This window comes from Neoarius graeffei, chromosome 25, assembly GCF_027579695.1.
Source record: "Neoarius graeffei isolate fNeoGra1 chromosome 25, fNeoGra1.pri, whole genome shotgun sequence".
NCBI classification, from domain to species: domain Eukaryota; kingdom Metazoa; phylum Chordata; class Actinopteri; order Siluriformes; family Ariidae; genus Neoarius; species Neoarius graeffei.
The window spans coordinates 34,699,719-34,839,750 of NC_083593.1; the positions used below are offsets into that span (position 1 = coordinate 34,699,719).

Sequence of the window (140,032 nt, forward strand, 5' to 3'; positions counted from 1 at the left end):
AACTGCTTGCTTCAGGTCCTTCCACAACATTTCGATTGGATTAAGGGCAGGACTTTGACTTGGCCATTCCAAAACATTAACTTTATTCTTCTTCAGCTATTCTTTGGTAGAACAACTTGTGTGCTTAGGGTCAATGTCTTGCTGCATGATCCACCTTCTCTTGAGATTCAGTTCATGGACAGATGTCCTGACATTTTCCTTTAGAATTCGCTGGTATAATTGAGAATTCATTGCTCCATCAATGATGGCAAGCTGTCCTGGCCCAGATGCAGCAAAACAGGCCCAAATCATGATACTACCACCACCATGTTTCACAGATGGGATAAGGTTCTTATGCTGGAATGCAGTGTTTTCCTTTCTCCAAACATAACACGTCTCATTTCAACCAAAAAGTTCTATTTTGGTCGCATCCATCCACAAAACATTTTTCCAATAGCCTTCTGGCTTGTCCATGTGATTTTTAGCAAACTGCAGATGAGCAGAAATGTTCTTTTTGGAGAGCAGTGGCTTTCTCCTTGCAACCGTGCCATGCACACCATTGTTGTTCAATGTTCTCCTGATGGTGGACTCATGAACATTAACATTAGCCAATGTGAGAGAGGCCTTCAGTTGCTTAGAAGTTACCCTTGGATCCTTTGTGACCTCGCCGACTATTACACACCTTGCTCTTGGAGTGATCTTTGTTGGTCGACCACTCCTGGGGAGGGTAACAATGGTCTTGAATTTCCTCTATCTGTACACAGTCTGTCTGACTGTGGATTGGTGGAGTCCAAACTCTTTAGAGATGGTTTTGTAACCTTTTCCAGCCTGATGAGCATCAACAATGCTTTTTCTGAGGTCCTCAGAAATCTCCTTTGTTCGTGCCATGATACATTTCCACAAACATGTGTTGTGAAGATCAGACTTTGATAGATCCCTGTTCTTTAAATAAAACAGGGTGCCCACTCACACCTGATTGTCATCCCACTGATTGAAAACACTTGACTCTAATTTCACCTTCAAATTAACTGCTAATCCTAGAGGTTCACATACTTTTGCCACTCACAGATATGTAATATTGGATCATTTTCCTCAATAAATAAATGACCAAGTATAATATTTTTGTCTCTTTTTTTAAACGGGGTTCTCTTTATCTTATCTACTTTTAGGACTTGTGTGAAAATCTGATGATGTTTTCGGTCATATTTATGCAGAAATATAGAAAATTCTAAAGGGTTCACAAACTTTCAAGCACCACTGTACATAGTATTATGTACACAATACTAAATATCATGGATTTATATCATATATGTCATTTTTTTTCATTGGAAAAAGAAAGTACACCTTCAACTTTCCAATGCACAACAGTTCATCAAGAAGTGTAGCTACCACAAACAAAAGTGGAACTTTTTGCAGTTTGGTGTTCTGGAGTATTCAGGTGTGTGTCTGCATCATACTATGAAGAAAGCCATGACCTCAGAGAAGCAACTGTCACTGTTCATAAATCTGGAAAGGGTTATAAGGCCATCTCCAAAAAATAATAATTCACCATTCTACAGTGAAAAGGATTGTTTACAAATGGATAACCTTCTGGACAATTCCCAATATTCCCAGGAATGGGTATCCCAGAAAATTCAGTCCAAGGTTAGACTGATTAATATTCAGAGATAAAGACAAATCCAAGAGTTACACCATGTGATCTACAGGCCTCTGTAATCACATTAAATGTTTACAATCATGACAGCACAATCAGAAAAAGACTGAACATGGCTTTAATGGAAGGCTTGAATGGATGACTAGGAAAAAGCCCCTTCTCTCCAAAAAGAATATGGAGCATGATTTAAGTTTGGGGGCGGCACGGTGGTGTAGTGGTTAGCGCTGTCGCCTCACAGCAAGAAGGTCCAGGTTCGAGCCCCGTGGCCGGTGAGGGCCTTTCTGTGCGGAGTTTGCATGTTCTCCCCGTGTCCGAGTGGGTTTCCTCCGGGTGCTCCGGTTTCCCCCACAGTCCAAAGACATGCAGGTTAGGTTAACTGGTGACTCTAAATTGACCATAGGTGTGAATGTGAGTGTGAATGGTTGTCTGTGTCTATGTGTCAGCCCTGTGATGACCTGGTGACTTGTCCAGGGTGTACCCCGCCTTTCGCCCGTAGTCAGCTGGGATAGGCTCCAGCTTGCCTGCGACCCTGTAGAACAGGATAAAGCGGCTAGAGATAATGAGATGAGATGAGATTTAAGTTTGCAAAATTGCATCTAAACAAAGCACAACAATTCTGGAACAATATTCATTGGTCTGATGAGATTGGAGGTAGAGATGGTTGGTCATCATGCACATTGTGATGTTTGGCAAAAAAAAAAACAGCATATCACCACAAACACCTCATACAAATTGTCAAGCATGCTGGTGGTGGGGTGATGATTTGGGCTTGTTTTGCAGCCACAGGACCTGGGATGCTTGCAGTCAGACAAACATGAAATTCGCTTTGTACTAGAAGATTCTTGAGACAAATGTGAGGCCGTCTTTCCAGCAGCTTAAGCTGGGCCGAAGTTGGCTCATGCAACAGGACAATTTTCATCTCATCTCATCTCATTATCTCTAGCCGCTTTATCCTTCTACAGGGTCGCAGGCAAGCTGGAGCCTATCCCAGCTGACTACGGGCGAAAGGCAGGGTACACCCTGGACAAGTCGCCAGGTCATCGCAGGGCTGACACATAGACACAGACAACCATTCACACTCACATTCACACCTACGGTCAATTTAGAGTCACCAGTTAACCTAACCTGCATGTCTTTGGACTGTGGGGGAAACCGGAGCACCCGGAGGAAACCCACGCAGACACGGGGAGAACATGCAAACTCCACACAGAAAGGCCCTCGCCGGCCCCGGGGCTCGAACCCAGGACCTTCTTGCTGTGAGGCGACAGCGCTAACCACTACACCACCGTGCCGCCCAGGACAATTTTTATTTATTTATTTATTTATTTTTATTTCTCCTTTATTTAACCAGGGTAGTCACATTGAGGCTGTTGCCTCTTTTTCAAGTGAGCCCTGTCCAAGAAAGCAGCAATAAGCTAAAACAGACAACATAAAGCAGACATGCAGATAAACACAGCAGCAAAGCATAACAAAGATTAAGAGCAAAGACATAAAAGATTAAAACATGAAAACATGCAGGACATAATCAAAACATGCAAGACATAAGCAAGATATGCATAGCTTAAAAGAATGGCAGGACGTGAGCACATCATACTAAACAACACACACAACTTGATAAGACAAGCAGGACAAAAACATACCATGCAGGGCAACAAGATACACACAGCTTAAAACACACAATAGGTTAAAAGACAGGCAGGACACATCAATAACATGTTGGACAAGAGACACTTAGCTTAATATACACGCAGGTTGAGACAAGCAGAATATAAACATAGCATGCTAGACAGCAAGAGAGCAGAGATTACCGTAAAAAATAGGTACACAATGAAATAACAACACAAACAAGCACATAACAGGTAACATAGACCAAAGCTGGCATACTTACAACATGAACATAAAAAATAATGCACTGAATGTGTTCAATAGAATAGCCTTAACCTTAAAAACACTTCCATTGATATTTTAGTATGTCAGCAATGCATAACTTAAAATCAGTCAATGGAATGAACAAATCTAGCTTTAACTGTTTCTGGAGTTCATTCCAGGTTGAGGGGGCATTGTATTGAAAGGCTAATTTTCCAAAATTGGTTCTAGGAGTTGGTATGTTAAAGAGAATAATATTGTTTGATCTGAGGTTATATCTATTATTTGAAGACCAAGAAAACAGTGATAGATAGGATGGTAACAAACCAATAACTGCCTTATAAATGAAAGTCAGCCAATGAAGCTGCCTGTGTACTGACAGCGGGTGACAACCAGACAGGCTGTACAGGTCACAATGATGTGTTGAATATTTAGCCCCAGTAATAAAACGTAGCGCAGAGTGATAAGTTGAATCTAGCAACCGTAGCACAGACTTTGATGCATGCATATAAAGAATGTCACCATAGTCTAATACAGAAACAAATGTAGATTTTACTAGTTCCTTTCTGGCTTTAAGATTAAAACATGCCTTATTTCTATAATAAAACCCTAATTTTACTTTTAGTTTCTGCACTAAGCTGGTAACATGAGAATTAAAAGACAGCTCTTCGTCCAATAAAAATCCTAAGTATTTGTAGCTCGACACCCTCTCTATAACCTGTCCCTGAAGAGTAATTATTTGAGGCAAAGTTTGAGTTTGAGAATTAATAAATAACATATATTTGGTTTTGTTTGAGTTTAGTACTAGAAGTAACTTAAGTAAGTTTTCTTGTATTTTTGTGAAAGCTTCTTGGAGTTTTGCTAATGCCTCAGAAGGAGATGGAGCTGAGCAGTATAGAATGGTGTCATCTGCATATAGGTGTACATTGGCATTGTTTACATATGCACAGATGTCATTTATGTAGATGGTGAATAATAATGGACCTAAGATGGAACCTTGTGGAATGCCAATTTTGATCTGAGCTCTTCCTGATGTTATACCATCACAGGAAACACATTGATATCTATTTGTAAAATAATATTTAAACCAAAGTAAAGCTTTTTCGGACATCCCAATGTTATACAGAGAATGTAATAAAATACTATGATTTACTGTATCAAAAGCTTTAGAAAGATCAATAAACAATGCGGCAAAAGAGTTTTTACTATCAATAACACTAATGATGTCATTGACTACTTTTACGGCTGCTGTGATGGTGCTATGTCTCTTCCTAAAGCCTGATTGAACTGGGCTAAGAATACTGTTATCAGTTAAAAACTCTTTTAGTTGATCACTAATTAGAGACTCAAAGATTTTGGCTAACACTGAAAGCTTTGAGATTGGACGGTAGTTATCTAGCAAAGTTGGATCGCCACTCTTTAATAAAGGTACTACATGTGCTAATTTCCAGGAATCTGGAATACAGTTTTGTTCCAGGGATAAATTAAAAATGTATGTTAAAGGGTCAGTGATAATTTCAGCAGAAAGTTTTAAAAGTGATGGGTCAAGACCATCAGGACCAGCTGACTTTCTACTATTTATATTTTTTAGAGCTGATAACACTGACTCCCTGTGAATTGGTTCAAGAGCAAAAGTAGGCCTATTTACCTGTCTCACACTAGGAGACTGAAAATCAGACTGTGTTTGCCTCGGTAGTGAATTAAAAAGAAGCCCTGCCGAAGCGAAGTGTTGGTTAAAAGAATCCACTATCTCTTTTTTGTCAGTAATTTGTGCGGAATCTAAGCATATTTGTTTGGGTAATGCAGATGTTGTAGAATTGGACTTTAATGACTTAATTGTTTTCCAAAATTTAGCCGGGTTCTGTATATTCCTAGTCATTTCGTCTAGATAAAACTGAGATTTAGCTTTACGTATCTGTGCCGTGCATTTATTTCTTAGACACCTGAAAATAGTCCAATCCGTATCTAAACCAGATTTTCTTGCCTTTGCCCAGGCGAGATCTCTGTCCCTAACCAGACAGGACAGTTCTTCAGAAAACCATGGATTGTCTCTCCCTTTAACCCTAAATCGTCTCAAGGGGGCGTGTTTATTTACAACTCTCAAAAAGAGATCCTTAAAGAAAGTCCATGCCAACTCGACCTCTGGAATTAAGGGCACCCTATGCCAGTCACAATGATATAAGTCGTGCAAAAATGCCTGTTGATCAAAATGTTTAAAATATCGCTTCTCTATAATTCGTGAAGCTGATTTTAAAAGTTTACAGTTTCGAATCATTGCTACTGCACAATGGTCGCTCACATCATTTGGGAATATACCAACATAAAGACATTTATCAGGTTTGTTTATTAAGATTATATCAATTAGAGTAGATTTATAGGATTTTTTATATTTGGGCATGTTGGGGCATTTATTACTTGGGTTAAATTGACAGAGTGACAGTATGCCTTGAAGTCTCTAGAGTCATCTTTCATCCAATCCCAATTTAAATCACCTAGGAGAATAACTTTTTTCTGGCCGATGATTTCAGAGAGCACAGATGATAAGGAAGATAATGTGTCACTTTTAGCTGATGGAGGTCGATAACAGCAGACAATGACTACCAAGCACACCAGCAAATCAACAGCTGAATGGCTAAACAGGAAAAAATCAAACTGCTATTATGGCCAAGTCAAATTCTATACCTCAACCCGTTTGAGATGCTATGGAAGGATCTTAAGTGAGCTGTCCATAAACAAATGCCCTCAAACGTCAATGAACTGAAGGAATGTTGTAAAGTACACTACCGTTCAAAAGTTTGGGGTCACTTTGAAATTTCCTTATTTTTGAAAGAAAAGCACTGTTCTTTTCAATGAAGATCACTTTAAACTAATCAGAAATACACTCTATACATTGCTAATGTGGTAAATGACTATTCTAGCTAAATTCTACTAAATGTCTGGTTTTTGGTGCAATATCTCCATAGGTGTATAGAGGCTCATTTCCAGCAACTATCACTCCAGTGTTCTAATGGTACAATGTGTTTGCTCATTGCCTCAGAAGGCTAATGGATGATTAGAAAACCCTTGTACAATCATGTTAGCACAGCTGAAAACAGTTTAGCTCTTTAGAGAAGCTATAAAACTGACCTTCCTTTGAGCAGATTGAGTTTCTGGAGCATCACATTTGTGGGGTCAATTAAATGCTCAAAATGGCCAGAAAAATGTCTTGACTATATTTTCTATTCATTTTACAACTTATGGTGGTAAATAAAAGTGTGACTTTTCATGGAAAACACAAAATTGTCTGGGTGACCCCAAACTTTTGAACGGTAGTGTAGAGTGGGTCAGTATTTCTCCAAAAAGATGTGAGAGACTCATGATAAACTCCTAATGAAAATGTTTATTTCAGGTTAATGTTGCTAAAGGTGGTTCCATGTGTTAATGAATTACAGACTGTACTTACTTTTTCACACTTGATTTCTGAATGTTGTTTTACTTTTTGGGGAAAATGGCTATGTATTGAAATCAATTGTGTTTTTGCTGTTGTTGTCATATAGAAGTTGGTAAGGACCACACAATTGTTGTTTAGGCCTAGAATTGAAGGAGAGAGAGAGAGAGAGAGAGAGAGAGAGAGAGAGAGAGAGAGAGAGAGAGTGTGTGTGTGTGTGTGTGTGTGTGTGTGTGTGTGTGTGTGTGTGTGTGTGTGTGTGTGTGTGTGAAGAGTACTAGAAGTATAAATTTAGCTTCCATATATGCACATCATCAAATTTCTCCAGACAGCTCATATTTTGGTATATACTTAGGGAATAGAAATGGTGGAGGGGGGATTCTCATGTGTTTATGTAATTATTGGCTTGTATTTTTGGCAGATCAATATGAGATGCATCTCTATTTCACTGTATTTTGTCTGCTTCTGGCCCCACACACCACCTAGTGCACACTGTCTTTATTAAGATTCCTAAAAATGAGTGAGTGGACATCATTGTTTTGTACTGTCAGTAAACCATCAAGAAAAGACTCCTCACTTCACTGACAGTACATGTGGTAGCAGAACAAAATCTCATCTCATCTCATTATCTCTAGCCACTTTATCCTGTTCTACAGGGTCGCAGGCAAGCTGGAGCCTATCCCAGCTGACTACGGGAGAAAGGCGGGGTACACCCTGGACAAGTCGCCAGGTCATCGCAGAACAAAATCTTCACATTTAGTTTTCTAGAGCACGAGAAAAAACATGGCAACGATCAGTGAGAAAGTCATTGCCCATTAATGGCTCAGCTATTTTGTTGAGTTGTATTATGTCCCACTCTTCATACAGTCATTTACAAAGTGAATAAATATAACTGAGGCATTCTGTAGAAGCAGTATTAGCTACTTTTGTATCTGATTATTTTGTTTCACAGAATATTAAATATATTCCACATGTAAAGCTCCATACCTCTCAGAAAATATCAATTATCTGTATTTATTGTAGCTATCATTTTTGATCAAATTATTTTTGTCTTGATGTCTTTAAAATAATTAGGGGGAAAAAACCCTTTTACCGATTTTCCAGACTCTTTCCAGTAGTGTTAGAAATTACAATTTGACTTTACAACCAATTGTATTAAAGGAAGTAAAGGCAAAATAAGTGATGAGGAAAGTCACATTTCATTTGATGTTCTTCCTCAACATCAATATTTCAGATAACCAAAAAAAAAAAAAAAACATGAGAAATAGAAAGTAGTTTGCTGGCTGTTTATCAAACTAAAAAGGCTGAAACCTCGTCTATGCTTGGCTATAACGCTTAGAATTATGAAATAGGGTGCATAAATACAGAGATCAGAGCATTTCAACATTGCACTTTTATCACATTTTAAATAGCATTACATCTCCAAAATTTTTGTGCTTCAAATTCAAGACATTGCTTTTAAAGGACGCATTAACGTTTCTGATCCCTGTCTGATGATAAAAATAAAAAAAAACTACAGTCCATAAGGTATCAATAGAATCCCAAAGATTCAAAAGGAACAGGTGAAAAGGGAACAGGAGGATGAATGTGGATAGAATATATATATATATATATATATATATATATATATATATATATATATATATATATATATATAGTGCTTAATTTGTGAAGTGGGAGGTCCCGGAACGCCAAATATTTTCAAATACATTTTCGTGAGAGCCATATATAAAAAGTGACGCTGAATACAACTAAAATGCATTTTTACGTATGACCAACAATTTGAGTGTAATATATTCTTTTTCATAATGAAGAGGCTCTTGACATATGTCTTGACATATGTCAAGAGCCTCTTCATTATGAAAAAGAATATATTACACTCAAATTGTTGGCATATGCCGTCTTCCTCCTGTCCCCCGATGAATATTTTGACGCAAACGTAGCTTGGCGTGAAGTGCCGCTTTATTTCATTGTTTCATCGATGCAATCTTGTCATTGTATTGTGTCTATTGGACACAAAGCAGGACCCTCTCACCCCACAAAGGCGAATTCCTCTGTCCATTCCTGTTGAAATGTACGGTAGCCTACCAGTCACCTTTTTTCCCCTTTTCGCCATGTTCTTTGTCAAAAGGCTTTGCTTTGCGGACAGCTAACTGACTTTTTCATTAAATGGAGGTGTACTTCTTGATCTCAATGTGAGCTGATTAATCTGCGAGCCAGATGCAGTCACCAAAAGAGCCACATCTGGCTCCCGAGCCATTGCAGACCCCTGCGTTAAGGCAACAACTGGATCAACAATTAACAAATCAAACACAGGTTACAATATATTGATGGCTATAATAAAACACAGCAGAGTAAAGACTTAATCTTGCTTGCGTATCTGACTGAGATTATAAAGAAAGTAAATAAATAAAACGGTCCTGGCACTTGCAGCCACAACGCAGCCCCATAGACCGTAGAACGCATTTGAACAATAGACCTACCACGTGTCGACCGACCCGGCAGTGGCCCCGCTTGGCAAAAAATAAAATAAAATAAAATAATATCAGACATTATGATCTTAGAAAACGCTTTAGTGACGAACAGTTACAGACAGTAATATGTCGTGATATTATGTTATAAAATATTATTTTTTATTAGGCTATATATTAAATTATATATTAAATTTATCTTCTAAAATAACAGACTGTACTCATATCACAACCGGTTTATTTCACCATTGGAGATCAGACCACACAAGACATGAGTTAAATGACTCATTTTAAGGATTTAAGTAGGGTATTTAAAAGCATAGCCTCGGATTTCAAGCATATTTCAAGTTTAAAAGCAGTGCCAGCAAACATAAGTGCAATCAATTCAAGTAATAGTTAAGAAATAAAGGGTTTACAAAACAAGCTGGAGAATTCATTTTAAGGATTCAAGTTTTACTATATTCCAAGGATTCAAGTAGCAGCCATAAGTGCAATCGATTCAAGTAATGGGTAAGTAATAACGGGTTTTTAAAAAGTGACGTGAACCATTTTTTCTTTTTCAAGTAACACTGTTAATTCTTTTCTTAAGTAATAACGAGTTGACATGTAACGGGTTTTTTTTTTTTTTTTTTTCAGGGCAGCGATCCGCCTACACCCTTCACATAGTCAAGGATTTGTTATGTAACTGGGATTGTTCGCAGGTGCTCGGCAGGTTCAGGATGCACCGGCGCTTTGCCAGCCCATTGTAGCTCTCTCGGGTTGCTCCATCACGGGTGGGATCCTGCGCTGCCTGTGTAAAATGTCTGTAGCGGGCAGGGTAACGTTTAGGATCCGGCTGTCCTGGGACTTTGAAAAATTTTAGTAAGCTTTCTTGTTTTTTTTTTTTTTTTGCCATTTTTTCCACAGCGCAAGCTAACGGCTACAAAAAACCCCGGTGTTCTATTGAGCGGAAGTATACACCCCATGTCCCCCCCTTCCCCTTTCGCATAGATTTTGTGGATGTCATAGGAGAGAAATCAACAACAGATATCAAAATCAAAACCGAACACTAAACAAATTTTTATTTACTTATTTATTTAATTTATTGTTTGATTTTTTTCCCTTTGTGATGGTCACGGAGGTGATCTGATCCATTTAAATAGCTGCCGGAACACCGAATGAAATGAAAATAGCTGCCGGATCCGACGACGGAAGTTCCGGATCTTGTTCCGTCATGTACCGGCTCAAAGTAACCCCTGTATATATATATATATATATATATATATATATATATATATATATATATATATATAAATCTTCTTCTCACCCCCGGGGTGGGGGGGTGGGGGGGGTGGTATCCATGTCATCCTCAAGCTCGGGTCCTCTACCAGAGGCCTGGGAGTTTGAGGGTTCTGCGCAGTATCTTCGATGTTCCTAGGACTGCGCTCTTCTGGACTGAGGCTTCAGATGTTGTTCCTGGGATTTGCTGGAGCCACTCTCCCAGTTTGGGGGTTACTGCCCCAAGTGCCCCCACTACCACGGGGACCACGCAACCCTTGACCTTCCACATCCGTTCCAGCTGCTCTTTCAACCCTTGATACTTCTCAAGTTTCTCATGTTCCTTCTTCCTGATGTTGGCGTCAGCTGGGATCGCCACATCTATCACCACCACCCTCTTCTGCTCTTTGTCCATCACCACTATGTCCGGTTGGTTAGCCAGGATCTGTTTGTCAGTCTGGAAGCTGAAGTCCCACAGAACCTTGGCCCTGTTGTTCTCAGCCACCTTCTGTGGTATGGCCCATTGGGACTTGGGTACTTCTATTCCATACTGGTTGCAGATGTTCCTGTATACTATCCCAGCCACTTGGTTGTGCCTCTCCATGTACGCTGATCCAGCTAGCATCTTACACCCTGCTACTATGTGCTGGACTGTTTCAGGGGCTTCTTTGCACAGTCTGCATCTTGGGTCTGATCTACTCTGGTAGATCCTGGCCTCTATGGCTCTTGTGCTTATGGCCTGTTCTTGTGCTGCCATGATTAGTGCCTCTGTGCTGTCTGTCAGTCCTGCATTATCCAGCCACTGGTAGGATTTCTTGATATCAGCCACTTCCTCTATCTGACGGTGGTACATACCATGTAGGGGTTTGTCTCTCCAGGTTGTCTGTTCCTCCTCCTCCTCTGCACTCTCATCAGGGTTCTGCTGCCTGAGACATTCACTTAGCAGTTCATCCTTTGGGGCCATCTTTCTGATGTATTCTCGGATTTTCGATGTTTCATCCTGGACCGTGGTCTTGATGCTCACTAGCCCTCGGCCTCCCTCTTTCCGCTTAGTGTATAGTCTCAGGGCACTGGACTTGGGGTGGAACCCTCCATGCATGGTGAGGAGCTTTCTAGTCTTGATATCTGTGGCTTCTATCTCCTCCTTTGGCCAGTTTATGATGCCAGCGGGGTATCTGATGACTGGTAGTGCGTACATGTTGATGGCTCGGACCTTGTTCTTACCATTCAGCTGACTTTTCAGGACCTGCCTTACTCTCTGGAGGTATTTGGCTGTGGTTGACTTCCTTGTGGCTTCTTCATGGTTTCCATTAGCCTGTGGGATGCCAAGGTACTTGTAGCTGTCTTGGATATCACCTATGTTGCCCTCTGGTAGGTCAATCCCCTCAGTCTGGATCATCTTGCCTCTCTTTGAGACCATCCGGCCACACTTGTCCAATCCGAATGACATCCCTATGTCATCGCTGTAGATCCGGGTGGTGTGGATCAGCGAGTCTATTTCTCGCTCGTTCCTGGCATACAGCTTGATGTCATCCATGTAGAGCAGGTGGCTGATTGTTGCCCCACTACGGAATCGGTACCCGTAGCCGCTCTTCGTGATGATCTGACTGAGGGGGTTCAGGCCTATGCAGAACAGCAGTGGTGATAGCGCATCTCCTTGGTATATGCCGCACTTGATGTTGACTTGGGCAATGGGTTTTGAGTTGGCCTCTAGGGTTGTCTTCCACATTTCCATTGAGTTCTGGATGAAGGTCCTTAGGTTCCTGTTGATCTTATACAGTTCCAGACATTCCAGTATCCATGTGTGTGGCATTGAGTCGTAGGCTTTCTTGTAGTCAATCCAGGCAGTGCACAGGTTGGTCTGTCTCTTCTTACAGTCTCGAGCGACTGTTCTATCAACCAGTAGCTGGTGCTTGGCTCCTCTGGTGTTACTGCCAATCCCTTTCTGTGCCTTGCTCATGTATTGAGCCACATGCTTACTCATTTTTGCCGCAATGATGCCTGACAGGGCCTTCCATGTTGTGCAGAGACAGGTAATTGGCCGGTAGTTGGATGGGATGGGTCCCTTCTGGGGGTCCTTCATGATTAGGACTGTCCTGCCTTGGGTTAGCCATTCTGGGTGGGTTCCATCCCTCAGCAGCTGGTTCATCTGTGCTGCTAGGCATTCATGGAGTGCAGTTAGCTTCTTCAGCCAGTACGTATGGATCATATCGGGGTTGGACAGCCTGGTGCTGTCCAGCTCTTCATCTTTGACACTCTTTCTTGGAAGTCTGCCATTGAGATGGTTACTGGTTCTTGTTCTGGGAGGTTGCTGTGGTCAGCTCTTAGCTCTTGTGTTGAGGCTGTTAGGTGTTGGGGCTTGGTACCCAATCTCTGGTTGTGGGGATGATGACATCTCCCCGCTGACCTGTCTTCCTGGCTCCCCCTTGCCATAGCATCGTTGTTGTATTTCATTAATCTCTAGTTGTGATAGTAGATTTCGATTACGGATGTTGGAACACTGGGCAATCTTTGTTAGCCTTGATTGTGGGTTTCGAAGTATCGCTGCATGTATCCCCTCTCTCTGGGACTGCTTGTATAGTAGCATTCCAGCAACTCCGTATTTTCTGTCCTCGTCCATCGATGTCTTGTTCCAGTAGCCCATGCAGACCTTGTTGACCCGGGCGACGTCTGAGCCGGTATGATTCTATCAGTTATGTCTTCACTCATTCCTGAGGTAGGCCGATATATCATGAGGGGTCTTGCCTAAGGACCCTTACTGGATGATGTTTTGCCCCGACCGGGATTCGAACCCCGATCTCCTGCATCGTAGTCAGTGAGCATTACCACTGTACTATCCAGCTGATATATATATATATATATATATATATATATATTATTAAAAATAGTAGGGGATATTGGATTTACAAGTAGAATGAAATGCAGATCATGAGGTCAGGAAGGAAACAAATGACAGAAAAACATTAAGGAAACATTTGTCAATTTATTCGAAACCCTGTGTACAGTCAATAAAGGACAGATTCTCCAGAATAAGGGTCAACACAAACACAGGGTCACACAGCAAATTTACCACCATTTTGAAACCAAGTCAGTAGCGGGTAAAACCCCCTCGGTTAGCTAGACAAGCTCGAATTCGGCGTGGCATACTCCTAACGAGACGTCCCAGGTCATTTTGGGGAATGTTATTCCATTCCTGTTGCAATGCTGCAGCAAGTTCTTGGACATTGGCAGGAGGTTGTTGACGTTGGCGTAGCCGCTGTCGAAGCATGTCCCAGACATGCTCGATGGGGGAAAGGTCCGGACTGAGTGCTGGTAATCTGGTGATATTCTGCTGCTGGAGGTAATCTGTAACGATCCTGGCCCTTTGACATCTGGCATTGTCATCTTGGAAAATGAAACGGCGGCCATAACGACGTGCAAACGGCACAACATGGGGTGCCAAGATGTTGTCCTGGTAGTACTGCCCTGTGACACGTCCAGCAACAACATGCAAGTCTGTTCTGCCGGCAGCAGTGATGCCTCCCCACACCATTACAGAGCCACCCCCATACGGATCATGTCTAATGACGTTAACGTCATGGAAACGTTCATTACGTCGGCGCCAAACCCTCCTGTGTCTGTCCAGGAAGTCCACAGTGAACCTCGACTCATCTGAGAACATTACGTGGTTCCATCGGCGATTATCCCAGCGTTGATGATGACGATACCATTGGAGTCTGGCCCTAATGTGACGATCCCTCAAACAGGGAATGACACGAGGACATCGGGCGTGTAAGTGAAATCTGTGCAGTCAATTCCTGATGGTCTGGCCACTCACTACCAAGCCAGTATCCCTTCGAAGTTGAGACCTTATCTGATTTGCTGTTACCATATGATTTCTCAAGGCAATAGTGCGGATGAATCTGTCCTGAGCCTGAGTTGTTGCCCTTGGTCGACCGGATCGTGGTCTATCCTGAACAGACCCTGTAGCACGATGTCTGGACCATAATCTGCTGATGACAGACTGGGAAACATTCAATGCTTTTGCCACAATGACCTGTCTTGTGCCAACCAATAGCATGCCAAGGGCACGTAACCTCTCATCCTGTGTTAGACGGCGCATGGTCTCTGTTTAATTAACGACTTCAACCACTGATAATCTGATGCTTTCTCTTCAAAATCTTCCTTTGGAGTGGCTCTAACCTTCCAATTCAGAGTCATGCAAATTTGTGGCACGACCCCCTTGATCATCAGTAACATCCTGTGCTGATCATGAGAGTGTTATTGATGTGTTTGGGTGATGAATTTCTTTGGAAATGCTTCCTCAGTAAGGAACTATACAACATGCTTTCGTATCCCTTTGTATATGTGAAAATTTGGATCTCAAAATAAAATATCCCCTACTTTTTTTGAATAGTATATATACACTTTGTTACGTGATTGTGAGCGATCACGTGCTCTGATTGTGACTCTACTACGAGGCTATCAGCTCATATAATGTAAGCTGTGAGCAGCATGTTGCTGAGCCAGCCGAGGACGAAATAAAATTTCTCTTCGAAAACAAAAACCCCAGAAAATACAAAAAAATATGGAACGAAAGTATCTGATGGTAAGAATGTCTCTCATCTCATTATCTCTAGCCGCTTTATCCTGTTCTACAGGGTCGCAGGCGAGCTGGAGCCTATCCCAGCTGACTACGGGCGAAAGGCGGGGTACACCCTGGACAAGTCGCCAGGTCATCACAGGGCTGACACATAGACACAGACAACCATTCACACTCACACCTACGGTCAATTTAGAGTCACCAGTTAACCTAACCTGCATGTCTTTGGACTGTGTGGAAAACCAGAGCACCCAGAGGAAACCCACGCGGACACAGGGAGAACATGCAAACTCCACACAGAAAGGCCCTCACTGGCCACGGGGCTCGAACCCGGACCTTCTTGCTGTGAGGCAGTGCTAACCACTACACCACCGTGCCGCCCTGGTAAGAATGTATCTTTTTTATTTTTCAAGAATTATTATTATAGCTTTTTTCACAAATTGCGACTGTCATTTCACTGGTTTGTTTACATTCTAAGTGGAAAAGATTTTGTCGGATGTTTTGTATGAAGTTTTTATTTTTCCAATTTGCTAAAAATAAAAATGCTTTGCTTCTCAAAATCCAGTGACTGTGGCTATAATAAAACAATTATTCCACTCAATCTCGTAATACGTGGCTTATAACCAACTTGGTGCTACGCACATCACCAGTTCATGTATGACTTGATTTTGTGGAAAAACTTTAGGGAGAGAGAGAGAGAGGATATTACACGGTGGCACTAAGATTTGAAGTTTATCTTCGAGTGGTGAACATATATCACGAGTGAGCAAAATAAACGAAATATGTTTTCAGAAATATGTTTTAGCATAATCTTGCTAAATAAACAGAATGTAGAAATCTTTCTTGTCTAGTAACGTTAGCTACCCAATATGATTTCGAGTTTGCTAGCATGTCAGGTGGAGTTTCACTGACTAGCTAGCGTAGCGTTAAACCACCATGATTTTTAAACCACCATGATTTCCTCTGTGGAAAATATGTTACTCAATGTCATGAATGTAGTCTGTATGAAAAAAGACATGTGATGTATTTCCCAGCAAATATTATATATCAGCTAAAAGTGCTGTGAGGTATCCAATAAAACAGTCACTCCAGTCACAGACTATGTAAAAGAGTAAAACCACATCTCTGTACTTACCAGAGGTGGACAAAGTACCCAACTTCATTATTTAAGTCAAAGTACAGATCCCACCGGTCAAATGTTACTCCGATACAAGTAAAAGTTGTATAATCAAATTTTTACTTAAGTTAAAGTACTGAAGTACTTGCTTTTAAAAAATACTTAAGTATTAAAAGTACATTTTCTGTCAACACATCATTGTACTATTGCCACAACGCTTACAAAACCTAATGCCGTTACCAGAGACAGAAATGTGAATTCACAAAATGAACACCTGCTGTGCCATCATGGTGGTTTAACGTTACGCGAGCTAGTCAGTGAAACTCCACCTGACATGCTAGAAAACTCTTTTGAAACTTGAAATCATATTGGGTAGCTAACGTTACTAGAAAAGAAACATTTCTACATTGTTTATTTGACAAGATTTTGCTAAAACATATTTTTGAAAGGACTTCAGATAAGTTAACATTATTCATGTTAGCATAACTCTGTTTTTACATGCTAACTAACAGTGACCAAGTTAACTAGCTATGTGTAAATGCCATGGACAAGGCTATGACAACTTGGTGGGCAAATCATTGATGGGAAAGTCATTTGACTAACCAGACTGCATAGCTATTGCAACATTATCGCTAGCTCTAAAAGCACAGACAACTTTGTTGCAAGCTTTCTCTTGAAACAAGTATTTATATACCTCAAGATGCTTCTGCAGGTTGGATGTCGAGTTTTTGTAGGCCGTAATGTGGTTCGTTTTCGGCAAATAAAGCAAACATTTAAAACAAAACGAATCTTTCATCCTTTCATAAAACTGAAACATGGGTTCCAGCTATAGCCATGGGTGCGTGCATTCCCCAGAAAAAACGTCTCCTTCCATTCTGCCATCAACTGATCATGTTCAAATAATGCTGCTGAGAAATCATTGATCTTGATTTTATACAGTCTATGGACATGACGTGACCCTAGTGATTACTGATAGGCTGTCTCAGTGTCACCCGCGAAAAAAAAATAATCATGTTTTAGAAAAGGAGAGAAAATAAAACAACCACGTTCAAAGCTACTTCATAGTATAATGACTAACAAGGACCTTGACAGAAATGTAGTGGAGTGAAAAGTATGATATTTGCCTTTCAAATGCAGTGAAGTTAAAGTCATAAGTTTCCAAAAAAAAATGCTCAAGTAAAGTACAGATACTCAAAAAGTGTACTTAAGTACAGTACTCAAGGAAATGTACTTCGTTACTGTCCACCTCTGGTACTTACAGTACCTAATATGTGAATGTATAGTAACCTACAGTGTATGCATAAGGTTTATCACATCAGAGAGGCTTTCACCTCAGTATCTACAACCAAAAAAAAAAAAATGTATGAGCAACCATGTGCATGGCTTCTCTGTATTGCATTATTATATATATTTCTAATGTAATTAAATATATCATAATGGATTTTATGGCATGTTTCATTGTAAATAAATAAGATCCCTGGTAGGTAGATCTTCCATAGCACCTCTCAAGTTACCTGATATAATCTCTCCAACCAGACAGAAATATGTAGGTTTGGGTCAAATACTGCCTCCATGAGGTGATGTGCATCAGAAGAGTTCAGCACACTAGCCAGGTTTGTAGCTTTGCATTTCCTATGTTTACCTCTAGGGAGGGACAAAAGGCAGAATTTGTAAGCCTATCCCTAGATAGTACTGTAGAGGCACTTATTGGATTCAATATGCACTTATTGATTGATTTTTTTGAATTTCTGAATGAGGCTGTTAATAGAAGTGGCACAGAAATGTAGGTATTACTATTCATAATTAATTCAGCCAACTCATCTGGACCAGCTTGTTTAATGTATCCTTATAAACTCATACAAATATAAAATTCCCATTACCATTCTCATTGCTCTTTTCGTTTACAACACATTGGTAAGGCAGCAGAACATGAAATGTGCAAATGTTTTTTGTTTTTTTTCGCCACACATCAGTTAGAAATCTAGGGAAGATAGAAAAATATGCAGTTGAACACACTAATTTCACATCTTTTTAAACCTCTTTCACTTTTTGTTGTCAGCTTGCGTTCACGCTGATAAGGCAGCATTTTTAGTTCATTGAACCTCTTAGCAAGACGTGTGTGCATGAGTGTATGTGAATAAGTCTTTCATAATAAAAATGACATGCATTCTCTTTGTCCCCATATATCCTTGCTTCAGGTTCTGGGTTAAGCCTGGGTCTAGATGAAGGCCTCCATTTTGTCACTGCCATTGATTTTGATGTAGATTTTGGCATCGTTTTCTTTCTCTTTCCTCTTTTGGTGGAGGTTTTTGCGGAAATACAGCAAGTAGAGGGGCAAAAGGAAACCAAGCATGCTGAGGGCGAGGAGACCCACATCCACCTGGAAGAGAGACACAGAAACAGAGGAGAGAAAGAAGAAGGGGTTTTATTACAGCTTGAGCTTCAGTGTGAATATGAAGTGATAAATTTTAGAGATCTGAGGTCTCAACACTCCACAGGCTACAGAGTCTTAATATTACTCTGTTTAACAGTGCGATTCACTCTGATGTGTTTGGTCATACCCAGAGTGGATTCCCTCCCAGTGGCCCCATCATGGCCATAAAAAGAGGTTGCTGGAGCAGGGCAAAAAGGGCACTAATCAGAGACTGCATCCCCGTCAGGGTTCCGAACTGAGAAGAGGGGTAGCTGTAAAGAAACACACAAATATGTACATCCATAAGAATGGTTAATTCCTACTTTACAAGGAGTGCTACACTGACAGGTGACTCTTAAAGTTTGACTTAAAAGTAGCAAACTTACACAGCGGCATAAAGTCCTCCAACAGCTGAGTGGATAAAACCTCTGACAATGGTATGCAGAACAAAAGAGAACATCTGGTGGGACAGAATGCTGGTTATGATCACCTAATATTTCAATATATAATTTAATTCTGTGTATCCTAAGTGAGTTAGGGTGCTAATGATCACATCTTTACATTTTATTGCTTAATTCTATGCAAGGCATGATATTAAGTCAAGCTTTTCAATATACAAAAAGGTGATATGTTATATTTAAAAGCTGAGCAAAGTCCTTCATTCAGTTATGATGTATTGTTGAAACAAACATACAACAATATATTACAAATTACCGCAAGAACACTGTGTGTGTGTGTGTGTGTGTGTGTGTGTGTGTGTGTGTGTGTGTGTGTGCGTGCGTGCATGTGCGCGCATGCGCGCAATTGTGAGCCCTGATCACTTGGATGAATTTGACACACTTATGGCCATAAGATAGAAAACAGCCTTCATCTATAAATTGTTTGTTACCTTATCATCAGAGCCGCAATCATGGCAAAAATTTAGCTAAATATTAAAGAAAGCTGATTTAGCCAAGGTGGCACGGTAGTGCACTGGTTCTGGGTTTGAACCTCATGGCCAGCTGTGGCCCTTCTGTGTGCCTGTTTCCTCCCACAGTCCAAAGACATGCAGATTAGGTCAACTGGCTACTATAAATTGCCCGTAGGTGTGAGTGTGAATGGTTGTTTGTCTCTGTGTTAGCCCTGTGATAGACTGGCGACTTGCTCAGGGTGTACCCCGCCTCTCACCTGAAGTCAGCTGGGATTGGCTCCAGTGTCCCCCGTAACCTTGACGGATAAGTGGTATAGATACGGATGGGTGGATGTTTCGGCCACACACACACTTACCCTAACCCCACTTCTCCCCCCTTTCCCCCTCTGCCCTTCCTCTCTTCCCCATATCTTATTCTTTTATATTTGTATATGTAAATACTTATTTTAATTTATCTAGAAGTTGATGATGCTGCTGGGATCTTAATTTCCCTGAGGGAACCCTCCCAAAAAGTTTTATCTAATCTAATCTAACTAGAGCATGGAAACACACAGCCCAGACCTAATGGGGTGTTCATTTCAAGCCCTCTACCTATTTAGTTTATAGAGGAGTTAATCATTAATCTTGTGTTTGTGGCAGCGGGGGCGTGGCCAAGCAGCAGTCTGTGAATGGAGGGCGGGATCAGGGAAGGTAAGTGGCTAAGTCATTCCACCTGCTGTCAATTAATGTGTGTGTGTGTGTGTGTGTGTGTGTGTTACAGGGACGGAGCATAAAAGGAGAGAGAGAGCAGAGAAAGGGGGCTCTCTCCCCAACCACAGTGCACGTGTGAGTGAGTGAGTGAGCGAGTGAGCGATGAAAGAAAGCAAGCAAGCTGAAAAACCCAAATAAAAAGTATTTATACATAAACATCAACTCTTGCCTGCCGTGCTTCTGTGCTCCACCCACATCAGGAAGTGTTACAGTGGTGCCAAAACCCGGGAGCACAGAAGAGAACCACCCCATGGAGTCTCCGCCATTCGAAGAGTTCATCCTTGCCCTCGCTACCGCCCAGCAGAACCAGCATCAAGCGCTGATTGCCCTCCAAAAGGAGCAGGAGCAATGCTTCGAAGCCTTGATGCTGGCCCAGCAGGAAGATCGCCAGGCGTTCCGGCACCTGTTCGCGTCAGCAGGGGCGTCGACCACCGCTGCCGCCACCCTCATGAAGATGGGACCACAGGATGATCCAGAAGCGTTCCTCGCTCTTTTCGAACAAGCAGCCGAGGCATGGGGGGGGCTGCTGGAGCAGCGCGTGGCATGCCTTCTCCCACTCCTGACTGGCGAGGTGCAGCTTGCAGTGCAGAAGCTCCCTGCTGACAGCCGGCTGGTCTACGCGGACCTAACGAAAGCCATCCTGCAGCGGCTCGGCCGCTCCCTGGAGCAACATCGCCAGTGCTTCCAGATGCTGGTATTGGAGAAGGTCGGCCAGCCGTTTGCATTCAGCCAGCAGCTCTGGGACGCCTGCCGGCAGTGGCTGAGGGCGGAAAACCATGACACCGACGAGATCATCGATCTGGTGGCACTGGAGCAGTTTGTCTTTCAACTTCCGGAAGGAATGGGGGAATGGGTCCAGTGTCATCACCTGGCATCGCTGGAGTGAGCTATCGAACTGGCAGAGGACCATCTGGAGGCGGCTCCAACGGCAGGCAGACGAGGCGTCTCCCCTCGCTTCTCTTCTCTCTCTCTCTTTTCTCACCCTGTCTCTCGCCCCCCTCCTCACCCTGTTCCCCTGCCATGGAGACAGTGGCTGGCTCCTTCCCAGCCGGCCTGTCACACCCATGGTGTCCTCCCGTCTCCCTCTCCTGTGTCTGTGTTGTCTCCCCCTCAGGTGAGTGACACCCATAACACCAGTGCAGAGGGAAAGCCTGGGCCGGTGTGCTGGCGCGGCGGGAAATCGGAGCATCTCCAAGGTCAGAGCTCCGCAAGGGAGGTGAGTGCTGTAATCCGGATCCCCGATGCACCAGAAACCGCCCCAATTGGGCCGGAACGTATCACATACTGGTGAGTATTCAAGGGGATACATATCACGCTTTGGTGGATTCCGGTTGTAATCAAACCTCAATTCACCAATGCCTGGTGCAAGGTGAGGCATTGGGGTGAGCACAAGGGGTGAAAGTGTTGTGTGTGCACGGAGATGTTCACCATTACTCTCTAGTGTCTGTCCAAATTCTAGTCCGGGGCCAAATGCATAGAATAAAGGCAGCAGTTAGTCCCCGTCTCACCCACTCGTTGATTTTGGGTACTGATTGGCCGGGATTTAAAAACCTAATGGAATATTTAACATGCAGTGGGTCCTGCACTAGTAGGTCATGGGAAGATCCCGGTGTGGCATTGACTGGAGAAGCTGCTGCAGAGCCATCTACGTCAACACCGCGTCAGAGTGAGGAGCAGCCTGCTCCTCCTCCCTCTCTCGGGGATTCCCTTGAGGATTTCCCGTTAGAGCAGTCACGAGACGAGACTCTGCAGCATGCGTTTGACCAAGTGAGAGTAATTGATTGTCAAACGCTTCAGCCAAGTGCAGCACCGATCTTCCCTTATTTTGCTATTATTAAAGATAGATTGTACCGAGTGACGCAGGACACTCAAACCAAGGAACAAATAACCCAGTTGTTAATCTCAAAGACCTGTAGGGAACTCGTATTTCATGCGGCTCACTTTAATCCCATGGCTGGACACTTGGGGCAAGATAAAACACTAGCCCGAATAATGGCCCGGTTCTATTGGCCAGGGATTCACAGGGATGTCCGTCGGTGGTGTGCGGCATGCCGTGAATGCCAATTAGTAAATCCCGCAGCTACTCCAAAAGCGCCTTTGCGCCCTCTTCCTCTAATCAAGACCCCATTTGAGCAAATTGGGATGGATCTCGTCAGGCCATTAGATCGGTCAGCATGGGGATATCGCTTTATTTTAGTTCTAGTGGACTATGCAACGCGATATCCGGAAGCAGTGCCTCTTCACAATATCTCAGCATGCAGTATTACGGAAGCGCTCTTCCGCTTTATCTCCCAGGTCGGGATTCCGAAAGAAATCCTGACAGACCAAGGCACTTCGTTTATTTCATGCACACTGCGCAAGCTGAATGGGTTACTAGGGATTAAGGCTATCCACACCAGTGTCTATCACCCACAAATGGATGGCTTAGTAGAGCAATTTAACCAGACAATCAAAAACATAATCCGTAAATTTGTAAGTGAAGATGCGCATAATTGGGATAAGTGGCTCGAGCCCCTGTTGTTCGCAGTACGAGAGATCCTGCAAGCCTCCACAGGGATTTCTCCCTTCGAATTATTATATGGGCATAAGCCGCGTGGCATTCTGGACGTGCTATGGGAAAATTGGGAGGAGGGACCTTCACCGAGTAAAAATGAAATCCAGTACGTTCTTGACCTGCGTGCAAAACTCCACACCCTCACGCACTTAACCCAGGAGAATTTACGGCAGGCACAAGAACGTCAAAGCCGGCTATATGACAGGGGCGCGCACCTTAGAGAGTTCATGCCAGGAGACTAAGTGCTCGTATTATTGCCCACGTCGAGTTCTAAATTAGTCGCCAAGTGGCAAGGGCCCATTGAGGTCACACGGCGAGTCGGGGACGTCGACTATGAGGTGAAGCGAATGGATAGGGGTGGGGCACTGCAAATCTACCACCTCAACCTTTTAAAATGATGGAATGAGGGGATCCCCGTGGCATTGGCGTCAGTAGTCCCAGAGAAGGCAGAGCTGGGGCCGGAGGTAAAAAAGATAACATCTTTGACTACTCCGGTCCCTTGTGGAGACCACCTCTCACCGGGCCAACTCACGGAGATAGCCAAGCTGCAGAAGGAATTTTCCGACATGTTCTCACCCCTTCCTGGTCGTACCCACCTCATAGAGCACCACATCGAAACGACCCCGGGGTGGTAGTGCGTAGCCGCCCTTACCGATTGCCCAAACACAAGAAAAAGGTGGTTCAGGACAAACGCAAGGCCATGCTCGAAATGGGCATAGTCGAGGAGTCCCACAGTGACTGGAGTAGCCCAGTGATCCTGGTTCCCAAGACCGACGGGTCGGTACGGTTCTGTGTGGACTATAGAAAGGTCAATGCAGTGTCTAAATTTGATGCATACCCAATGCCTCGCATTGATGAGTTGCTTGATCGGTTAGGTGCTGCTCGCTTTTTTTATTCGACACTGGATCTAACAAAGGGATATTGGCAGATCCCCTTGACTCCTCTATCCCAAGAGAAAATGGCCTTTTCCACACCGTTTGGATTACACCAATTTGTCACGCTCCCTTTTGGGTTGTTTGGGGTGCCCGCTATGTTCCAGCGGCCGCCCTCACGCTGACTACGTGGCCACCTATCTAGACAACAGCGTAATCTACAGTAATGATTGGCTGTGGCACTTGGAACACCTGAGGGCTGTTCTAAAGTCGCTGAGGCAAGCAGTGCCAACAGGCCTTCTCTGAGGTAAAAGCTGCACTGTGTGGGGGGCCACTTTTACACTCCTCCGACTTCTCTCTACCCTTCATTTTTACCGACTGATGCATCGGACAGAGGGCTGGGGGCCGTTTTGTCCCAGGAGGTGGAGGGCGAGGAGCGCCCCGTGCTGTACATCAGCCGAAAACTCCCGATGCGTGAAAGCAGGAACAGCACAATCGAGAAGGAGTGTCTCGCCATCAAGTGGGCTGTCCTTGCCCTCCGATACTACCTGCCGGGGCACCCTTTCACTCTCTGTTCGGACCACACGCCCCTCCAGTGGCTCCACCGCATGAAGCATGCCAATGCGTGGATCACCCATTGGTATCTCGCCCTCCAGCCATTTAAGTTCGAGGTGATCCACAGGCCAGGGGCACAGATGGTGGTGGCGGACTTCCTGTCCCGTCGGGGGGGGGAGTCAGCTTCAGGCCAGACAGCTCCCCGGCCTGAGTCGGGTGGTGGGGGTATTTGGCAGCGGGGCGTGGCCAAGCAGCAGTCTGTGAATGGAGGGCGGGGTCGGGGAAGGTAAGTGGCTAAGTCATTCCACCTGCTGTCAATTAATGTGTGTGTGTGTGTGTGTGTGTGTGTCTGTTTGTTACAGGGACAGAGCATAAAAGGAGAGAGAGAGCAGAGAAAGGCTGTGGCACTTGGAACACCTGAGGGCTGTTCTAAAGTCGCTGAGGCGAGCAGTGCCAACAGGCCTTCTCTGAGGTAAAAGCTGCACTGTGTGGGGGGCCACTTTTACACTCCTCCGACTTCTGTCTACCCTTCTCTCCCCAACCACAATGCATGTGTGAGTGAGTGAGTGAGTGAGTGAGTGAGTGAGTGAGTGAGTGAGTGAGTGAGCGATGAAAGAAAGCAAGCAAGCAGAAAAGCCCGAATAAAAAGTATTTATATAAACATCAACTCTCACCTGCCATGCTTCTGTGCTCCACCCACATCAGAAAGTGTTACAGTGTTATTTGTAAAGTGCTTGGACACTTCTAAAGTGCTTGGTGCTCTGGGTGGAGACAGTGTACAAAATTTACAGACTCAAGGCTAAGGCTAATGAGTCTAATTCAAGAGCGACAATAATAATTGAGCAGGTTTCTGCTGCTTATTTAGTGTTTGTTACATCTATTTCCACTCTATATCATGATCCAAATCCAGCCCAGACTGCCCAACAGTCACCTGAACAATAACACACCTGTTTCCTGTTGAGTCTCAATCAACTCTGTGAATTTAAGCAACTCAGGCAGTTCTGGTTTTGGGGTTTGCCTTTTTTTTCAAATAGTATTATTTGCATTATTTCCTGATTGTTTTCTTGCTTTAGCACTGTCACCTCATAGCAAGAAGGTCCTGGGTTCGAGCCCAGTGGCTGACGAGGGCCTTTCTGTGTGGAGTTTGCATGTTCTCCCAGTGTCTGTGTGGGTTTCCACCAGGTGCTTCGGTTTCCCCCACAGTCCAAAGGCATGCAGGTTAGGTTAATTGGTGGCTCTAAATTCACTGTAGGTGTGAGTGTGAATGGTTGTTTGTCTCTATGTGTCAGCCCTGCGATAACCTGGCGACTTGTCCAGAGTGTACCCAGCCTCTCACCTATACTCAGCTGGGATAGGCTCCAGCTTGCCTGCGACCCTGTAGAATAGGATAAGCAGCTACAGACAATGGATAGATGGATGGATGAATGTTTTCTTGCTATTGAGCCTTTTGCTCTGTTTGGAAATTGTTTGACCTCTTTGTTTTTAACCACAATTCTGTGTGCCTGTTTTATAATCTTTAATAAAGATTAAGCTTGTGCTTATATCCATCTACCTCTGATTCATGCCCATGTTCATATATGGGCAAATAATCTAAGAACAGTTTTTCATTTCTGTGAGCAGAAAGGTTTGCATTCACTTACCTGCAGTTGGAGGATAGGGATAAGACAGGTGATGCCAAAACCAACAAGGATGAGGTTAGTTAAGGCGAAGGCCCGAATGGCATTGGTTATCTTCTGGATTTTTCTGTCCCTTCGCTTGGGCTGTGGCTGACCTCTGAGAAATAAAGCAAAGAGAAAAGATTTATAAAGAGAACCCTGTTCGTAACCCGTCATTCAGAAAACTACATTTTAACGACTAAACACAAAAATCAAAACCTCAAGCCAAATTTTTCATCAAGATGGCTGTGTTTTTTTTTTGTGGCTTAATATTTATTTGGCCTTATCTTTTGTTGACTTTCTTTACACGGGCAAACAATTCTGAACTGTGAGGAGATTATTGAGGCTATTGCATATCAGCTAAAAACGTATCAACCAGGGGCATGGTCAATCAATCAAAGTCCCTCCCATGCCAGGACCTGGTCTTCCCAGGCAGTCTTCCATCCCAATACTAACCAGTCTCTTGAGGCAGATTGGGCAGCACTAATCTCCGTTTCCATAGCCTTTTGCCTCTCACCTATTATATAGCTAGGGTTATAGTGGTGGGCCAGTCCTCTGGCAACCACAAGAGTTTGACTCCCTACTCGCATCTGTATTGCAGCATGCCTTGCCAGATGGCAGTAGACACCATTTTTATAATGGTTTTTGGTATGGCATGACCGCAAGTAGAATTCGCGAGCTCCCAGTCGAGAGGCAGACATGCTAACCACTAGGCCAGGTCGCATCGCAGTAGGGGCATGGTAACAACGCACAAATCAATCACTGGTGTATATACATATCTATATGCACTTGCTGACATTCTAATTTATTCTATCCACATTCACTGGATATGAGCAATCACTCACGCTGATTGGCTACTCTACTACTAGGGTATCAGCTCATATACTGTGAGTAGAGAAAAACAAAATGGCGGAGCATGTTGCTGAACTAACTGAGGACGAAATAAAAACTCTACTCAAAAACAAAACCTCACAAAAATACAAAAAAAGCAACAAAATATGGAATAAAAGTATTTGATGGTAAGAACGTATCTTTTTTTATTTTTCAAGAATTATTATAATAACATTTTTCACAAATTGCTACTGTCATTTCACCAGTTTGTTTACATTCTAAGCAGAAATTAATTTGTCAGACAGTTTGTATAAAGTTCAGTTATCGAAGTTGCAAAAAATAAAAATGCTCTGTTTCTCAAAATCCAGTGAATGTGGATATAATAAAACAGTTATTCCACTCAATCTCGTACATGGCTTTTAGAGTCATGCCACTCAGCGCTACGCACCTCGTTAGCTATCAGCACATGTATGACTCGATTTCATGGAACAACTGTTAAATATGTTATGTGTTCATACTATGGAACAGTATTATAGTGTGTTGATGTATGATGCTGACTCACTTGCTGGCATCTTTCATGTCTGACTCATCATCACAATCCTTAAGCTTCCAGTCCATGATCTGACCAATGACTGGAGTGGTCAAGAGGCACAGCAGCTGCATCACGCCAAAAATAGAGGAGTACAGACTCACTGTGAGTAATAGAGAGAGAAAGAGGAATATTTATTTGTGTACATTATAATACTCAAAGGTCAGTCAGTCACTACTGTGGTTAATGAATGAGTTGGTGTTAATGTTAAAGAGTTTAGTTTTCAAGGTCATAAAAAGCAGGACAGCTGGGAATGAGGGAGTGTTTTGGTCCAGTAGCAACCTGTCTGGGTGAAGGTTAATTGCTGGGTCAGCAAAGCAACACAATCTAGGTTAGCTTACAAATAGGGGTGGGTGATATGGTATAAATATCATATTACCATACAGTACAGTATGTATAATATTTAGACTTGCTGAAATGTTTTAGCAAACAGATTAAAAACAGACATTTTGGAAATGCCAAAAAGAAGCTTGTTATGACTGTGATTTTGGGGTCAGTCAGTGTTGTTGAAGTGCTGATGATACTCCTGATACTATCATAAAATTGTATCATGATGTAATTTATTGCAAGATTGTTACCATACCACCAATCCCTATGTACAACCATCAATTTCTTACCCAACTCCATTCTCTCAACTGAAGAAAAAGTCCAAGAAGCATGAGGAATTTAAGAGGAAGAGAGCAAAAAGAATAATCAATGCCAGTGAAAAAAAAAAATACAAAATACCAGTGCAGTACTAATTGCCATGAAAACAATGAACGTTATTGACCCACTGTAACAATCTGCAATAACTGATACTGGGGGGGGGGATTCTCCATTTATTCTTCATGCACCTGTATCAAGGTCCCCATGGCTCATGGACTCCAAGATGCTGTTCATGGCTCCCATGTAGAAGATCAGACGCAGCTGAGTGATGCACATTGTAACCAGGCTGAGCAGGAACAGAGGGCTCAAGATGCTCTGCATGAAGGACTGAGCTGCAACCAAGAATAATGACACACCTTAATCATCACAATTACATACACTATCAGTTCTCTCATTCCATATTCTTCTAGACAATACAGTAGTTACAGTTCATTTCTTCTACCTTGATTACACGATGTAATAGATTCTGTAAGCTATTATGCATATAGTTCAAGAAACAAAATGCAAACTCATTCTCTTACATTCCTCTTTCGGGTCACACTGCACCTCCAGGTCCATGGTGGAAAGGCAGAGTTTGTGACCTTCGGTGTTGGCCAGCTCCTTCTGCGTGGGGGAGTTATTTGTGCTTAATCGTTTGCCCACCATTGTCACCTGCTTATAAAACTCCTTTCCTGTGATCTTGTGGTCGAAACCCAACCAGCTAAACTTGATCTTCACACTAGAGAAAAGACCAGGAAATGACAGGGAAGAAATAGTGCTGTGCAATGTATAATTGTGTTTCATCATTATCACAATATTGTTTTTGCAATGCTGAAATCACAAAATGTGGAAACAAGAACACTAACAATCCACTTGGCATTCTTATGAGCCAAAAAAGTGTTTACATTTTTTTGTACAATTTTCACAGTTCAACAATTTGTTTTAATATGCTGCAAGACACTATTCAAACACATACCAATGATACTGAACTATATTATTTTTATCTACATTTTGTTACCATATTAGGAAACATTATGCTAACATGTTAAACACATGTCCCATGTCTTACGTGTAGTCCATGTCTTCAGGGCCAGGGAAGGCTTCAAGAGGCCAGTTGAGGAAACAGTTGAGGAAGACGAGGCCAGCACACACTGCCCACACTATCAGTATAGTGATAAAGTTCACTCCCAGGTCATAGATCACCTTGGAGACAAATTGAAAACACGTTGAAACCGTCCATCCATTATCCATAACCGCTTATCCTGTGCAGGGTCAGGGGCAAGCTGGAGTCTATCCCAGCTGACTATGGGCGAAAGGCAGGGTATACCCTGGACAGCTCACCAGATCATCACAGGGTTGACACATAGACACAGACAACCATTCACACTCACAATCACACCGATGGTCAATTTAAAGCCACCAATTAGCCTAACCTGCATGTCTTTGGACTGTGGGGGAAACTAGATAATTTGGAGGAAACCCACGCAGACACGGGGAGAACATGCAAACTCCACACAGAAAGGCCCCCGCCAGCCACTGGGCTCAAACCCAGAAACTTCTTGCCGTAAGGCAACAGTGCTAAGCACTACACCACTGTGCTGCCCCTTGTCCTTTAGTAGCTTTAATTTCTCAGTTTAATGGACATTCAATGAATAGAAACATTTCCCCATACAGAAATCCAAATAATGACCAATTATTATTATTATTGGGGGCACGGTGGTGTAATGGTTAGCACTGTCGCCTCACAGCAAGAAGGTCCGGGTCCGAGCCTCTTGGCCGGTGAGGGCCTTTCTGTGCAGAGTTTGCATGTTCTCCCTGTGTCCGCGTGGGTTTCCTCCAGGTGCTCTCATTTCCCCCACAGTCCAAAGACATGCAGGTTAGGTTAACTGGTGACTCTAAATTGATCGTAGGTGTGAATGTGAGTGTGAATTGTTGTCTGTGTCTATGTGTCAGCCCTGTGATGGCCTGGCGACTTGTCCAGGGTGTACCCCGCCTTTCGCCCGTAGTCAGCTGGGATAGGCTCCAGCTTGCCTGTGACCCTGTGGAACAGGATAAAGTGGCTAGAGATGAGATGAGATTATTATTATTATTATTATTATTAAGGAATGTAGTTTGAGTGTAATTTGTTCGCACACCTTAACTCCAGGAAAAGTGACTGCTGAGGATGCATAGGAGCCAATCATGAGTGAAATAAAGGTGGAACGCAGGTCTCCAAACATGCTGGGAAGCTGAAAAGATGAGCAAAAAAAAAAAACCATTAATGATCTAGTTTATCTTTTTAGTCCAAATTATAAATGGTCCTGCTCTCTCTAATCACATGAATACTAGTATTCTGTGTGAAACACTGTGTGAGAGCATGGCAAACTGATGCATGAAAGTGTTGCATGCATGGCAAAGTGTGTCATTTCATAGTTCACCACTATCCTTCCAGGTTTTAATGATGTGTTGGACAGTTCTGAACCCAATTCCAGTCATTTCAGCAATCTCCTTAGTTGTTTACTTTGCTTGATGCAGGGGAATAATTTAACCCTTCTGAAACCATCTTTTCCATGGCCACAGGATACGTCTTCCAGCATGGTTGTTAAAGAAATGAGAAGTTATTCACTGTATCAGTTTGGGTTAAAATAATTGTTGCCAGCTGAAACATTAATCACTGCAGTAATTATCCACTTAAAGGTTCTTAAGTATTTACTGATTTAAATCCAAATGATGCCTTTTATTTTTTGGCCAGGCAATGTCTTCTTCTTCCAGTTGGCGTCATTTTTTTTTTTGACAGCGAGACAATCGACGCCTAACCACTCTGTGTTTCGTGCAGGTTTCTAATTCACGGACATTGTTGATGTTAATGTCATGGAGAAGAGTGTCTATGAAAGTTCATGGTGGCTGTCCTCTCTCAACATAGCCATGAGTTGGTAGCCAGGACTCTGTGAGGTGTGCAGGAGATGATGTGTCCCGGAATGTATGACCAGCAAGTTTTAGACGTCATTCCCTGATAACTTCTGAAATTCTGCTCAAGCTGCCATAAAGTGTTGTTATTAAACTTTGTCTGTCCAGTTGATGTTGTACACCATTCTTAGCATGCGCGTATATATGCCATCGAGTGATTTTTGTGGCTACTGCCTCACATAGAGGCTGTAGCCACTATGTCATCATGTTGTAAGAATGTAAGAATGAGTCTAACAATCACACACTGCACATTCACGTGTTCTGATTAAAATGGTCAGTGAGTGTATACAATTCGGTTCACCATTCAAAATAAATGGACTAGACTAAAGAAATCATTTTCAGACATGTTTATGCTTATTACCGAGGGAAAATGTGTTCCTATTTTAAAATATACTCCAGGTTGTCCCCCTTTCCTCGCCTTTTTCAGCCAGTAGTCCCATGTGTGATGTAGATGTGACGCACTTCTGAGTCGTTAGAGGAAGTTGTTGAAAAGAGTATTGAGACCATTGAGCTCAAGTGCCAGGTCTTTTCCGGGAAATAAGAGTTTGGGTCATGGCGACAGCATGTGTATGTCAGCCTCGGTTCGGATGTTTCAGTTTTGAAAACTGTAAGAGTTAAGAGTAGAATAATATAAAGTATAGACATTTTGGTATATTTTACTTCTGTGATTTTTAAATTGTTAATTTTTGGGTTATGCTTCATTTTTGTGGCTACTGTCTCATAGAGTAAATATATATGCTATATTTACTGTATGGACATGGTATCAGAAAACAATTTTATTTCTAAGCAGTAGCCACATGTACCCATAGGGTACCTACTTTTCCTCTTGTGTTAGTGACCACGTGGCACAACCATAGAGTAGGATAGTTTCTGTTGTAGCACAAAATTGTTGTAGCTTGTTGGGTTCGACAGGTTATTCTTCCACACTTTCTTCATTTTGTGTAAAGATTTCTAAACTAGCGCTTTCCTAGTAGAAATATCCTTTTCTTTGTCACACCAATTTCCAAGATATTTAAAAGCTTGTTCTAGATATTTAAAAGCTTGACTCAGTTAACACTTGTCTGATTTCTTCGCCATCAAGAGTGTGAAGGGGATCGACATCTACACTGAAAAACATGGCTTTCGTTTTGCTCACGTTCAGCTTTAAACCAACTTTTTTACATTTGTTCTTGACACTGTGCAGTAGGCTGCATGCTTGTGTGCTTCAGCCCTCAAAAAAAAAAATCTCCCTGCCTTACTGGCCCAATGTGCAAGCATCACCCAAAACATACTTGCCTGAAAAACAATTCCGCTTGCCCAGAGCTTTATTTTATTTTGGAGAGGACAGAATGCAGTTGATTTTTTTTTAAATAGGTGAAGCAGCATAATTATCATAAATTCACAAAGCCATAACACCAATATATGCAGACACATTCAGAAAGAAAAAAGTTCTAGTAGCAGAGGAATGAATAATTTAGGGTATATTAAGCTGTGGAGAGTTTTGAATGAGTATAATAATGCTGGAGCTTTGTTTCAGTTATCAAAGGAACACAGTCCTGTGCAAAATGTCACTGTGGAACCAGAGTGTAGAAATGAACCTACAGTCTGAGAGAGTTCTACAAAAAAAGATTAACTTTTCAACAGCTGCACACATGTGAAATGGAAATCAATCGATTAAGGCAAGAAAAACTATTTTGGATAAAATTGTGATTGTCCGTTACACACTTATCAACCTGTGTGACTCAGTTGTGCCTTTGAATCAAGAATTAATGAAAAGGGAACTGAACATTAACCATTTATTGAAATTATTATTACAAGGGTGATTATAGTTACTATATGACTATAGCTACAACTGGAATGTCCTGATTCTGTTAGTGTTTGTAATTATTGTACCATCCACTATTAGATAAAATTAAAATAAAATCTTACAACATTGTTTAAAAGTCTAGAGCAAGATATTTTGATATATTACAAATAACACTTCAAATATTGTTTTAACAATAATAAGTATCACTGTATAAATGGAGTGCAGATAGCTGTGTAAATACATGTCCGTGGGGTTGATGAGACATGGAAGGGGGCAGGAATACAATCTAGACCACAGTTTAGGTCAGAGCCCTTTGAGAGTAAATGCTTTGGCTTTCACAACATTCTGTTCCCAAAAGCTGATGTCAGGAAAAAGTCTTTACACAAAGAAGGTTTTCTTGCTTCTGTAGTTTTTTTAACTGTTCTTCCGTGTCGGGACTTTTCGGGAAAAAGAATGTACATTCCAACATATAGAGATCTTGCACGTGACGTCACATCCGCTCCAGATTGTAAGCAGTCGCCATTTTGTCGGTCAAACGCCATATTTCCGCCGTCTTTCCAACACTGACTTTGGGGGTTTTTTTGCCCAAATCTTCAAATATTACCGTGCCACAATGCCGGAGAGTTGTATGGCATATAAATGCCACAACAGGAGAGGTCAGAAATCGGGAAGAAAGGTTCATAGGCTGCCACAGGACCCTGACAGGCATGCAAAGTGGATTGCTGCTATCGGCTGGGCCGAGGCAAACAACAAGAACAAGGCATGGGAACCAACTGGAAAGAATGATCACTGGCGCCTGTGCAGTGACCATTTCATCTCAGGCTCGCCATGTATTTATTTCAGTATATCCATGTGGTTATTCGCAACATAAGTTTATGACTTGCTCTAATAAAAAATTCCGGGAAGTGGGAACCTGAGAAAAGGCTTGGGGCGGAGGGGTGGATTGGGTCTTTAGTGGTGTGACAATCAATGTAGTCTCTAGATATAAAATTATTTTACACTTTTAGGGGTCACATGTAGTGATAGATAACTTCATAAGTATCAAATCATAAATTCCTCGTGCTCAATTGCCACTAGTCAGTATATTTCTGTCTTTCAGGGAAGAGCAATAACCCGACCTCTCCAGATTATGTACCGTCCATTTTTGCTCACACTTCCTCTCCACTGAAGAGAAAACAAAAGAGAAATGGAAACGTACACAAGACGTGAGCGATCAAAGAAGCAACGTCGTGATCAGTGCGCACTGAACAGCGAGGGAAAGTTTATGAGGTAATTATACATGTCTGGGTATTCCATAGTGTTGCCACCTGTCCCGTTTTTTCCTGATTGTCCCGGATTTTCATGGTCTGTCCCGGAAAAAAAAAAATAAAAATCCGGGACACTGAATGTCCCGGTTTTTTGTACATAATGGGCAAAATGTGTATTTCAACTTGCGAGCCAGCTGAGAACCAGTTTGCTTTTCCGAGCTCGCCGTGCTAGGCGGAGCCACGTCATTACGTCGCTGTATACGTCAGTTACGGCGCTACGTTTGCGTAAACCTTGGCGCGAATATCAAAGCAAAAACACGGAAGAAGCAGCAGCAGCAACAATAATAATGATGATGGCTGACTTCCCGTTTGTACAGCTGCTGCTTCTCGTCGCTTAAAAATGGCGATCTTTCGCGGTCTTGTTATTGTTGTTGGTCTTAACAACTCCGCCCCCCGCTGACGTAAGCGGTTCTTTCCTCTGGCCCAGCAGAGAGTTGGTGCTAGCCTGGAACCGGTTTTTCTGGCCCCAGAGCCAGTTCTTTGTCAGTGGAAACAGAAAACCCGGTTCCAAACTAAGCACTGGCCCCGAACCAGCCCTGGAACTGCTTTGGGGGAAAAGGAGCAATGGAGGATGCTTGGACTGATAAAAGAAACAGACTCTCTGTTGCAATGGTGAAGGCTGAGCTTCAAGTCAGGCTAAACTTTCAGTTGTCCTGTACTGAGTTCAAGACATTCATTGAAAATCAGCCAGGACTCATAGCAGCAGCAAAGAAAAACACCAAATATAAATGGAAGATTAGGTAAGGTTTTGGTGAATTAAATGAAATCCAAATAGTCTTATCTGCCTACTCCTGTATGTACTGTATGTGCCCAGTTATATGTCCTCCTATGTATTTGTTTAGCCAAGAGCAGCAGAGGCACAGGCAAGCACAAGCAAAGCACACACCACACTCTAAGCAATCAGGTAAGCTGTTTGACACTACACCTTACATTCAGGTATTCTCAGATACAATAAAAAATTAGATTATTTTTATTCCACATAAGCAAACAAACAGAACTTAATTATGTATTCCCCTTTTACCTGTGCCCACTACTGCCCCCAGGTGTCCACAACCAAAAACTGTTGGAAATAAACCAAAATAATGAAGACCTGCTATATTATGTAAAGCAATTAACTAAACAAATAACTAGCAAAAGTGTCATTTTTACTAATTAGAGCAATACAATTTCAGCGTAGAAGGGCAATTTTTGTCTTGATTTAGATGTGTGAAGGGCGCCGTTGCTTACAAGCAAAAAGGTCGATTGGATGGTCGAAATGTCCAGGATTTTTGTCAGACACAGGTGGCAACCCTAGTATTCCACCTCTGGCAGTTCCATATCCACTGACACGGTCATGAAAACTACGTCCGGTAAGCCATAAGGGTCACTAATCCATAGGTCGTTTATTTTAGACATATATCTATCTGTTCATTAGAAAAATGAGCCGTGTAGTCCGTCAGTTGAAATTTATCCATTTTGTACATGAGTGCAGCAGTATTCAGCAGTATTCAGTGGTGTTTTTTACCGACAAAATGGCGGCTGTGTACTTTCCGGTCATGTGACTGCAAGATCTCTATAGCTAATGCTAAGCCACAAATCTGCACCGTCACTCCAGTCATTTCGAGGAATTTTGTATGGATCATAACCACTAATAAACTCTAATTTCTGTGTCATTCGCTTCTTTCTGACTAAGATTGCCCAAGTAATCTGGTAGTAGAGCTTTTTTAGCTGTAATTTTCTTTGGACAACAGCAACAGACGCTGGACATCTCCGCCTGGCTTCAGTATGTGAACTGCCAATCAACAGGTCCCATATTTTTATGTCATGATTTACAACCAATGAGAGACACCCTTTGTCAGCTGTCCACCAATCACAGGCTCCTGTGCCACAATGGCGGTATGTTGATAAATATTTAGAAAATAATGATCATTACGAAACATATGAAACCATCAAAAACAATAAAAAACACACACACATATATATATATATATATATATATATATATATATATGTGTGTGTGTGTGTTTTTTATTGAAAAGCTCAGCTCAGAGGGTTCCATGTAATGATGTAATGATATCAAGTGGCTAAGGACAACGAGGGTCAAGGACATTGTGTGCCAGCAGCACGGTTGAAACAGGCAGGTGTCAAACTTGGAACTTTTATATCATGATTGGAGTTAATAATAAACATCACTGAATAATGTTCATTACCTCTAACCATTTTATATATATATATATATATAATGGTTAGAGGTAATGAACATTATTCAGTGATGTTTATTATTAACTCCAATCATGATATAAAAGTTCCAAGTTTGACACCTGCCTGTTTCAACCGTGCTGCTGGCACACAATGTCCTTGACCCTCGTTGTCCTTAGCCACTTGATATCATTACATCATTACATGGAACCCTCTGAGCTGAGCTTTTCCAGTACACTCGAACACATGCATACTTCGATGACTTATAACCAAAAACAAAGAAATTTGTATGATTTCTGTGGCAGTGGGGGCGTGGCCAAGCAGCAGTATGTGAATGGAGGACGGGGTCAGGGAAGGTACAGTAAGTGGCTAAGTCATTCCACCTGCTGTCAATTATTGTGTGTGTGTGTGTGTGTGTGTGTGTGTGTGTGTGTGTGTGTGTGTTACAGGGATGGAGCATAACAGGAGAGAGAGCAGAGAAAAGGGGTCTCTCCCCGATCACAACGCATGTGTGAGTGAGTGAGTGAGTGAGTGAAAGGAAGGAGAAAGAAAGAAAGCTGAAAAGCTCAATAAAGTGTGTAAACATCAACTCTCGCCTGCCGTGCTTTTGTGCTCCATCTACATCAGGAACTGTTACAGTGGTGCTGAAACCCAGGAGCACAGTAGGGAACCACCCCATAGAGTCCTCCCCATTCAAAGAGCTCATCCTTGCCCTTGCCATAGCCCAGCAGAACCAGCATCAAGCGCTGATCACCCTCCAAAAGGAACAGGAGCAATGCTTCGAAGCCTTAATGCTGTCCCAGCAGGAAGATCACCAGGCGTTCTGGCACCTGCTCGCGTCAGCAGGGGCGTCGGCCACTGCTGCCGCCACCCTCACAAAGATGGGACCACAGGACGATCCGGAAGCATTCCTCCCTCTCTTCGAGCAAGCAGCCGAGGCGTGGGGGTAGCCGCTGGAGCAGCGCGCAGCGCGCCTCCTCCTACTCCTGACTGGCGAGGCGCAGCTAGCAGTGCAGCAGCTCCCTGCTGACAGCCAACTGGTCTATGCTGACCTGAGGAAGGCCATCCTGCAGCAGCTCAGCCGCTCCCCGGAGCAACATCGCTAGCGCTTCCAGATGCTAGCATTGGAGGAGGTCGGCCGGCCGACCAGCCGTTTGCATTCGGCCAGCAACTCCAGGACACCTGCTGGTGGTGGCTGAGGGAGGAAGACCGCGACGCAGATGAAATCATCGATCTGGTGGCACTGGAACAGTTTCTCTCTAGACTTCCGGAAGGAACGGCGGAATGGGTCCAGTGTCACTGCCCGGCGTTGTTGGAACGAGCCATCGAGCTGGCTGAGGACCATCTGGAGGTGGCTCCAACGGCAGGCAGACAAGGCGTCTCCCCTCGCTTCTCTTCTCTCTCTCTCTTCTCCCCATCTCATGTCCCCATCTTCACCCTGTTTCCCTGCCACGGAGGCGGCGGCTGGCTCCTCCCCAGCTGGCCTGTCGCACCCGTGGTGTCCTCCCATCTCCCTCTTCTGTGTCTGTGTTGTCTCCCCCTCAGGTGAGTGACACCCATAACACCAGTGCAGAGGGAAAGCCTGGGCCGGTGTGCTAGCATGGCGGGGAATCGGAGCATCTCCAGAGTCAGAGCTCCACAAGGGAGGTGGGTGCTGTAATCCGGATCCCCAATGTGCCAGACACCGCCCCCGATCGGGCCGGAACGTATCGCATACCGGTGAGTATTCAAGGGGATACATCACGCTTTGGTGGATTCCGGTTGTAATCAGACCTCAATTCACCAATGCCTGGTGCAAGGTGAGGCATTGGGGGGAGCACAAGCGGTGAAAGTGCTGTGTGTGCACGGGGATGTTCACCATTACCCTCTAGTGTCTGTCCAAATTCTATTCCGGGGCCAAATGCATAGAATAAAGGCGGCGGTTAGTCCCCGTCTCACCCACTCGTTGATTTTGGGTACTGACTGTCCAGGGTTTAAAAAACTGATGGAATATTTAACACGTAGTGGGTCCTGCACTAGTAGGTCATGGGAAGATCCCGGTGTGGCATTGACTGGAGAAGCTGTCACAGAGCCGTCTACGTCAACACCGCGTCAGAGTGAGGAGCAGCCCGCTCCTCCTCCCTCTCTCAGGGATTCCCTTGGGGATTTCCCATTAGAGCAGTCGCAAGACGAGACTATGCAGCATGTGTTTGACCAAGTGAAAATAATCGATGGTCAAACTCTTCAGTCAAGCATGACACCGACCTTCCCTTATTTTACTATTATTCAAAGATAGATTGTACTGACTGACACAGGACACTCAAACTAATGAACGAATAATCCAGTTGTTAATCCCAAAGAGCCATAGGGAACTCATATTCCATACAGCTCACTTTAATCCCATGGCTGGACACTTAGGGCAAGATAAAACACTAGCCCGAATAATGGCCTGGTTCTATTGGCCAGGGATTTGCGGGGATGTCCGTCGGTGGTGTGTGGTGCACTGTGAATGCCAATTAGTAAATCCCGTGGCCACTCCAAAAGCACCGTTGCACCCTCTCCCTCTAATCGAGACCCCGTTTGAGCGAATTGGGATGGATCTCGTCAGGCCATTCGATCGGTCAGCACGGGGATATTGCTTTATTTTAGTTCTGGTGGACTATGCAACACGATATCTGGAAGCAGTGCCTCTCTGCAATATCTCAGCAGGCAGTATTGTGGAAGTGCTCTTCTGCTTTATCTCCCGGGTCGGGATTCTGAAAGAAATCCTGACCGACCAAGGCACTACATTTATGTCATGCACACTGCACGAACTTTATGGGTTACTGGGGATTAAGTATATCCGCACCCACACCAACTTAGTAGAGCGATTTAACCAAACACTCAAGAACATAATCCAGAAATTCGTAAGTGAAGATGCGCGTAATTGGGATAAGTGGCTCGAGCCCCTGTTATTCGCAGTACGAGAGGTCCCGCAAGCCTCCATGGAGTTTTCTCCCTTTGAATTATTATATGGGCATAAGCCACATGGCATTCTGGACATGCTACGGGAAAATTGGGAGGAGGGACCTTCACCTAGTAAAAACGAAATCCAGTATATTCTTGACCTGCGCGCAAAACTCCACACCCTCACGCACCTAACCCAGGAGAATTTGCGGCAGGTACAAGAACGTCAAAGCCGACTGTATGACAGGGGCATGCGCCTTAGAGAGTTCACACCAGGAGACAAAGTGCTCGTATTATTGCCCACATCGAGCTCCAAATTAGTCACCAAGTGGCAAGGACCCTTTGAGGTCACACGGCGAGTCAGGGACGTTGACTGAGGTGAGGCGAATGGATAGGGGCAGGGTGCTGCAAATCTACCACCTCAACCTTTTAAAATGCTGGAACGAGGGGGTCCCCGTGGCGTTGGCTTCAGTATTCCCGGAGAAGGTGGAGCTGGGGCCGGAGGTGAAAAAGATAACATCTTGGACCACTCCGGTCCCTTGTGGAGACCACCTCTCACCAGCCCAACTAACGGAAATAGCCAAGTTGCAAAAGGAATTTTCTGACGTGTTCTCGCCCCTTCCTGGTCGTACCCACCTCATAGAACACCACATCGAAACGACCCTGGGGGTAGTAGTGCGTAGCCACACTTACCGCTTGCCCGAACACAAGAAAAAGGTGGTTCAGGACGAACTCAAGGCCATGCTCGAAATGGGCATAAATCAAGGAGTCCCACAGTGACTGGAGCAGCCCAGTGGTCCTGGTTCCCAAGACCGACGGGTTGGTCCGGTTCAGTGTGGACTACAGAAAGGTCAACGCAGTGTCTAAATTTGACGTGTACCCAATGCCTCGCATCGATGTGTTGCTTGATCGGTTAAGCACTGCTCGCTTTTATTCGACACTGGATCTAACAAAGGGATATTGACAGATCCCCTTGACTCCTCTATCCTGAGAGAAAATGGCCTTTTCCACACCATTTGGTTTACACCAATTTGTCATGCTCCCTTTTGGGTTGTTTGGGGCGCCCGCTACGTACCAGCAGCTTATGGACAGGGTCCTCCGCCCTCACACTGCCTACGTGGCCGCCTATCTAGACGACATAATAATCTACAGTCATGATTGGCCGCGGCACTTGGAACACCTAAGGGCCATTCTGAAGTCGGTGAGGCGAGTGGGCCTCACAGCTAACCCGAAAAAATGTGCGATTGAGAGGGTGGAAGTATGGTATCTGGGGTTCCACTTGGGCCATGGCAGGTACGTCCCCAAATTAACAAGACCGCAGCGATTGCGGCCTGTCCTAGGCCCAAGACCAAAAAGGTGGTGAGACGGTTCTTGGGGCTGGCTGGCTATTATCGTAGGTTTCTACCTAATTATTCGGATGTCACCAGCCCGCTAACCGATCTCACCAAAAAGGGGGCTCCAGGTCCGGTCCAGTAGACGGAGCAGTGCCAACAGGCCTTGTCTGAGGTAAAAGCTGCACTGTGTGGGGGGCCACTTTTACACTCCCCTGACTTCTCTCTCCCCTTTATTTTGCAGACTGATGCATCGGACAGCAGGCTGGGGGCTGTTTTGTCCCAGGAGGTGGAGGGCGAGGAGCGCCCCGTGCTGTACATCAGCCGGAAACTGTCGATGCGCAAAAGCAAGTACAGCACAATTGAAAAGGAGTGTCTTGCCATCAAGTGGGTGGTCCTCGCCCTCCGATACTACCTGCTGGGGCTCCCTTTCACTCTCTGTTCAGACCACGCGCCCCTCCAGTGGCTCACCACATGAAGGATGCCAATGCACGGATCGGGATCACCCATTGGTATCTCACCCTCCAGCCATTTAAGTTCGAGGTGATCCACAGGCCGGGGGTACAGATGGTGGTGGAGGACTTCCTGTCCTGTCGGGGGGGGAGTCAGCTTCAGGCCGGACGGCTCCCCGGCCTGAGTCGGGCGGTGGGGGGGTATGTGGCACCAGGGGCGTGGCCAAGCAGCAGTCTGTGAATGGAGGGCGGGGTTGGGGAAGGTAAGTGGCTAAGTCATTCCACCTGCTGTCAATTATTGTGTGTGTGTGTGTGTGTGTGTGTGTGTGTGTGTGTGTGTTTTACAGGGATGGAGCATAAAAGGAGAGAGAGCAGAGAAAAGGGGTCTCTTCCAGACCACAACACATGAGTGAGTGAGTGAGTGAGTGAGTGAGTGAGTGAGTGAGTGAGTGAGTGAGAGTGAGTGAGTGAAAGAAAGCTGAAAAGCTCAATAAAGTGTGTGTAAACATCAACTCTCGCCTGCTGTGCTTTTGTGCTCCACCCATATCAGGAACTGTTACAATTTCCTCAAAATATTTTTTGTACTTTTATATATTGTTGTGTTGATGAATAAAACTTTTTAATGCATTTCCTGTGAAACAAGACAAGCTACTTTAGACTGGTTCCCTGCTCGCTTAGTGCCTGTGTTGCTTAGGTTGCCAGCACTAACTATTGTCATCCGATCGGACAATTACCATTAACGTTTCACTCGTCCTTGCATAGACTTCGGTTGACTCGGACGATCAGACGTGAGGTTTTTTGAGCATTGGTGCTTGTACTTTCTTTTCAGTACTGTTATCCTCTGCAACCATTAAAATGACCCTTTCAAATTGAATCATTACTCTGAGAAGGTTGCTTGGCAATGGAAAAATGTTATAATGTTCAAGATGCCATTGAGGTTGCACAACTCCACAAACATTCCTGGAGCTGGTGATGACCTCGGGGCTGTCGTTGCCAAGTCAGTGCTCTATTACTCAGGCAGGAATTAACACATGGTAGCTCACACCTCAGCAAAACCCAGTCAACAGGAACGAGAAAGAGAAGTAAGAAATGGAGATGGGTCTAATAATTAACCTACTGTACACTAAAAGCGAGCGAGTGAGTGAGGGAGAGAGAAAGAACGAGGGAAAGAGAGAGGGGGCTGTTTGTTGCTAGAAAACTGAAAAACAAAGTCTCATTCTTTCTTTCCTCCTTTCATCACCCCAGAGCCTCTGGTAACATCCTATTTTATGCTGAGAAACAAAGTGCTAATGGCTGATGGTCTTTATGAAAGCTTGAGCACTCAGCCAAGTTGCCAGAGAAGGGAAACAGGGCAGAAAAACAATAAAGAGCTGTAAAAGGAGTGTGCAAGAGAGGAGAAATATAATGAAAAAGAAGGTAACAAACAGCACAACAGCAAAAAGACCATGAGAGCCAGACACACTTACTGTGAGGGAAGTGAAGGTCATGCACATTCCTCCAAAGCCATTAAAAATCAGCGCGATAAAGATGAGTACAGAAAGTTCTGGAACAAAAACACACTGTCAGTTTACTGCACCCAGAACAATATACCCAATTAATGTTCTGATAATGTAGGACAGAATTAGCATGAGTCTTACTACTGGGGTTGCTGGCTCCATAGGCGATAAACAGGCAAGACAAGCCAAAGCAGGTACTGAAATAAAAAGGACAATAATCAGGTAAAAAAAAAAAAAATCATTTACAGCCTTATAACCAAAATTAATGGCCATGGAACTAACCTGCCAGTCAAGCGGAGTTTGCGTGGCCCGTATCTGTCCATGACGATGCCGAGAGGGAGTGCGATGGCACTGAGGAGGAATGAGCCGACGGTGAAGGCAAGGTTTAACATCTCATCCTGCTCTTTACAGACCAGCCAGCCATTCAAATGCACAGGCTCATCCAGTGGCTTCAGAGGAATTATCTCTACCCCATCGCCATCTGGGAAATCCTCATACAGGAGGTCTTCCTCAGTCTCTTTTAGTGGAGTCACCGCTTTCTTAGAAATGTTGGAAATGGAACTGTTAGCTTGAAAAGAGAATGGGAACAAGCAGAAGTTGGTCAGTTTAACAAATTCATTTCATCACTAAAAGCGCTAGCAATCAATATAAATCCCTTCAAATCCTGTTTTAAGACACTCAAAATAAGGACTGTAGCAGAAATAAAGGAGATAGTGTGTGTGCGTGTGTAGGAGCCTAAATGCAGTTTGTGTGATCTCATCTCATTATCTCTAGCCGCTTTATCCTGTTCTACAGGGTCGCAGGCAAGCCGGAGCCTATCCCAGCTGACTACGGACGAAAGGCGGGGTACACCCTGGACAAGTCGCCAGGTCATCACAGGGCTCAGTTTGTGTGATGTTTAAATAATTAGCATTGAATAATTTAAGTTCATGAGTGAAACAGGAATTTATGTTTATTTAGAAGATGCAGGAATATGTACACTGTTTGGATGTAGGTGGATGTATTTACAGTTCATATTTACAATAATTAATCATTTGATATTTTGTCCTTAAATGTGTGGATAATTTAGTTTAAAATTGTAGAATATCCCACTTGTATAAGGTTTACAATATATTTGGATTAGATAACTCTGGTTATTGCTTCCTAGATATAGCGGAACTTTATTTTGTAGTCATGTGAAACTGTGGGATTGTTTTGTTGTGGAGAGGGCCCTAGTCACTCAGGCAAGGAGAGAGTGGAGCTACACAGTTTTTTGACCTCTCTCTCTGTCTCTCTCTCTCTGAATATTTTTCTGTATATTACATAACTTAATTTTGCAAATGAAGATTTTTGTATCGCTTTTTTTGAGTGAAAGTAAACTGACTAACTTTTACATGTCAGGGTGCAGGCACTTATGGATGTATGTGGAGGGGAGAGCGGGGAAAGCAAACTGGAAACAAAGCCAAAACACAAGACTAGACTCAAGGTCGTGGGACAGGCGAGGGTCAATCGGTAGATGGGGCAATGCAGACAGGGCTAGAGAATAACGAGAAAGATACGAGAGCGAGGGTCGAGAACACAAAGCAGGCAGTGGAATAAAGACTCAGTATGACAGGAATAAACACTGAAAAATACTTTGCATCGAGTGAGAGGAGAAGTGTTTATATAGCAGGGTCTGAAGAGCCAGGAAACGAGTGACAGGTGGATTTAATAAATAGGTGATAGAGAGCACTATGGTTGATGGGTGTTGTAGTTCTGAGCAGCCATGTTTGTAGTAGGGTTCGGACTGGCACTCTCAACAGCATTACTGACATTACGCATGGTCCTGTGGTATTTAATTTGCTTTGTTTTTGGATGTGGATAAAGATGCAGGAAGTTGGCAGAGCGTCAAGCTAAAACTCTATTGTAGAAACCTACAGTGTGACAGGGAGAGGACTAAGAATTGTGATAATAATATAGTGCATAGTGTCGTTGATATCAGTGTGAGTTATCAGCTGAACCAGAGATGATCAACAATTTAGTGTTTCCTAGAACATTCCTAAAAGAGCTTTTTTTTTTAATTAAAGGTAGACTGCCTTTCAGATTTTTCAAGTGTAGGTCATAAAAAGAATTTTCCCTGACACCCAATTATTTTTGTTTAGTGGACTGAAAGCTACTGAATTTGAATCACAGACTTCCAATTTTATTTTTTTTTAATAGAACAATTAATGAATTTAGGGCCACATGGCCCTAAATTCTCTGCTATGTTTTCCTGCTTCACCATGATCCAATTCAAGATAATACAGCATGTATCACATGGTGGGCTTTCCCCGTTCGCACAAGGCATTGTGGGATACAAATTTGAAACGGGAGAGCAAAATGGAGGACATGAATGAAATGTGAAAGACCGACTACAGTAACAGAAAGCGAGAAGAAAAGATGTTATGTTGCGAAGGAAAGGAAACGCAGGACCAAACTAATAAATATCGGCGGTCAATGAGCACCTCGGCGTGATCAGCTGTTCGTTTAGCGACAGAATGATGTAACTGTCAGTGCACGGTCAAGGTAAACCTGTAAATGGCAATAATGCAACACTGGATGCCAGCTGCCGTAAAACCCAAAAGAAGAAGGTAAACCTGCTCATGCGCACACGGACTTCCTCTGTCTGCTTGACTGCGCGACGCGAGCGATTTCATGCACATTATTTGCTCGGAATCTCCTCAAATTAAATTACTTCCCAGCCACAGAATGGACTGGGTTTTTTTTTGTTTGTTTGTTTGTTTTTGTTTTTTAGCTATTGCAGAAATAAATATATCACAATGACCAAATTTCAGAGGGAACTAAATTTCACCGATTTTATGAAATCGAAAGGCCGTCTAGCTTTAAATATGAAATGTTTCAAGGGGTGTGTTTAACAGCTACACTTGCTTAGCATATTGAGGAAGACTAAACAAGAAAAAAAAACCTCTTTGCTAAAATCAAAGGAAAACTTAACCATTGTGAACATCACAAGTCTGAGTCAAACAAATAACACTTGCTCATCTCTAAAATGAAGACTGTCAATTTTCAGTGGTCAATTATCAGTTAACCATTATCAGTTCTTGCTTTCACGCTGTAGCATGAAAAGTCTGTGCTGTCCAAATTTGCATTTCATGTTTTTGACATTCAGGAAATGTATTTCCACTCCAGGTTTAAACATGCGGTTCAGTAACTCCAAACACAGCACAAAGCCATCTTCACTTTCTGCTGCTGAATGCAAATATAAGAAGACTAAGAGAGAGAATGAGAGATAAATAGACCCAGAACAGATGGGATTAATCGAACACGTGTCATATGAGTCAAATGAAGGTCTGAGGTGAGATAAGATTTAGTTGTTTATAGCTGGTCTAGCTGTTCTATCACACTGTTTCACATGCTGTCCCAGAAACTGCACAGCTGTTCTTGGAAAAATCAAGCCCTCACAAAATATGCATGCATACCTAATATATGCACAATAGAGTTAGGAATGAGCAACATAATTAATTCTGAACTGGAAAGATCGAATTTCAATTTATCCACACAACAAGAGAGTAAAACAATGGGTGAGAAATGTGTTCATTTTGTATTATATTACACACTTATGATTTCTTAGTTAGGAACCATAAAATCCTATTTGGTATATATTTAACAGTTATTCCATGAAATCGAGTTGTATATGAGCTGATAGCCAATGAGGCACGTAGCGTCAAGTTGGCTATAAGCCATGTACGAGGAGATTGAGTGGAATAACGGTTTTATTCAATCCACATTCAGTGGATTTTGAGAAACACAGCGTTATTATTTGCAAATTCCATGAATAAAAATTTTATAGAAAATGTCTGACAAAATCATTTCCACTTAGAATGTAAACAAACTGGCACAATGACAGTAGCAATTTGTGAAAAATGCTATAATAATAATTATCGAAAAATAAAAAAAAGATACAGTGGGGAAAATAAGTATTTGATACACTGCCGATTTTGCAAGTTTTCCCACTTACAAAGAATGGAGAGGTCTATAATTTTTATCGTAGGTACACTTCAACTGTGAGAGACAGAATTTTTTAAAAATCCAGAAAATCACATTGTATGATTTTTAAATAATTAATTTGTATTTTATTGCATGAAATAAGTATTTGATCACCTACCAACCAGCAAGAATTCTGGCTCTCACAGACCTGCTAGTTTTTCTTTAAGAAGCCTTCCTATTTTCCACTCATTATCTGTATTAACTGCACCTGTTTGAACCCGTTACCTGTATAAAAAACACCTGTCCACACACTCAATCAATCAGACTCCAACCTCTCCACCATAGGCAAGCCCAAAGAGCTGTCTAAGGACACCAGGGACAAAATTGTAGACCTGCACAAGGCTGGGATGGGCTACAGGACAATAGGCGAGCAGCTTGGTGAGAAGGCAACAACTGTTGGCGCAATTATTAGAAAATGGAAGAAACTCAAGATGACTGTCAATCTCCCTCGGTCTGAGGCTCCATGCAAGATCTCACCTTGTGGGGTATCAATGATCATGAGAAAGGTGAGGGATCAGCCCAGAACTACACGGGAGGACCTGGTCAATGACCTGAAGAGAGCTGGGACCGCAGTCTCAAAGATTACCATTAGTAACACTACGCCGTCGTGGATTAAAATCCTGCAGCGCACGCAAGGTCCCCCTGCTGAAGCCAGCACATGTCCAGGCCCGTCGGAAGTTTGCCAATGACCATCTGGATGATCCAGAGGAGGCATGGGAGAAGGTCATGTGGTCAGATGAGACCAAAATAGAGCTTTTTGGTATAAACTCCACTTGCTGTGTTTGGAGGAAGAAGGATGAGTACAACCCCAAGAACACCATCCCAACTGTGAAGCATGGGGGTGGAAACATCATACTTTGGGGGTGCTTTTCTTCAAAGGAGACAGGACGACTGCACTGTATTGAGGGGAGGATGGATGGGGCCATGTATCATGAGATTTTGGGCAACAACCTCCTTCCCTCAATAAGAGCATTGAAGATGGGTCGTGGCTGGGTCTTCCAGCATGACAATGACCCGAAACACACAGCCAGGGCAACTAAGGAGTGGCTCCATAAGAAGCATTTCAAGGTCCTGGAGTGGCCTAGCCAGTCTCCAGACCTGAACCCAATAGAAAATCTTTGGAGGGAGCTGAAACTCCCGTGTTGCCCAGCGACAGCCCCGGAACCTGAAAGATCTGGAGAAGATCTGTATAGAGGAGTGGGCCAAAATCCCTGCTGCAGTGTGTGCAAACCTGGTCAAGAACTACAGGAAATGTCTGACCTCTGTAATTGTAAACAAAGGTTTCTGTACCAAATATTAAGTTTTGTTTTTCTATTGTATCAAATACTTATTTCATGCAATAAAATGCAAATTAATTATTTAAAAATCATACAATGTGATTTTCTGGATTTTTTTTTAGATTCTGTCTCTCACAGTTGAAGTGTACCTACGATAAAAATTACAGACCTCTCCATTCTTTGTAAGTGGGAAAACTTGCAAAATCAGCAGTGTATCAAATACTTATTTTCCCCACTGTATGTTCTTACCATCAAATACTTTTATTCCGTATTTTGTTGCTTTTTTTTTTACTTTTGTTTTTGAGTAGAGTTTTTATTTCATCCCCGGTTGGTTCAGCAACATGGTCTGCTATTTTGTTTTTCTCTACTCATGGTATATGAGCTGATAGCCTGGTGGTAGAGTAGTCAGTCAAAGCGCGTGATTGCTCATACCTGCCAGTCTGATGGCAAAATGGTTATTTTATTGTATCCTCCAAGCCATCATTATAATTAAAACTAATTAAACTACATTACATAACCACTACTAAAATGTACAAGAAGAGCAAAGCTTTACTTTTTTGCTTTACCATATGACCTTGTGCCAGCAGTAAAGTGCTGATTAGCATGGAGAGCTCAGTAAAAGCCTGAGATAAGACTGAGATAGGCAGGAGGAAGGCACCAATTTGCTTTTCTTTTATTGCACACTGCTGGAAGAGTTTATTGTTGCACTCTGGGTCTGTTATATAATCAATCCGCCTGGAACTGGAACCACCCCTATTTACTTCATTCAACAGAAGGCCTTAGAGTGAGCTGGCATGGGAAAAAAGGGTTAGCTCTTAGGGCTAGCACTAAAGCCAACAGAATGCCACTTCACCCAGCTTTCTTCTTGCAACAGAAAACTGCAAGCTGTTCATATATTAACCCCTGCACCTTAGTGCAACCGTTGGTAGCTTCAAATGAAGGCAAGGTTTGTAAACATAACCTACAAAAGTGATTGTGACAGACATCTGAGAAGACTAAAAAGAGCTTGGGATATAAAAATGAATCATGGTGGTCAAGGCCTCTAAAACATTGACAATAGGCCTCATTCAAACTTGATCCAAATGAATTGAGTTGTAAATGATTTGCAAAAGCATCTGCATAAGAAATGCGGTATTCAGGAAAGTCCAGTTAGTTCAGAAAAGTGTTTCTTTCTAGTGAGAGTTCCACAGTTTTTATTAATTTACATCTAAGGAGATTCAGTAATGAAAGCCTTGATTGATCATCTCATCTCATCTCATTATCTCTAGCCGCTTTATCCTGTTCTACAGGGTCGCAGGCAAGCTGGAGCCTATCCCAGCTGACTACGGGCGAAAGGCAGGGTACACCCTGGACAAGTCGCCAGGTCATCACAGGGCTGACACATAGACACAGACAACCATTCACACTCACATTCACACCTACGGTCAATTTAGAGTCACCAGTTAACCTAACCTGCATGTCTTTGGACTGTGGGGGAAACCGGAGCACCCGGAGGAAACCCACGCGGACACGGGGAGAACATGCAAACTCCGCACAGAAAGGCCCTCGCCGGCCGCGGGGCTCGAACCCGGACCTTCTTGCTGTGAGGCGACAGCGCTAACCACTACACCACCGTGCCGCCCCTTGATTGATCAACTTCAAATTATATCATTGTAATGAATTGCTGCACTTTTATTAATGGATTATTCTGTAAAGTTGAATAATTTATTTTAATAAAAATGTTAATAACAGTTTTGGAATTTCATACTGCTGACTTGAAAGAAAAAAACATAAATAATAATAAGGAGAGGATTTGGCATATCTATGTAGTCACTCTGATCAGCCATCAAAGTCTCTAGGGAAGAATTACAGTAGTGGTTTCCCGTTGCCTTCAACTGGATTATCAAGGTTTTCTCCTCTCAACCATTCACACCTATGGGCAATTTAGAGTAGCCAGTTAACCTAACCACATGTTTTTGGATGGTGAGGAAAACTGAAGCAAACCCAAGCAGATATGGGGAGAACATGCAAACTCCATACCAAAAGACCCCCATCAGCTATGAGGTTCGAACCCAGAACCTTTTTGCTGTGAGGCAACAGTGCTAACCACTACACAGCTGTGCCACCCAATTAAGACAAAAGAAATACCGCTGTATAAAAGGAAGAACAATAGCTAATGCACTGCAGTGGCTAACCTGCATTACTAGAGGGTTTTAACACATGCTGTGCTTTAGGACAAACCTTTTCACAGTTTAGGCATAATTTTGTTGTTTTCAACTCTGTTTCTAATTCTGTTTTAAATTTGACAAAAACTTTTAGCTCAGTTTGGCCAACAAAAGCATTTACAAAGTGTGTAACAAAGTGTGTATTACTAAAGGATATACAAAGTGATGCTAGATATGCAAAAGATGCACTTGTTTTCCCCAAACCCTGCACACACTGCTGGATCACACTTCGGAGAGGTCAGTCATGCTTTTAACCATGACATCTTACCATGTGGAATGCTCAGATGCACTTAAGTTAAATGTGCACTGCCCAGGTGCCTGAGCAGCATGTTTGGGAAAACATCGCTCTCTGTCATAACATCTTTTCAATTTGCAATATTGCGTTAGCACCCAGTCAGGTACCATAAATTGTTTAGAACTGGGCATAGTGCAGTTACAGCTGCATTCCTCATGTGCCAAGATACTTTACATTCTCCTGACAATGAGCATCACTTTGAAAGTTCACCACAGGATCATATTTTCCAAGCAGGCAAGGTTTGCATTTTAAGATTTTATCTAATGTCTGTTAGTAATTTACTAAACCTAAAATGATTCAATCTTAGACCAACTTCCATAAAATAAGAGATGTAACACAAAGTGTTTTCCTACTGGAACCTAGCTTTGTACATGCAGCAAATCCATCCATCCGATCCTTTCCGTTTCTTTCATCTAGAGATTTATTAAAATTCATCGTCCTTGGGTCTTGAGGGATTCTTAGAACAAGGTCAGTAATATTTGCATCTACCTGAAAATAAAGGCTAAGTCACATGAGCTAGAGCTGTAAATTAATGCAATTTAATGTACTTTTATATCTTAACATGTTTAGATAAGTACTGTAAGTAATCTGTGCATGAAGAGCTGTATATGCATGAGCAGCAGACAGTAGTTAGTGCCTATTTAACAGTTATTCCACGAAACCGAGTCGTACATGAGCTGATAGCCGACGAGGCACGTAGCGCCGAGTTGGCTATAAGCCATGTACGACGAGATTGAGTGGAATAACTGTTTTATTCTATCCACATTCACTGGATTTTGAGAAACAGAGCATTTTTATTTTTATTTTTTGCAACTTTGATAAATAACTTTTTACAAAACATCCACAAAATAATTTCCATTTAGAATGTAAACAAACCAGTGAAATGACAGTAGCGATTTATGAAAAATGCTACAATAATAATCCTTGAAAAATAAAAAAAAAACACTCTCACCATCAAATACTTTCATTCCATATTTTGTTGCTTTTTTGTATTTTGGGGGATTTTGTTTTCGAGTTGAGTTTTTATTTCGTCCTTGGTTGGTTCAGCAACATGCTCCACCATTTTGTTTTTTTCTACTCATGGTATATGAGCTGATAACCTAGTAGTAGAGTAGCCAATCAGAGCGTGCGATTGCTCATATCCAGTGAATGTGGATAGAATAAAAAAAGGCTGGTCAGGGAGGTTTAGTTAAATTAATCGCAAAACACACTAAAAATAGTTGACTAAGAAAAGCACAAGGTGGATGGCGTTTGTGATCATGGAGAATATATACTGTAAGTGCTTTTTGTGGCTACTGCCTCACATAAAGGCTGTAGCCACTATGTCATTATGTTGTAAGAATGTAAGAATGAGTGTAACAATCGCGCACTGCACATGCGCATACACGTGTTCCAATTAAAATGGCCAGTGAGTGTATACAATTTGGGTCACCATTTGAAATAAATGGACTAGACTAAAGAAATCGCTTTCAGACATGTTTATGCTTATTACTGAGGGAAATTGCATTCCTATTTTAAAATATACTTCAGGTTGTCCCCCTTTCCTCACCTTCTTCGGCCAATGGTTCCATGTGTGATGTAGATGTGACGCACTTCCGAGTTGTTACAGGAAGTTGTTGAAAAGAGTATTGAGACCACTGAGCTCTAGTGCCGGGCCATTTTCGGGAAATAAGAGTTTGGGTCATGGTGACAGCATGTGTATGTCAGCCTTGGTTCGGAGGTTTCAGTTTCAAAAACCGTAAGAGGTAAAAGTAGAATAATATAAAGTATAGATACTTGGTATATTTTACTTCTGTGATTTTTAAATGGTTCATTTTTGTGGCTACTACCTCATAGAGTAAATATATATGCTATATTTACTGTATGGACACGGTATCAGAAAAAAATTATTTCTAAGCAGTAGCCACATGTACCCATAGGGTACCTATTTTCAAGTATAGTAGCTCTTATGCACTTCACTGAAAAAAATGGCTTGTTAAATTAACACAAAAAATCTTGTACATCGGTTGCACTTATTAAAATCATATCCACTAAGACCAATTAAGTCATGTTCAGTCAAACAAACATGACTTAATTGGTCTTAGTGGATATGATTTTAATAAGTGCAACCGATGTACAAGATTTTTTTGTGTTAATTTAACAGGCCATTTTTTTCAGTGAATTGTCTGCACTCTTCTGAAGGGCTCACAATTTGATAAGTGGTAAATCAGTTATTTGAAAGAACTGAAAGATAGTGAGTCAGTAAAGAAGACTTAGCTAGCTAAAGTGAGCACTGATAGTGTTCTTTCTTATTTACTGGCAATACAGTGTGGTTGCCAGATCTGATAAAATCGGGAACAGATGGTAAATGAGGTCACCTTACACTCAGATACAGTACCAGTACCAAAAGTTTGGACACAGCTTCTAGTTCAATGGATTTTCTTTAGTTTTATTAATTAAAAGACACTTCATATTTTAAAGTAATGATGGATGTCATTTCTCATTACTTAGCTGTGCAAAGTTTCCCAAAAGCATCGTAGCACAAAGATCATCGTTAAATGGTAGAGCGAGCAGCACAATGAACACTCTCTCTCTCCTAGTTAAGATACTCTTAGCATTAAGAGGCTTTTGAGAAACCCACCCCTGAGCGGTTCTTGACATAATATGGATTACTACAGTTGTGGAATAGGGCTATTTACTGCATTTTTATTATTTACTATTTACTGTTTGATCTTGAATGTATGAAGAAGGCAAGAAATTGCATTAATTCACTTTTGACAAGACACACCTGTTAATTGAAAAGCATTCCAGGTGACAACCTCATAAAGCTGGTTAAACGGTGGCTACTTTGAAGAATCTAAAATATGAAACATTTTTTCAATACTTTTTTGTTTCCCACATAATTCCATATGTGTTATTTCATCATTTTGATGTCTTCAGTATTGTTCTACAATGTAGAAAATATTCAAAATACAGAAAAACCTATGAATGAGTAGGTTTGTCCAAACTTTTGACTGGGACTGTACACAGCAAAATCCCCAGTGTTGAATTAACACCCAGAGTGTTGATTGTGTTTATATAGGTCCAATTGGACACAAATTAACTCTGAAAGTGTTAATTCAACACTGAGGAATTTGCTGTGAAGGTTCATGATGAGGGCAATGGCTGATATGATTAACATTTTCACTGAGGAAGTTGTATATTCTGGGCAGTACTGGAACTTCGGCACCTGAGGAGAGCTTTTATCATACTGCAATGCCAAGGAACTCTATCTACATCTATCTACATCTGGCTCCTGCCATGTCTGATCACAAGCATCATTTACAAAAGACACCTACAAAAAAAGAAAGTATTGCCTTTGAATGATATTGACTTTATATATTGGCTTTAAGACCTCTAATTAATTAAAACAGTTTGAATTGATTGACTCATCTGATGAAAGCTTGATAAAACTTGATGCTGATTCTTTATCTTCAAGTGATCATCAATAATAAAGATTGATTAAAGCTTTAAATATGCCTATGAGTGACATTCTAAAAAGACATTCTGTCCACATACAGTCTTCTAAATCAGTAGGTCCTAGTCAGTAAAAATGTACTTTAAAGTGTTCCAAATGTTTTGAAGCATCCACTAACGGGCAGGTATCTGTGACTATAGCCAGAACACTCCCAACTAATATGTCTCCTATGGCTTCCATTCATACGTAACTTCTTTTGTGCTCTTTTGTGTCCGTTAGCATGACTTCGTGATTTATCAGGTTTCAGTTTCTCATTGATTCAAATTCAAATGAACCAAGGAAAACCCCAGGAACAAGGTGTGTTCAGGTGCAATGTTTAGACCCTTGCTGAGCCATCAGGTCAATGCATAAGTCAAGTAATCAATCAAGACACAATCAATAAGTCTGATACTGTGTAACGCAAAAACAAAAAAAGCATTGTTTCAAAAAGCAGAGCAATATATACAGAGCTAAACTGTTATTAACGTATTATTTAAGACTGCATACATTTGACAGCCTTAGGCCTCTCAATTTATGGCTGAACTGGTTCAGTCACTGAATCCCAGTAGAATAACTTCTTGTCTCCAAAGCTCTATAGAGTACTCTAAATGCAGAGACACCGATTAATAATCTCCAGTGGATTGGCTCATGGGGGATGAACCCATTCTTCATCTGTGGTGAAGGAGAGCACAAAGGGCTTTTACGGCTTGTTTACAGCTGATGAGCTGATAAAAGCCTTTTAGCGCTGTTGTAGCACAATGCATTCCACGCTTTTTAAATGCAAGACAGTAGGTGTTGATTTACAGTAAGTCAAAAAGGACTTTTAACCTAGACATGGAACCTGATAAATTTGGCATGACCAACTTTATCACTACCAAAGGAACACTACATGCATCTCTGTTACTGCATACATGTTCTTAAGATTGAATGATCTTGAGTTTCTTACCATGTTCTGTGCAGAGATGGGAGTAGAAGCCTTCGGATTTGAGCATGATGAGAAGGGAGCCCCAGCCTAGTAGTACAGCAGAGAACAGCAGGTTCTCAATGATGGCCGTCACCGCCATCCACCAGCGGCGAGAATATGCCATGGACAGTGTAGGAGCCATCGTGAACAAGAGAGAGGTGTAGGTCAGAGAGGACAGATGTACACACAACAGCTCAGATCTGTAACTGAAAGAGAGAAGTGACAGTCGGTTATAAAACAGATGACACCGAATTAGATATGATTTGGGAAATTGAAACTTTAAAGTATTACAACAAAATAAAGTAATCACCTATTTCTTTCCTTGCTAAAATAACCTTGTGGTCAGTTTTGGTCATTAGAGGCATTATGGCCTTAAGAATTTGTCTAAGTGATTGCAAATTTAACGTCCTTATTTTTTCAGCATTTCTTTATGGTAGACCAGGTTTCTGGGTCTTTGTAAATCAGAACAAAATTAGCAACTCATAAAACTTTGCACAGTAATCTCAGTCATCTCGTACTGCTTCGAACATGTTAGTACAACTGCTGGAAATGTCATAAATGTGGATATTGAATCACTGCAGTTACAAATATAACCACTAATTTTAGCTGCACATAATATAGCCTATTTTATAGACGTTTTACACTGCATACAATAATTAGACCAGATCCAAAAAGTTTAATCAGTTAGTAGCATTTCCAAGCTTAATAAAAATTATACTTTATAAATGCAGCCTAGTATATAACGTACGGACTCAAAGCCTACCTGTGAGAAACAGGTCGAAGCTCTCCCTCTTTCTCTCTCCTGCTCTCTTCTGCTCCCTCGGCATTAGAGAAATTCTATCTGGGCAATCGCTCCAATTTATAGGAGCCCACGTCTGGAAACACCCGGAGATTCTGATTGGCTACCTGTGGAGGCTGCCAGCCAATCAGTGGTGAGTTTGCAAATGCACTGATTGACTTAACAGGTAATGCGCCATACATACACTCATGCAGCCTACAGTAACTTAGTTGAAGAAATGAAGTACTGAAAAAAATACTACTACTACTACTACTAATAATAATAATAATAATAATAATAATAATCCTGGACATTGAGGGGTGGATTATTTGCGGAATGAATGAATGAATGAAATTTTAAGAAATAATTAAAAAATAAGTTGTTTGTTTGTTTAAACAAATGTGGTAAACAGATCGTCAACCAGTCTATAATTTATTTATCTCTTTAGGCTGTGTCACAAGTGACAAGATCAACATGTTGAGAGGCAAAAGCCTTTCATTTTACTAATCTGCTATCAAGTTAATATTAATTATGGGCTGCTTATAAACATTGACTTATGATTTGTATTAAAACGGTTGTGAATGTGGAAACAGGCTATATGTAATGCCACTACTGCGATACTGCAGGTAAGAGAAAATCAAGACAAGCAAAATAATTTGTTTTTCTGTCAAAAAAAAAAAAAACAGCTCACATAACAAGAGCAAAATGCTGCGTGCGTACAAAATAGTCCAGAGCTTTACGCAACAGCATGTTCTCCACACGTGGGGGCTGAGTCTGAGTTTTTCACTGAGGTTTTTTTTTTTTTTTAATTATTATTCCCCCCCCCCCCCCCCCCCCCCCCCCCCCTTAGGTAGGCTGGCGGAAATGTCCCCGGGATCAAAGTGTAAGTTCAGCCCTTTAAAAATGTTGCCATGTTGTCAGTTCTTGACTTCTAACGGCTTTGCGCGCGCTCAGCTCTTGAGGTGCTGATGATGATGATGATGTCAGTCTCGAACTAGTCGTTCTCGTGTTGCACAACTACTTGATGACCTGTTACACAGTCAGCGTTCAGTTATTGAACAGCCTGATCAGCACAATCATTCATCCTTATCGCATTCTTTTCCGTATCATTTTTTTTAATCATTCCGGAAGTCGTCTCTCAGATCTCTCGCCCTTTCATCAGTCTTTACTCAAAATAACAAAGCACTGACTGCACGAAAAGGTGGCGAGCATCTTTAAAGATGCACCGTAATGTGCGGGTTTGTAATGAAAATGATCAATCAATCTGAGAAAACCAGATCACGTGGTTGCTCAGTGACCAGGGAGCTGTTAGTCTGGAATGAGCAAAGCTCAGTCGTGGAGCTCGTGCGCTCTGGCTGGTGGTTTACCGGCAAAATTGAGCATTAAGGTCTTTCTTATAAACACGGTCTAATCCTTGAAAGAACAGCTTATTCTGGAAAGCTTACATGATGAATTGCACAGACACGTTGATGACTATTTCAGGTCTTTAAACACGAAAACAGCAACGTTTTCTAAGACGGTTTTGTAACTACCTGTTATTGTTTTCATACAGTCTCGTTTGACCTTTATCTGTTCAGGCCTACATACAGTGGATATAAAAAGTCTAGACACCCTGTTAAAATGATAGGTTTTTCTGATATAAAAAAATGAGACCGATATAAATAATTTCAAAACTTTTCCCACCTTTAATGTGAGCTATAACCTGTACAACTCAACTGAAAAACAAACAAATCTGTTAGGGGTGAAACAAAATAAAACACATGCAATAAGCTGGGGGCGGCACAGTGGTGTAGTGGTTAGCGCTGTTGCCTCACAGCAAGAAGGTCCAGGTCCGAGCCCTGTGGCCGGCGAGGGCCTTTCTGTGTGGAGTTTGCATGTTCTCCCTGTGTCCGTGTGGGTTTCCTCCGGGTGCTCCGGTTTCCCCCACAGTCCAAAGACATGCAGGTTAGGTTAACTGGCGACTCTAAATTGACCGTAGGTGTGAATGTGAGTGTGAATGGTTGTCTGTGTCTATGTGTCAGCCCTGTGATGACCTGGCGACTTGTCCAGGGTGTCCCCCGCTTTTCGCCCGTAGTCAGCTGGGATGGACTCCAGCTTGCCTGCGACCCTGTAGGACAGGATAAAGTGGCTAGAGATAATGAGATGAGACAATAAGCTGGGGTGGCACGGTGGTGTAGTGGTTAGTGCTGTCGCCTCACAGCAAGAAGGTTCGGGTCCGAGTCCTGTGGCCGGCGAGGGCCTTTCTGTGTGGAGTTTGCATGTTCTCCCCGTGCCTGCATGGGTTTCCTCCGGGTGCTCCGGTTTCCCCCACAGTCCAAAGACATGCAGGTTAGGTTAACTGGTGATTCTAAATTGACCGTAGGTGTGAATGTGAGTGTGAATGGTTGTCTGTGTCTATGTGTCAGCCCTGTGATGACCTGGCGACTTGTCCAGGGTGTACCCCGCCTTTCGCCCGTAGTCAGCTGGGATAGGCTCCAGCTTGCCTGCGACCCTGTAGAACAGGATAAAGCGGCTAGAGATAATGAGATGAGATGAGACAATAAGCTGGTTGCATAAGTGTGCACACCCTTAAACTAATACTTTGTTGAAGCACCTTTTGATTTAATTACAGCATTCAGTCTTTTTGGGTTGGAGTCTATCAGCCTGCCACATCTAGACTTGGCAATATTTGCCCACTCTTCTTTGTAAAAGTGCTCCAAATCTGTTAGATTGCGAGGGCATCTCTTGTGCCCAGCCCTCTTCAGGTCACTCCACAGATTTTCAATTGGATTTAGGTCTGGGCTCTGGCTGGGCCATTCCAAAAAAAATGTTGGGGTCATTGTCATGCTGAAAGATGAAATTTCTCTTAATCAGCTTTCTAGCAGACACCTGAAAGTTTTGGGCCAAAATTGACTGGTATTTAGAACTGTTCATAATTCCCTCCACCTTGACTAAAGCCCGTGTTCCAGCTGAAGAAAAACAACCCCAAAACATGATGTTGCCACCACCATGCTTCACCGTGGGTATGGTGTTCTTTTGGTGATGTGCAGTGTTGTTTTTGCGCCAAACATACCTTTTGGAATTGTGGCCAAAAAGTTCAACCCTGGTTTCATCAGACCATAACACATTTTCCCACATGCTTTTGAGAGAGTTATTTATTTATTTTTTCAAAATTTAGCCGGGCCTGGATGTTTTTCTTTGACCCTATCTCATAGTCCAGGCTATGGAGAATACAGGAGATTGTTGTCACATATACTACACAACCAGTACTTACCAGAAATTCCTGCAGCTCCTTCAGTGTTACTGTAGGCCTCTTGGCAGCCTCCCTGACCAGTTTTTGTCTTGTCTTTTCATCGATTTTGGAGATTCAACCAGTTCTCGGTAATGTCACTGTTGTCCCATATTTTCTCCACTTCTTGATGACTGTCTTCACTGTGCTCCATGGTATATCTAATGCCATGGAATTTTTTTGTACCCTTCTCCTGACTCATACCTTTCAACAATGAGATCCCTTTGATGCTTTGTAAGCTCTCTGTGAACCCTGGCTTTTGCTGGAGGATGCAACTGAGTAAATGTCTGAACTTTATTTGGGGTTAATCAGAGTCATTTTAATTAATGGCAGGTGTGAACCCAAAAAGACTGAATGCTGTAATTAAATCAAAAGGTGCTTCAACAAAGTATTAGTTTAAGGGTGTGCACACTTATGCAACCAGCTTATTGTACACTTTTTTATTTTTTATGTTTTTCCCCCTAATAGATTCGTTTGTTTTTCAATTGAATTGTACAGGTTATCGGTCACATTAAAGGTGGGAAAAGTTTTTAAATTATTTATTGTGGTCTCATTTTTTTTACATTAGAAAAACCTATCATTTTAATGGGGTGTGTACACTTTTTTATATCCACTGTATTTTATGAAATGCCTAACATCCCTTCATCATCAGTTCTGGGATTTTAAGGAATTTATAACTCCTTGGTCATTACTGTCTTCCTACCTCAGTCTTACACTATGGTCCAGTTTCTGCTTGGGATGTAAACCTCAGACTGAGATAGAAAATAAATCAGGTATGATGTGATTTTGATTCTTAAGGCAACGATTCGATATTTCATGCTGCCACTGAGGCTACATCCACACGACAACGGCAATGAGATTTTTTTTTTAAATATCGCGTCCACATGGGTAACGGATCAGTAAAATTTCAGGTCCATATGGCAACGCAACACTTGCTGAAAACAATGCAATACACATGCCACACCACTACGTGTGCTGTAAGACGGTCCCATCAGAGACACCAGAACAATAGAAGAAGTAGGCGCATGCGCATAAACCCCTTCTTCTGTAGCATTAGCCACACAAAGTTTTGATTATTAATCAGTAGCGTAAAATGAAAGACGCGGAAAGAGGAATGAATGGGGGTAGATGGAAGCCGGTACGCCAACATTCTGATATCCTCCAGAATTCTTTAATGGTCCAGAATAAATTGAATGCTACACGTTGATGGATTACTTTGTTCTTCTACGCCCTTTTTGAGGAATGTATTGTCGGACTTAAACCAACATCTGAAGAGCTGAGATCGCTCCTTTTTTTTTTCCTATGTTTGCTGGCGGGATTGTTTTTGTTTTTGGAAAGTGCACGGGCGGTGCGCGGTTTGGTACTGCTTCCGCAGTGTTTGGACTAAAGACTCTACCCTAAGGGCTATTCTCTCACTCTCTCTCTCTCTCTCTCTCTGCACCATTACACAATAAATATTCACAGTGAAAATATTTTGTAAGCGCGTTTCATGAACCAAGTTATAGGATTTGTTGACAACTCGCATCGAGTTCGTTACACTTCTACCCAGCGTGAAGCACTGACAGTCATGTGGTTGCGACGTCATCGTAAACAAATCCGTTCTACTCATCCAGACAACTTCGCAACGGCACCATTGCCAGATTTTTTCACTCTGGAACCCGTTCTCAAAAGATTTCGTTTTGGGGTACCCAAAACGCCAGTGCCGCGTGGACGCCAGGCCGAAACGATAAACAATTTTATCAGATTCACCTGAATCCGTTGCCGTGTGGACAGGGCCTGAATCTGCAATGACAGGATAAGACATAGATTCTTGAGGCAGTTATTTGATATTTGTCAAGACCATGGGATCTGTTACAATATGATAAGATTTTGATTCATAAGGCATCGATTCAGCACTTTACAATGCCACTGAATGTGCTTCAACACAATTATCTGCCTCAGGCTCAGTGAATATCAGGGAATAATAAGTTCGACTTAATCTCGGTTACTATTCACTAATATTTATCTTGCTTTCGGTGAATATTTGCTAAATACTAGCCTCAATATGCCTTAAACTGATATGTGACTAACTTTGTTCAGAATCTAGAGTAGGTCTACTGTTAATTTGTGAATGAAGAAGAAGAACAACAACAACTTTATTCATCACATGTACACTTAATCACAGTGAAATTCCTCTCTGCATTTAACCCATCTGAAGTAATGAACACACACATGCACACATACGTGAGCAATGAGCACACAGAGCGTAGGGCAGCTATGCTACAGTGCCCAGGGGCAGGTTGGGGATTAGGTGTTTTGTTCAAGGGCACGTCAGCCCAAGGCCGCCCCATGTTAACCTAACCACATGTCTTTGAACTGTGGGGGGAACCAGATCACCTGGAGGAAACCCATGCAGACACGGGGGAGAACATGCAAACTCCACACAGAAAGGTCCCCGTCAGCCACTGGGCTCAAACCCAGAACCTTCTTGCTGTGAGGTGACAGTGTTAACCACTACACCACTGTGCAGATGATGTAGAGAAAGATTATTTTAAGGATCAGAGTTATGGGCAAATCAGCTTGCTAGCCTATCTACACTTCAGTTTAATAATTATATTTTAAACACCAGTTGTCTGTCCATTTTGATAATAATCAATTTATAATCTATTACAATAATCAGTTTATGGTTGTTCCCTTGATTCATTTTAATCAGTGTATTTTAAATCAATGTATCATCCAAATCATCTGATCATTACACCCATAGTTCTTACACCTGAGCCAGGTAATTGTTCTTCACATGATATGAAGCATTCTTCAGCATTAGGGGAAGTTTAGATTTCTTGCCTTTGGTGAAGCATCTTTTGGGAAATAGCCTACCCGTCAATATCCTATGACACTATCTACAGCTCTGGAAAAAAAAATAAGAGACCACTTCAATTTTTTTTTCTTAAATCAGCATCTCTATGTATAGCAACCATTTCATTCCAATGTCTGTGCCGGAATTCCAACACAAGCACACCTCATTTTACTTAATGAGGTACTGATTAGGTGATCACCTGATCCAAATCTTATTTAACGAGGAAAAGCAGATAAAAAAAAAGCACTGCTGTGGTCAACACTATCATATTGCAATATGACCAGTTTGGATGGCAAAACCAGTGCTAGTAGTACCTTAAATTTAATTGGAGTACAAAAAGATCTATTCATCCTGCCAAAAGAGTTCCAAAGAAAAGTTTTGAGTGAGAAAAAGAAAGGCTCAATTCTGGCTTTACTAGCAGAGGGATACAGTGAGCATCAGGTTACTGCCATCCTCAAAATTTCAAAGATGGCAACTCATAAGAACAAGATCAAGCAACAGACATTGGTGCCAACAAAGTTGCAGACTGGATGAGGGCAAAAACGACTCTCTACTGACCGTCAACTCCTTCGAATGTCACTCAACAACCATAGAATGATATCAAGTAACCTACAAAAAGAATGGGAAATGGCAGCTGTGGTTAAGTACATGGCAAGGATGGTTCAAACCAGGCTACTCTGGGTGGGGTTGAAGTCATGCAAAGCTAGAAAAAGGCCCTTCATCAATGAGAAGCAAGAAAGAGCCAGGCTGAGGTTTGCTAAAGTCCATAAGGATTGGACTGTCGAGGACTGGAGTAAGGTCTACTTCTCCAATGAGTCCAATTTTCAGCTTTTCCCATCAATTGGTCATTTAATAGTTAGATAGAGACCTGAAGAGACCTGCAAGCTACAGTGTCTTGCACCAATTGTGAAATTTGGTGGAGGATCAGTGATGATCTGAGGGTGCTTCAGCAAGGCTGGGATGGGGCAGATTTTTGTTTGTGAAGGACACATGAATCAAATCATGTTCAAGGTTATCCTGGAAGAAAACTTGCTTCCTTCTGCTCTGACAGTGTTCCCTAACTCTAAGGATTGGGGTTTCCAGCAGGACAATGCTCCATGCCACACAGCCAGGTCAATCAAGGTGTGGATGGAGGACCACAAAATCAAGACCCTGTCATGGCCAGCCCAATCTCCAGACATGAACCCCAGTGAAAACCTCTGGAATGTGATCAAGGGGAAGACGGATGGTCACAAGCCATCCAGCAAAGCTGAGCTGATTGAATTTTTGTACCAGGAGTGGCACAAAGTCTCCCAAGAGCAATATGAAAGACTGGTGGAGAGCATGTCAAAATGCATGAAAGCTGTGATTAAATGTCAGGGTTATTCCACCAAATATTAATTTTTGAACTCATCCTAAGTTCAAACATTCGTATTGTGTTGTTTAAAATTGAATATGATCTTGATTTCTATGCAGTATTCAAGGTCTGAAAACATATCTTTTTTTTTTTGACCAGTTGTCATTTTCTGCAATTAAATGATCTAAGTGACAATATTTTTATGTGGAATTTGGGGGAAATGTTGTCAGTAGTTTATGGAATAAAACTAAAATGTTTATGTTCCTCAAACACATACCTATAAAGAGTAAAACCAGAGAAACTGATAATTTTACAGTGGTCTCATTTTTTTTCCAGAGCAGTATATTTCAAATCCTGTGTAATAGTCTACCAATTACAGAAAGAGAAATTTTGTTATTCAAGACAAGGAGTGGTGTAATGGTTAGCACTGTGGCCTCACAGCAAGAAGGTTCTGGGTTCGAGCCTAGCAGCCAACGGGGGCTTTTCTGTGTAGAGTTTGCATGTTCTCCCTGTGTCTGTATAGTTTTCCTCAGGGTGTTCCGGTTTCCCCCGCAGTTCAAAGACATGTGGTTAGGTTAACATGGGGTGGCCCTGGACTGAGGTGCCCTTGAGTGAGGCACCTAATCCCCACCTGCTCCCTGAGCGCTGTAGCATAGCTGCCCACTGCTCTGGGTATGTGTGTGTGCTCATTGCTCATGTGTGTGTTCACTGCTTCTGATGGGTTAAATGCAGGGAGGAATTTCACAAGTGCATGTGTGATGAATAAAGTTCTTCTTCTTCTTCTTCTTCTTAAATAACAGATGCCCCATATTACCTGAATTCACCCTCCTCCCCGTTTGTCACTGAGATATTGGATGTTACCACTTCCAATTTGGGGCTTTTTAGCCCACTGTAAGTGCTAATCAACAAACAAATCCATATTGTTTGGTTTATTGGAGCATATAATTTCAAAAGAAACAAATCTAAATGTTTTAATGCCACTGATACCCACTAGTGCCACTGTGTGGGGAGCTAGGACTACTGCAGGTCTGTACTGGAAACAGGAGATAGAGGGATGACATATGCCGCTTTTCCACTACAAACGCGGCTGAGCCGTGCCGTGCCGAGTCGAGCTGAGTCGAGCTGAGCAGGGCTGTTGGAGTTGCATTTCGACTACAACCGCGCTGAACCGTGCTGGCTGGAAGTGGGTGGACACATTGGGTGGAGTTAGCGAAAGTGGGTGGACGTCACGTGATGTCGTTAAGCAGCGCAAACAGTGACATCAGTGACAGTGGCGGAACAAGTCAGAGCCGGGCCGGGGGCGGGGCAAATGACCAGGCCCTTTATTAAAGCTTATCATAACATCATTTTAGGCTACAAAATGTCCGCAACTGCGGTGTTTACCAATTTCAACACTACCGGGTGCAACTATATGTTATTTAGTACATCAAGTCCTTCAAACGAACATGTAACTCAGAAACAAAAAACATTAGGCGACATACTGTACATGGCTCATAATAAAACATCAATAGCCTATACTGCGCGCATTATTTGAAGGGCATACGACGAGCCTTGCGCTCCGCGAACTCGTCCACGATGCTCTGTATGTCACTGATTCAGTGAGCTTTTAAGCGGTAGTCTCACGACCCGAATAGTAAACAATAAACATGGAGGACATGGAGTCGTTAGTGTTGCTGGTCTTGGTGCTGTGGCTTGTTGTCACCGACAACGCGGACAGATACTGGCAAGAGCGTATAGATGAGGCGAGGCGCATAAGGCTTCAGAAATTCTCGTAATTCGTAATTATTATTATTCCGGGTTTACAGTGTTTACAGATCCCAGCGCGCTCGCGGGGCGTGTGTGGGCATGTGAGGACACTCCTCCTCACCAATCAGTGCACAGGGGAGTGTCTGCTCACGCCCCCAACCTCAGTCGGCACGGTTTGGCTCGCTTCAGCCCCACTCCAAAACGGTGCGAGTTTTAGGGGCTAAGCAGGGCTGAAACGAGCTGAGTCGTGCTGGTTTTTGGTAGTCGAAACGCGAGCCGTGTCGGGCTGAAGTGAGCTGAAGCGAGCTGAAGTGAGCTGAAAAAGGGTAGTGGAAAAGGGCCATAAGTCACAGTATTAAACTCTGAAACCTCGAAAAGATAGGGTGAATATTGATATATTCAGATAAATTGGGACAATTTAACTTTGCTGTATTTATTTTCTGACCTGATAAGTGAAAGTTAAAACTAATATTACTAAGCCTTTACATTAGAACTGTTTAATGGAAAGTATATGGCTTAATTCATGTAATATCATACATTATAGAAGCCCAAAACCTTGAAGTAGGAAAAAAGATGCAAGCTTTGACTTTTTATTTGATGATGAGGTTGTAAAATTATCATGATTAAAATATTGCGGATTTTTACATACTGCATATATTTTATACTATATAGTAGTGTATACAGTTTTATATAGTATATATAAAATACAAAGACCTAATCTTTGAGGAGTAAAAATGGACTGAGGATCTCCAGGTTGACAACAAATGCATGCACACATTACAAAGGCATGGCTGCAGAAGAAGAAGGTGCTTGTTTCCTCTGTCCTTAACAGAGAGTGTGTGGCGAATTTTGAAACGAAAAATATGACAATGATGACTGTGTGCTATTGCACATCTTAATGGGACAAAACATCACCTGAAATGTTTCTTCACTTGGGGTCTTCAGCCCCAAAACATCTTTTAAGCATTGTGAGAAAAAATGGCAACATTACAAAGTGGTAAATGCTTTACCATCACAACTTTTTTAAAATGTGTTGCAAGAATCAAAATTGAAATGTGTTTATTAGAAAAAAAACAATAAAATCATGAGGTAAAACATCAAATGATGTGCTGTTGTATTGTTTTGAGTGCAATTCAGGTCAAAGATTATTTACAAATCATTGTTTTAATATCAATTTCAACCTACCATCTCTACTTTTTTTGATTTGGGGTTATATTTCTTTGGTTGTTTCTTCCTCTCTCTTGACCACATCCTCTCTTCCTATATTTCCACCCTCTGTCTTTGGCCCCTCTTCATGTCACCAAACATACTAAAGAGCTCACTTGAGTACTTTTTATTTTTTTTGTCTATGTATTCAGTGTGCAATAATTTAGAAATATACGTTAACATATAAGTTTGCACTTAATCCATTTCAAGTGTGTTTCATTTGGCTTGCACTGTGTTGAGTGGAATGCTGTGTATTGACTGAAAATGTAAAGTTAAGTGTGCTTTTGGATTAAGTGTGCTGGCAGTAATGCAACAGAATTTAGGAGATTTGCAATCTGCATGACGCAAGTCAACATTGCCTAAAGTTTAACAAAAAAAAAAAAGTTTTCCTTTTGTTAACTGCAGAAAAGCTTTATTCAAGATTTTGGAAATTGTGTATTAATGACTGCATAACTAAGCTTTTGGTTCATTATTCACCACTAAAACAGAATAGATATACATATTTTTATTTTAACTAAACATATAAAGTGTCCACAAAGTATCTATAAACTACGCTTTAACCAACATCACTTTAGTCCAAGGGTGGAGAAAACTGCCAAGATGGAGACCATACCCAGGTGTTGAGTCACAGCACTGGCACCTAAAACACATATTCATATAAATATAAAACAATTGTTCAATCTTTTCCGCATCTTAAATGTTTTTTGTTTGTTTGTTTTTTACAGTTGCTAACAAGAAGTTCAGTTCAAACCTGGATTTCTCAGTACTTAGCGCTCTGTGAACTCTAACAAATTTCGTGTTCCAACATGCAGTGCTGACTTACCTTGACATCTTGCTGGAAAATTAATATATTTAGCTTGTTATCAACCAATCAAGGTTACTATAAAATTTATTATCACTTGTAAATAAATTCCCACACTAGTGTCTAACCTGGTCTAAATCTTGTCTTGTTGCATGGAGCAAACTGTATCGTTTTACAGCTTATAGCTTTTGGATGTTCTGGGTCTGAGCTATCTGAATGGGACACCAGTCCATGCAGAAACACATTCACACACTCATTCACTCCTATGGGCAATTAATCAGCCCTAATTCTCTTATTGGCAAGTTTTCGGATGATGAAAGGAATCCAGAGAATCCAGAGGAAACCCCACACACATGAATGCATAGACAATGACTTGCAATGCTGCTCAATCAAGTTTTTTTTTTTTTGTGTGTGTGTGTGGTTTGTTTGTTTGTTTGTTTGTATGGTTATGATTTGTGGACTCTTCATTTGAATACAATGTATTCAATCAAGATCTGTCTGAAAATTTCAGGAGCATCCAAGAGAAAATCAACAAACACAATAAAAAAAAAAAAACTAAAGAGAAAAAATGTACCATGTCATCAATATCATATAGTCAGCCTACCGCAATGCCACCAGTTAGTGATTTTTGGTTGTTGCGATTTTGGTGGAAGAGAAATAGTGCTGGTATTTTTATTAAAAGTTATGGTCATGAAATAAACAGATGTGCCATTTGTGTGTTTAAAAAGAGATATGAGAGTAAAACATGAAAAAAGTAAAATAAACAAATAAATCACCTGAGCTCTTGATGGTGTAACTGGTCTCCATGCCAGCATGTATGTGGTCATCCACATGGCAGTGCAGCAGCCATGTTCCCTCAGGCTACATCCACACGACAACGGCAACGAGATGTTATTTAAAAATATATCGCGTCCAAATGGGCAACAATCAGTAAAATATCAGGTCCATATGGCAACGCAACGCTTGCTGAAAACGATGCAATACACATGCCACACCTCTAGGGGCGCTGTAAGACGGTCCCTTCGGAGACACCAGAACAATAGAAGTAGTAAGGATGCATATTAGCCACAAAGTCAGGAAAATCTGTTTGTAAAATTACATTATAATGACCAAATACAATGAAAAGTATTTTTCCAGTCTCACCTGTGAAAGGTAATCCCATGTGATCTCGTTTGGATGGCAAACCTGTTGGTACAGTTAAACGCAGCTAATCTTTATTCTCCGCTTTGACCTCTCCAAAATGGCGGCGAGGATGACCTATGATTCTACGTGGAAGGCGGTGTCTTTAATGGTCCGGAATAAATTGAATGCTAATTAAATAATGATTAATTTGCTCCTCTACGCCCTTTTTGAGGAATGTATTGTAGGACTTAAACCCACATCTGAAGAGGTGAGATCGCTCTTTTTTTCTCTATTTTTGCTGGCGGGATTGACTCTCTCTCTCTCTCTCTCTCTCTCTCTCTCTCTCACTTTGCACCATTACACAATAAATATTCACAGTGAAAATATTTTGTAAGCGCGTTTCATGAACCAAGTTATAGGATTTGTTGACAACTCGCATCGCAATGAGAAGATCATTGGCACTACTGGTGTTAAGAATCAGACCATTTCATAAATGAATATTTTGCTGTAGAGCTGCAGTGTTTGTACAATTGCATGTTTTTGCTTCACTATTACTGTCACTATTCTGCTTCTTGCATTACTACTGTGAACTAACACTGAACATAATAATAATAATAATAATAATATCTAAGCTCGTGTTTCACTCTCACTAGTGCTCTGTAAGGCTTTTTCCTGGTGATATTCGTTACACTTCTACCCGGCGTGAAGCACTCACAGTCATGTGGTTGTGACGTCATCGTAAACAAATCCGTTTTACTCATCCAGACGACTTCACAACGGCAACGTTGCCAGATCTTTCCACTCTGGAACCCGTTCTCAAAAAGATTGCGTTTTGGGCACCCAAAACGCCGGTGCCGTGTGGACGCCAGGCCTAAACGATAAGCAATTGTATCGGAGTCACCTGAATCCGTTGCCGTGTGGACAGGGCCTCAGTCTCTGCCACGAACTCCAGCGTCTGAAATGTTCCTGGAATCAAGTCAAACACATCGGCCTGGTGGGGCAGGTATGTCTGTTCCATGGAAGAGAATGAAAGAAAGAAAGAAACTTACAAGTGTACATTTGGCCATTTTCTTGGTTTATAAAATATATATTTTTGTTGATGTTATTTATTAGTATCTGAATGACTAGCATAACCTGTTTTGTTTCATTATCACCTTGTAAATGAAGGTCTGGCCATGTAGATGCACTGTGTGCAGATCCACTTCATTGCCCATCCCAAGGAGATACCAGTTTACTGTCTCGCCTTGCTGCATTTCCACCCCATGGAGATTTCCATACAGCTTGCCATTAATTCCTGAGAAATCAGGATAAATAGCACAATACTGACTGGAAATACACAATTACAGTGGGGCAAAAAAGTATTTAGTCAGCCACCAATTGTGCAAGTTCTCCCACTTAAAAAGATGAGAGAGGCCTGTAATTTTCATCATAAGTACACTTCAACTATGAGAGACAGAATGGGGGGAAAGAATCCAGGAAATCACATTGTAGGATTTTTAATGAATTAATTGGTAAATTCCTCGGTAAAATAAGTATTTGGTCACCTACAAACAAGCAAGATTTCTGGCTCTCACAGACCTGTAACAACTTCTTTAAGAGGCTCCTCTGTCCTCCACTCGTTACCTGTATTAATGGCACCTGTTTGAACTCGTTATCAGTATAAAAGACACCTGTCCACAACCTCAAACAGTCACACTCCAAATTCCACTATGGCCAAGACCAAAGAGCCGTCAAAGGACACCAGAAACAAAATTGTAGACCTGCACCAGGCTGGGAAGACTGAATCTGCAATAGGTAAGCAGCTTGGTGTGAAGAAATCAACTGTGGGAGCAATTATTAGAAAATGGAAGACATACAAGACCACTGATAATCCCCCTCGATCTGGGGCTCCACGCAAGATCTCACCCCGTGGGGTCAAAATGATCACAAGAACGGTGAGCAAAAATCCCAGAACCACACGGGGGGACCTAGTGAATGACCTGCAGAGAGCTGGGACCAAAGTAACAAAGGCTACCATCAGTAACACACTACGCCGCCAGGGACTCAAATCCTGCAGTGCCAGACGTGTCCCCCTGCTTAAGCCAGTACATGTCCAGGCCCATCTGAAGTTTGTTAGAGAGCATTTGGATGATCCAGAAGAGGATTGGGAAAATGTCATATGGTCAGATGAAACCAAAATAGAACTTTTTGGTAAAAACTCAACTTGTCGTGTTTGGAGGAGAAAGAATGCTGAGTTGCATCCAAAGAACACCATACCTACTGTGAAGCATGGGTGGAAACATCATGCTTTGGGGCTGTTTTTCTGCAAAGGGACCAGGACGACTGATCCGTGTAAAGGAAAGAATGAATGGGGCCATGTATCGTGAGATTTTGAGTGAAAACCTCCTTCCATCAGCAAGGGCATTGAAGATGAAACGTGGCTGGGTCTTTCAGCATGACAATGATCCCAAACACACTGCCCGGGCAACGAAGGAGTGGCTTCGTAAGAAGCATTTCAAAGTCCTGGCCTAGCCAGTCTCCAGATCTCAACCCCATAGAAAATCTTTGGAGGGAGTTGAATGTCCGTGTTGCCCAGCGACAGCCCCAAAACATCACTGCTCTAGAGGAGATCTGCATGGAGGAATGGGCCAGAATACCAGCAACAGTGTGTGAAAACCTTGTGAAGACTTACAGAAAACGTTTGACCTCTGTCATTGCCAGCAAAGGGTATATAACAAAGTATTGAGATGAACTTTTGTTATTGACCAAATACTTATTTTCCACCATAATTTGCAAATAAATTCTTTAAAAATCAGACAATGTGATTTTCTGGATTTTTTTTCTCATTTTGTCTTTCATAGTTGAGGTATACCTATGATGAAAATTACAGGCCTCTCTCATTCTTTTAAGTGGGAGAACTTGCACAATTGGTGACTGACTAAATACTTTTTTGCCCCACTGTATGAATATTTTAAAATGAATGTAAAGGTATAAAACCTATAAAATAAATGCATAAAAACTTATGGTCTTGGTCATTTGGTAAGTAGTCAAGAATATGAAGGTTAAGATTTGAAGTCTCACCATGCATTTTATTACTCTCCTCAAAGTCTTCATTTCTGATCAGAGGGTGGGAACTGTTGTAGTAGGTTTGAATGTTTTGCTCCAGGTACCATGAATTATTCTCATTAAAGATAAAGAAAAGAAGGGCAAACTCCCTATCCACATCCAGTCTTTGTCTCCTCTGGTTTAGCGTCCCTTTCCTGCAGATCACCAGTGGTCCAATTAATCCACTGACTGTGTCCTAAACCCCAATACACCATCTGACAACAAACATCAAACAAGCTGTCACACCATGTTCAGTTCATCATGTCAAAAATAGTTTGTATATATCGTGATTTTAGATACTGTGTATCATCAGTACTGGTGTAATATACACAATATCACCAAATGTTTGTGGCTGTAGCATTATAAGCTTTCTTCACGAAATAAAGAGGCCTAAAACTGTTCCAGCATGACAATGCACCTGTGCACAAAGCAAGGCTCATGAAGATATGGTTTTGTGTAGAAGAACTCCAGTGGCTTTCACAGATCCCTGACTTTAACCCCACTGAACGCCTTTGGGATTTGGCCAATTAGTGTTATCAGTGAATCAAAATGAATCAACTCTTTTCAGAACACAGATGGATTTGCAAGCACAAATGAACAGGCTTTTTTCCAGAGAAAACAAGCACTCATTCTGCTGTATGCCGTCATATGTTTAGATTTAATTTCGTGTGACAAACAGATGCTTTTTATAAACTATATCCATAATAAATAATATATGTAGTTGATTAAAAAAAAATCAACATTAAGTTGCTATAATATACATGTATTCATTCAGTACACATAAACGATCACCTTAATGAAGTCCACAGTAGAGTAGTAAGCAAATGTGATGCAGTTTGGATCAGAAACTCCTGGGCCGGATCTCTCTGGAACAATCCACTGGTATATACTCATGTTTCCTGCAGTTCATGATTGCATCCTTCTATCATTCTTTTCATTCAAATATGTTTTATTATATCCAATACATACAGTATCTTGCAAAAGTATTCATCCCTCTTGGTGTTTGTCTTTTTTTGTTGCATTACAAGCTGGAATTAAAATGGACTTTTGGGGGGTTAGCACCATTTGATTTACACAACATTGCCGACCACTTTAAAGGTGAAAATTGTTATTTTATTGTGACACAAACAATAATTAAGATGGAAAAAAAAACAGAAATCTGGAGTGTGCATAGATCCTCCCCTCCCAAAAAAAGTCAATACTTGGTAGAGCCACCTTTTGCTGCAATTACAGCTGCAAGTCTCTTGGGGTATGTCTCTTTTAGCTTAGCACATTGAGCCACTGGGATTTTTGCCCATTCCTCAAAGCAAAACTGCTCCAGCTCCTTCAGGTTAGATGGGTTGCGTTGGTGTACAGCAATCTTCAAGTTATGCCACAGATTCTCAGTTGGATTGAGGTCTGGGCTTTGATTAGGCCATTGCAAGACATTTAAATGTTTCCCTTTAAACCACTCCAGTGTAGCTTTAGCAGTATGTTTAGGGTCACTGTCCTGCTGGAACGTGAACCTTCATCCCTATCTTAAATCTATGGCTGACTCAAACAGGTTTTCCTCCAGAATTGCCCTGTATTTAGTGCCATCCATCTTTCCTTCAATCCTGACCAGCTTTCCTGTCCCTGTAGATGAAAAATATCCCCACAGCATGATGCTGCCACCACCACGCTTCACTGTAGGAATGATATTCTCAGGGTGTTGGGTTTGCACTACACATGGCATTTCCCATGATGGCCAAAAAGATCAATTTTAGTCTCATTTGACCAGATAATCTTCTTCCATGTGTTTGGGGAGTCTGCCACATGCTGTTGGGCAAACTCCAAACATGTTTTCTTAAGCAATGACTTTTTTCTGGCCACTCCTCCATAAAGCCCCACTCTGTGGAGTGTACGGCTTAAAGTGGCCCTATGGACAGATACTCCCATCTCTGCTGTGGATCTTTGCAGCTCTTTCAGTGTTATCTTTGGTGTCTTTGTTGCATCTCTGGTTAATGCCCTCCTTGCCCAGTCTGTGAGTTTTGGTGGGTGGCCTTCTCTTGTCAGGTTTGTAGTGGTGCCATATTCTTTCCATTTTGCTATAATGGATTTAATGGTGCTCCCTGGGATATTCAAAGTATGGGATAATTTTATAGCCCAATCCTGATCTATACTTCTCCACAACTTTGTCTCTGACCTGTTTGGAGGCTCCTTGGTTTTCATGTTGCTTGCTTAGTAGCGCTGCAGAGTCAGGGTCCTTCCAGAACAGGTTGATTTATACAGACATCATGTGACAGATCATGTGACACTGAGTGCACACAGGTGGATCTTAATTAACTAATTATGTGACTTATGAAGTGAATTCGTTGGACCAGCTCTTATTTAGGGCTTTCATACAAAAGGTGGTGAATACCTATGCACACTCTAGATTTCTGGAGTGCAACAAAACAGGACAAACACCAAGGGGATGAATACTTTTGCAAGACACTGTGTGTGTGTGTGCGTATATATATATATATATATATATATGGCTTTGGACTATATCTTTAAAGCCAATATAAATACATAGTAAAACTTTAAGGATACTATATCTTTATAATATTGAATCAATTATATGGAACTTGTTTTATGTTGCAATGCTGTAGGTTAGCTTTGCGAGATGAAGTAGAGGATCCCTCACCAGGCAACACAGGTGCTGGATTCTGAGGTGAAGTCTTCACTCCATGTGGTTGGATGGAGTATGGACGGCTAGCTTTATTAAGAAATGTAATACGAAGAACTTCACCAACCTCTGCCCTAATGATTGGACCTAACAAAATAGACACACACACAGAGAGGGAGAGAGAGAGAGAGAGAGAGAGAGAGACTGGTTTATATCTGAGAATAACATGACATGATAAATAACAAAAGTCTTTAGAACAGTTAGAGAACCATATTTTTGTACCCAGCATTTCCAGATGTTTCTCTGCAGACTGCCGCTGCTTCTTGGTTCTGAAGGTGGCATCAGTGTACTCTCTATAAACCACTTTTATATATTTGGAGCCGAGCCTGTTCTCACCACTCCCCACAAATATACTGCCTGGACTAAAAAGCAGAGTATCCATTATAGGTTTAATAAAGACTCCAACAACAACAACAACAATAATAATAATAATAATAATAATAATAATAATAATAATAATAATAATAAAGACAATATCTGACATTATGAAAATTATTGATGTCATTATTTAGTAGGGAGAACAATTATTTACAAAACTTACTACTGTAACTTCTGCAGCAGAGAATGTGCAGGGTTTTTTTTTATTGTTGTTGTTTTTAATTACTAAGTCCTTTTAGGTTAATTATTTTGTGTTTGCAAACCTGGTCAAATAATATTGTCACTGTAGCTGTTTTATTATTATTTTAATAAATGGAAAGTTTAATCGGATGTTGGAAGCTTAGAAGCTTTTATAATCTCATTTGAAAATATAGTGGTTTGGAAAAGTAGTTTAGCCCTATGGTCATTTCAGATTTGTCTCACTAACAATTGCTAAATATACATCTTGCTTTTGTCAGTACTGTATTTCTATTGCAAACTCATCCCCCTCCCCTGCCCCAATGGTTCCAGAAGCTTTGAATGAAAGCTGATGTATTAACAAGGACAAAATTGAATTAGCCTTCACCTGTGAAATACACTGCCTGGCCAAAAAAAAGTTGCCATTTAGATTTAAATAATCAAATACTTAAGAGCCTTTGATTGGATAATTACTGTAGTGGTTAATGTTTCAGCGAGCAACAGTTCCTTTAACCCTTTGTTGCAAAACATGGGTCAAAAGTGACCCGGCTGAGTTTTTATCTTCTATATCTCATCTCATTATCTCTAGCCGCTTTATCCTGTTCTACAGGGTCGTGGGCAAGCTGGAGCCTATCCCAGCTAACTACGGGCGAAAGGCGGGGTATACCCTGGACAAGTCACCAGGTCATCACAGGGCTGACACATAGACACAGACAACCATTCACACTCACATTCACACCTACGGTCAATTTAGAGTCACCAGTTAACCTAACCTGCATGACTTTGGACTGTGGGGGAAACTGGAGCACCTGGAGGAAACCCACGTGGACACGGGGAGAACATGCAAACTCCGCACAGGAAGGCCCTCGCTGGCCACGGGGCTTGAACCCGGACCTTCTTGCTGTGAGGCAACAGCGCTAACCACTACACCACTATGCCGCCCAGCTTCTATATCTTTGCAATAAATTAATTCCATCATTCAATATTCAAAGTATTCCTCAATTAACTTGTTTTTGATCATCATACATCCTTATTTTATTTTTTCCTTTCTTACTTTTTGAATAAAAACCCTTTTTGTATCACTACCCTTCTAATGCATAACATGGGTCAAAAACGACCTGCATTCATTTTCCAGGTTATTTCATGTATGGCTGAGTGTTTCTATGATATACTTTTGAAATACATTCATTTTGTCATTTACTTTTCCAAATATGCAGTAAATATCTTGTTTTTGTTTAGCACAAATCATCATTTTTATTTTTCCTTTCTTAAGTTATGAAGAAGCACAGCTTTTGTAATTCTACATCAAGTTTACACACATGGGTCAGAAACGACCCGCATGCATTTACTACAGCGTTTGGTGGGAACTGTGAATTGTGCTTGTGTCAGACATTTCACAGCTCAGCACAGCGCCCTTTGCCCATCTAATACATGGAAGTAATGTTTTTCAATTGTTCTAACATTACCTTAGAAAAAAATTGATTATGTTTAGGTTACCTTGAGAGTGAGTAGATTACTTGTCAGAAAGTTACAAGTAATTACTATTAGCTACCTAGCTGTTGACATATTCTACTTTAGTTAGCTAATTTTATTGTAGTTGGCTTAGCTAACTACATAGTTAATAAATAAATAACTGGCCCCATTCACTGCTAAAGTAATTACTTGAAACAAATTATTATTATAGTATTAAGACATTTAATTTTAAATCACACTTGGATGACCCATGTGTAGTAATATAGAAAGTATTTTTGTTCATAAAGTAGGAAAGAAAAAATTAAATTAATCTCATCTCATTATCTCTAGCCGCTTTATCCTGTTCTACAGGGTCGCAGGCAAGCTGGAGCCTATCCCAGCTGGCTACGGGCGAAAGGCGGGGTACACCCTGGACAAGTCACCAGGTCATCACAGGGCTGACACATAGACACAGACAACCATTCACACTCACATTCACACCTACGGTCAATTTAGAGTCACCAGTTAACCTAACCTGCATGTCTTTGGACTGTGGGGGAAACCGGAGCACCCGGAGGAAACCCACGCGGACACGGGGAGAACATGCAAACTCCGCACAGAAAGGCCCTCGCCGGCCACGGGGCTCAAACCCGGACCTTCTTGCTGTGAGGCGACAGCGCTAACCACTACACCACCGTGCTGCCCTAATTAAATTAATGATTTGTGGTAATTAAAAACAAGATATTTAAAGAATACTTGAAATATTCAATCATAAAATAAGTTGATTTCAAAAGATAGAGCAAAGAAAAACTCAGTCAGCATGAAATAACCTGGAAAATGAATGCAGGTCATTTTTGACCCATGTTGTGCATTAGAAGGGGTGTGCATATGTTTTGCATCAAAGGGTTAACCTTAGCTGATGCAGTCAGTCGCTTCTCATTTCTTAAACAACCATGTTGGAAAACATATTCCATTGTTGTGGAAAAGATGTCACTCTATTTCAGAAGGGTCAAATTATTGGCCTGCATCAAGCAAAGAAAACAACAAAGCAGACAGACTGCTGAAATGACTGGAATTGGGTTAAGAACTGTCTAGAGCATCATTAAAACCCTGAAGGATAGTGGTGAACTACCTAGACAAGGCCAATGTGTAAGCATTACTGAGACCAGACCTTCCCTCAAAACTCAGCATAAAAACAAGACAAGAATGATGAGTGTAGTGAAGGTGCACCAGACAACCATCTCAAGAGCTCTGCATAATTGAGGACTCTATGAGAGGGTGGCTAGAAAGAATCCATTGCTCAAGAAGGGCCATATGAAAGCAAAAGAGTGACCCAGTGGTTTTGTTTGGTTGGTTTAGTGTGGTGAGACCAAGATTGGGATACTGTATTTGGGCAAGTTTCAAAGCACTATGTGTGGTGCAAACTTAATGCAGGCCATACCACAATAAACATCATCTCTGGTGAAATATGTTGGTGGCAGTATAATCCGCTGAGGACACTTTTCATCATTAGATTTGAGAACAGATGGAGCAAAATACAGGGGTATATAATAAGAGAACCTGCATCAATGAGCCATCAAGTCTGCCAGGAAGAATGGGCCAAAATTATTCACAAACAGTGTGAAAAGTTGGTAGGAACTTACCCTAACAGACTTAAAACTGTTATTGCAGCAAAAGTTGATTCTACCAATGTATTAGTCTGAAGGGATTGGATACTTATACAAGCAGATTTTTTTTTTTTTTTTTTTTGATCTGATGACATAAAATGAATTTTGACTTTGAAATTTTACTTTAAGAGCATATTTGTTTGCAATTAAAAATACTGGCTGGAATAATGTGTGTCATTTGTAATCCAGACAATTCTGATGACTTTTAAGGGAATTTAATACTTTTGCAAAGCACTGTATTTGTTTGAATTAGGAAATGTGACAGATAAAGGTTATTATGTCACAAAATATCTGAGATTCAATATCAGGCAACTTCAAGCCAAGGCATATCAATTTACTCGGAAAAGGAGACTCCTCATATCAGTTTATGGACGATTGCACTTTGCATAATCATCGAATAAGGATTTCTTGATAAAATTAGAGATGCTTCTGTTGCATTTTCTGTTGTATAATGACATTCTGTGCAAAAGTGCTAAGTCAAGCAATTTATTGTTCAATGCAAAAAAAATATAGTTGTCAAGTCATTTATTTTGGCTGAGATACCTGGGTTTTCTATGTGTGTTTGTATATACCTATCCTCCTCTGTGGTGTTGAAGATCTGGAGCTCCCAGGTACGATTTGGTGAGTAGTCCCACTCTAGCTCTTCTGCGGAGATGTAGTAGTGTGCTGTGGGAGCTGGGGGAGGAGCAGACGAGCTCTGCCCACAATTTTTCACTCTGTACTGCTGCCTCATCCCTCCCATATAATGGTCACTCACTCTGCAGCTCACCTCAAAAAGTCCTGTATTCACACACAACCAGACACACATGCATACTGTATATCCCCTTCGGACATAATGTGTACAATTGTACACATGAAGTTCCATAGCATGAAGTTCCATAGCATTTTTCCTTGTATCCAAAGGGGATATAACATATGAACCACCAACAGTTCAACCGGCCAGCAGGTTTAACTAATGCTCTTATACACATTAATGCAGAAAGTCTAAAGACAGAAGAGATGAGTGTCCATGAGTCTCTGCACTTTAACCACATGGCCTCAGTGCAGGAGCTATGTATGTACAGCAGAACAAAGTTCTTTATCTGTAAAACAGACTGTGAGACTACTGTTTTCACAATGCACAAAATCATGTACACCACAAACAAACTTCAAAGGTGGTCTGAATACAGTTTGCTTGTGGATCACTGAGGTCTGTGTTAATTTGTTGTGTTCACATATGCAAAAAAAATTCCGACTCATCAATCTGAGACTGCTTCCATCCATCCATTATCTGTAGCTGAGCAATTCCAGCGTTATGGACGTGACACTTGAACTCAAAATGGCAACAAATGACCCAGTGCATGTTTTATTGTCTCCCAGTATTTAAACAGGTGTTGCATATTTTAAGGCTGTACCATACTGGAGAAGTGATAGAACAAGAACAATTCCCATAGTACATCTAGGGCATGCCAGAAAATGCCAATAAAAGATGCGTTATGGATGTGACAGAAAAAGTATCACTTTTCTTGGGTGACTGTACATTTTTATCAAACTCTGTGAAATTGTAAACCTAATGTCGAAATGGAGATATCCATTTGATAGAGGGGTCCAAGGTGAATATTAAAAAATCTTTGTTTAAAATATTTTGGATTTCATGCAGAGTTTCGGAAGGAAAAGTCAGCGTTATGGATGTGACGAAATTCCGTTACGGATGTGACGCGTCTGAAATAGACATGGCATATGTTTAGAAAATCAGCAATTTAACCACCATAACCCTTTGAAAAACTCTCTAAATATCAGCTAAAACTATCAAAGTTCTTAAATAATATTTAGAATGGCTATTGTTTTGCTGTTTTGTGGATTTTAGCATACATTTCTGTGGCTTGTGGCAATAATATAGAATTGTACATGATCAAAGTTGATTTTAGCTTGGGTTTTACATTATAAGAAAGAAAGACTGACTGACATATTAGGTTGGTTACAAATTGGTTCAACTTATTCACCTCTGTAAAATACAGGCCTAGGTGATATCTCTGGGAGTGGTTTTGATGTATTACATGTTGCTTTAATTTTGCATGGTGAGGTTGACATTTACATGGAATTGCCCAGCTGCTTATCCTGTGCAGGGTTGCAGGCAAGCTGGAGCCTATCCCAGCTGACTATGGGCAAGAGGTGGGGTACACCCTGGACAAGTCACCAGGTCATCACAGGGCTGACACGTAAAGACAACCAACCATTCACATCTACGGTCAATTTAGAGCCACCAATTAGCCTAACCTGCATGTCTTTGGGGGAAATTGGAGCACCCAGAGGAAACCCACGCAGACACAGGGAGAACATGAAAACTCCACACAGAAAGGCCTTTGTCAGTTACTGGGCTTGAACCCAGGACCTTCTTGCTGTGAGGCGACAGTGCTAACCATTACACCAGCATGCTGCCCTCTGAGACTGCTTGTATCACTGAAATGGGCCAAGTGTGAAAACATACTTCGTCAAGATTGGAGCTCTAGTGATTAAGTACAAGAATGTGTCATGCACACTAAACCACACCCTCAGAATACAGGGTGGGCCAAAAGTAGGTATACACTTTACACATATCAGTACACAAAACAGTGTATACCTACTTTTGGCCCACCCTGTATGTAGGAGTCAATGGAGTTGAGTGGTGGTGCAGGAGGCCATGCTACACAACCAGCAGCCAACAGAGGGCGGTAGCAGCACACAGTGAGAGCAGCCATATGCGAGAACTCAGGTGCGCAGGCTGATTAACTTGAACTGCCTGCAACTTCCAGGCAGGATATTTAAGGACAGCTATTGATGCAGCCCTTTGTCACACTTTTGTAGACAGGTATGTCAGGGCTTTGCCTGCGGTAAGCATAAAAGGGAAAAGAAAAGGCAAATAAGGATAGAAAACCCTTTGAAAAGAAAAGTACAAAGAAAATGGAAGGAAAGAAGGGACAAAAGTGATTTAAGGCATGACAAAGAGAAACAAATTCAGACAAAGATATAGGACACAAGAGGTTGCCCCGAGGAACTTATTCCTGTTTTGATATTTTATATGTACCTATTTAGTGAGGAGGATTCCTTTGTTTGAGAACACCGTTTTGGCTTATCCTTTGGCCTACTCCACCTCCACTGTGGTGCCGTGATAGAGTGTATGCTTCTGGAGCTTCCTGGTTTGTTTTGTTTTTCAAAGTTCACAAAAACCCATACAACCCCTTTCCTTAAACATTTATCTTATATACATATTTATTAGACAGACACAAGTCTTTTACTGGGAAATATGACACTCATATTTTTAATGCAAATGACATCCAGGAATTTGAGTAACATCTCATTATCTCTAGCTGCTTTATCCTGTCCTACAGGGTCACAGGCAAGCTGGAGCCTATCCCAGCTGACTACAGGCGAAAGGCGGAGTACACCCTGGACAAGGCGCCAGGTCATCACAAGGCTGACACATAGACACAGACAACCATTCACACTCAATTTAGAGTCACCAGTTAACCTAGCCTGCATGTCTTTGGACTGTGGGGGAAACCGGAGCACCCAGAGGAAACCCATGGGGAGAACATGCAAACTCTGCACAGAAAGGCCCTCGCCGGCCACGGGGCTCGAACCCGGACCTTCTTGCTGTCAGGCGACAGCGCTAACCACTACACCACCGTGCTGCCCCATTTGCGTAACATATTTTCCAATATTCTCACTCATGAGTATAATGACAAATTGTTTTGATAAATTTGGGTACCTTTTTATTTGTGAATGTATCTATATAATACAAAGAAAATCACACGTTGGTTTGAAGATATGAAGTTTATCTTCTCATGTTGAAAAACTCAAATTTTTAATATGAAATACATCATGGATCTGAGTGACATACAGTGCCTTGAAAAAGTATTTATACCCCTTGAACTTTTTCACATTTTTCCATCTTACAATCACGAACTTAAAAGTTTTTTATTGAGATTTTATGTGGTAGACCAACACAGAGTAGCACATAATTGTGAAGTGAAATGAAAATGATAAATGGTCTTCAAAATTTTAAACAAATAAAAATCTGAAAAATGTGGTGTGCATTAGTATTCAGCCCCCCTGCGTCAATACTTTGTAGAGCCACCTTTTGCTGCAATTACCGTACAGCTGCAACTCTTTTGTGGTATGTCTCTACCAGCTTTGCACATCTAGACACTGAAATTTTTGCCCATTCTTCTTTGCAAAATAGCTCAAGCTCAGCCAGATTGGATGGAGAGCATCTGTGAACAGCAATTTTCAAGTCTTGCCACAGATGCTCAATGGGATTTAGGTCTGGACTTTGACTGGGCCATTCTAACAAATGAATATTCTTTGATCTAAACCATTCCATTGTAGCTCTGGCTGTATGTTTAGGGTCATTGTCTTGCTGGAAGGTGAATCTCCTTCCCAGTCTCAAGTCTTTTGCAGCCTCCAACAGGTTTTCTTCCAGAATTGCCCTGTATTTAGCTCCATCCATCTTCCCATCAACTCTGACCAGCTTCCCTGTCCCTGCTGAAGAAAAGCATCCCCATAGCATGATGCTGCCACCACCATGTTTCACAGTGGGGATGGTGTGTGCAGGGTGATGAGTAGTGTTAGTTTTCCACCACACATAGCGCTTTGCATTTAGGCCAAAAAGTTCAATTTTGGTCTCATCTGACCAAAGCACCTTCTTCGACATGTTTGCTGTGTCCCCTACATGGCTTCTGGCAAACTGCAAACGGGACTTCTTATGCCTGTCTTTCAACAATGGCTTTCTTTTTGCCACTCTTCCAAAAAGGCCAGGTTTGTGGAGTGTACGACTTATAGTTGTCCTGTGCACAGATTCTCCCACCTGAGCTGTGGATTTCTGCAGCTCCTCCAGAGTGATCATGGGCCTCTTGGCTGCTTCTCTGACCAGTGCTCTCCTTGCTCGCTCTGTCAGTTTAGGTAGACGGCCATGTCTTGGTAGGTTTGCAGTTGTGCCATACTTTTTCCATTTTTGAATGATGGATTGAACAGTGCTTCTTGAGATGTTCAGAGCTTGGGATATTTTTTTATAACCTAACCCTGCTTTAAACTTCTCCAGAACTTTATCCCTGACCTGTCTGGTGAGTTCTTTGGTCTTCATGATGCTGTTTGTTCTTCAGTGTTCTCTAACAAATCATTGAGGCCTTCACAGAACAAATGTATTTATGCTGAGAGTAAATTACACACAGTAGGACTCTATTAACTAATTATATGACTTCTGCAGGCAATTGATTGCACCAGATTGTATTTAGAGGTATCAGAGTACAGGGGGCTGAATACTAATGCACACCACATTTTTCAGATTTTTATTTGTTTAAAATTTTGAAGACCATTTATCATTTTCATTTTACTTCACAATTATGTGCTACTCTGTGTTGGTCTATCACATAAAATCTCAATAAAAAACTTTTAAGTTCGTGGTTGTAAGGTGGAAAAATGTGAAAAAGTTCAAGGGGTATGAATACTTTTTCAAGACACTGTATTTTCCGATATTACACTCCGATGACGTCATAGTGCAGCGGCCAACCCTTGAAAAGCCCTCTAAAAAGAGGTGGTACCCCTCCAGGCGGTAGAACAAAGCGGGACCTGTTTTATTTGAAGGGTATGGGTGTCTATTTCATGAAAAACATGGTTGTACAAAATAAATATTGTAACAACATATGGATTAACCCCTTATTTGCTGGACCATCTGCAAAATTCTGTATGGCCAAAGTTTTCTGTAATTTGAACCTAATTCTCATTCCAACTAAGGTAAGAGTTGTGGGAGGAAGGCCTATGGCCATCTTAATTACTGCATGCTGCATGCTGAACAGTCCTAAGCAGCACATGGCTTCATGTACAATGACTGGAACTCTGTGTTTCTATGGGCAGCCAACGCTGGATTATGTAATTGCTGTGGCCACCAAACCTCAGTCTGGCCACTATCCCAGGATTGCATCAGGTTCTGTACACGAAAGAATCAGCACCAGCCGAAGTCCGTGATATCACTCACCTCTACTGTACGGACAGTAACTGCTCAGAAGGTACCAAGTGTGTTTGTGTGTCGGCAGGGCTCTTCTGCATTGACATTTGTGAGTGTGTTTCCTGTCCGAATGTCCCCCATGATCAGGAGACATTGGCAGAGATGTGAATGACATACAGCATGGCATTTTCTACATGAATCTCTACTTGACCACCCCTTGACATAATGAGTGAACGAGATTTCAACCTGAGAATAAAAAGGGTTATAATTATTGAAAGTCATGTTTGATCGAAATGAAGGCCTATTATTTACTAGTAACTGTTCAGGGTTAACAGCACAAAAGAATCCCCAGATCTGCACAAAATGAACAAAATATATTCTATTCGTTTTCGTGTTGTTGTACACACCATCCAAATAATATGTGTGTATTGTTTCAATACAAAAACATCAACAGGTTTTTATAGAAGAGGAAGCAGATGTTTAGTAAGATAGTGCTTTTCAAAAATATCTTATGCTAGCAAACCTAATTTCATGATCAAAGATGTCGGCAATGTTTTGTATGACCAATGACCCGATCAACCTGTATTAGCTAGGAAGGGGTTAAATTGCTTGAAAACATGTCTCAGACTACATTTGCATCTTTGAAATAATGATTTCTCTCCTTAGTAATGTACAACTCATCCATAGAGAAAATATCGGCTTCATTTTCTCAAATTGTGATTTCAACGTTAAATCCGGGTTTATGCGCAGTCGCAAACAAAGGGTTAATTGGCAGTGTTGTACCCATTCTGAACAATTCAAACTGGTATTTTTGAATAAAAGACATCTAAAACTATAGAATGATATAAGTTTTCCCTTATTTTCCTGACAATTAATCATTTATAATTGAAATATTCAACGAACAACCTGAAAAAAACTCAAAAATATTTGGATTCTAAGGGGTTAATACACCCATAAATTGATGAAAATCAAATTAAATGCCCAGAAAGGTTGCATTAGCATATCATGGACCTAAATGATGCAGTATATTGATGCCCACACATCAATATGTGCATTCATTGCAGAGGAAATGCCTCTGGTATAGCGATACAGAATTTTGCAGATGGTCCGGCAAATAAGGACCATATGTTGTTACAATATTAATTTTGTACAACCATGTTTTTTATGAAGTAGACACCCATACCCTTCAAATAAAACAGGTCCCGCTTTGTTCTACCGCCTGGAGGGGTATGCCCTTTATTTTCAGCTCCTCGCCATTGGTCTATCACTCCCAGTGTTTTCCTGCTGATTTGACATGCATTGTCAAAATGGTGAACCAGTTCAAAATTAAAATTCTTTTGATTAACTTGCATTTTTTGTGGATGTGCCTATATGATAAAAAGAATATTACACGATGGTGTGAAGATGTGCAAGAGGGACAGCAACCTGCCAGAGCACCACAATCGTGCCACAGTCGTGCACCCCTGCACACCTACATTCAAATACTCATTCACACCTATGGGCAATTTAGTGTATCCAAGGAATCCACCTCTCAGCACCTGACTGAATGGCAGGAAGAAACTGGAGAACCTGGACAAACTATTATTTTGAAAAAAAACACTGGTGTAAGCATATGATCAAAGGCATTACTGACCAGTTGTATCTGGCTGCATGGAAACCCTGACAGGAGTGTGTGGGAACACAGCAAGGGTATCACGGTTCATGCCATTTCTGTGGAAGGTGTTTCCCTGGAAGTACACCCCATGAATGTCCACTTCTGTGCCAAGTCCTAGGAGGTATCATCTGACCTGGTCACTCTTACACATCTCCAACCCTGGTAGATTCCCGTACATGTAGCCATTCACCGCTGCACCGCACCGACAGATGAAACACACATAAAATTACCCAGGATGGAATATCATATACAGTGGTGTTTGAAAGTTTGTGAACCCTTTAGAATTTTCTATATTTCTGCATAAATATGACCTAAAACATCATCAGATTTTCACACAAGTCCTAAAAGTAAATAAAGAGTACCCAGTAAAACAAATGAGACAAAAATATTATACTTGGTCATTTATTTATTGAGGAAAATGATCTAATGTTACATATCTGTGAGTGGCAAAAGTATGTGAACCTCTAGGATAAGCAGTTAATTTGAAGGTGAAATTAGTCAGTGTTTTCAATCAGTGGAATGACAATCAGGTGTGAGTGGGCACCCTGTTTTATTTAAAGAACAGGGATCTATCAAAGTCTGATCTTCACAACACATGTTTGTGGAAGTGTATCATGGCACAAACAAAGGAGATTTCTGAGGACCTCAGAAAAAGTGCTGTTGATGCTCATCAGGCTGGAAAAGGTTACAAAACCATCTCTAAAGAGTTTGGACTCCGCCAATCCACAGTCAGACAGATTGTGTATAAATGGAGGAAATTCAAGACCATTGTTACCCTCCCCAGGAGTGGTCGACCAACAAAGATCACTCCAAGAGCAAGGCGTGTAATAGTCAGCGAGGTCACAAAGGACTCCAGGGCAACTTCTAAGCAACTGAAGGCCTCTCTCACATTGGCTAATGTTAATGATCATGAGTCCACCATCAGGAGAACGCTGAACAACAATGGTGTGCATGGCAGGGTTGCAAGGAGAAAGCCACTGCTCTCCAAAAAGAATATTGCTGCTCGTCTACAGTTTGCTAAAGATCACGTGGACAAGCCAGAAGGCTATTGGAAAAATGTTTTGTGGACGGATGAGACCAAAATAGAACTTTTTGGTTTAAATGAGAAGCGTTATGTTTGGAGAAAGGAAAACACTGCGTTCCAGCATAAGAACCTTATCCCATCTGTGGTGGTAGTATCATGGTTTGGGCATGTTTTGCTGCATCTGGGCCAGGACAGCTTTCCATCATTGATGGAACAATGAATTCTGAATTATAGAGATCTTGCAGTCACATGACCGGAAAGTACACAACTGCCATCTTGTCGGTCAAAAACACCGCTGAATACTGCTGCACTCGTGTACAGAATGGATCAATTTCAACCGACGGACTACACGGCTCATTTTTCTAATGAACAGATAACTAGATTGTGGCAGCGGGGGCGTGGTCAAGCACCGGTCTGTGACAGGAGGGCGGAGTTGGGGAAGGTAAGTGGCAGAATCGCTTCACCTGAGTGTCATTAACCTGTGTTTTGTGTGTTCTCCCCAGTAAACCGCCCTATTTAAGGAGGGAGAGCGAGAGCAGAGGCAGACCCGGACGAGACGCTGTGTGTGTGTCTCTCGCGCTATTGTGAAAGAGTGTTGTAACCCTGAAAAGTGTGGCAATAAAGCCGTTAGACAAACCTGATCTCTGTCCTGCCGTCCTCTGTGCTCCACCCACACGCGATTCTTGCTACAGTGGTGCCGAAACCCGGGATCGTGGAGCACCTGTCCTGCAGCCCCATGGAATCCTCCCCGTTCGCGGACTTGGTCCACGCCCTCGCCACGGCCCAGCAGAGCCAGCACCAGGCTCTCGTCACACTCCGGAAGGAGCAGGAGCGCCGCTTCGAAGCCCTGGTGCTGGCTCAACAGGAAGACCGTGAGGCGTTCCGGCGCCTCCTCGCGTCGGCGGGGTCCACCAGCGCCCCGGCCGCGGGCCCATCTCCCATCACCTTGACTAAGATGGGCCCGCAGGACGACCCCGAGGCGTTCATCGCATTATTCGAACAGGTCGCCGAAGCCTCGGGGTGGCCGATGGAACAGCGCGCGGCGCGCCTCCTCCCCCTCCTGACGGGAGAGGCGCAGTTAGCCGCACTACAGCTCCCCGCCGACCACCGGCTGGCCTACGCCGACCCTCGCCGGGCTGTCCTCCAGCGCGTGGGGCGCACGCCGGAGCAGCAGCGCCAGCGCTTCCGCGCGCTGCGAATGGAGGAAGTCGGCAGCCCGTTCGCGTTCGGCCAGCAGCTCCGGGACGCCTGCTGGCGGTGGCTGAGGGCCGAAGATCGCGACGCCGAGGGGATCATCGACCAGGTGGCGCTGGAGCAGTTCATCGCCCGCCTACCCGCCGGAACCGCGGAGTGGGTCCAGTGCCACCGCCCGGCGTCGCTGGATCAGGCCGTAGGACTGGCGGAGGATCATCTGGCGGCTGTCCCGGCGGCAGGACAACGGATGTCTTCTTCTCTCTCCTCTTCTCTCTCTCTCTCTCTTCCCCCTCCGCCCGTGTCCCGTCCTCGCCCCATTCCCCCACCACGGAGGCGGGGGCCGGCCCCACCCCAGCCGGCCCGCCGCACCCGTGGTGCCCTCCCGTTTCTCCCTTCTGTGTCTGTCTCTCCCCCCCCTCAGGTGAGTGACCCTCAAACCACAGCTGCAGAGGGGAGGCCCGGGCCGGTTTGCTGGCGCTGCGGGGAACCGGGCCACCTGCAGCAACAGTGTGCCGCGATGGAGGTGGGGGCGGTGGTGCGGATCCCCGACGCGCCAGAGGCTGCCCTCGATCAGGCCGGAGCATATCGCATACCGGTAAGTGTACAAGGGGCGACCTATCAGGCGTTGGTGGATTCGGGTTGCAACCAGACCTTGATCCGCCAAAGCCTGGTGCAAGACGAGGCATTGGGGGGACCACAAGGGGTGAAGGTGTTGTGTGTGCACGGGGATGTTCACTGCTACCCGTTGGTGTCGGTCCACATACATTTCAGAGGGGACAAATCTATAGTGAAGGCGGCGGTTAATCCTCGCCTTACCCACTCTTTAATCTTGGGGACTGATTGGCCGGGATTCCGGGGGTTGATGGCACACCTAGTAAAGAGTGGGTCCTGCCGGTTAGCCGGGGGGGGTCCCGGTGTCGTTTTGGCTGGAGCTGCGGTCGCAGGGCCGTCTACGTCATCTCCGCGACAGAGTGAGGGGCCCCCGGCTCCTCCTCTTTCTATTGGGGAATCCCTCGTGGATTTCCCACTGGAACAATCGCGAGACGAAACTCTGCGACACGCGTTTGACCAAGTGAGAGTAATCGATGGTCAAACGCTCCAGCCGAATGCCACCCCGACCTTCGCCTATTTTTCCATTTTAAAAGATAGGTTATACCGAGTGATGCAGGACACTCAGACGAAGGAGCGTGTCACCCAGTTGTTAATTCCAAAGAGCCGTCGGGAATTGGTATTCCAGGCGGCTCACTTTAATCCCATGGCGGGACACCTCGGGCAGGATAAAACACTCGCCCGGATAATGGCCCGATTCTATTGGCCGGGGATTCGCGGCGACGTCCGTAAGTGGTGTACGGCGTGCCGCGAATGCCAGTTAGTAAATCCAGCGGCCATTCCAAAAGCGCCCTTGCGCCCCCTACCATTAATCGAGACCCCGTTTGAACGAATTGGGATGGATCTCGTCGGGCCATTAGATTGGTCAACACGAGGGTACCGCTTTATATTGGTTCTGGTGGACTATGCAACGCGATACCCGGAAGCGGTGCCTCTTCGCAATATCTCCGCATGTAGTATTGCAGAGGCCCTCTTCCACGTCATCTCCCGGGTCGGAATCCCGAAAGAGATTCTGACTGATCAAGGCACCTCGTTTATGTCACGAACACTGGCCGAACTGTATGGGCTACTGGGTATTAAGCCGATCCGCACCAGCGTGTATCACCCACAAACGGACGGTTTAGTCGAACGGTTCAACCGCACCCTCAAGAATATTATCAAAAAATTCGTAAGTGAGGACGCACGTAACTGGGATAAGTGGCTCGAACCCTTGTTGTTTGCAGTGCGAGAGGTCCCCCAAGCCTCCACGGGGTTCTCCCCATTTGAATTACTGTATGGGCGTAAGCCGCGCGGCATCTTAGATGTACTGCGGGAAAATTGGGAGGAGGGACCTTCGCAGAGCAAAAATGAAATTCAATATGTTATGGATCTGCGCGCAAAACTCCACACGCTCACCCACTTAACTCAGGAGAACTTGCGGCAGGCCCAGGAACGGCAAACCCGCCTGTACAACAAGGGCACGCGCCTTAGAGAGTTCACTCCGGGAGATAAGGTACTCGTCCTGTTGCCCACGTCGAGCTCCAAATTAATCGCCAAGTGGCAAGGGCCCTTCGAGGTCACACGGCGAGTCGGGGACGTCGACTATGAGGTTAGGCGAACGGACAGGGAGGGGGCGCTACAGATCTACCACCTCAATCTGCTGAAGCTCTGGAATGAGGAGGTCCCCGTGGCGTTGGTGTCGGTAGTTCCGGAGAAGGCGGAGCTGGGGCCGGAGATCCAAAAAGGGTCATTGGCATCTCGCACCTCTCCGGTCCCCTGTGGAGACCACCTCTCCCCGACCCAACTCACGGAGGTCGCCCAGTTGCAGGCCGAGTTTTCGGATGTGTTCTCGCCCCGGCCCGGACGCACCAACCTCATAGAACACCACATAGAGACGCCCCCGGGGGTGGTAGTGCGTAGCCGTCCTTATAGATTACCCGAACACAAAAAAAAGGTGGTTCGGGAAGAACTTCAGGCCATGCTCGAAATGGGCATCGTCGAGGAGTCCCACAGTGACTGGAGCAGCCCGGTGGTCTTGGTTCCCAAGGCCGACGGCTCGGTCCGGTTCTGTGTGGACTATAGAAAAGTCAATGTGGTGTCTAAATTCGACGCGTACCCAATGCCTCGTATTGATGAGCTGCTTGATCGACTAGGCACGGCTCGCTTTTACTCGACACTGGATTTGACGAAGGGATATTGGCAGATCCCCTTGACTCCATTATCCCGGGAAAAAACGGCCTTTTCCACACCGTTCGGCTTACACCAGTTCGTCACACTTCCGTTTGGGCTGTTTGGGGCGCCCGCTACGTTTCAGCGGCTGATGGACCGGATCCTCCGGCCCCACGCCACCTATGCGGCCGCTTACTTAGACGACATAATCATTTATAGTAATGACTGGCAGCGGCACCTGCAACACCTGAGGGCCGTCCTTAGGTCGCTGAGGCGGGCGGGGCTCACTGCCAACCCGAAGAAGTGTGCGATTGGGCGGGTGGAAGTACGGTATCTGGGCTTCCACTTGGGTAACGGGCAGGTGCGTCCCCAAATTAATAAGACAGCAGCGATTGCGGCCTGCCCGAGACCCAAGACCAAAAAGGGGGTGAGACAGTTCCTGGGGCTGGCTGGCTATTATCGTAGGTTCATACCTAATTATTCGGACGTCACCAGCCCGCTGACTGACCTCACTAAAAAGGGGGCGCCAGATCCGGTCCAGTGGACGGAGCAGTGCCAGCGGGCTTTCTCTGAGGTAAAGGCTGCACTGTGTGGGGGGCCACTTTTGCACTCCCCTGACTTCTCTCTCCCCTTTTTGTTGCAGACGGATGCGTCGGACAGAGGGCTGGGGGCCGTTTTGTCCCAGCAGGTGGGGGGAGAGGACCGCCCAGTGTTGTACATCAGCCAGAAGCTGTCAGTGCGTGAGGGGCGCTACAGCACTATCGAGAAGGAGTGCCTGGCCATCAAGTGGGCGGTCCTCGCCCTCCGTTACTACCTGCTGGGGCGCTCTTTCACCCTCTGTTCGGACCACGCGCCCCTCCAGTGGCTCCACCGCATGAAGGATGCCAACGCGCGGATCACCCGTTGGTATCTGGCGCTCCAACCTTTCAACTTCAAGGTGGTCCACAGGCCGGGGGCGCAGATGGTCGTGGCGGACTTCCTCTCCCGTCAAGGGGGGGGGGGAGTCGGCTGCGGGCCGGACGGGCGCCCGGCCTGAGTCGGGCGGTGGGGGTATGTGGCAGCGGGGGCGTGGTCAAGCACCGGTCTGTGACAGGAGGGCGGAGTTGGGGAAGGTAAGTGGCAGAATCGCTTCACCTGAGTGTCATTAACCTGTGTTTTGTGTGTTCTCCCCAGTAAACCGCCCTATTTAAGGAGGGAGAGCGAGAGCAGAGGCAGACCCGGACGAGACGCTGTGTGTGTGTCTCTCGCGCTATTGTGAAAGAGTGTTGTAACCCTGAAAAGTGTGGCAATAAAGCCGTTAGACAAACCTGATCTCTGTCCTGCCGTCCTCTGTGCTCCACCCACACGCGATTCTCGCTACATAGATATATGTCTAAAATAAACGATCTACAGATTTGTGACCCTTGTGGCTTACCGGACGGAGTTTTCACGACCGGATTTTGAACTGCCAGCGGAATACCCGGACATGTATAATTACCTCATTAACTTTCCCTCGCTGTTCAGTGGTGAAGCACTGCGTGCTTATAAATCTCTGGACAGTTATCTTTACAGAAATTCAGGATTTGTCAGCGACTCAGATGTGGCATCTTGTAAACAAGAATCCTCATTGGATGGGTAAGTCACTTAAGTATTGAGTATAGCACTGACCAGCCGATTATAGAATAGAATAAGGTAATTCCAAATCGTCCGTCTTGTTTACATGGATCTGGCGTTGGAGAGGTAGAGGCTTGGCAGTGGAGATTTGAGTAGCTGTTTTCTGAGCTTAGTCAACAGGCCGGCTCTGCAGCCTCGCTTTTGCTTCCGCTCCCGGCACCGCCTCCTTCGCTTTGCTTCAGATAACAATCCACGGAGACCCCGCTGGTCTCGCTATCTCGTCCGGAATGTTTTTTTTTTTCTCGTCCGGAATGTTGTGCATGCGATGGAAATCGCTACAAACCGTCATTTTCTGCTGGAAACCAATGTCCAGTAAGTCCATACGGTTGTAGTGGATATTGAAGTCCGGTACAGACGAACAACATGCAAAAATCTCATCTCATTATCTCTAGCCGCTTTATCCTTCTACAGGGTCGCAGGCAAGCTGGAGCCTATCCCAGCTGACTACGGGCGAAAGGCGGGGTACACCCTGGACAAGTCACCAGGTCATCACAGGGCTGACACATAGACACAGACAACCATTCACACTCACAGTCAATTTAGAGTCACCAGTTAACCTAACCTGCATGTCTTTGGACTGTGGGGGAAACCGGAGCACCCGGAGGAAACCCACGCGGACATGGGGAGAACATGCAAACTCTGCACAGAAAGGCCCTTGCTGGCCCAGGGCTCGAACCCAGGACCTTCTTGCTGTGAGGCGACAGCGCTAACCACTACACCACCGTGCCGCCCACATGCAAAAATACACACAAAAAACATAAAAAACATGCACAGGTAGGGAGAGCTTGTAGCCGCAGCCGTTGTAGTAGAATTGTATATAGTAGGGTTTTCCAGAAGAAAAGGTAGAAGTAAAAGCAGAAGTAGACCCAGAAGTAGAGGTGGAAGGCGGAATATGGCGTTTGACCGACAAGATGGCGTCTGTCACAATCTGGATTGGCTGTGACGTCACATGCAAGTGCTCCATACCAGTGAATTCTAAAGGAAAATGTCAGGACATCTGTCCATGAACTGAATCTCAAGAGAAGGTGGGTCATGCAGTAAGACAACAACCCTAAGCACACAAGTCGTTCTACCAAAGATTGGTTAAAGAAGAATATAGTTAACGTTTTGGAATGGCCAAGTCAACGTCCTGACCTTAATCCAATTGAAATGTTGTGGAAGGACCTGAAGCGAGCAGTTCATGTGAGAAAACCCACCAACATCCCGGAGTGGAAGCTGTTCTGTATGGAGGAATGGGCTAAAATTCCTCCAAGCCTGTGTGCAGGACTGATCAACAATTACCGGAAACGTTTAGTTGCAGTTATTGCTGCACAAGGGGGTCACACCAGATACTGAAAGCAAAGGTTCACATACTTTTGCCACTCACAGATATCAGAATCAGAAACACTTTTATTGCTAGGTATGTGGACACACACAAGGAATTTGACTCCAGTTTCACTTAGGTCTCATAGTACAAAAACAGATAAAAAAGTGTATACACAAAACAAACAAACAAAAAACAAACCAAAAAAAAATGTGCAATAGGTGCATAGTGCAAACTAATCCAGGTAAGTCAAGTATGAAATAGATAAATAAACAAAGTATACAGTGTGCACAGAATGACGGTATGAGTGTGCAGATATTTTACAAGTGATATTACTGATACAACCCCGATTCCAAAAAAGTTGGGACAAAGTACAAATTGTAAATAAAAACGGAATGCAATGATGTGGAAGTTTCAAAATTCCATATTTTATTCAGAATAGAAAATAGATGACATATCAAATGTTTAAACTGAGAAAATGTATCATTTAAAGAGAAAAATTAGGTAATTTTAAATTTCATGACAACAACACATCTCAAAAAAGTTGGGACAAGGCCATGTTTACCACTGTGAGACATCCCCTTTTCTCTTTACAACAGTCTGTAAACGTCTGGGGACTGAGGAGACAAGTTGCTCAAGTTTAGGGATAGGAATGTTAACCCATTCTTGTCTAATGTAGGATTCTAGTTGCTCAACTGTCTTAGGTCTTTTTTGTCGTATCTTCTGTTTTATGATGCGCCAAATGTTTTCTATGGGTGAAAGATCTGGACTGCAGGCTGGCCAGTTCAGTACCTGGACCCTTCTTCTACGTAGCCATGATGCTGTAATTGATGCAGTATGTGGTTTGGCATTGTCATGTTGGAAAATGCAAGGTCTTCCCTGAAAGAGATGTCGTCTGGATGGGAGCATATGTTGCTCTAGAACCTGGATATACCTTTCAGCATTGATGGTGTCGTTCCAGATGTGTAAGCTGCCCATGCCACATGCACTAATGCAACCCCATACCATCAGAGATGCAGGCTTCTGAACTGAGCGCTGATAACAACTTGGGTCATCCTTCTCCTCTTTAGTCTGAATGACACGGCGTCCCTGATTTCCATAAAGAACTTCAAATTTTGATTCGTCTGACCACAGAACAGTTTTCCACTTTGCCACAGTCCATTTTAAATGAGCCTTGGCCCAGAGAAGACGTCTGCGCTTCTGGATCATGTTTAGATACGGCTTCTTCTTTGAACTATAGAGTTTTAGCTGGCAATGGCGGATGGCACGGTGAATTGTGTTCACAGATAATGTTCTCTGGAAATATTCCTGAGCCCATTTTGTGATTTCCAAAATAGAAGCATGCCTGTATGTGATGCAGTGCCGTCTAAGGGCCCGAAGATCACGGACACCCAGTATGGTTTTCCAGCCTTGACCCTTACGCACAGAAATTCTTCCAGATTCTCTGAATCTTTTGATGATATTATGCACTGTAGATGATGATATGTTCAAACTCTTTGCAATTTTACACTGTCAAACTCCTTTCTGATATTGCTCCACTATTTGTCGGCGCAGAATTAGGGGGATTGGTGATCCTCTTCACATCTTTACTTCTGAGAGCCGCTGCCACTCCAAGATGCTCTTTTTATACCCAGTCATGTTAATGACCTATTGCCAGTTGACCTAATGAGTTGCAATTTGGTCCCCCAGCTGTTCCTTTTTTGTACCTTTAACTTTACCAGCCTCTTATTGCCCCGTCCCAACTTTTTTGAGATGTGTTGCTGTCATAAAATTTCAAATGAGCCAATATTTGGCATGAAATTTCAAAATGTCTCACTTTCGACATTTGATATGTTGTCTATGTTCTATTGTGAATACAATATCAGTTTTTGAGATTTGTAAATTATTGCATTCCATTTTTATTTACAATTTGTACTTTGTCCCAACTTTTTTGGAATCGGGGTTGTACATGAATCTGGATTTTAGCTGTTCATCACAGAAAGGATTTTCCCTTTTGGTGTAATATGTTGCATAGTTCAAAGATGAAATAGTAAATATAAATAAGTATAAATATAATATCAGTAACAGTCAGCACAGAATGATAGTATGAGTGTGCAGATATTTTGCAAGTGATATTACTGATATATGAATCTGGATTTTAGCTGTTCATCACAGAGACAGCCTGAGGGAAGAAACTATTCTTGTGTCTGGTTGCTTTTGCATACAGTGATCTATATCACCTCCCTGATGGGAGAAGTTTAAACAGTTTTTGACCAGGGTGTGATGGGTCCGCAGAGATGTTACCTGCCCGTTTCCTGACTCTGGACAGGTACAGGTCATTTTCCTCAATAAATAAATGACCAAGTATAATATTTTTGTCTAATTTGCTTAACTGGGTTCTCGTTATCTACTTTTAGGACTTGTGTGAAAACCTGATGATATTTTGGGTCATATTTATGCAGAAATATAGAAAATTCTAAAGGGTTCACAAACTTTCAAGCACCACTGTATTTTAATCATGTAATGAATGAAAAACAGTCGGTCTAAAAGAAATACAAACTCCCAGATTTTCACAATGAAAATGAAACTCAAACTTCAATTGTCTGAGATCATGATTATGAGATGAGTCAGTGAAATGAACATGTCAGCTACCATGCATCTTGTTGCTCTCCTGAAATCCTTCATTCTCTGGGTCTGATTCATTCATCCCATAGATCTGAATGTTCTTCTTCAGGTACCAGCTCAGGTTTTCATCCATAACAGAGAAAAGCAGGAAGAACTCTTTGTCTACACCTATCTTTTTTTATCAACAAAGAATTGAGAAAATTAAAATTTATATTTTTTGAAATGTCCCTATTCTTAAATGCACATCATTGTCTTTCCTTGTTAGACACAGTAAACTGTAGAGAAAATCACACCTGGGTATTATTGGAGCTCAGTGCACCTCTCTTACACACAAGCAGAGGTCCAAAGAGGCCAGAGTTGGTGTCTTTGATGGGGTCACTTGAGGAGAAGTAGAGGTAAGAGATGCAGGCCAGGTCACTTTTAGACGGCCCCTCTCTCACATGCCATGTGTAATTGAAGGAATCTCCTGGCTGCACGTGAGATCCATTTTTCATTGTTCCTGAGAGGCAAATATAAATTATGTAAAAAAAAATATAAACCTGGACATAGCTTGTTATAATTAGTTAAGACTATAGTTAAGGTGCTGTCACCATGTCACCCACAATTAGGATAATTTTACTAAATTTCATAGGAATAGCTGCTGCTAAGTCCAGTCTATCTTTCCTCACTCTGTATGAGTTGTCCAGTGCAAAATCTGACCACTTTGCAGTCAAGATGAAATTTTGTACAGTTTGCCTTCATATTAATCTCGGTTAGCTGGTGATGTTTGCTGATTTACAGTGGTTAAAAGTAATTATGTAATGATACTTCATTACTATTATAAATTATGAGTTTATAAAATTAATATTTTACCTAATGGAATAAAAAAAATCACACTTGTTTAACAATTGTTCTATTAATTACACCTCTATAAAGACAGCTACCATTTTCATCAGTTGTTTCATCACAATTTACCTTTTAGTTATTAACTGATATGGTATTATAACTGATATAACTAATATAATATAATATATTCAATCATGGGTGGCACGGTGGTGTAGTGGTTAGGGCTGTCGCCTCACAGCAAGAAGTTCTGGGTTCAAGCCCTGTGGCCAGCAAGGGCCTTTCTGTGTGGAGTTTGCATGTTCTCCCGATGTCCGCGTGGGTTTCCTCCGGGTGACAGCTACCATTTTCATCAGTTGTTTCATCACAATTTACCTTTTAGTTATTAACTGATATGGTATTATAACTGATATAGCTAATATAATATAATATAATATATTATATTCAATCATGGGCGGCACGGTGGTGTAGTGGTTAGGGCTGTCGCCTCACAGCAAGAAGGTCTGGGTTCAAGCCCTGTGGCCAGCAAGGGCCTTTCTGTGTGGAGTTTGCATGTTCTCCCGATGTCCGCGTGGGTTTCCTCCGGGTGTGCCGGTTTCCCCCACAGTCCAAAGACCTGCAGGTTAGGTTAACTGGTGACTCTAAATTGACCGTAGGTGTGAGTGTGAATGGTTGTCTGTGTCTATGTGTCGGCCCTGTGATGACCTGGCGACTTGTCCAGGGTGTACCCTGCCTTTCGCCCATAGTCAGCTGGGATAGGCTCCAGCTTGCCTGCGACCCTGTAGAACAGGATAAAGCGGCTAGAGATAATGAGATGAGATATTCAATCATTGGCAGTTTTTCCAAAAGGGCAGCTAGAGCACAGCCCACCATTCAATGTTATTAGTATAGTTATACTAATAAATGTTTCATTCAATAAATGTTATCAGTATAAATACAGAAAGGCCCTCACCGGCTGCTGGGCTCGAACCCAGGACCTTCTTGCTGTGAGGCGACAGTGCTAACCACTACACCACCAGCTAGGGAATCCCCTCAAATTAAACAACTTCCCAGCCATAAAATGGTCTGGGTATTTTTTTATTTTTTAGATATTACAGAAATAAACATATCAGAGGGAACTAAATTTCACCAGTTTTATGAAATTGAAAGGCTGGCTACTTTTAAATGGAGATTACTTTTTAATTGTAACACAACAGTCTTTTGAGTTTACACAGAATGGTGCGAAAAAACACCTTGTTGATAAGAGAGGTCAGAGGAAAATGGCCAGATTGGTTCAACCTGTCAGGAAGGCTATAGTAACTCATAGCAACTCTTTACAACCGTGGTGAGCAGAAAAGCATCTCAGCATGCAACAGCAGAAGACCATATTGGGTTCCACTCCTGCCAGCCAAGAACAGGAATCTTAGAATCAAGAACAAGTTCCTATTAAAGTGGCCGGTGAATGTATAATCAGCTGCTTCTCATGTACAATAATAGAAAAAAGATTAAATTACAGCAGCAAAATGAATCTGGACAGTGAAAGTAGAAGATGTTTGGTTGTGGTTCTGTATCATTGTCTTCTCACCATCTTCATATTCAGCTCCCTCAGAAGACTTGGCCACTTAACTCAGTTGGTTAGAGTGTGGTGCTAATAATGCCAAGGTCACAAGTTTGATCCCTGTACTGGCCAGTTCCCTCCTTTACAGGTCTTGTTGTTTGGCGGCACGGTGGTGTAGTGGTTAGCACAGTCGCCTCACAGCAAGAAGGTAACGGGTTCGAACCCAGCGGCCGGCAAGGGCCTTTCTGTGTGGAGTTTGCATGTTCTGTCTGTGTGGGTTTCCCCCACAATCCAAAGACATGCAGTTAGGTTGATGTGGGGTGGCCTTGGGCTGAGGTGCCCTTGAGCAAGGTACCGAACCCCTGACTGCTCCCTGGGTGCTCTGGGCTGCCCACTGCTCTGGGTGTGTGTGTGTGTTCACTGCTTCAGATGGTTTAAATGCAGAGGATGAATTTCACTGTGCTTGAAGTGTGCATGTGATGAATAAAGGTTTCTTCTTCTTAAAATATACACTCACTGGTCACTTAATTAGGAACACCCATACACCATTCACTTCAAACATCAGAATGGGAAAAAAATTATGATCTCTGTGACTTTCACTGTGGCATAGGTGTTGGTGCCAGATGAACTGGTTTGAGTATTTCAAAAGCTGCTGATCTCCTGGGGGTTTTCACACACAACAGTCTCTTGAGTTTACACAGAATGGTGCGAAAAAACACCTTGGTGATAAGAGAGGTCAGAGGAAAAATGGCCAGATTGGTTCAACCTGTCAGGAAGGCTATAATAACTCATAGCAACTCTTTACAACCGTGGTGAACAGAAAAGCATCTCAGCATGCAACAGCAGAAGACCATATTGGGTTCCACTCCTGCCAGTCAAGAACAGGAATCTTAGAATCAAGAACAAGTTCCTATTAAAGTGGCCGGTGAGTGTGTGTGTGTGTGTGTGTGTATATATATATATATATATATATATATATATATATATATATATATATTAGTGCTGTCAAGCGATTAAAATATTTAATCGCGATTAATGTCGCGACTGTAATAGTTAACTCGCGATTAATCGCAATTTAATTGCACATTTTTGTCACATGAAAAACCATTGTAATTCTCTTATCAGCATAAAAATGTGAATGGGCTTGCTTTGTACCAATGTTTTTTTTATTGCAAAGCATAACACGTCTTGACACAGCCACTGCAAAGTGAAACCTAAGCCGAGCACCGGGGCTAGCAAAAGAACCATGAGTGAAGTGATCTACTGCTTGAGTTAGTCTAATCAGAGAGACAGGTTACACAGCCCCGGTAGGCGTGAGTTGGGTGTATCGTTACAGCCCTAATATATATATATATATATATATATATTAGGGCTGTAACGATACACCCAACTCACGATTCGATTCGTATCGCGATTTTTGACCCACGATTCGATACGCCCATGAGTTTTTTAAAATGTTTTTTTATAGTAAATTTGACTTAACATTTACTTACTTACATTAACTATTTAATAACAAATAATTCAGACCACTGCAGAGAATGAGTAATATGTATGCAAAAATGAACAAATGTATATCCAAATGTGTTTTATTTCTCAAAATAATACTGTTGAGCAGGAAGCTCTGTTTTTTTTGGTTCTGAAAAAGTCATTTTTCCAAATCGTGTAAATCCGTTAAGATTTTTTTTTGGGGGGGGAGGGGTGGCTCTCTCACTGTCTCACTCTCATAGGGCCAATGATTTTCTGTGATCGCGGAAAACAGATGGAAATTACGGAATTTTTATGGTGAAACATTGCTCGCGTGTCAAAATGTAACTGCCGCAGAAGGCTTCCGCCCAAGCAGACATGCCTTCAGTGTTGCCAGATATTGCTAACGTTTTCCACCCCAAAATATGTTCAAAACCAGCCAAAAAGCACCTAAACCTGCCCAATCTGGCAACACTGCATGCCTTTCCGGTCAAGTGATTGTGATTGGCTTGTGGCACACCTAGCCAGCCAATGAGCTGCTTGTTTACAGATTCGCTCCCCGCGTCGCTGGACGTTGCGTGACTCGCAGAAGGTTGTCGCAGGTCGGCGAAAAAACGACTTACTAATAGATATAAAAAAATAAAAGTAATTTAAGTAAGTTTAAAAATGTAATTTAAATAAAAAGTAAAGTATTCATAAATTGAAGTTTGGAAGCGCCTCCGTTTTGGGGCTGAGGAGAAGTTTGAAAGGGTGTACCGCGATTCTGCCTTCTTGTATCGCGATACGGATCGTGGCTCTGCGTATCACGATTTCGATTTCGATACGCATATCGTTACAGCCCTATATATACAGACAACCTGGAGGGACAAACCCCTACATGGCATGTACCACCGTCAGATAGAGGAAGTGGCTGATATCAAGAAATCCTACCAGTGGCTGGATAATGCAGGACTGACAGACAGCACAGAAGCACTAATCATGGCAGCACAAGAACAGGCCATAAGCACAAGAGCCATAGAGGCCAGGATCTATCAGAGTAGATCAGACCCAAGATGCAGACTGTGCAAAGAAGCCCCTGAAACAGTCCAGCACATAGTAGCAGGGTGTAAGATGCTAGCTGGATCAGCGTACATGGAGAGGCACAACCAATTGGCTGGGATAGTATACAGGAACATCTGCAACCAGTATGGAATAGAAGTACCCAAGTCCCAATGGGCCATACCACAGAAGGTGGCTGAGAACAACAGGGCCAAGGTTCTGTGGGACTTCAGCTTCCAGACTGACAAACAGATCCTGGCTAACCAACCGGACATAGTGGTGGTGGACAAAGAGCAGAAGAGGGTGGTGGTGATAGATGTGGCGATCCCAGCTGACGCCAACATCAGGAAGAAGGAACATGAGAAACTTGAGAAGTATCAAGGGTTGAAAGAGCAGCTGGAACGGATGTGGAAGGTCAAGGGTTGCGTGGTCCCCATGGTAGTGGGGGCACTTGGGGCAGTAACCCCCAAACTGGGAGAGTGGCTCCAGCAAATCCCAGGAACAACATCTGAAGCCTCAGTCCAGAAGAGCGCAGTACTAGGAACATCGAAGCTACTGCGCAGAACCCTCAAACTCCCAGGCCTCTGGTAGAGGACCCGAGCTTGAGGATGACATGGATACACACACCCCCCCCCACCCCCCACCCCCACCCCCGCCGGGGGTGAGAAGATTTTTTTTATATATATATATAAATAATCAGCTGCTTCTCATGTACAATAATAGAAAAAAGATGAAATTGCAGCAGCAAAATGAATCTAGACAGTGAAAGTAGAAGATTGTGGTTGTGGTTCTGCATCATTGTCTTCTCACCATCTTCATATTCAGCTCCCTCAGAAGACTTGGCATATTGAAGGCCATGGGATTGGATGCTGTAATTTCTATCAGCCTTGTTTAGAAATGTGACCTGTAAAATATCCCCAACCTCAGCTCTTAGTACAGGACCTGAGGGAGAACAAAAGCAAATATTAGAGAGCAAGGCAATATAAATATCAATAAAACAGAAAATTACAAAAAAGATACTTCTGTATCTGAATGATATGTGGAAAAATATCTACAGTATCTGACACTTAATATGATTTGGAATGTAAATAATGATATCTGGCTATAATTCCAATACTGTTCTTATATAATAATAATAATAATAATCTCATCTCATTATCTCTAGCCGCTTTATCCTTCTACAGGGTCGCAGGCAAGCTGGAGCCTATCTCAGCTGACTACGGGCGAAAGGCGGGGTACACCCTGGACAAGTCGCCAGGTCATCACAGGGCTGACACATAGACACAGACAACCATTCACACTCACACCTATGGTCAATTTAGAGTCACCAGTTAACCTAACCTGCATGTCTTTGGACTGTGGGGGAAACCGGAGCACCCGGAGGAAACCCACGCGGACACGGGGAGAACATGCAAACTCCACACAGAAAGGCCCTCGCCGGCCACGGGGCTCGAACCCGGACCTTCTTGCTGTGAGGCGACAGCGCTAACCACTACACCACCGTGCCGCCCTAATAATAATAATAATAATAATAATAATAATTTTCATTCACATCATTCTTTATTCTTATAACTGGCTAACTGTTATATACCAAATCCATAATCAATGTCAAATTTAACAAGGTGTGTCTACCTAATATGCCCAGGTGTGCATCCTTGTTGATGGTTTCTGTAAATGTTTCATCAGTGTAAACTCTATAAACCACCTTTGTATATTCTCCACCGAGACGACCATTACCCTTCCCGAAATACAGTTCTGAATGGCTAAGAAGAGTTAAAAAAAAGAATGTAGATAGAGTATAGCATGTATCTTTGAATGACACAAGAGGAAATTCTAGACAACTGTAAAGGTAAATATTCGGAAACATCAGCTGATAAGATGCGTCACCAACAACATCCGGTGACACTCTGAGGAAGACGACAGTCATACATCGAAACATGTCAGGTAAACAAACCAAAAAACTAGATGTCTGATAAAAAAGAAAAAACTAACCTAACTGTAAAGGTAGTCAACAGAAAGTTTAATAACACTATGATGATATAATGCAATTATAAAATAGAAACTTGGGCAGCTCCATACCTTCCACTTTCATTCAGTGAAACATTAGTCAAACTGTCTGTCCCTGATGGGATGTAGTTCCACTGAACCAGCTCAGCAGCAACGAAGTACTTCCTCACTGTACCATGCAGATGAGGGACAGAGTCTGTCTCCCCAGCACACTGTGAAACGTTGAACAGTGCCTGCATACCATCTGCACACAAACATCATTAATCTATCCAGCATGGCACCACAGCTGGTTAGAAACATAGCCCTCACACTGCTTTACATATCCAACAGTGAAAGTTTTAAAAATAAGAATAAGGATTTTTAAATGTATAAATCATTTTCTGTTCCATATTTATTTATTAATTATTTGCTTTAAAAGCCAGGTGGCACGGTGGTATAGTGGTTAGTACTGTTGCCTCACAGCAAGAAGGTCCTGGGTTTGAGCCCAGCGGCTGACAAGGGCCTTTCTGTGTGGAGTTTGCATGTTCTCCCCGTGTCTGTGTGGGTTTCCTCTGGGTGCTCCGGTTTCCCCCACAGTCCAAAGACATGCAGGTTAGGCTAATTGGTGGCTCTAAATTGACTGTAGATGTGAATGGTAGGTTGTCTCTACATGTTAGCCCTGTGATGACCTGGTGACTTGTCCAGGGTGTACCCCATCTCTCACCCATAGTCAGCTGGAATAGGCTCCAGCTTGCTTGTGACCCTGCACAGGATAAGTGGCTACAGATAATGAATGGATGTTTCAAAAACCCATTTTTTGACATACATATTTTCCAACATTTACAACCCTATTTCCAAAAAGGTTGGGATGTTATGTAAACTGTAAATAAGACCAGAACACGATGATTTGCAATTCATGGAAACCCTATATTTCATTGAAAATAGTACAAAGACAACATATCAGATTATGAAACTGAGAAATATTATTCTTTTGTGAAAATTTTCTGCTCATTTTGAATTTAGCAACACATTTCAGAAAAGTTGGGACACGGCCAACAACAGACTGGCAAAGTTGTGTAATTAAAAAAAAAAACTAATTAGGTTAATTGTCAACAGGTCAGTAATATGATTGGGTATAAAAAGAGCATCCCAGAGAGGCGGAGTCTCTCAGAAGTAAAGATGGGGAGGGGTTCACCACTCTGTGAAAGACTGTGTGGGCAAACAGTGCAACAATTTAAGAATAACATTCCTCAATGTAAAATTGCAAAGAATTACATCATCACATCATCTATGGTACACAATATCATTAAAAGGTTCAGAGAATCCGGAGAATCTTTGTACGCAAGAGACAAGGACCAAAACCAACATTGGATGCCCCATGATCTTCAGGCCCTCAGGCAACACTGCATTAAAAACAGACACGATTCTGGAGTGGAAATCACTGCATGGGCTCAGGAACACTTCCGAAAACCATCGTCTGTGAAAACAGTTCATCACTGCATCCACAAGTGCAAGTTAAAACCAGATATAAACAATATCCAGAAACACTGCCACCTTCTCTGGGCCTGAGCTCTTTTAGGATGGACTGAGGTAAAGTGGGAAACTGTCCTGTGGTCTGATGAATTGAAATCTGAAATTCTTTTTGGAAATCATGGACACTGCATCCTCCAGGCTAAAGAGGAGAGGGACCATCTGGCTTGTTATCAGCACACAGTCCTAAAGCCAGCATCTGTGATGGTTTGGGGGGCAGTAGTGCACATGGCATGGGTAGCTTACACATCTGGGAAGGCTCCATTAATGCTGAACGATATCTACAGGATTTGGAGCAACATGCTGCCATCCAGGCAACGTCTTGTTCAGGGAAGGCCTTCTTTGTTTCAGTAATACAATGCCAAACTGCATTCTGAATGTATTACAACTGCATGGCTCCGTAGTAAAAGCGATCGGGTGCTAAACTGACCTGGCTGCAGTCCAGACCTGTCTCTCATTTAAAACATTTGGTGCATTATGAAGTGCAAAATATGACAAAGGAGACCCCGAACTGTTGAGCAGCTGGACAACATTTCACTTTCAAAACTACACACTTGGTCTCCTCAGTTCACAAGCATTTATAGATTATTGTTAAAAATAGATGTGATGCAACACAGTGGTAAAATATGTCCTGTCCCAACTTTTTTGAAACATGTTGCTGGCATTAAGTTCAAAATTAGCTTATATTTTTCAAAAAACAATAAAATTTCCCAGTTTCAACATTTGATATGTTGTCTTTGTATTGTTTTCAATGAAATATAGGGTTTCCATGATTTGCAAATCTTTGCATTCTGTTTTTATTTACAGTTTACACAGCGTCCCAACTTTTTTGGAAATGGGGTTGTATAATATACTGATAATATACCGTATATAATTGCAATATAAATAATGACATTACTATTTACATTTCCATTATGAATGTAATATAACTTTTGAATCCATCCATTATCTGTAGCCACTTATCCTGTTCTACAGGGTCACAGGCAAGCTGGAGCCTATCCCAGCTGACTATGGGCAAGAGGTACACCCTAGACAAGTCACCACATCATCACAGGGCTGACACAGAGACAATTTAGAGCTATCAATTAACCTAACCTGTATGTCTTTGGACTGTGGGGGAAACCAGAGCACCCAGAGGAAACCCATGCAGACACAGGGAGAACATGCAAACTCCACACAGAAAGGCCCTTGCTCGTCACTGGGCTCGAACCCAGGACTTTCTTGCTGTGAGGTGACAGTGCTAACCACTACACCACCATGCTGCCCTCTTTTGAATCTACTCAGTTGCAATATTCAATCCCCCAATCCCCAGTAGCCATTGTACAAGATCCCTACATTCCCAAGATCTCTGTTCTAATTTGAACAAGTTGTTCGACACACTTGTTATAGTTTATGCATATGTCAGCTTTATCAGACTAAGAGACTCATGGGAGAACAGGGTACACACATCTCTTTTATAAGAATGTGGAATTCTATTTATTTTGTAGATACATTGTAAAGTAGATGATACACAGTGTCTGGATCTTTATCATGCATGCTTCAAGATACTTTCAAATGAAACACTTCCTCAAAGCTGAGCGTGTACCTTGCATATGGCTGTTAATCTGACAGTTTAGCAACCATGTTCCTTTTGTTAAGGGCTCCATCTCAGCAGTCATGAAAGAGGCAGGAAACAGGCTGACACTGTCAACACGATGTCCGTGAATCAGCAACGTCTGCCCATGAAAATATACTGAGTGGATGTCCACCTCATTGCCCATGCCAATAAAATGCCATGAAACCTTTTTGTTCTGGCACAGCTCAATCCCAGGAAGGTTCCCATACACATATCCATTAATAACTATAAAATAAGATGAAGAATGATATACAATGGTTAGTATTAGTTTTCAGAATTTCACCTCTGTTTATGGCATTAAGAAAAACTGCCCCAAAGACGGGTGTACAAAGAAACACTTACCGTTCATCTGGTTAGAGAGTTGGAAGTCTGGTTCAGAAGGGTCAACATTAGCTGGCTCCAAACAGAAGGTTTGAATGTTTTCATCTAAGTACCAGCTCAGGTTTTCATTTACCACACTGAACAAGAGGATTAAGTCCTGATCAACATCTGTCCTTTGCACCTGAGAGTAGGTAACCCCTGACAATACCTGGGAATATTCCACTTCAGAAACAGGCTGCAGGACTCCTGATTAAAACAGATCATGGATGTTACAGGTGTAACTGAACAGGAATACATTATTTGGATTGAACGGAAAATGCCTCCTAAATGAATGTGAATACAGATCCAAAAATGTAGAAAGTTTGCCAGAAAGCTTAGAGGTATGGATTCCACAGACAAAAAAAAGTTGGTCAAATGTGAGGTTTTTAATTTAATGTGGAGCTTGTTCCAGGTTTCAGCCAAAGTCCTACATCAGCTATAACACCAAAACTACACAGAAAGACTTGAAACTAGCTCTTCTTTTTCCAGCACTCTGGGGGGGCATTAACTAATTCCTCTTTAAATCTGAATATGAAAAGAGATATGAATATTTTGAGCACTGAACAGATACAGATAATGGCATTTTGTGGTATACGGATGCCAAGGTCTTACTTAATGAATAACAAAAGAAGAGACACAAGTCATTTGTGAAATTACTACCATTTGTGTATGGATATACTGACCCAGGCAATTTAGTTAAATTTTATAGTGGCTAGAGATAATGAGATGAGATGAGATGAGATGATGTAAAAGTTGTATTAGAATACTCAACCAGATAGAGACTGTGACTAAAGTCACAGTAATTGAAGGTCAAGGAAAAGTCAATTGAAGGTCAAGGAAAAGTTGTGCCCTGCCGCACTGAACAAAATAATAAAAAAAACCTGATTGAAAAAAATAATGAAAATTGACATAGTTATAAGTGATTGGAAAAAAAGCCCATTTTTCATGGATCATTCCAGTTCGGTGATCCGGATCAGCACAAAAAGTCATAACAACTTTAATTCAGCCCAGAGGTATTCTGCATGTGAAATTTGGTGATGATTGGTTGAAAACTGAGGGAGAAATAGCATCCTAAAAATGTAATAATAATAATAATAATAATAACTAGATACTGTGACTAAAGTCACAGTGATTTGCACTAGCTCTTGCAAACCGGGACGTCTGGTCACCATACCCTATAAATCCAGAACGGTAAGAGATAGAGAATGATGCTTAGTGAGGGAAAAAAGCCCGTTTTTCATGGATCATTCCTGTTTGGTGATCCAGATCGGCACCAAAAGTCATAACAACTTAATTCAGCCCAGAGGTATTCTTCATGTGAAATTTGGTGATGACTGGTTGAAAACTAAGGGAGAAATAGCATCCTAAAAACATTAGAAGGAGAAAAAAGTAGAAAGATCCTGAGTGAGAATAACAATTTGTGCCAGCACTGCTAGCGCAAATTAATTATTAGCCAAATAAACAGTATTTCCCCAAACACACAACAGCCTTTCACATACCGGTATCCCCCTGTTAGCAGGTGTGTACACATACTGTAAGTGAATGGAAAGCATGGATGGATGTAATGTGCTCCATTGTTTGATGGTTGACTCTTGTACCTTTCTTGCAAGTCAGCAGGGCTCCTATGAGTCCAGAAGAGATGTCTCTGTAGGCAATCACATGTGAATGGTAAGCCCAAGTCAGACAGTTGGGATCTCCCTGAGCAGGAGCAAATGCCGGCTTTACTGTCCAAGTATAAGTATAATTTCCACCAGGAGGAACACCATCATCTTGCTTCTTTGCGCCGAAGGTCCCATCTGGATATAAGGCTCCTAATACACATAGCAACCAATCAGTCCAAGCACTGTACCTTACTTTAAATACAGGAGATCACTGGTAAAATAAATAAATAAATAAAAATACTGATGCTGAACACTTCACTGACTGCCAGTTTGCCCTGGAACAAGACTGAATTACTATTATTAGAGATTAATTCAAGAGGATTAAACCCAACTTCAGTGTTAAATTGAGGGTTATATCATACTTTAACCTACAGTTTAATATCAAATATTTTCCTTCATCATGTAAAATTAGTTCTAATAATAAAAAGGCAATTTTAGAGCTTGGGAAGAGTGCTGGGATGACGATGGCAAATGTATAGGTATGTCTTGTACTTATGTAGTTTACATTCCTACACTATCTTGTATCTCTGTAAAGGGAGCATTTATGACTTATAGCCCAGCAGTAATAAATATGAGATTAGTGCTCTACAACTCTTGCAAATTTAATAAAGAAAGCACAACTTTATTCATCACACACTTGTGAAATTCCTCTCTGCATTTAACCCATCTGAAGCAGTGAACACACACATGCACACACATGTGAGCAATGAGCACACACACATACCCAGAGCAGTGGGCAGCCATGCTAACAGCGCCCAGGGAGCAGTTGGGAGTTAAGTGCATCACTCAAGGGCACCTCAGCCCAAGGCTCATCTAATCTCTTCTCATTATCTCTAGCCGCTTTATCCTGTTCTACAGAGTCTCAGGCAATCTGGAGCCTATCCCAGCTGACTACAGGCGAAAGGCGGGGTACACCCTGGACAAGTCACCAGGTCATCACAGGGCTGACACATAGACACAGACAACCATTCACACTCACATTCACACCTACGGTCAATTTAGAGTCACCAGCTAACCTAACCTGCATGTCTTTGGACTGTGGGGGAAACCGGAGCACCCCAGCCCAAGGCTGTCCCATATTAACCTAACCACATGTCTTTGGACTGTGGAGGGAAACCGGAGCACCCGGAGGAAACCCACACAGACATGGGGAGAACATGCAAACTTCACACAGAAAGGCCCCCGCCGGCCGCTGGGCTCGAACCCAGAACCTTCTTGCTGTGAGGCGACCGTGCTAAGCACTACACCACCGTGCCGCCCATGTTGATCTTTTTAGCTTCCTGTCAAGAATCCTCAAAAATAGAAATTCTTGGAAATAATGCTTTCTCTTATGCATAGTAACAGCCACACGTTGACTTTAAATTGAATAAAATAAAGGCCTCTTGGCTTGGCTTCTTCCATTTAATTGTTTTATCTCATTACTAGCCCTAAACTGCCCCCAGCTCAACTTATTTTGGAATGTGTTGCAGGTCTGAAATGCAGGAATGGATGTATATTAATAAATGAAATGAAATTGACCAGAGAAAGCATGAAATATCCTGGGTTCATACTGTCTGTAATGAAATACAAGTCAAAGTAAATTGAGAAAATCACTGCTTTATGTTTTAATTGCATACCATGATTTGGGGTCATAGTTTAGTATCCAGTGTTGCACCACTTGAGCCATGGAGATAAAGGAATGCTTTATAACAAAATTTTGTTGTACAGTCACCATAAAGCCATTAAATTGAATGTTTCAATCTGGAATACACTGGCATATAACACTGTATGTATATTATATACAACCCCGATTCCAAAAAAGTTGGGACAAAGTACAAATTGTAAATAAAAATGGAATGCAATGATGTGGAAGTTTCAAAATTCCATATTTTATTCAGAATAGAACATAGATGACATATCAAATGTTTAAACTGAGAAAATGTATCATTTAAAGAGAAAAATTAGGTGATTTTAAATTTCATGACAACAACACATCTCAAAAAAGTTGGGACAAGGCCATGTTTACCACTGTGAGACATCCCCTTTTCTCTTTACAACAGTCTGTAAACGTCTGGGGACTGAGGAGACAAGTTGCTCAAGTTTAGGGATAGGAATGTTAACCCATTCTTGTCTAATGTAGGATTCTAGTTGCTCAACTGTCTTAGGTCTTTTTTGTCGTATCTTCCGTTTTATGATGCGCCAAATGTTTTCTATGGGTGAAAGATCTGGACTGCAGGCTGGCCAGTTTAGTGCCCGGACCCTTCTTCTACGCAGCCATGATGCTGTAATTGATGCAGTATGTGGTTTGGCATTGTCATGTTGGAAAATGCAAGGTCTTCCCTGAAAGAGACGTCGTCTGGATGGGAGCATATGTTGCTCTAGAACCTGGATATACCTTTCAGCATCGATGGTGTCTTTCCAGATGTGTAAGCTGCCCATGCCACACGCACTAATGCAACCCCATACCATCAGAGATGCAGGCTTCTGAACTGAGCGCTGATAACAACTTGGGTCGTCCTTCTCCTCTTTAGTCCGAATGACACGGCGTCCCTCATTTCCATAAAGAACTTCAAATTTTGATTCATCTGACCACAGAACAGTTTTCCACTTTGCCACAATCCATTTTAAATGAGCCTTGGCCCAGAGAAGACGTCTGCGCTTCTGGATCATGTTTAGATACGGCTTCTTCTTTGAACTATAGAGTTTTAGCTGGCAACGGTGGATGGCACGGTGAATTGTGTTCACAGATAATGTTCTCTGGAAATATTCCTGAGCCCATTTTGTGATTTCCAATACAGAAGCATGCCTGTATGTGATGCAGTACCGTCTAAGGGCCCGAAGATCACGGGCACCCAGTATGGTTTTCCAGCCTTGACCCTTACGCACAGAGATTCTTCCAGATTCTCTGAATCTTTTGATGATATTATGCACTGTAGATGATGATATGTTCAAACTCTTTGCAATTTTACACTGTCGAACTCCTTTCTGATATTGCTCCACTATTTGTCGGCGCAGAATTAGGGGGATTGGTGATCCTCTTCCCATCTTTACTTCTGAGAGCCGCTGCCACTCCAAGATGCTCTTTTTATACCCAGTCATGTTAATGACCTATTGCCAATTGACCTAATGAGTTGCAATTTGGTCCTCCAGCTGTTCCTTTTTTGTACCTTTAACTTTTCCAGCCTCTTATTGCCCCTGTCCCAACTTTTTTGAGATGTGTTGCTGTCATGAAATTTCCAATGAGCCAATATTTGGCATGAAATTTCAAAATGTCTCACTTTCGACATTTGATATGTTGTCTATGTTCTATTGTGAATACAATATCAGTTTTTGAGATTTGTAAATTATTGCATTCCATTTTTATTTACAATTTGTACTTTGTCCCAACTTTTTTGGAATTGGGGTTGTAAACACAAATCTTTTGTTAACCCTAAGATATGATCAAACGCACACGCACACACACACACTGCTCTTCCTTTCTCACACATGTAACTCTGTGTCTGTCCTTGTTTAGAATTAGTTTAGTTAACTTAATTGGTGTTTTTCCATTATAAATCTCATTTTACTGAACATTTTACTGCCTTGCTATAGGTATTACAAGGAGCCAAACTATTACAATGAGCCAAAATATTCCAAATTAAGCCTCCAGAAAGCAAATCATTGATTATTATTGCCATCAGCTAAATTTCAGGTTTTAATAATTTTGACATATATTAGTTTGAATTGTAATTTCTAATTAAACTTCTGAATTAATAAGGATTTTTTTGAGACTGGTTACCTAATGAGACTGACTTAACGAGACTCATAAGTTAAATTTACAGTGAAGCATCTATATTACTGATGTATATACCTTGAATTTCTAGAGCATTTTTTATAATCAGACCCATTTCCCCTACAATAGAAAGGTAAATGTGTGTAGGCTGGAGGTACGAAATAGGTTTTAGTAATACTGTAAGTATTTGGGTGTACAAGAATGACTTTTTCTGTGGTTATTAGTGGTATTTCACTGGCTCCATGTCCTTCTGCCTGGTGCAGTGGCTGCATTATTACCTCGCTTGGGATGGAGTCCACCAGGGGTGAGGTATTGTTTTCGGTAGGGTTTCTTTCTTTCTTTCTTTCTTTCTTTCTTTCTTTCTTTCTTTCTTTCTTTCTTTCTTTTGTTAATGATATTATAGGAAAATGGCTGGACCAATCTTCATGAAACTTTCAGGATAGATGGGCACTGGTCTAAAATAGAACCTCCAACATTTTGAGGGTCATTCGGTCAAGGTCAAGGTCACCAAAAAGGTCAAAATTGTTTTTTTCCGCCATATCTTCCTTCATATTCATTCAGGTGTGTTCTGATTGGCTGAGAGCAGTACAGTGTGTTCTGATTGGCTGATTTCACGATATCTTCCTTCATATTCATCATAAGTGCTACCAGGCAAGGTTTGTGTTGCCTGGCAACACTTGTTGCTCTTGTTGAGAGAATGATACTTTAGATATTTTTCCAGATAAATGCTACGATACTTCATAGTTTTATCAGTCTCAAGGAAATTAATTTTGCCAGTGTAGGATGTTGGCTCATTATCAGGCTGGCTCCAGTTCAATATCCCTCTGCCCAAAGGAGTAACAATGACACTAATTGAACTCCAACTTTACAGAAAGAAGTCTTTCATATTAGGTGTCAGTGCAGTCCTAGGAAACCTCCCCCCCCCCCACTATTGACTAAGAGACAATAAAAGATAAAGAAAAAGCTGAGTCATTTTCAAGACCTTATCATGTCTCGTCTGGATCATTTGAATAAACTGAAGAAAAAGGATATCCTACATGGAACATAATAACTGCAATGTGACACAAAGTGTCTTTCAGGATTTTTCACATTACTGGTACTCTGTTTTCTTCAAGGAAAGGTGTTTTGTTTTCAAGTAACAAAACTAAACCACAGTTTCGGCAGTTAGCCCTGAGAGATTAAGCTGATCTACTGAATAAGTTTAAGCACATTGACAAAGCCTTCATTCTGCTTTATTGCAACTCAGTTATAAAGCCACGATTTTTAATGTATATTCAGTGTTTTTTTAAAAGATTAGGCAAATGTTTTACCCTCTGAGTCTTTCTCATAGTGGATTCCATGTGGGTGAATTGAATATCTTCTGGAGGCAAAGTTCTTCAGGTGGATCACTATGACATCTTCAACCTCAGCCCGAATCACAGCCCCCAGATAACCCAGCCACGCAGCTTTGAGGATCTCTTGTGTGTATGTCGCATCTGTGTACTGCCTGTATATGGTTTTCTTATACACGTGGCCAATCCGATGGGGACCTTGTAGCAGGAACAATGATGCATGTCTAGAACACAATGAACAATACAAAGGCCTCTAATACTGCTACAATACTGGTGTTTGTATATTATTTTTGTTTTAAAGTTGTATGAAACTAAATGCATTCCACAGAATTCTCAATTTAATCAAGTAAAAACCTCTTGGATACAAATTACTTGGATAATACATTTAGGGCTATAGTCAAGACTGCCACCATCAAGTCCAAAACCAGGACTAGTCTAAACTGAGTAAAGGCCAAGTCTTAAAGAGGTTGAAAACAAATCAAGATAGAGTCCAAATGAAAGCAAAACTGAGTCAAGAGCAAATCCCTTTTTAGGTCAATCTTTTACTTCAAGTAGTTTGCTCCATTTGTGTATTGTGGCAATGATTTGGCAATGTTTGGGCTTTTTTTTTTTTAGAAGAAGGAATTACATCTTGTCAATCCTTGTGCATACATAAACAAAAGACAAAAACATTTTTACAAATTCTCATCCATCCATTATCTGTAGCCACTTATCCTGTCCAACAGGGTCACATGCAAGCTGGAGCCTATCCCAGCTGACTATGGGCAAGAGGCAGGGTACTCTCTGGACAAGTCGCCAGGTCATCACAGGGCTAACACATAGACAACCATTCACACCTATAGTCAATTTAGAGCCACCAATTAGCCTAACCCACATGGAGAGCATGCAAACTCCACACAGAAAGGCCCTCGTTGGCTGCTGGGCTTGAACCCAGGATCTGCTTGCTGTGAGGCGACAGCGCTAATCACTACACCACCGTGCCACCACAAATTCTCTTACAATCCATATTTAGACAGACCACTGCCAAAGACCCAAACAAGTCCAAGTACAAATAATACTCAATGGATACCTTATTGTATGTCTATATGCATGTCTAGAACACAATGAACAACAAACTGGTTTCTAATATTGGTACACAATTATTTTAGGCACATAAAAAGTATGAAAGAGAGGCATTAGGACCTCAGTGCCTCTAAATATAATACTTAATGTGGTTAATTACTACATTGGCATCCATTTAATTAAATTAAAAGGTTGTTCATTCGAAAGGGAACACAACAATGGATTATGCACCTGGAAATAAAACAGAGTTATGGTTCTGCATCTTAAATGGTCTCCAAAATGCATCTATTTTTCTGAAATGGACTGCAAACTAATTATGGGAATAGAACCCAGGGGTGGAAAATACTTGAGAAATTTTATTTCATTACTATTCTGTATGTAAGTATTAGTTTGGGGTATTTGCTGTATACTTTAGTGTTAATGAAATGGGACAATAAGTATGAATCCTTAATTACATTTCTCAGAAAGTTTTTTACTCCTTATATTTTTATTTAGATCTTCAAATCTCAAAAGTCTTTTCTTCTCTCATCTGGTCACTGAAGATATGTTTAAGAGTAGCAACATTTGAACTTTCAGATGACTGCTTTTTTTTCTTTTTTGGTTGAGTAATTTTTGGGTCAGTTTTAATTTTAAGATTTTAATACAATCTCTAAGCTACTTTCCCTTAACTATGGGATCATTTCTCAGTACTTGCTAAGTATCCTATTTCCTTTTAGCTTTTAAAGATACTACGAATCTTAAATGTGCTGATTTATTAAAAAAAAAGTCTCATACTGTTCGATAACATATTGCCTTTTTAGTCATATCACACAGTGTGTTTGTGTTTGTTAGGGCTATGTGATATAAAGATATAGCGATATATTGAGCCAAGCATGACATGATAAAATTTTTGCTAAATGAATAACAAAATAGGGGCGGCACAGTGGTGTAGTGGTTAGTGCTGTCGCCTCACAGCAAGAAGGTCCAGGTTCGAGCCCCGTGGCCGGCGAGGGCCTTTCTGTGTGGAGTTTGCATGTTGTCCGCGTGGGTTTTCTCCGGGTGCTCTGGTTTCCCCCACAGTCCAAAGACATGCAGGTTAGGTTAACTGGTGACTCTAAATTGACTGTAGGTGTGAATGGTTGTCTGTGTCTATGTGTCAGCCCTGTGATGACCTGGCGACTTGTCCAGGGTGTACCCCGCCTTTCGCCCATAGTCAGCTGGGATAGGCTCCAGCTTGCCTGCGACCCTGTAGAACAGGATAAAGTGGCTAGAGATGATGAGATGAATAACAAAATATTAAAACTTACTCATCCTGAGTAACTGGTTTTCCAGTGATATGGTGATAACCTCCTGGAGCATAATCCCAATTCTCTTCATATCCCAGTAAAAAAAGTTCGTGTGATGCCTTCATTTTGTCCAAGGAGCATGTAAAAACTGACGAGACTAAATAACCACCACCGATTTCTATGAAAGTCCATAGTGTGAGCTACAGTGTGTCAGCTGTGAGGTGCAATGAAAGGTAAGATAAAGGTAATGCGAAACATCCCAAAGGCATGAGGAAACTGCACTTCCTACTGTACCACAGCAAGCATGGACCAATAAGGGAGAAATCCACCAAAGTAGCATTTTTTTAGCTGAAATAAATCACTTAATGTTGTTCCAGCTGAATACCAGACTTTATTCTTTCAACATCCATGTTTCTTTCTTATATTAAGTGCAAATTGAATATTGATCATCAGTATAAACATGTCTAGTTAGACTCGCTATTGAAATTCATTTCATCCTTAGGAAGTAAAGATTTTTTATTATACAACCCCGATGACAAAAAAGTTGGGACAAAGTACAAATTGTAAATAAAAATGGAATGCAATGATGTGGAAATTTCAAAATTCCATATTTTATTCAGAATAGAACATAGATGACATATCAAATGTTTAAACTGAGAAAATGTATCATTTAAAGAGAAAAATTAGGTGATTTTAAATTTCATGACAACAACACAACTCAAAAAAGTTGGGACAAGGCCATGTTTACCACTGTGAGACATCCCCTTTTCTCTTTACAACAGTCTGTAAACGTCTGGGGACTGAGGAGACAAGTTGCTCAAGTTTAGGGATAGGAATGTTAACCCATTCTTGTCTAATGTAGAATTCTAGTTGCTCAACTGTCTTAGGTCTTTTTTTTTGTCGTATCTTCCGTTTTATGATGCGCCAAATGTTTTCTATGGGTGAAAGGTCTGGACTGCAGGCTGGCCAGTTCAGTACCCAAACCCTTCTTCTACATAGCCATGATGCTGTAATTGATGCAGTATGTGGTTTGGCATTGTCATGCTGGAAAATGCAAGGTCTTCCCTAAAAGAGACGTTGTCTGGATGGGAGCATATGTTGCTCTAGAACCTGGATATACCTTTCAGCATTGATGGTGTCTTTCCAGATGTGTAAGTTGCCCATGCCACATGCACTAATGCAACCCCATACCATCAGAGATGCAGGCTTCTGAACTGAGCACTGATAACAACTTGGGTCGTCCTTCTTTGAACTATAGAGTTTTAGCTGGCAATGGCGGATGGCATGGTGAATTGTGTTCACAGATAATGTTCTCTGGAAATATTCCTGAGCCCATTTTGTGATTTCCAATACAGAAGCATGCCTGTATGTGATGCAGTGCCGTCTAAGGGCCCGAAGATCACGGGCACCCAGTATGGCTTTCCAGCCTTGACCCTTATGCACAGAGATTCTTCCAGATTCTCTGAATCTTTTGATGATATTATGCACTGTAGATGATGATATGTTCAAACTCTTTGCAATTTTACACTGTCGAACTCCTTTCTGATATTGCTCCACTATTTGTCAGTGCAGAATTAGGGGATTTGGTGATCCTCTTCCCATCTTTACTTCTGAGAGCCGCTGCCACTCCAGGATGCTCTTTTTATACCCAGTCATGTTAATGACCTATTGCCAATTGACCTAATGAGTTGCAATGTGGTCCTCCAGCTGTTCCTTTTTTGTACCTTTAACTTTTCCAGCCTCTTATTGCCCCTGTCCCAACTTTTTTGAGATGTGTTGCTGTCATGAAATTTCAAATGAGCCAATATTTGGCATGAAATTTCAAAATGTCTCACTTTCAACATTTGATATATTGTCTATGTTCTATTGTGAATACAATATCAGTTTTTGAGATTTGTAAATTATTACATTCCATTTTTATTTACAATTTGTACTTTGTCCCAACTTTTTTGGAATCGGGGTTGTATATTCCCAGGTTTCAAAATTATTAAAGGTTTACACCTGTGTTGTATTTTTTTTAAGTTTAAGGGTTTTTTTTAATTTTCTCCATAATACTACCAACCTATACACATTATCCAGCCAAATAAAAAAGTCACACACATTAATATTTTGTTGGACAGCCATTAGCTTTGATTATGGCACACATTCATGGCATTGTTTAGAAAAACTTGTGCTACATCACAACATTTATAAATCTTGTCTTGACTACAGGAGAGTTGAATCACTCCTTAAAGTCTTCTCCAGCACATCCCAAAGATTTTCACTGTGGTAGCCAATTCATGTGTGAAAATGATTCTTCATGCAACCCTGAACCACCCTTGCACAATTTGAGCCCTAATTTTATGCCCTCAGGGCCGTCAAGGAAGAAAAAATCCATTGATGTGATAACCTGGCCATTTAACACATTGAGACAGTCAGCTGACTTAAGTGTTATGATGATAAATCATAACACTGGCTCCAGAGGCTTGGACAGTGACCACTATGCATGATGGGTGCATCGCTTCATGCGCTTCCATTCTTACCCTGACACACTGGAATAGGATAAAACTGTGGTCACATCAGACCACATGACCTTGTTCCATTGCTCCAGCTTCCAGTCTTTATACTTCCTAGCAAATTGAGGCCTTTTCTTCCAATAACTCTGACTAACAAGTGGTTATCTTATGGTCACACAGCTGTTTAGTCCCAATCCTGTGAGTTCTTGTTGCATTGTTTGTGTGAAAATGCTCTTACTGTCAGTATTAAACATACCTGTGAGTATTTGACTTCACAAGCATTTAAGCGATCTCTGATCATGGTCAGTCAAGTTTTTTTCCGACCACATTTCTTCCGTGAAGTTGATGGGTCACCACTATCCTTCCAGGTTTTAATAATGTGTTGTACAGTTCTTAACCCAATTCCAGTCATTTCAACAATCTCCTTAGTTGTTTTCTTTGCTTGATGCAGGCCAATAATTTGACTCTTCTGAAATACAGTAATATCTTAGGATGTGTTAGGTGTAGCCAACAAATATTACACTATAATATTATATATCAACACCTTAAAATTGAATAGAGACAGAAAAAAATCCCCACAGTGAATGTCATTATCTCTAGCCACTTTATCCTGTTCTACAGGGTCGCAGGCAAGCTGGAGCCTATCCCAGCTGACTACAGATGAAAGGTGGGGTACACCCTGGACAAGTTGCCAGGTCATCACAGGGCTGACACATAGACACAGACAACCATTCACACTCACACCTACGGTCAATTTAGTTAACCAGTTAACCTAACCTGCATGTCTTTGGACTGTGGGGGAAACCGGAGCACCTGGAGGAAATCCACGCGGACACAGGGAGAACATGCAAACTCCACACAGAAAGGCCCTCGCTGGCCGCGGGGCTCGAACCTGGACCTTCTTGCTGTGAGGCGACACCACCAACCACTACACCACCGTGCCCGTCCCACAGTGAATGTATGGTATGAATTGCACCATGTGTGCAGGAATATCATTTATTATTATATCCACATTCACTGGATATGAGCAATTGTGCACTCTGATTGCCACTCTACTACTAGGCTATCAGCTGTGTGTAGAGAAAAACAAAATGGTGGAGCATTTTGCTAAACCAACCGAGGACGAAATAAAAACTCTACTCAAAAACAAACCCCAAAAAATACAAAAAAAGCAACAAAATATGGAATGAAAGTATTTGATGATAAGAACAATCTTTTTTTATTTTTCAATAATTATTATTGCATTTTTCATAAATTGCTGGTTATTGCATTGCTATTTTGCTGGTTTATTTACAGTGGTGCTTGAAAGTGTGTGAACCCTTTAGAATTTTCTATATTTCTGCATAAATATGACCTAAAACATCATCAGATTTTCACACAAGGCCTAAAAGTAGATACAGAGAACCCAGTTAAACAAATGAGACAAAAATATTATACTTGGTCATTTATTTATTGAGGAAAATGATCCAATATTACATGTCTGTGAGTGGCAAAAGTATGTGAACCTTTGCTTTCAATATCTGGTGTGACCCCTTTGTACAGCAATAATTGCAACTACACATTTCTGGTAACTGTTGATCAGTCCTGCACACCGGCTTGGAGGAAATTTATCCTGTTCCTCCGTACAGAACAGCTTCAACTCTGGGATGTTGGTGGGTTTCCTCCCATTAACTGCTCGCTTCAGGTCCTTCCACAACATTTCCATTGGATTAAGGTAAGGACTTTGACTTGGCCATTCCAAAACATTACCTTTATTCTTCTTTAACCATTTTTTTTAGAATGACTTGTGTGCTTAGGGTCATTGTCTTGCTGCATGACCCACCTTTTCTTGAGATTCAGTTCATGGACAGATGTCCTGACATTTTCCTTTAGAATTTGCTGGTATAATTCAGAATTCATTGTTCCATCAATGATGGCAAGCCGCCCTGGCCCAGATGCAGCAAAACAGGTCCAAACCATGATACTCCCACCACCATGTTTCACAGATGGGATAAGGTTCTTATGCTGGAATGCAGTGTTTTCCTTTCTCCAAACATAACACTCCTCATTTAAACCAAAAAGTTCTAGTTTGGTCTTATCCATCCACAAAACATTTTTCCAATAGCCTTGTGGCTTGTCCATGTGATCTTTAGCAAACCAGATGCATAGCAATGTTCTTTTTGGAGAGCACTGGATTTCTCCTTGCAACCCTGCCATGCACACCATTGTTGTTCAGTGTCCTCCTGATGGTGGACTCATGAACATTAACATTAGCCAATGTGAGAGAGGCCTTCAGTTGCTTAGAAGTTACCGTGCAGTCCTTTGTGACCTTGCCAACTATTACACGCCTTGCTCTTGGAGTGATCTTTGTTGGTCAACCACTCCTGGGGAGGGTAACAATGGTCTTGAATTTCCTCCATTTGTAAACAATCTGTCTGATTGTGGATTGGTGGAGTCCAAATTCTTTAGAGATGGTTTTGTAACCTTTTCCAGCCTGATGAGCATCAACAACGCTTTTTCTGAGGTCCTCAGAAATCTCTTTTGTTCGTGCCATGATACACTTCCACAAACATGTGTTGTGAAGATCAGACTTTGATAGATCTCTGTTCTTTAAATAAAACAAGGATGCCCACTCACACCTGATTGTCATCCCATTGATTGAAAACACCTGACTCGAATTTCACCTTCAAATTAACTGCTAATCCTAGAGGTTCACATACTTTTGCCACTCACAGATATGTAATATTGGATCATTTTTCTCAATAAATAAATGACCAAGTATAATATTTTTGTCTCATTTGTTTAACTGGGTTCTCTTTATCTACTTTTAGGAATTGTGTGAAAATCTGATGATGTTTTAGGTCATATTTATGCAGAAATATAGAAAATTCTAAAGGGTTCACAAACTTTCAAGCGCCACTGTACATTCTTCATTTTTAAGCATTAAATTTTCTTGAAGTTTTTTAAACTGGTTAAAAAGCTAAAAGAAGTTTGAAAATTACATAACTGAAATGTCCAAGGAAGAATTAAATAAATGTCTAAACCTATTCTATACCTCGGCATGACAGCAAGACGGCATTTTCTACAAAAAAAACAACACTAAATTCCATTCATGCAGGCATCGATGGATTTTTAAGAAGTCTGTCTAAGCCATTCAGTCTCGCTGTACATGGCTTATAGCCAACTCGGCACTACGCGCCTAATCAGGCACATTCTGGGAGCAGAGCTTTGTGTACACGGTGGGAATGAGGGCAGGCTCGAGGAGTAAAAAATCTATTCGCATCTTATTCAGCTCTACCTATTTAACATTTTATAGGCCTGTTTTTCACAAATCATACCTAATGCACCCTTAACATAAACCTATCATTCATGGTACAGCTGTTCTGAGCTGTCCAAGCCATGCAATTATACACGAATAATTCACACCATGTGACCAATCAGATTCTCAAGGGCATTTCAGCCATGGATACAGAGGGAGGGGAAAGTGCTGTTCATTCCCCACATTTTTCCTGATGGTCCAGGGAACTGAACTGGCAACCGTTTGGGCCCAAGGCTGCTTCGCTAACCTTTAGGCCATGTTTCCAAAATAGTTTACATATAGACTATATACTGTGTAGAGATATAATCTGGATGCAGTGACTTCAAATACTGTGCATCATCAGTAATGGTTTACTATATATAAAAATATCTTATCTTTAAGGCCAACTATATTACAAACTAACAGGGAATAGCTGAATTGTGGACATCTCATGGACTGACTGGATTGTGAAATTCTGTTTTGGATAACATTGTGTGCAGGCATTTTCATTTTAAGAAGTAGCTGGAGTGACATGCTAACTTGTTTCTCTAGATACCGAATTTAGATTTCCTTAGAACACCTCAAGTGTTAAAGTGTTTATTGTCATATGCACAGTAAGGAACATGTCCTCTTGCACAATGAAATTCTTAGTTTACTGTCCACCATGAATGCCAATTACAACAGTAAATAGATGGTAGAAATAATACAAAGTAAAGGCAATATAGTGCAAAATAAAAGCAAAAAAAGTACAAAATAAAGGTAATGTAGTGCAAAATAGGCAGTATAATACAAAAATAGGGCAATGATTGAACGTAGCAGCAAAAAAGGGCAGTAATGTGCAAACGTCCAAACAAATGTAAAGAGATGTAAACAGTCAAGGACAGTTTACAGGGCGGTAAACTGTCTCGTACTCCTAATATGAATCTAAAAAGAAATCATTGAAGCAAGATGATAAACTCGGATGGACTTGCAAGCACAAATATAAAAGCTTTTTCCCCCTTTACAAAACAAGAACCCTTTGTCCGTTGTTCAGGCTAAACATGTCTTTAACATATGAGTCAAATGTTTTGCTTCGATATTTCATTTATTGGGTGATAAACAGATGTCATTTGTGGAGGATGTCCCCATATGAACAGCCTAAAAACACACTTAGAAGATGGTACTGAACACTTCATACAGACAGCTTTGCTATGATGCTTAGGACTACAATTACCATGATAACCCTAGGACTGCAGTTGTCATGAACAGTTTTGCACTCAAGTCTCCATCCATCAACAGTTGATAACTTCAATAAAATAGACTTCATGCTAAAACAATAATGAATTTCCTGGTGACACAGTTGCACTTTTTGACCATATAGGACACATATATAAGCAAGTTATTTATGATCACGCTAGTTGTTGTCACCCAGACGAGGATGGGTTCCATTTGAGTCTGGTTCCTCTCAAGATTTCTTCCTCATGTCATCTTAGGGTGTTTTTCCTTGCCACTGTCACCACAGGCTTGCTCATTGGGGACAAATTTATTAATTCATCTTTTAAAAATCAATATTTTTCTGTAAAGCAGCTTTGCAGCAATGTCTATTGCTAAAAGCACGGTACAAATAAATTTATTTGACTTTTTGAAGTTTTTCACAAGAATATTCATTCATTTAGTATAAGGTGACCAGATTTCTGAAAAGAAAACCGAGGACATTTTTGGTTCGGCAGTGAAAATATCATTAAAACATCTAATGTTTTCATCTGGCGGCATGGTGGTGTAGTAGTTAGCATTGTTGCCTCACAGCAAGAAGGTTCTGGGTTCAAGCCCAGTAGCCGATGGGCCTTTCTGTGTGGAGTTTGCATGTTCTCCCCGTGTCTGTGTGGGTTTCCTCCAGGTGCTCCAGTTTCCCCCACAGTCCAAAGATATGCAGTTAGGCTAATTGGTGGCTGTAAATTGACCGTAGGTGGGAATGGTTGTCTGTGTCTGTGTTAGCCCTGCGATGACCTGGCGACTTGTCCAGGGTGTACCCTGCCTCTCGCCCATAGTCAGCTAGGATAGGCTCCAGCTTGCCCGCGACCCTGCACAGGATAAGTGGTTATAGATAATGGATGGATGTCTTCATCTTTGTAATAAAAGGGGGGGGGGGGGGGGGCATTTCTGGTTTTCATGTATTTTGATAATAAAAATCATAAAAATCATCAAAAGTGGGATTTTCCTCACTGAGTGCACTGTAGGCTGATTCTGCAACTGCTTTAGGTTCTTCTCTTCTTCTTCTTTAGCAGTCCGTCGATAACGACGATGACACGGGGAGGGGCTTGTGCCTATGGCGGATGTGGGAGGACATCCCAATTGCTGTCTTAAATGTCCTGTCGCAGATGACACACCTGTAGGTCGCTTCAGCAGGTGGAGGTGCTGGTTCTAGTTTGCGCTGCCTCTTTTTTGACAATAACTGAACATTTCGTTCCCTGATAGCGCCGGCAGCGCCGGCCACCACCTTCCTCCAGGTCACACGATCTTCAGCTTTCACCCTCCAGTTTTCATATTCATTAATGTTCTTCAGGTGCCTCTTGAACACGTCTTTGTAGCGCAGTCGCGGTGCTCCTACTTTCCTTGACCCTTCTTTCAGTTCTCCATAGAAAACAGCTTTTAGTAGTCGGCTGTCTTCCATGCGTGTAACATGTCCTGTCCACCTTAGTTGACATGTGGTGAGCATTTCCTCAACACTCTGCATTTCTGCCCTTTCCAGTACTTCAAAATTTGACACGTGATCTTTCCATGAGATGTTCATTAGTTGTCGGAGGTGTCTCTGCTGTACTTTATCAAGACTCTTAATGTGGCGTTTATAGATGGTCCAAGTTTCAGAGCTGTACAGAAGTGTTGGCATTATGATGGCTCTGTAGACTTTCATCTTGGTTTTCAGATGGATTCCTCTCTGGTCCCATAGACGACTTCTCAGTTTTCCGAAAGCTGATGCTGCAGATTGGATTCTTTTTTATATTTCTATGTCTATACTTCCACTGTTGGAGATAGTACTACCCAGGTAAGTGAACTTGTCTACTTCAGCCAATGGAGTACCATTCAGGAGCACTTTTCGAGGATTCAGCTTTGCGTTATAGGTGTCTTGGATTAAAACTTCTGTTTTCTTTATGTTGATTGTTAGTCCGAATCTTTTGGATGCTTCAGCAAAAGCTGTCAGTAGATCTTGCATGGCCTGAAGACTGTGAGTTACAAGCGCCGAATCATCTGCAAAGAGCAACTCCTGAATCAGTAGTTCCCGTGTCTTGTTCTTTGCTTTCAGGCGCCTAAGGTTAAAAAGGTCTCCATCACTTCTGGTTCGAATGTAAAGGTCACCAAGTTCTTCTGGCATACTTTGTAGGACTGCAGTAAGGAAAATAGTAAATAGAGTTGGTGCAAGAACACATCCTTGTTTCACGCCATGCCCCACACTGAATGGGTCTGAACAACCATCACCACAGCAGATGCTAGCAGTCATACCATCATGGAAACTGCGTAACACTCTGATGAAGGTTTGTGGACAACCGTAACAACTTAGTAGCTTCCATAGGGTCTCTCTGTGAACCGTGTCGAAAGCCTTGCTGAAATCCACGAAGGTGACAATAAGTGGTTGGCGTTGTTCAGCACACTTTTCTTGCAGTTGTCGCAGTGTGAATATCATATCTTAAGTGGATCTGTTTGATCTGAACCCACACTGACTCTCAGGAAGGATATCTTCAGCAAGAGTCTGCAGTCGAAATTGCAGAATTTTGGCAAGTATCTTTCCCGCTACTGACAGAAGTGAAATTCCCCTGTGGTTTCCACATTCTGTACGGTCTCCTTTTCCTTTATAGATGGTCATGATGGTCGCATCATTAAAATCTTGGGGGACTTCTGCTGTTGTTGACCAGATGTTGCAGAATAACTGCAACAATTGGTTTCTCAAAGCTAGTCCACCATATTTCCAGACCTCTGGTGGTATACCGTCTGGTCCTGCAGCTTTTCCACATTTTGTTCTCTTAATGGCCTTGTCAAGTTCTTCCCCGGTTGGTGGCGTATCCATGTGGTACCTGACTGGTAGCTGTGGGATGTTGCTGACAGCATCATCATCGACGGTGGTCTCTGGGTTCAGCAGAAAATTGAAGTGTTCTCTCCATCTCTCCATGATCTTGTTTTTATCTGTGTGGAGCACGCTGCCGTCAATACTCTTCACCGGGTCCAAGCAGGCACCCTTCGGACTATATACTTCCTTCAGTGATGCAAAGAACACTTTGGAGTCATTTTGGTCCGCAAGGCTCTGGATTCCAGCCACCTTCTTGGCCCACCAGTCATTTTTCATTTGCCGCAATTTCTTTTGGAGCTCAGACTTTACGCTCTTATACTTGTTCTTTGTTGTTCTGGTGCATCCACCAGCTAGTGTCTTATGGAACAGCATATTCTTCTCGTTAATAAGTTCCATGATTTCTTCGTTTGATTCGTCGAACCAGTCTGCATGTTTCCTAGTAGGTTTGCCAAGCACATCTGATGCAGCACTATACACTGTATTCTTCAAGGCTTGCCACTGTTCTTCGCTGGTACCAGTTGGTGGTGTTGGGAAATTATCATTGATCACAGTTACAAGCTTATCCTTCTCACTTTGCTTCTTCAACTTCTCTACGTTCAGTTTCTTTGGGGGTTTTGATCCTTTCCTCTTCATAGGTGGGGGTTTTAGTTTGATGTTACATTTAGAGCGGATCATAAAATGATCAGTAGAGCACTCGGCTCCCCTCATAGCTCTGGTGCTGCAAAAGTCCTTCATATCACACTTCCTAGTAATGATGTAATCCAGTAGAGTCGGGTGCTTGGATCTTGGATGTTTCCAGGAGTAATACCACTTGTCTGGGAAGTTGAAGAATGTGTTTGTGATAATCAGTTCGTGTTCAGAACATTTTGTTAGGAGCATTTCGCCGTTTGAATTCATTTTCCCTCTTCCAAATTTCCCCAGCGTTTGAGGCCATGTTTCATGTTCCTTTCCTACTCTTGCATTAAAATCTCCTAGTAGTATGAGCTTGTCTGCAGCAGGAGTCTCAGAGAGCAGGCTGTCCAGTGAGCGATAGAAGAGCTCTTTAGCTTCATCGTCGTTGGTCATTGTTGGTGCATAGGCTGAGATCAGTGTCAGATATCTTCTTTGACCAATATGAATTCTTAGCGATATCAGACGGTCATTCTTTCCAGTTGGTAGTGTCTCAAAGTCTTTTACAAGTCGATTTGAAATTGCAAAGGCAACCCCTGCTTCTCTTCGTTCACCTGATGGTTTGCCAGACCAGTAGAACGTATGAAACTTTTCTCTAAGTTGCCCCTGATTAGAGAAACGAGTTTCTTGTAGTGCTGCTATGTCAATCTTGTAACGTTCCAGTTCACGTGAGATGAGAGCTGTTCTTCTTTCAGGTCGATCGTCATTATCTAGTAGAGTTCTGACATTCCATGATGCCAGGACAAGATTAATAGTTGTTTTTTCCGTTTTTCTACCGCTGTTGTGGATTCCCGCTGGCCGCGGTTTGCCAGCCAGGATTATGTGACCGAACAGTTTTTAGTCCACCTTTTCTAGGACCTTCCCTGGACTAGGGCAGGCAGTGCATCCCTAAAAAGAGCTGCCTGGTCATCGGAGCAGCTGCCTTGCAATGCTGTCGTTCATCAGCAGGAGCACGACCATCACACTCTGACCGCCTATGTGCAGAGATCACGCTGCGGCTTCCGGTTCATCAGACCTGCCGGTATGCCCTCACTCCGTCGCCACAGGGCTTTTCCTTTCCTCTCCTAGCTTGGGCAATTATAGGAGCTAGCAGCTTGCCCAGTACTACTAGTACCCTCTCTATTGGCAGCAAAAGTACAGAGGCAAGGACGGACCAAGACAGTCTGCACACAAGCAACCAACTGCATCCGATGGCTGGAGCAGACCTGGATCAGGTCCTCAACACCCTTGGTGACCACGTCGGCACTGCGGTGCTGGCTCGTCCGCTGTCTAGTCGTTGGGATTCACATCGCCTTCCGACATAGTACACCATTGGCCAGACTTTACCCTGCCTCTCGCCCATAGTCAGCTAGGATAGGCTCCAGCTTGCCCGCGACCCTGCACAGGATAAGTGGTTATAGATAATGGATGGATGTCTTCATCTTTGTAATAAAGGGGGGGGGGGGGCATTTCTGGTTTTCATGTATTTTGATAATAAAAATCATAAAAATCATCAAAAGTGGGATTTTCCTCACTGAGTGCACTGTAGGCTGATTCTGCAACTGCTTTAGGTTAACATTAATTAAAGACAATGTGAAAATGTCTGGTTTGGGTCCATAGTATAGATTTATATAGTCTTAAGTTGTAGGTTAGCTGAAACAGATGTTTTAGACCCAGGAAAGTAAATATATTTAATTACCATATATGCCACTTGTTTTCTTTCTCTTTTGTCCCTTCACTCTTTTTACTCCCTTAATGTCTCACTCTCTTCTCCTCCCTGTCCAATCTTTAACAATAAATAATACACTATTATACACCAATACAATATAGTTTTGTTTATATTCTGTTTATACTATTTTACTAGTGCAATTCTGTATACTTTACTATTTATTTTTATACTTTATTTGTTCTTATTTTTTCTATAACTCATAATGAGTCAACAGCACCTTCAATTTTGTTGTACCTTTGGAAAAGTGACAATGGCATTAAAGACTTATCTTATCTTATCTTATCTTATCTTATCTTATCTTATCTTATTAGATAAAATACTTATTCCTATTGCTTTTCTGAATGTTGTTTATTCAAATTTATCTCATAACATTGATTAGAATATTAACTTTTCAGGCACAGTGATATTTTTTGGAATAGGCAAGGGATGTGTGTAATGAATTACATGGCTTTCAGGTAAGAACTTAATGAACATTCGAGGAGATAACGCCAAAGATCATAGCCATCACTAACAAACATTTCTAATGTTATGGCAAATTTAATTGTAGCCGTTACATCACAAAATAATAGAATTTTAACCCACTGACAGGAAAAACTATTGCCAAAACGGTACCATGGACAACACCAGATATAGCCTATACCATCTGAATATACTTCCCACTGACGAAATTAATCTAGATTCTAAAATACATAAGATTACAATTATCCAATCCTTATAACCTCCCTGGTATCCTTTTTAAATCCACTGAGGATACAAACGATTCTAGATCCCCCATAGCCTAAATTGTAGCCATAGCCGAATTGACGATCTAGCCTAAATGAATAGCCTTAATCAAAATGTGTAGTCCGCTACACATCACAACAAATTATACAAATTACTGACACTTTGGGAACATTACCATAAGCTTACAGCTTTACATAACCAGCTACTCTGTGGGATAACACACCAATTTGTGTGTAAGTTAGCTTATGCCATTGAACTGTTACAATTTTACCTCAGCTGGATTTCTATTACAGCAATGCTATATCTAGCAACAACTTCAGCTGACTGATTGGCACTGCACTGAGCTTTTTCCTGCTAGCACTGACCGCAACAGGCTATGGTTTGTTAGGTCAACTGCTACATCTCAATACAGTGTGACAAGCAATGTTATGTCATATACAACATCGCAAAATGTAGCTTACACATTTAAAGGCTAAATAAAAGATGACAAACAATGTCACTTAGGCCTACAAGAAAAGACTATGGTTCACCTGTCCAGGAGTGGATGAAGCGGTCTGTCAAAGCTGAATGAATGACTTTAGTTTAGGCAAAGATTCTAGCTGTCAGTCCTGCACACTGTGACGCATGCACCTGAAGAACGCTCAGGCGCGCCCCCAGGTGCGCGTGCCGAACAGACTCTTGCACGCATGCCATTAATGATGCACACTTGAACATAATTAAGGAGATATATGTGCACCCATATAAAGACTGTTTAGACGCACTATCGGTGCGAAGTATTACGCTACATCAGTATGCATTACCTAGCCTTGTTACCCGTGTTTGATTTCCTGGTTTTCTGATTCCTATACCTGTTCCTTGTTCCCATTTTCTCGTTGCCTGTGATATCCTGTTTGCACCTTGCCTGACCCTTTGCTTGTTTTATGTTTTAGATTTTACCTGCCAATTTGGACTGTTTGCCTGTGTGTGTTTTTTCACCTTTGTAAATAAACTGCTTCTGCACTTACATCCGCCTCCTACCTCATACCTGACACTAAAAAGTTGTTCCTCAGCTCCACCATTCAAAATACTGGAAAGGCTATCACCAGAGGTGTTCTAGAACAGGGGTTCTCAACCTTTTCTACTTTAAGACCCACCTGTTCATACTTGTAATGAGTCGGGCCCATTAAAAAAGATCCCCAATTATTTTGGCTCATGGGTCAATCCATGTGAAATCACCAGAGGCCTTGCCACTGACCATCTCAAATTTGGTTCATACTTTCTGGAAATATTGTCAGTGTGCCCAATAAATAATGTACAAAATTTTAGGCTTGTACCTTCATTAGTTTCTGAGATATAGGGGCTTTTTAAAAAAAGGGGCGTGGCCCCAATTTCACTGTTAAAATGTGTGCTACAGAAAATGGTCCTAACTTCCATAAGTCATTGCTTTTAAACTATTCAAGCAAGATACATGAAATTTTCAAGGATTGTTCTTCAATGCCAGACACCTTTAAATACTAAAATAGAAAGTTCACAGTTCAATATTTGCCAAGTTATGGCTTGCTGAAAATCATTAAAAAAATGTGCTTTGGAGCAACTTTGACGCCCCATATCTCCATATTAAAGCACACCAGATCTTTCAAATTTTCTTATTTATTACTCATGTTATTGTACTCTTTAGGCAACTAGGTATGTGTTCAAAAGAAATCAAACTTTCTGATTTATTAGGCTTTAAAATAAAAAAAAAAACATTTTGCGCCTATAATTCAAATGCATATTACAAATGTATGACAAGGTCTACCATAAAAACAATTATACCACGGGAAGGAGCTTGTTTTGATTAGCAAATGCACAAAATATGAAGTTGGTACCCTAAACCAAACTATAAATATTAAGGTATCAATTACGGCATGTTTTACAATAGACGGAAATGCTGTTTTAAGGCATATAATCTACTAGCAGACAAACTAGCAAAACATCATTTCATTGCCAAACACCAGAGTGGATATTTGAAGAATTTGAAGGAAAACCTGTCAGCGGATGAATGTATTATGCTTTTGGATTTTGCTGAAAACTATTCATTCTGTGTACAGGATTTTGCCCAGGGATACCACTGGGACAACAGCCAATGCACTCTTCATCCATTTGCAGTGTACGTTAGAGCAAAGAATGAAGATGGTACAAAAGTAACAAAATGCATCTTTATCTGCATAATAAGTGACTGCCTTAAGTATGATACAGTGGCCGTGCATGCATTCTTAAAAAAGGTTTTACCATATGTATGCCATTTACATCCCCAGCTGAAAAAGGTCATTTACTTCAGTGACAGATCAGCAGCACAATAAAAACAAACTATAAAAATTTCACAAATCTAATAAAGCATGCAGACGATTTTGGACTTTTGGCAGAATGGCATTTCTTTGCCACTTCTCATGGTAAATCACCCTGTGATGGTATTGGAGGCACTGTAAAGCAGTCAGCGGCTTGAGCTAGCTTACAGGCAGTCACAAGTGATCACATACTGACCCCATCTGATCTGTTTTTGTGGGCAGAAAAACATATCAAGAACATCCATTTCATCTGGGTTGGTACAGGGGAAGTTATGGAGAGTGGAAAAGCATTGGAGACAAGATTTTCAAGGTCAGCTACTATTCCTGGAAAAAGAGACAACCACTCATTCATTCCAATCACGTCCAACCAGCTACAGGTCAGCAGGGTGTCAGGTGGTCCTAGCTTCATTGTGGATATGAGTGGGATTCGGCCACAAGTAATGCATAAAACCCCTGTTAAATCAGCAGTCTCTCTGGCAGATACAATTCCTGGTAAATATGTTGTATGTTTGTATGACAGACAGTGGTGGATAGGCAACATTTGTGCATTATCAGAGGAGGAACAAGATGTACAAGTAACATTTATGCACCCTCATGGTCCCTCTCAGACTTACAGCTGGCCCAGGAGAGAGGATAACTGTTGGGTCCCTCTGGTGCATGTCATGAAAATCATCAATGCCCCACTTACATCAACTGGTAAGCAGTATAAACTTCCATCTGATGTGGAAAAGCAAATCAATACACTGTTTAAGTTCTTCAAATAAAGTGTTTTTAAGGTTGTTATTTTTCCTACACTGTAGGTTTGTAATTGTATTGTAATATGCCTTAAAACAGCATTTCCATCTATCATAAAACGTGCCATACTTGATACCTTAATATTTATAGTTTGGTTTAGGGTACCAACTTCATATTTTGTGCATTTGCTAATCAAAATAAGCTCTTTCCAGTGGTATAATTGTTTTTATGGTAGACCTTGTCATACATTTGTAATGTGCATTTGAATTATAGGCACAAAATGTTTTTTTTTTATTTTAAAGCCTAATAAATCAGAAAGTTTGATTTCTTTTGAACACATACCTAGTTGCCTAAAGAGTACTATAACATGAGTAATAAATAAGAAAATTTGAAAGCTCTGGTCTGCTTTAATGTGGAGATATGGGGCATCAAAGTTGCTCCAAAGCACATTTTTTAGTGATTTTCAGCAAGCCATAACTTGGCAAATATTAAACTGTGAACTTTCTATTTTAGTATTTAAAGGCGTCTGGCATTGAAGAACAATCTTTGAAAATTCCATGTATCTTGCATGAATAGTTATTCAACTTATGGAAGTTAGGGACGTTTTCTGTAGCACGTGGTTTAACAGTGAAATTGGGGCCACGCCCCTTTTTTAAGCCCCTATATCTAAGAAACTAAGGAAGGTACAAGCCTAAAATTTTGTACACTATTTATTGGGCACACTGACAATATTTCCAGAAAGTATGAAGCGAATCTGAGATGGTCAGTGGCAAACATTTTTCTAAATCTGGTGATATTGGGAGGAATTACCCTCATCTATTCTATTAGAATCTAATAATCTATTGTAAAGTGTATTATTGGGATGCAACATCACTCCCTGTTACAAGATGGGAGCCCAGGAATTAAATAAATACAATAAACACAAACTTTTTAATTGTAGGTATTGTATTTAAAACTGTATGGATGTGCCAGAAGCCAACATAAAACCATGCATGCAGGGCATTCTCAGTCAAAAGGGATTAATGATCCAAAAGTGGAGTCTGGTCCATTAACACAATAACTTATTGCCATGTTTGTGTACAGTAAACAAGCAAGTTATTAAAACAAAGAAGTACACTCAAAAGAAGTGGATATAGAAACCACTCAATGGGATTAGATCCTTACACGCTAACAAAGAAGGTTTTTTCCTATGAGTTGGAAAATTATCCATCCGTTGAGTTCCCGGACATCTCAAACTACCTGGTGATGCAGACATCGTTCTACACGGACACACAGATGAAAACCTGGAAGAGCATGGAGGCGTACAACTTTTAATATGTGACTGGGTTGAAGATCTGGGGATCAGGACATTACAAGACAGACAGTGGTAGATGGATCGAAGTGCAGGAAGAGTGTTTATTAGCAGGTGTGATATTTACAAAAGCAAAACAGAAAGCAGAGTATTGAAGCAGTTTTATAAACATGGCTAGAAACAAACATGACAGTGATAATGATAACACAGTGGTGCTTGAAAGTTTGTGAACCCTTTAGAATTTTCTATATTTCTGCATAAATATGACCTAAAACAACATCAGATTTTCACACAAGTTCTAAAAGTAGGTAAAGAGAACCCAGTTAAACAAATGAGACAAAAATATTATACTTGGTCATTTATTTATTGAAGAAAATGATCCACTATTACATATCTGTGAGTGGCAAAAGTATGTGAACCTTTGCTTTCAGTATCTGGTGTGACCCCCTTGTGCAGCAATAACTGCAACTAAACATTTCCAGTAACTGTTGATCAGTCCTGCACACCAGCTTGGAGGAATTTTAGCCCATTCCTCCGTACAGAACAGCTTCAACTATGGGATGTTGGTGGGTTTCCTCACATTAACTTTATTCTTCTTTAACCATTCTTTGGTAGAACGACTTGTGTGCTTAGGGTCGTTGTCTTGCTGCATGACCCACCTTCTCTTGAGATTCAGTTCATGGACAGATGTCCTGACATTTTCCTTTAGAATTCGCTGGTATAATTCAGAATTCATTGTTCCATCAATGATGGCAAGCCGTCCTGGCCCAGATGCAGCAAAAGAGGCCCAAACCATGATACTACCACCACCATGTTTCACAGATGGGATAAGGCTCTTATGCTGGAATGCAGTATTTTCCTTTCTCCAAACATAATGCTTCTCATTTAAACCAAAAAGTTCTATTTTGGTCTTATCCATCTACAAAACATTTTTCCAATAGCCTTCTGGCAAACTGCAGATGAGCAGCAATGTTCTTTTTGGAGAGCAGTGGCTTTCTCCTTGCAACCCTGCCATGCACACCATTGTTGTTCAGTGTTCTCCTGATGGTGGCCTCATGAACATTAACATAAGCCAATGTGAGAGAGGCCTTCAGTTGCTTATAAGTTACTCTGGGGTTCTTCGTGACCTCACTGACTATTACATGCCTTGCTCTTGGAGTGATCTTTGTTGGTCGACCACTCCTGGGGAGGGTAACAATGGTCTTGAATTTCCTCCATTTGTACACAATCTGTCTGACTGTGGATTGGTGCAGTCCAAACTCTTTAGAGATGGTTTTGTAACCTTTTCCAGCCTGATGAGCATCAACAACGCTTTTTCTGAGGTCCTCAGAAATCTCCTTTGTTCGTGCCATGATACACTTCCACAAACATGTGTTGTGAAGATCAGACTTTGATAAATCCCCATTCTTTAAATAAAACAGGGTGCCCACTCACACCTGATTGTCATCCCATTGATTGAAAACACCTGACTCTAATTTCACCTTCAAATTAACTGCTAATCCTCGAGGTTCACATACTTTTGCCACTCACAGATATGTAATATTGGATCATTTTCCTCAATAAATAAATTGCCAAGTACAATACTTTTGTCTCATTTGTTTAATTGGGTTCTCTTTATCTACTTTTAGGACTTGTGTGAAAATCTGATCATGTTTTAGGTCATACTTATGCAGAAATATAGAAAATTCTAAAGGGTTCACAAACTTTCAAGCACCACTGTACTTCGCAAATCCTCTGCAAAAACAGCGTCCATATTTGTGCGTGCTGATTGCGCTCAAATTAGTATGGGTGTTTCCCATAATGACTGGGTCCCAAGCACGTGCACAATGTGCTCCGTGAGTGAGCATGGCCACTAGAGCTGTGCCAGACTCAAGCGCGCAAAGGCGTGACAGTCAAGTGTTCACATGCTGTGTTACCACAACTTTTAGCTCAAGTGTATATCGCCATGCATCTGCGCCAAAATGCCTCATTTTCATCGATAACCCATCGCAAAGCATCTCGAGCTGGAGTGTGACCGTAGCTTAATAAGCCGGATGTGACATTGGACGCAATCCAGCAGCTGTACCCTACTATGAGTAAAAATTAGCTTCAACTTAGGAAAAAATAATTGCGACTGAGAAACACTGTTCTAGAGCATCTCTGCAATAGATAGTTTTCATATGACGTCACAGAGTCGGGGATTCCCTAGTGGCCGCCATCTTGCGGGTCAAGCTTACCGTACGGGTCACTGAGCACACATTGTAACGCGCGAGTACAAAGTCTTCAATAGAACCCAAGCAGGCTATTTAAAGCTAGCAATGGTGCACACCTGTTGTATTCACGGCTGTCGTAATAGGTCAAATGATTAAGTCAAGCGGAGCTTTTATGGAATTCCCACTGTACGGGAGCACGAAGGCGAGCAAACAAAGAAACTCAGCATACAAAGGAGAAATCTATGGCTTGCGAGAATCAACCGCAAGGATTATCAGCCTTCCAAACACAGCAAAGTCTGCTCCGATCATTTTATAAGTGGTAAGTTATTTAAATAAACAATCAATTGTGTTTAAGTTTGTTTTTGGAAACCAAAACATCATGTAAACAATCTCTGGAGAATGCCTAACTGGAACTGCTGAGTGTACGTTTACATTGTAATGTACACTTAATATCGCTCGTTTGTCACGTTACTCTTTGAAACTTGTCACTTCACTCACGCAAGGGTCATTTTTGAAAAACATTTTAGGTCTATTCTGTATGATTTGATTTGTGTTTGGGATGCAAACAGCGCGCCTTTTGGCGGATGCCGCCTGAATCGCGCAGATCCGATTTTTTTTTTTAGGGGGGCGTTGGAGTATCTGATTATAATTTCGAAGTAAATTCTGTATTAAAATTACTAAATAAGCAAATCCGTTACAGTCCATGAAACAGGAAGTATAAGGATGAGAAAAAAACAGTTTAAATCGGAAAGCTCCGCACATTTGCGCAGTCCTGCACACCGCTTGGGCTGCGCAAATGTGCGCAGCTTTCCGATTTAAACAGTTTTTTCTCATCCTTATACTTCCTGTTTCATGGACTGTAACGGATTTGCTTATTTAGTAATTTTAATACAGAATTTACTTCGGAACAGGTGCTCAGGTAGTCATCGTAATTAACTATTAACTATTTTTAGAATCACTATCTATAAAAAATGTACTAACACAAAGGATTAGCAAATAAAATAATACTCCATCCCCCCACCCACCCTCTTTCATTATGATCCAGCTTCTTTCTCCCTGGCCTGACACTAGACCAGCACTACTTATATACACTCACACGTGCTCACTATCACAAACTCCGCTCCCCCCCCAACATACACACACTGTCCCTCCACCCATAACTCAAGGCCCAAAACCCCACCCAGCCTCCCCTATACAGCAATATAGCTCTTGTTTATCTCTGTCGAATTTGTCTCCATGTGTCCTGTTACATCTCTCTGTCAACTTATTAGTAGTACTGTCCAGCCTTTGAAACTGTTGTTAATGTTATGTCAGTGTTTCTGTTGTATGTCATGTGTATGTATTAATTTGTTTCATTCTGTCCTTGATACTTTGTATTTGTTTGTATTTGTTAGCAAATAAAAAAAAAATGAAATTATAATCAGACACTCCAACGCCCCCCCCTAAAAAAAAATCGGATCTGCGCGATTCAGCCGTGAAAAAGGCGGCATCCGACAAAAGGCGCGCTGTGAATATATAAAGTTGTATACATCAGACAGCCTTTAAAGTTTGATGAAGTTAGTTTCAGGCTTTGGAGCAGGCTTTGGCAGTTTTAGGCTTTGGCAGCCCTGCATAGTCACTTGAAAATGCATCTTTGTCCACTTCGTAGGGGTCAATTCCCCCAATCAAGGCCAGTTTGACTGCATACCGTTGTCGTGAGATGTCGTCTAATGTATCTATATACTTCTGTTTGCTTGATTTTGCCGACATTGATCTTTATTTTAGAAAACTGACTATATAACTTCATAAATTCGTCCGAGATAACGTAGCCGGTAATGGCAATGGTCCGTTTTGTTTGCCCCACAAGATGGTGGCTGGAGGGCGTTCCCCAGAATGCCGTGACGTCAGTGAAAACTATCTATTGGCCTGAGCCCATCTGAAAGTAATCCACAAAACAGTATGTGAGGTGTCTGCTGAAATCTGGTAGTTGTTTCGGTGTGTGTGTGTGTGTGTGTGTGTGTGTTATTTTTTCAGGTCTGTCGGTCATGATTAAAAACAGGGACATTTTTGAAGACAGCTCCAGCCGGAGACAGGCCACCAAAAATGGGGGCTGTCCCCTGAAAACGGGGACGTCTGGTCACCCTAATTTAGTACTGAATCACACTACAATGCCCTTCATTAGCTCACTGCTTCCACCTTGTGGGCAGATACTGTTACTGCAGATCTTGTTAAGTAAATGAAAACCAGTTTGCATTTAGGTTCCGTTCACAGTTGGGAAAATTTCTTTCTTTATTTAGTTATTCTATAAGAGGCTATGGGAATATGAAGATTTTTAATCTGGTCAATTCACCCGTTGCATGTGACTGGACAGTAGGAAGAAACTGGAGACCTGGAGAAAACTCACACAGGCGGTGAACTTAAAATTGAATCCCGGAACCTGGGGCTGTGAGGCAAAGATTGTAAAGTTTGACTTTTAAAAAGGGGCCTTAAAATCCCAGCTTTAAAGTCACAGCCTCAGGGCTGCAGAATACAGATGTAAATCTCATCTCCTCTCATTATCTCTAGCCGCTTTATCCTGTTCTACAGGGTCGCAGGCAAGCTGGAGCCTATCCCAGCTGACTACGGGCGAAAGGCGGGGTACACCCTGGACAAGTCGCCAGGTCATCACAGGGCTGGCACATAGACACAGACAACCATTCACACTCACATTCACACCTACGGTCAATTTAGAGTCACCAGTTAACCTAACCTGCATGTCTTTGGACTGTGGGGGAAACCGGAGCACCCGGAGGAAACCCACGCGGACACGGGGAGAACATGCAAACTCCGCACAGAAAGGCCCTCGCCGGCCCCGGGGCTCGAACCCAGGACCTTCTTGCTGTGAGGCGACAGCGCTAACCACTACACCACCGTGCCGCCCACAGATGTAAATATCACACATCACATCACATTATCTCTAGCCGCTTTATCCTTCTACAGGGTCGCAGGCAAGCTGGAGCCTATCCCAGCTGACTACGGGCGAAAGGCGGGGTACACCCTGGACAAGTCGCCAGGTCATCACAGGGCTGGCACATAGACACAGACAACCATTCACACTCACATTCACACCTACGGTCAATTTAGAGTCACCAGTTAACCTAACCTGCATGTCTTTGGACTGTGGGGGAAACCGGAGCACCCGGAGGAAACCCACGCGGACACGGGGAGAACATGCAAACTCCGCACAGAAAGGCCCTCGCCGGCCCCGGGGCTCGAACCCAGGACCTTCTTGCTGTGAGGCGACAGCGCTAACCACTACACCACCGTGCCGCCCACAGATGTAAATATGAAAACAAAAAATATATATATCACAATATGAAATCATTAGTTGTAATTTGTACAAATTGCATATTGTCATTGGCCTTTTTAAAGAAAAAAAACTGGTATAAGCAAATGCACCAAAGGTATGACCAGTTGTATCTGGCTGCATGGAAACCCTGACAGCAATGTGTGGGAACACAGCAAGATTGTTGCAGTTCATGCCATCTCTGCGGAAAGTGTTTCCCTGGAAGTACACCCCATGCATATCCACATTTGTGCAAAGTTCTAGGAGGTACCACCTGACTGGTCACCCTCGCACATCTCCAACCCTGGTAGATTCCCGTACGTGTAGCCATTCACTGCTGCACCACACCAATGAAACACATGGATCAATGAGTTATCAGATATGGAATATCATACATTTTTCAACTGTAATTAATAAAAAAACAGATTTTCCAATTTAAGAATAAAAAGAAATGAAAATGCTGAAGAACAGACACTTAAAACAACTGTAAGATTTTCACACTGAAAATGAAATTAAAAATTCAGTCCAATACTGAGTTAGGAAATGATGATTATGAGATGAGTCAGTGAAATGAACATGTCAGGTACCAGGCATCTTGTTGCTCTCCTGAAATCCTTCATTCTCTGGGTCTGATTCATTCGTCCCATAGATCTGAATGTTCTTCTTCAGGTACCAGCTCAGGTTTTCATCCATCACAGAAATGAGCAGGAAGAACTCTTTGTCCACACCTCTCTTACAGTATCAAAAAATAATTAGAATATTTTAAAATGCATCTTTTACATGAATCACAACTTAGATAGATAGATAGATAGATAGATAGATAGATAATTTTATTTAAAGTCGATATGTTCAGTGAGCCAAAGACTTGTAATGAATACATTCGAACCTTTATATAAAATCTAATTAACAATCAATCAATTAAGAATTTGTAAAATAGAAACCTAAAACTATTATACTGTATAATAATAATGAAATATATATACTGCATAAATAAATAATAAGTTGTGAAAATTAGGAAATTATAATCAGGAAAAAAATCATAATAAAATGGAGCCATAACTGTATCATATTATGGAGCCATAATTGTATCATTACAACAATATTCATCAATAGTCATATTGTCCAGCCTTAGTAGAATTATTTTCAGAATTTCACTTCTATTTAAGGCATTCAGGAAAAAACACAGGATTACAAAGAAATCCCTACCGTTCATCTGGTTAGAGCGTTGAAAGTCTATATCGGAAGGGAAAGTTATGTTAGAATACCCAATATGTCTTACTTTTATGTCTTCTCATCTCATTATCTCTAGCCGCTTTATCCTTCTACAGGGTCGCAGGCAAGCTGGAGCCTATCCCAGCTGACTACGGGCGAAAGGCGGGGTACACCCTGGACAAGTCGCCAGGTCATCACAGGGCTGACACAGACACAGACAACCATTCACACTCACATTCACACCTACGGTCAATTTAGAGTCACCAGTTAACCTAACCTGCATGTCTTTGGACTGTGGGGGAAACCGGAGCACCCGGAGGAAACCCACGCGGACACGGGGAGAACATGCAAACTCCGCACAGAAAGGCCCTCGCCAGCCCCGGGGCTCGAACCCAGGACCTTCTTGCTGTGAGGCGACAGCGCTAACCACTACACCACCGTGCCGCCCGCTCCAGAAACTCAATCTGCTTAAAGGAAGGTCAGTTTTATAGCTTCTCCAAAGAGCTAAACTGTTTTCAGCTGTGCTAACATGATTGTACAAGGGTTTTCTAATCATCCATTAGCCTTCTGAGGCAATGAGCAAACACATTGTACCATTAGAACACTGGAGTGAGAGTTGCTGGAAATGGGCCTCTATACACCTATGGAGATATTGCACCAAAAACCAGACATTTGCAGCTAGAATAGTCATTTACCACATTAGCAATGTATAGAGTGGATTTCTGATTAGTTTAAAGTGATCTTCATTGAAAAGAACAGTGCTTTCCTTTCAAAAATAAGGAAATTTCAAAGTGACCCCAAACTTTTGAACGGTAGTGTGTGTGTATATATATATATATATATATATATATTTTTTTTTTTTAATTATTCAGTTCTCCAGTGGTGCAGTGGTTAGCACTGTCACCTCACAGCAAGAAGGTTCTGGGTTCGAGCCCAGTCGCTCGAACATGCAGATCAGGTAAAATACCCAGCCGCTGGGGTTTACACAAGAAAGTGCATACTTAGTGCCAAGTCTGGAAAGATTGGGAATGGCATCCAGTGTAAAACCATTATCTCTGGCTGCTTTGTCCTCTTCTACAGGGTCGCAGGCAAGCTGGAGCCTATCCCAGCTGACTATGGGTAGGGTACACCCTGGACAAGTCACCAGGTAATCACAGGGCTGACACATAGACCCATTCATACTCAATTTAGAGTCACCAGTTAGCCTAACCTGCATGTCT

At 42.0% G+C, this 140,032-nt stretch overlaps 2 protein-coding genes across 3 annotated transcripts; both read right to left on the reverse strand.

Moving 5' to 3' along the window:
- Nucleotides 1–18,173: 18,173 nt before the first annotated feature.
- Nucleotides 18,174–55,565, reverse strand: slc43a2b (solute carrier family 43 member 2b). 2 transcript variants are annotated; one of them, XM_060909312.1, is made up of 15 exons: nt 55,511–55,565; nt 54,730–54,953; nt 42,810–43,095; nt 42,669–42,724; nt 42,498–42,574; nt 30,242–30,334; nt 29,176–29,309; nt 28,649–28,845; nt 28,316–28,459; nt 28,100–28,117; nt 27,456–27,585; nt 26,048–26,180; nt 19,153–19,226; nt 18,915–19,038; nt 18,174–18,733 (listed from the first exon to the last, which is right to left on the reverse strand). In XM_060909312.1, the coding sequence occupies exons 2-15, from the start codon at nt 54,887–54,889 to the stop codon at nt 18,572–18,574; spliced, it is 1,788 nt and encodes a 595-aa protein (XP_060765295.1). In that variant the 5' UTR covers nt 54,890–54,953; nt 55,511–55,565; the 3' UTR covers nt 18,174–18,571. The 2 variants fall into 2 exon arrangements, with proteins under 2 accessions (XP_060765295.1, XP_060765296.1); XM_060909313.1 differs by lacking the exon at nt 28,100–28,117.
- Nucleotides 55,566–66,483: 10,918 nt separating this feature from the next.
- On the reverse strand, nt 66,484–115,053 carry hephl1b (hephaestin-like 1b). The gene is given in 21 exon segments (XM_060908585.1): nt 66,484–66,557; nt 67,496–67,574; nt 68,770–68,850; nt 68,996–69,135; nt 70,902–71,121; nt 71,718–71,824; nt 73,573–73,701; nt 73,837–73,976; nt 77,861–78,068; nt 84,884–85,096; nt 95,467–95,611; nt 95,733–95,938; nt 101,111–101,242; nt 101,933–102,063; nt 102,380–102,551; nt 105,402–105,656; nt 105,774–105,998; nt 107,390–107,602; nt 112,514–112,758; nt 114,883–114,951; nt 114,953–115,053. Coding segments are annotated over 21 exon segments (3,285 nt in total).
- Nucleotides 115,054–140,032: the final 24,979 nt, after the last annotated feature.

Excerpts from the sequence above, each read along its gene's own strand:
- slc43a2b (XM_060909312.1), bottom strand. The coding sequence starts at position 54,889 with ATGGCTCCTACACTGTCCATGGCATATTCTCGCCGCTGGTGGATGGCG. Across the intron at positions 43,096-54,729 it reads CCATCTCTGCACAGAACATG|CTAACAGTTCCATTTCCAAC; the intron begins GTAAGAAACTCA and ends TCTCTTTTCAAG. Across the intron at positions 30,335-42,497 it reads TGACCTTCACTTCCCTCACA|CTTCCCAGCATGTTTGGAGA; the intron begins GTAAGTGTGTCT and ends TCATCTTTTCAG.